The following is a 115,471-nucleotide window of genomic DNA, read 5'->3' as shown; positions in this document are numbered from 1 at the left end:
CACCACTTGATGGAGCCATGGCCGCTGGAGATGAAGAAGAAGAACCAGTGGTACGGCCAAAAATACTTATAGACCGTGTTGCTAGTGAAGAACTCTCTGCCACAGACTTTTTTGAAGAAATGAGAGAGTTTATGCGACGGTCTAGACAAACTGAAGCGGTACTTTTTGATCAGATTAAACAGCTAAGAGGTGAGATGGGAGCAAAGTCGACGCAGGACTGGATGTCAGATGAACAATATGAACAGGCTGACCAACATTATCCTCATGCTATACCTGCTGGTGTTTTAAAGCTGCAAGCTGAAACCTCCATGCACCTGCCCACAGTTAAAGAACCAAAGAAATTCATTCCACTTCAAGCTAGTGGGCCTGTCTCCTCATTACAGCAACTGTTGCCTCAGCAGCAACAGCGTGCTTCTCCACCAACCCGGTCTGTCAGGCCCCATGTCAGTGAACCAAGAATACCTGACTTCAAAGAAGGTGAAGATCCAGAGAGCTTCTTTGTTCGGTTTGAGCGGATGGCCAGAACATGGGGGTGGCAGCCAATGGAGTGGGCAGCCAGAGTGGTCACCTTATTGACGGGAAAAGCTCTTGATGCTTATGCTGGAATGGACGAAGAACAAGCTGAATCCTACGAGGCCGTTAAAGCAGCAGTGTTAATGAAGTTCAATGTGACAGAGGAGACTTACAGACAGCGTTTCCGGAGCACTATTGTGCCAGTGGGAGAAACAGTCCGTGAAACCTACAACCGGATAAAGGGACTTTATAAACGATGGATGCGACCAAACAGCCGCACTAAGGAGCAGATTGGTGAGTCTATTGTTTTGGAGCAATACCTCCATGTGCTCCAACCAGACATTCGCACCTGGGTAAAGGAGAACGATCCCCAGACAGGAGAGGAAGCAGCGGACCTGGCAGAACGCTACACAGCTGCTCACGGGGACCCTTCAAGGAAAAAGTTGACTGTTGGGAAGTCAAGGTTTGGGGAGACCAAACCTTACGGTTTGCCTGTTGTGGACAATAAGGACATTGGGGTTGGTAAGAAACCTGTACATTCAAACTTGAAACCTAACTTCACATGTTTTTACTGTCAGCAACCTGGCCACAAAGCTTCATTTTGTCCTTTAAAAAGATCAAAAACAGTTGAGTTGTGTTCTGTACCTCGTCCTGATAATGATGACCATGATGATGTTAATGAGAATGAAATGATTCCACATAGACATGTAGTAGATGTCACAGTTAACGGTCATGTGGCAAAGGCTCTGGCTGACACTGGTAGTTCGCAAACTTTGGTAAAGTCCAGCCTACTCCACAACTCACTGACTAACTTTGAACGAAATGTAAATATCACATGTGTTCATGGATGTAGGAAAGATTACCCAACTGCAGAAGTGATCATTGAGGTTGAAGGGCAAGCCTTTATGTTAACTGTTGGTGTGCTAGATCACCTAGCATATGATGTAATCCTTGGAGAAGATTTGCCTGTGCTAGACAATTTGGTCCAGCAAAACTCCAGAGCATACTCTTGTGCTGTAGTGACTCGCTCTGTCACCAAGGGGTTAGAACCCCTACCTGATGCAGATGATGGTTTGTTTAAAGGGGGAAATAAGGTTAAGAAAACAAAACGTCAGCGTCGTCAGGAGAAAAACAGAAATCTTGATAAAGCTAAATGTCCTGACCCTTCTCTCCCTTTAACTCCTCCCATTGAACCACAATGGCAAATCCCTGACAATTTCAGAGAGATTCAGGAGAATGACTCCTCTCTGAAACCTCTCTTTGCAAAAGTTTGTGAAATAGATGGGGTCCAAAAAGCTGGCACAGGGGGGCTGAAAGGTGTAATTGGGGATCCCTTTGTCATAAAAGAAAACCTTTTGTATTTGGCAGACATTGAGAATCCCAGACTTGTTATTCCAAAAGAGTATCGTCAAGTAATACTGCATTTGGGTCATACTATTCCATGGGCTGGCCATTTAGGGCAGGCCAAAACCTATAACCGCATTGCTGAGCGCTTCTATTGGCCAGGGTTATACAAAGAGGTACTGGAGTATTGCAAGACATGTCATGATTGCCAGGTGGTGGCCCCCACCAAAATTTCAGACCGAGGCCAATTACAACCATTACCTATTATGAGTGTGCCTTATGAGAGAATAGCCATGGATATCATTGGTCCCTGCCAAAGAGTAGCAAAGGACACAAATTTGCCCTGGTGATATGTGACTATGCAACCAGATATCCAGATGTTTATCCACTGCGCTCCATTCAGGTCAAACATATAGTTCGATGTTTAGTGGAGTTATTCTCTAGAGTTGGCATCCCTAAAGAGATCTTAACAGATCAAGGTTCAAACTTTATGTCACATCTAATGAAGTCACTGTATTCTCAACTTGGTGTGAAAGGGATAAGAACCACTCCTTACCACCCTGAAACCGATGGTCTTGTCGAGCGATTTAATGGTACCCTGAAACAAATGTTGAGAAAATTTGTTGATGATACTGGCAAAGACTGGGATAAATGGTTGCCTTTCCTTTTGTTTGCATATCGAGAGGTACCCCAGGCTTCAACTGGTTTCTCCCCTTTTGAGCTGTTGTATGGCAGACAGGTGAGAGGCCCTTTGGACATGCTGAAGGAGAACTGGGTGGCTGGTGTGGCAACGTCACCAACAACGAACATCATCTCCTACATTCTGCAGATGCGAGACAAACTGGAAAGTTGCAGAGAAAGAGTCAAAGAAAACATGCTGGAGGCTCAACATAAACAAAAGGTATGGTATGACAAACATGCTCGAGAAAGAGAACTGAAAACTGGACAGAAAGTGTTGGTACTGCTCCCTACTGGGCCGAGTAAGTTACTAGCGAAGTGGCAAGGCCCCTATCCTGTTACCAGAAAGGTGGGCCCAGTAACATATGAAATTTCCTGTCCTGATAAACAAAAACACAAGCAACTGCTCCATGTAAACCTATTAAAGGAATACCATGAAAGAAATCCCTTGGAAACAGGTGGAGAGCATGTTCTGATGGTCCAGGATGTCCAGTCTGAAGATGATGTGGCGGAAGCTGAGGAAGCGGACATGATGCCCTTCAGAGAGAAGTGTAAACCCCAGATCCCTCCAGAGCACCTGAGTGTGGATCAGTGGCATCAACTGGGTGAGCTTAAACAATCTTTCCCATCATTGTTCTCAGAAAAACCTGGCTGAACTGATGTGATAAAACACAAAATTGTTCTGAAGGACACTAAACCTGTTCGCCTGAAGCCTTACAGAATTGCAGAACGAATGATGGAACCATTGAAGAAGGAGGTGCAGATGATGTTGGACATGGGAGTCATTGAACCATCCAGAAGTGAGTGGTCAAACCCCATAGTGCTTGTTCCCAAGAAGAATTGTACTCAACCTCGGTTCTGTTCCGACATGAGGAAACTGAACAGTATTTCCTGTTTTGATTCATATCCCATGCCCCGTATTGATGAGCTGCTAGAGAGAATCGGGAAAGCCAACTACATCACAGCATTAGACCTTTGTAAAGGTTACTGGCAAGTGCCTCTTGACCTATCTTGCAAAGAATACACAGCGTTCCAGATTCCAGGAATGGGCTTGTTCCAGTACACTGTGTTACCATTTGGCCTTCATGGCGCACCTGCGACCTTTCAAAGATTAATGGACATTGTTCTTAATGATTGCTCCAGGTTTTCAGCTGCCTATCTTGATGATGTGGTAATCTACAGTAAATCCTGGGAAGAACACTTGCAGCATCTTGAAATCGTCCTAAGCAAGATACAGGAAGCCGGGCTGACCCTGAATGCAAACAAGTGTTCCTGGGCTCAGGAGGAGATGAAATACCTTGGGTACCTGGTCGGCCGTGGGCAGATAAGGCCACAAATAGAGAAGATAAAGGCCATACAGATGATTCCAAGACCCCTGTCCAAGAAGCAAGTGAGATCCTTTTTAGGACTGGTGGGGTGGTACAGAAGGTTTGTTCCCCATTTCTCTACATTGGCGGCACCACTCACCGAACTAACAAAAAAATCAACCTCGAAAGTGATATGGAATGATGAATGTGAACGTGCCTTCCAGGCATTGAAAAGGCAGATCTGTCAAGCTCCTGTGTTGCAGAGCCCGGACTTCACGAAAGCATTCCTTGTGCAGGTTGATGCCTCCGGTGTTGGACTAGGAGCGGTGCTAGCCCAGGGGGAACCTGGTGAAGAGAAACCTGTCCTGTTCTTAAGTAAGAAACTGTTTGACCGGGAGAAAAAGTACTCTACTGTGGAAAAGGAGGGACTGGCTATAAAATGGGCTATTGATTCATTGAAGTATTACCTTTTGGGAAGAGAGTTTGTATTGCAGACAGACCACAGACCTTTGAAGTGGATGCAATCCACGCAGCATCAGAATGCAAGGATTCTGCGTTGGTGCCTAGCCCTCCAGCCATACCAGTTCACCATAGAGCACTGTCCTGGTAAGAAAAACCTTATTGCTGATTATCTGTCACGTTTGCCTGACTTATGTAAGCCAGAGGGGGAGGAGGTGTGAAATGTGAGGAAGCAACAACTCCCTCAGTAACTGTTTGGTAAAGCCAAGTGGGGTTGATCACAGTTATCTTTGTTTTTCCTTATGTGGGTAGTTAAGGGGTTAATTGACTGACAGGGACTGAGTGGCTCCAAGTGTAATCAGGTGTGCTCTGATTTCCCAGGTTCTTACTGCAGGTGTCTCCAGTCTGAGCTGATGGCAGCATTCGCCTGATAAGCCAGTTTGAACTGGAAAGGCGGGCTGTTAGGTTATATGACCATGTGTGAAAGTAGAGTTTGAAAAAGAGAGTGGTAAAAAAGAGCAGCACCAGGCATGTGGTGAGCAGTGTAACTGAATGCAGAGGATGATTTTCCCTCCATGTGTTTTTTCCTTTGTTTGATGGAATTTTTACAGACTGAAATAAAAGTCTGCCTTATTTTTCAAGCATACTTACCTGCCAGTGTGATGATTTCTCTTCGTGACTTTTCACCTTGCTCTCCTGCACCTCACCTTGCAACAACCACTATTTGTTTTTCCCAACAATTTAAAAATATAATCCCTTACATGTTTATTTTAAAAAAAACTAAAAAACAGCACACATACCCTGTACTCTTGCTGCCCTTGGGGAGAAAACTTTTTTTTTTTTTTTTTAACAAAAGTCTATTTTTTCTACTCCACTTGTAATCTTATAACTGAAATTGTATTTTTTTTTTCACTCTATTGGATAACTATTTTCCTAGATCACACCCTGCACTCAGCATATCAGTGATGAAGACTTGATAAGTGATAAGTACAGACGCACCTTTGTGATTATCATTAATGTTTTACATTGAACATATTGTCTTCAGTGTTTTATGTTTCTATTATGTTTTTACTGACGAGGAGTGGTTGAAGTCAAAAGAAAATGTCATGGTCAGTGGAAGATAAAGTTGTATTTTATTGTATTTTATTGTATTTTATTGTATTTTATTAGTGTACTCAATTCTGATTAGTCAATCACGGCGTTCTACGGTCTGTTATTTCTTTATAGAAGACCGTTGCTATGTATAGCAGACTGTTGCTATGGTCGCAGTTCTGATGTCGGACTCTGGCGGACCGTTTTTGTGTCAAATCATTGATTTCTTAAGTAAGTAGCCGTGTAATAAGCAGAATAATGTACAGTGAGCGGCTCATTATTGTGAAATAAACCCTCTCGGGGCGCTTTGCGTCGGGGTCCACCCACACTCACTGTACATTATCCCTTACTTGTTCTACGTCACTAGCTCTGAGCATAGCATATTTACCCGGAAGCATTTACATTGCAGTCCGTTTGTCTGTTGTTTTTCGTCTTTTGGCTTCCCCCCATCTGGGTTTATTTCACAACAATGTCCAGCTTGCTGTACATTTTCCCTTACTTAGTCTTAGAAGTAGAGCAGCTGGTGGCACCATTAGTTTCAGATATTATTACAAAAGACAAAAATTATAAACTGCAGTGTGTACTTCACTCCTGCAGCAACGCTGTTCATAATGTCTGTCTTTGTGCTTCAAATAGGCTACTATATTTCTGTGTGGTCATTTCTGATCCTCTCCTGTTTTTAATGTTAATGAACATCACTGGCAAAACAATCATTTTACCTAAAAGAACAAATGACTCACAGGAGAAGGTCTCCTTTTTTTTACTGAAATGATTAACAGCAACAGATGAGTGTTAGACGTACTGTAACAGGACGTTCTGCACATATTAACTCTGGTCCCTGTCACACCCATGTAAATATGTGCTGTTAAAACTCGGGACTATCTTGATGACGAAGCACATCTAAAAGGATAACTAGCAATAACATTCTACAACCCCACTCACATCTCAGCTCATTCACAGATTATACGAAACAAGATCATGTTTAATTTTTAATCACAGATGGAACTCGTTTTGGTCAAATCACTAAAAAAAAAAGAGTTGAAACAGGGTTAAGCATGCATGTTTCCACAGGACTATGAATGTTTAAAAGGCAGATACCAGAATATTTACAGGTGTTTGAATGAGATTACACACATGTTGTTCTTTTGGATCGAAATACATTTGATATGTTGGTTTGATACGTTTCCTTTTAATGTTATTCAACTCAGTTTATCTGTATAAAAGTAAATATTGTTAAAAGACATAATGATACTGGAATTGGGCTCTGTCTCTTTTTTCCTGTAAATTTGGTCAATTTTGTGTCACACAAATGCTGTCTTTTTTGACTCCTCTGCTTGCTTGCTAACTATAGTTTTCATGCATTCTCAATCACAGCCTGTGATATTTAAAGCTGCAGTAGGCAACAATGTTTTGGCATCATTGGGCAAAAATCCCATAATAACCTTTCAGCATATTGTAATTCAAGTGTTGTGAGAGAAAACTAGACTTCTGCACCTCCTCATGGCTCTGTTTACAGGCTTTAAAAAATATAGCCCTTGATGAGAGACTTTGACCAATCACAGGCCATTTCAGAGAGAGAGAGCGTTCCTATGAAAGGGCTGTCTGACGGTAAGGTAAAGCGTTGAAAATATTCTAAATATAGCGTACATAACCATTATTGATTCTTTTGCCTACATATGTAAGTGCTGCACAGGATAACAAGCAGAACTAAAAGGGCATTCGGAAAGTGCAGACCTCTGCTAAGGCCATGTCTTATCTCGATGTTAGGCTAATGACAATAAAAATAATTTGTTTATCCGTCCCGTGACTTGGATCCACTCCTTGGCCCACACTACACCCTACCACCCAGTTTCATGAAAATCTGGCCAGGAGTTTTCCGTAATCCTGCTGACAATCAAACAAATCAAACCTAAAACATAACCTCGTCGGCGGAGGTAAAAAATGAGCTGAGCAAAGACAAATATTCAGAACAACAAAGTCACTGTTATCTTGTAATTGCTGCGCCATTAACTCTATGTGAGACCTGCAAATATAGGACAGTGTTGCCCCCTCTTATCAATAGGTAAATAGCAAGATAAATCATTTAACTGCTGGGATTAGGAGGCGAGGTGTTTGTTAACCTGTTGAGGGTTATATATTTCCTCGTGGTGAGAAAGGTGAAGTCAGTTTTTTTTTCCTGACCTAGTTTCTAAAAAAGGTTTGAGATTATTTGTAGATGTAAATGAAGTTGGGAAGGGGTAGGCAGGCATAATAATGCCACAACCACTTTTCAAAACAGAAGTTACACAGTGCTGTTCAGGAAGAACAAAAGAGAAAAAAAGGAGATAAAAGAGACAGAAGAAAATACATAACACGATTTTATAGCCACACTAGCGCCCCTATAAGGCTGTGCTTTGAGCTAAATACTAACGTCAGCAAGCAAACATTCTCACAACACCTCACATACTGAAGTTTAGCACAATTTTTACCATGTTCACCATCTTAATATAGCGTGTTAGTATGCTAGAATTAGCTAATTAGCACTAAACACAAATTACAACTGATGCTGATGGGAATGTCATTAATTTTTGCAGGTGTTTGGTTACAATCCAAGGTATAGGAAAATGTAAAATATGAAAAGTCAGAGGATCATCAAAGTTTTTACAGATCATCCTGAGTAGTCTGCTTGCCTGTAATGTGAACCCAGAAATGTTGACTACCACAAAGTTTGTGTTAGAAATTTACAACCTGGGTCCCCAGCATTTAGAAACTGCCAGATGCTAACTTGCATATGTTGGGCAATTAGTGTAATTTGCATTAATTAGCATTAATTAACAATCATCTTTATGGACAATATTTCAGCAAACGCTTTGCCGATTTGGACAATATTGGAGTGGTTTTCTGACATTTTAAAAATTCAAACTGGCCATTTAAACCACAAGTGGCCCTATTTCAACTCCTGTTGGTCCAATTTTGGTGACATTTCAATAAATTTAGAAGTTTTATAGGACGCTGACTCGATTGGATTGGACAGATACCTTTATGTATTTGAAATAATTGATATAACTTCAACTCAAATAACTTCAACTTGGTTTTAAATTGTGTTTATGAACACAATTAACCAAATGATGCAGAACATCTACATTTTTATTTCACAGAGCATTACACTCTGAGGTGACTCATAATAGGGTACTGGAGGTAGCAAAGGCAAACACCATACAAAGCTAGAATAATATGCTATGGCTAAATAATATCTTCAAAAAGAGAGAGAAAAGGGAAGTAAAGTAAAAAATGTTTAACAGGTAGAACACGAGTCCTGGTTCTTTAAAAAGCAAATATACCCAAAACTAACAGAGCAGAAAACTGAATTTGCACTAGTTACACAATGTTTTTACACAATTTTCAAAGCACACTTGTCAGCAAAGTGCTATAAAATGACTTAAAAATGTACTTATACATGGTTATGTATTATAAAAACTTCCAAATTAGCCATTTTAAAGCAACAGCTACTTTCTTTTCATCAGTAAATGCAGGTTCCTGCTCTGTACACTGTGCTTTCCTAAAGTATGCAATTGGCCAAAGGTCCTGATGAAGAGCTAGGATCAGAGCAAGCAGCGTGACAGCACTGTTCACGTTCCACATATATAGAGGCAAGTTCACATGTACACATCCTGACCAGGTGTCACTGATTAATCTGCACCACCTAGTATAGACGGTCAGGACCACATTGTTATGCTCATGCTGTTGCGTAATGAAGTATGCTCAACTGTGCATGAAAATATGCTGTTAGAAAACAGTTAGCCTGAAATGACACTGTACTGAGTGTTTATGCCAGTCCAATAGCCTGAAGCAGACACACACCTCCTGCTACCTGCAACTGAGTCTATAACATGCTCTTTGTGTGTATATATTTGTGTGAATGTTTCTAAGTGCTCAGTTGTGGTCTTCATCACTTGTATGACCCCCATAAAATGTACCACCATAGGCTGGCTGCAGTTATTTCTTAGTGTTTTTTTATCAAAGGTGCATGGAGTACTCCATGCACCTTTTGTGCAACGTTGCTGAGTCACAATCAGTAGTAAACAACTATATAACCATAAAATCTGCTTTCAAGCATACAATAACTCCAGGTGTGTTTGAAAGGGGGATAATTAAAGGTGCTCTATACCGGTGGCTCTCAACCAGGGGTCCTTGAAGGAGTTCCAGGGGGCTGTCACCAGAAGAATGGAGAATACTGGTAGTTTATTTTCACATATATCTTCAATATAGGAGTGAGCCCAATGTGAGTAAGAGTCATAACAGCAAAGAAGCAAAGAGACGATACTCTGGTTTTTATTTGACAACAGCCTCTGCCGCCATTTTGGACTGAAAATTATGTTTATAATATTTTATTGTTCAACACAGGCCATTTCGCTAGAATATGGCAATGAAATAGATGTCATTTTGTTTTACTTTTGTACGACACTTTTTAGGCGGACGTTTTACTGGCATCCGGTAGTCGCTTTCAGTCAGAAAATGGCGGAAGAGTAGCTTTGCTGCTGGGCGCTGATGTTGCAACGGAATAAACAATTGACTTTCACTCCTTGGCAATATACGTTCTTTGATAAGAGTGACTATTCATAGGTTTCACTTCCTCCACGGTTGTTTCCTCAACTGTAGTGGACAACTATAGAATTCTGGTCTTAATCATATCTTAATTCAATCTTTTAAGATGGCGGTCTCTGAAGAAAAATCTTATCAAACCTAATGTGTTTCAGTTTAGGGGTCGAGGAGGACGCAGTTTTTAGAGCCATGCGCCGTAGTTGCTCTCCAAAGACTGCAAGACCCAGGGCATTATGGGAAACACCTGGCCCGCGCCTGATCAAAGAGCTGATTGGCTCTTAGTTTTGACAGCAAAATCCACGTGTTGTAAAAACTAAAAAATATTTAATGCTAGATCATAGGTTATTAGTCTCATGTTGTGCACTGTAGGTTTCATCTGTTAACAAACACATCTTGTGTGGTTGATTATAAGTCTCATAATTATAATAATGAAGTTTATTTAAAAGCATTTATCAAAACGAGTGCTCATTACAATGTGCTTTACAAGGCGGACATAAAAATAATGAAGGACAGAATACAATGCCAGATACACGCACATTTCCACATATATTTACAAACAAATATAATGAATCCCAACGTGGTCTGAAAACTACAAGTAGCCAACAGATCGCATCTAAAAGAGAGAAAACTTTTTCTGTGATTTCTTGTAAAATCAGTGAAGGCTGCTCGAAACGGCTGGAAACTGTCCGACTTCCAGGCTAGGCGCCGTTCATCTCGAAACGAGCCTATTATATCTTGATCTCAGCTCATGATTGGCTCGGGCGTGTGTGTGGGCGGGACCTCAATACCACCATTAACAGAGAGTTGATTCCTGGTAGTGTTTTGTTGAACACAGACTAGTGTTACTTGGTGGGTTTAGCCAAGGTGAAATCCCAACATATGATTTCTTCATCTTCTACATAAAGCGCTTCTAATTCTTGCAGTTTCTAAATGACATCCACACAAACTACAGAGGACTTGCAGACTATTTACCCAGCAGCCACTTATAGAAACCTGAACAGCACCACTAGCACTTGCTGGTCTATTTTAAACCTTTTGACCAGTGAGCATTGCTATTCCCCCTCACTCACAGGCAACAACTAGCACAGAAGAACACAAGACAGACCTGCCAGCAAACAAAAACAGTCTGTGAAGAGTAGTTTAAGATATTAATGCCGATGTCACCTCAATTCAGAAATGTATGAATCCTGGCTCTGGATCAGGACACCACTGGTATGATAGCTGTTTTCTGCATGTTCTTGCTGAAGTCATGCTAATATGCTACTGCCTGTGCACGGAGTGAGATTACCTGCATGTTTTGCACAGTGTCGCTATGGTCTCCATATGTGTGTGAGTTGATGGGCCAGCTGCTCAGGGGTGGCACCAGTTAAAGATACAGGTCGACATGGAGAAGAAAGGCCTCTACCTCTCCTAATCAACCAAACACCATTTCAGAGGCTCTCCTCAGCTGTTTGTCCTCATAGGAGCAACCACATGATGTCACATAATATAGTGACCATAGTGATCAGTGGCAGTAAATGTACCTACTAGAGCGAAACACCCTGCAGTGATTCATTAGCTCAGTTGGGGAAAAAAGGGAAAAAGTGGAACCAAGTGTGCTCTGTACAAGGTCTGTACATAGATCCAGTTCACTGAACTTAATTATATATCTTCAAGCTTCACTTTGGAAACATTTTTCTTTTCATGCAGTATTTCAACCAGGCTGGCAGATTCACATTTTTATTCAAATTACGGCTGTGGTTTGAGCTCAGTTTACAAATCACACAAACATTACAAAGCAGATCTCAAATGGCAACCTTGTGTTTGTCTGTCAGCTTACTATGAGTTTCTTGTTATTTGATATGGTCAGATTATAAACCTCTGATTAAAAGGTTTTTTTCAAAATAAACATATAAAAAAAACATACCATAAATGTATGAATTACAACACATTGTGAAAGATGAAACCAGTGGTTTCCAACCTTTATTTGGCTTGTGACCTCTTACAAGAAAACCGTGTGTATTTGAAGGCACTTTACAATGTTACAGATGTCTATGAGACATTTCCCCTTGAAACTCCTCAAGATGGTTACTGTGTGTGGGATCTGGTGGCATCCAGCGGTGAGGTTGCAGTTTGCAACCAACTGAAAGAAAACATATTAATATTATATTCCATTTCTGCCAATAGATCCCCCTAAATGTTACACACTGTTCCTTTAAATAGCTGTTTGAGGCAACAAAAAAAATGTAATAATCCAATATTTCACAAAAAACAAAATACAAATTTATGCCCCATTAACTATCTCACAACCCCCCAGTTTTGAACCACTGGAAGGGATCCAAACTCCTTGCTACAATTTGCTGCTAATAGCCTATTTCTGCACTTTCACCAGAGTAACATTTTGAGTTTGTGTATGAACTAGGGCTGTCAATCGATTAAAATGGATTTCTTAGGTTTTCTAGTTTCATATGATGCCAGAATCTCCACTCTAAAAACCTCAAGTTGCGTTAATGCGCTAAAGAAATTAGTGGGGTTCAATTGAATTTGTGCTTTATTACTATCACGTTAACTTTGACAGCCCCTGTATGAACCAAACTCCCCCCTCATTTTCTCTCTTATTACGTGTGTTTGACCCTTCTTTGCCACAGGGTCTTCCTCTCTATGCTGACAAAAGTGGGACAGACATCCAGAACAAGAGTCCATGGAGGATCCACTGCTGAGCTCTGCTCAGGCAGAGCATGGCTCACTTCTGCTCAGGCAGCTGGAGAGGATGAGAGCAGCCGAGGAGCTCACTGATGTGGTGCTGCTGGCAGAGGGAGTTCCCTTTGCTTGCCACAAGGTGGTGCTGTCTGCATTCAGCCCTTACTTCCAGGTAAAGATGCCATGCACAGTCACTGAAAGTCATTGTGCTGATATAGGAAAATACAAGATGATGCAACATGTGTTTTGCTGAACTGTTACAAGCAAATCTGTTGACGATGCTATGAGACTGTAATTGTGAATCACTCCGTCCAGGCCATGTTTACATGTGGTCTGAAGGAGACACGGGGAGGAGAGGTACCTCTCAGAGACACACCTGCCCAGAGCCTGGAGCTGCTACTGGACTACATGTACCAAGCTGAACTCCACCTTTCCAACGACAACATCCAGGAAGTGGCTGCTGCTGCCTTCCTGCTCCATGTAGACGGAGCCTTCAGGTGGGATAAGAGATTGGGAAGTGATCATTATTCTAATAAACTAACATCAACAGGACTTGTACAGTCTTCATCCATATTAACCCTCTTCCTACCAACATATTAAAGGAACAGTTTGTAGCATTTCGGGGGATCTATTAGCAGAAATGGAATATAATATTCATAACTATGTTTTCATTAGTGTATAATCACCTGAAACCAAGAATCGTTGTGTTTTTGTTAGCTTAGAATGAGTCCTACATATCTACATAGGGAGTTGGTCCTCTTCACAGAGTCCGCCTTGTTGCTCCTCAATGTTTCTACAGTAGCCCAGAAGGGACAAACCAAACACTGGCTCTAGAGAGCGACTTTCACATTTTTATATTATCTGAAGGCCACCGTAGCTCTCCGACACGCCACAGAATGCAAAACAGTCGTGCCGCCAGCCGCCATCTGACTTCCGTTGCTCTTAAAGTAGTGTTATTATGGTAAGGAAGGCCTCTGAGTGAGGTGAACGGCGTTACCACGGTTTTGCACTCACCAACTCACGTTACGGAAGTCTTGGAAAGGGAGGAGTGAGCATAGTGGTACTCAGTTGGTTGCAACTACACCACTATATGTCGCCAAATCTTATACACTGTACCTTTAACATACAAGGACTATGGAATGGGGTCCCTGGGGACCCCAAGAATATACTACTGTAAGAAACAACCATCATAGCAAAATGTTTAACTTATTTCTTCTCTAAACATCATTATCCCCGCCAGGAATATATTAGTATTTAAAAAAATAATAATAATAATTAAAACAGAAAACAATGATATGAAGTCATTACGAATAATTTGATTGACAAAGTCATGAAAAAAAAATATATATATATATTCAGTATATATATATATATAAAAAAATATACCTCTGGGGTCTGCTGCTACCCCAGCTTTAAAGTACAGTAGCCTAGTGAGATGTGTAGGTAGTAAAGAGGACAGTGACCTAAAGTATGTTTGAAGAAGTACTGACTTGTTGTTACTTACTGCTTCAGGTTGTGTCAGAGCCACATGGAGGCTCGTATGGACCCTTCCAACTGTGTCGGTCTGTACCACTGGGCCAGAAACCTGGGGGCCGCTGGTCTGGCCGACTGCGCTCTGAGATACCTCTGCCAACACTTTGCACAGGTGGGGAATTCATTATTAGCAGTTTCATATATTCTCTCAATTAGAGCCATACATAATTATCCCTGGCTCCATGGTAAAAAAATCTGTTACAGGACCTGGAAAACAATACGGCCTGATTATGATTTATAAACATAAATTCATTTATAATATGTCCATACAGGCCTCTCAGGACTGACTTGCTTTAAAGGCTCAGAACAGACGATCTGTTGCTCCACAAACCAACTAATTTTACCAGCTTTTCACATTCTCTGACTTGTTTTTTAGTTACTTAATGACGCCACTGGGGGGCAGAAATGACTTGCACTTTTCTGCACAGTCAGGCACAGGTGTTTTGGGAATTACAGTATATTTCTTTGGAAGTTTTTATCTTCATCATTCTTTGCTACCATCCGCTACATACTGTTTCTTTTTAACTCTTTTAAGTCATTGCCATTGTTTTCTGCCCCTTTATTATCGTGCTGTCTCTAGGTCTGTGAGGAAGAAGAAGTGCTGGAGCTGGATGCCCAAAGTCTTGGGGATCTGCTGCGTTCAGATGACCTCAACGTATCGCAGGAGGAGGTTGTGCTGGAGCTGGTGCTGCGTTGGGTGGAGAGGCGAAGGGGGGACTCGCAGAGAGAAGCCCAGGCTGTGGAGTTACTCAGGCGGGTCCGGCTGGAACTTGTGGACCCTGGATTCCTCCGTAAAGCCAGGAGGAGAAACCCGGTGAGAGAGGAAAGGGAGGGAAGGGACAAGAAATAGAAGTCTCTTTATACACATTTATCAAAGGATAAGTAGATTGTCTATACATGAATCTTCCAGGTACTGCTGAGGGATGCTGAGTGCTTTGGGATGATTGACGCTGCTCTCCAGACCTCAGGCCTCTGTGAGGCGTCAGCTCCACCTCGGCCGGCCCTCCGTTACGGCATGGAGACCACTGACCTGCTGCTCTGCTTGGGTGGGGTGAATAAGGAGGGAGTCCCTGCCCGCCGTGGAGGACTTGCTGACCTCAGTTTTTGCTTTGCCCCCCACGGTAGAAGGACTTACTACATCCCCTCTCCACTGAGGGGCTGTGGAGGTGTGGGGCAGATCACAGCTGGGGCAGTGACACAAGACAACAACATAGTGGTGGCCATAGAGGCAGAAGACCAACACAGGAGGAAGAGGGTGGATATCTGCAGGTGTGTGTGTGTGTGTGTGTGTGTGTGTGTGTGTGTCTGTGTGTGTGTGTGTGTGTGTGTGTTCTTGTACAGCTATCTTTGTGAGGATGTATTTGAGTTTTAGACCTTCAGAGTGAGGACATTTTTGGAAAGTGAGGACATTTTGGCCGGTCCTCACTTTCGGACAGACCTTCAAAGGCCTTTTTGAGGGTTCAATCTTAGTTTTAAGGTCCAGGTTAGAATTAGGTTTAGGTTAGGGTAAGGGTCAGGGTCAGGCATTTAGTTGTGATGGTTAAGGTTAGGGTAAGGGGTTAGGGATTGTATTATGTTAATGAGTGTCCTCACAAAGATAGAAGTACAGGGCTGTGTGTGTGTGTGTGTGTGTATGTGTGTGTGTGTGTGTGTGTGTGTGTGTGTGTGTGTGTGCGCTCACATATGAGGAAGTTCCAGCTCTAAAATGTCTGTTTATGTTCCAGGTACGATCATTCGGAGGAGAACAGCTGGGTGGAGCTGTGCTCCACAGCGTACAGGGACATGTATGCTTTAGGCGTGTTAGGCGATGCCCTGTATATGATAGGAGGTCAGATGAAAGTGGGTAATCACTACATCATCACAGACAGTGTGGAGAGATGGTCGCTGAAGAGAGGAGGCAGCTGGCTCAGCTTCGCCCCTCTGCCTCTCCCCTTAGCCTGCCACTGCTCCGTCAGCCTGAAGGAGCATCTCTATGTGCTGGGGGGCTGGACACCACAGGTACACAAGCAATACTGTGCATGTCAGTAATAACTGTGCAGTAGATGGGTGTACTGAAGTGTCCTTGAGCAACAGGACACAGGTCTGTTATCAGGTTCTAGGCTAGCCTGTTGACAACCGAAAAAAAGACTTTCTCCACAAGTACTAAAGGGATAGTTCAGGTGTTTTGAAGCGGGGTTTTATGAGGTACTTATCCTTAGTCAGTGTATTACTTACAGTAAATGGCGGTCGGCAGGCCCCCAGCATTGAGAAACAGACAGGATCACCTGCACCGGAGCAAATCAATACAGTGCTGTGGACGGGGACGGCAGAAAAACAAATTTTAGCCACCTATCAGAAAGGCACTTAAAAAAATGAAATACGTTTAAATGTACGTTATAATTAAAATATTTTCCGACAGCGAACTGAACAGAAAGTGAAACGTATCTATACTGTTTTTGTCATCTGAGCCTGCTGGCTTTAGAGAGAGGCTAGATCATTTCACTTTCAGTTCAGTTCCCCATCGGAAAATATACTAAATATAGCGTACACTTGAACACATATTGTTTTTTTGTTTTTTTTTAGGTGAGTCTTTCTTTTAGGTGGCTAAAATGTGTTTTTCTGCCGTCCCCGTCCACAGCAGTACATTGCTTTGCTCCTGTGCTGGTAATACTGTCTGCTTCTCCAAGCTGGGGGCGTGTCGACCATCATCTACTGTAGGTAATACACCTACTATGGATAAGTACCTCATACAACCCCATTTCAAAACATCCCAAACTATCCCTTTAATAAAAGCTCAATTATTTATGTAAATCCAGTGTGCAGATTTGAAAATACTTTGGCACCCTCCAGCAGGGCAGGACTGGGATAATAATTCAAGATGGGAATCTAACATCAGCTGTGTATACTGTAGCTGTTTTGTCAGATACCTTTTCTGTTTAATGTTTATGCCAGTAACATCTCTTTTAATGTTGTTGCTAAACACAAACTGCTTTAAAATATCCCAAATTTGTTATAATCACTCATAAATCCGACACATAGTGGCTATAAAGCAACTCAGTCAGATTGTGAAAGATTGAGTGTAACGTTTGCCTTCTCAGTCCCTCTTCTGCTTCTCATTTTTCACCTCAATTCCTAATATTTGCTTTCCTCCTTCTGTCCAACTCTCTTTTCCTCCCTCAGCACCAGCCAGACGAAGACCCTGACAAACTGAGCAACCGTGTGTTTCAGTTTGAACCCGGCAAGGACCGGTGGATTCAGTGTGCAAGGATGAAGTACTCCAGGTACCGCTGCAGCACGGCCGTCCTCAACGGAGAAATTTACATACTAGGTCAGACTACGAGACTGCAAATGTATTCCTAAGTATTTATTCTATATGAGTCAGTGTGAAGCAAGATGTTGTATGTGTTGCTCAGGGGGTATAGGATGTGATGGAGAGGACTGTGGACAATCACGTCGCTGCCTGAGCTCCGTGGAGATCTATAACCCAGACACAGACACCTGGAGGGCGGGACCGACCCTGCCCACTCCTTTACTCACCCTCCGAACCAACGCCTCCAATATAGGAGCAGTGGAGGGCAAGCTCTACCTCTGTGGATACTACAAGGGGGCCGGTCAGTTAGTGAACGCCTGGAAATTATTTTTAACAGCTTCTTTTGCGTGGTCACTTAGAGAAGTTCTCCCTAGCAAGTTTGACTTCATGGTGAAAAAACAAGGCACTCTTTGGGTCTGCATGAGAGTTAGGGAATGCCAGCTAACTGATGAGGCACTATCTTTGGAAATTAGATTTTGGTCAGCCATAACTTACATAGTTTCTCTCATGACTGCAGGCCGTCATGAGATCATCACCAAGGAGATTTTGGAATTGGATCCTGCAGACAATGTGTGGACGGTGGTGGAGAGACGAGCAGCCGTGCATGACAGCTATGACGTCTGTCTGGTGGCTAACCTCAATCCTCGAGACCTCTTCACACCCTGATTCATCTCCTCCTGACTCCGAGCAACAATGCTTCGGAGCCAGGATGTGTGGGAAATGTGCATCTGCTCTCTTGGACTCGGACATGTATCAACAGCAAGGTTGTGGTCATGGTTAAAAGAAACCAGTGTTGTCTGTTGGGAGGAGGCACACACTTCCTCCACCTTTTCTTCTGACAGACAACAGTCACGGATCACATGACCACAAGACGTTGATTAAAATATTTGGCGTTTTAAAGGAAGAGCTTGCCATTTGGGGGAATATGCGTATTCGCAGGCAAGATGTTTCCCTCTGATTCCAGTGTTTGTGCTAAGCTAAGCTAAGCATCTCCTGGCTCCAGCTTCATATTGAACAGATGACCATGAGAGTGGTACCGATCTTCTCATTTAACTCTCAGCAAGTAGGTGAAAAAACATATTACACAAAATGTCAAACTATTTCTTTAAGCAATTTTTTGTTCCCACATTTGAAACACGTTCTCATCCCAACTCGTCACATACTGACGCTGTCAAGATCTTGCTGTCACTTAACGGTCGCAGTAAACACGTGCTTAATGTTGTGAATTAAACAAAAACACTTGCTTAGATTTAGGCAAAAAAAACCCCACTTAGTTAGGTTTAGGAAAAAACAACATGGTTGCGCTTATAACTTCTAAACAATGTCTGAAAAAGGTAAAAAAAAAAAAAAAAAAAGAAAGTCTGAAAAATTTCTGAAAAAAAAGTCTGAAAAATAAAGTTTGAAAAATGTTAGAAAATAAAGTCTAAACAATGTCTGAAAAAGGTTAAAAAAAAAAAAAAAGTCTGAAAAATGTCCCAAAAGCAGTCTGAAAAATGTCTGAAAAAAAGTCTGAAAAATAAAGTTTGAAAAATGATGGAAAAAAAGACTCTGAAAAATGCCTGAAAAAAAGTCTGAAAAAAGTCTGGAAAAAATGTCTGAAAAGAATGTCTAAAAAAACGTTTGAAAAATGTTGGAAAATAAAGTCTAAACAATGCCTGAAAAAGGTAAAAAACTTTTTGATGTTTCTTTAGGTTTGTGGATTTTAAATAAAACAAATTACTTGAATCTTGCAGTCTTGCCAACCAACATTACTCTCTTTCTCCATGACTTCAAAGTCTCTGCCTCCTCCCAATTTCTTCAAAGTCTTCCAGGATTTATATTGTTGCGGCCGCCCATTCTCTGGTGCTTGCTGTCGTTTCCCCTTTTCCCTGGTGTTTTTTTGGCTGAATTGCTGAGTGACTGGAGGGTTATTCAGTTCACCTGTTGCGCAGGGTGTGTGTGTGGGGGGGACTGGCTCTTAAATGATAGTTGAGAGCAGCTTGGTGAATCTAGTGATCCTAGTGTTGGCTTTTCCTGCTTCAGCCTCCAGGAAGCAGCGGGGCTCCGCAGCGAGTAACGTTATCGCCTCCCGACTGCAGCCGGAGAGAGCAGGGAAGACACCGGCACCCGGTCGGAGGCATTAACGTTTCTCGCTGCGGAGCCCCGTCACTTCACAAGACATGGGAAACCTCTGTTGGTCTGGAGGAGCTGCAGCATTTATTTCTGCACAAACGTCCACCGTTCACTAGATATTCTCAGAGCTAAACTAACTCTTCTGCAGTGTGTAGTGAGCGTGCGTTCACGTCTAGAGGTGGAGCGAGACAGCGAGAACGCGCGCACTGTGTGAGTGAAGGCAAGCAGGTAGGGAGCGGGGACTCCGGCCACACGTGAACGCGCATATGCGAGCGCGCATATGTGTACGCTTAAAAAGTTGCAAACAGTCCCTTTAATTGTTTGTTATTGTAGAGGCATTTGTTCATTATGGAAGTTGCATTTGTTCATTATTATTATTATTATTAAGGAGGCATTTTATTTTTATTATTTTGTGGATGGGAACTGGTTTTCAGTCTTCGGCCTGATTAACTACAGTCTGGGGGGAATCCGTACCGCCACAATGTTTTTCTGAGCTCACAGCATGGCAATGCATCAACAAACATGTCTGACTGAAGCGGTGGATTTAGGGGTGAGTGTCTGACCTGCATGACATTCCTTACATGCCTCCATCATCCCCTGAGTCGTAAAACCCAAAATGATCCCAAATTGAGTGTGACACGTCCGGGATGTTGCTGTGAGAGCCGGTTGTGGAATGAGGATGGTAAATGGACTTGCATTTATATAGCGCTTTTCTAGTCTTCCGACCACTCAAAGCGCTTTACACTACATGTCAGTATTCACCCATTCACACACACATTCATACCATTATGTACATGGACTGTGTATGTGTTGAAACGTCTGTTTCTGTGAAACTGTTTCCCTGTCTGATGTGGAATTGTGTATTATTGTTGTTGATGCTTTTTTAATTTAGTGTTTGTAACTGCAGTTGGACGGAGTCCAGGAAAAATTTCCCCACGGGGACAATAAAGTATATCTTATCTCACACTGATGGCAGAGGCTACTAAGGTGCCAACTTTGCCCATCAGGATCTAATCTAAATACTCATTCACACACCGATGGCTATGCCTTCGAGAGCAATTTGGGGTTAAGTGTCTTGCTCAAGGACACATCGACATGTGAACCGGAGCAGCCGGGGATTGAACCTCCGATTGGTGGACAACCTGCTCTACCATCTCAACAGCTGCCTCCGTTGAATGAACAGCCAATAGGAACGCTCTCTCTCTCTCTCTGAAATAACCTGTGATTGGCCAAAGTCTCCCCTCTCTAGATTTTTTTCTAAAGCCTGAAAACAGAGCCATGAGGAGGTGCAGAAGTCTGGGTTTCTCTCAGAACACTTGAATTACAATATGCTGAAAGGTTATTATGGAATTTTTGCCCAATGATGCCGAAAATATTCTGCCTACTGCAGGTTTAACTCCACCTCCAAATTACTATTTAACAGTCAAACAACATTCTTGCAGCAGCAACAAATCTTGGCGCACACACACACACACACACACACACACACACACACACACACACACACAGGGAGACTGCTGAATACCTCCCAGGAAGACAAAAGCATGAGCAGCCTATCACATTAAAGCTTTTGGTTGGAGGTTAAGAGGTCAAACATTTTCAACAGGTTAAATCATGATGTACATTTAACCACCATCATCATCATCATCATCATCATGTACTTCATTCTGCATGTTAAATATTTAAGAAAAGAAAAACCTGCTCTATCCTCTGAGCCACAGCCACCCCACACAAATAAGAGGCTCCACCCATCGCTCCTGTTGCTGCTGCTGCTGCTGCTGTGTTTCTGGGGGTATTGTAGAGGAGGAGGACTACACAGCTGCTGCTCAAACAGGGTTTTCATTAGACTACTTTGTGGCTTTGATAACACTCTATATGGGCCACTGCTTTGTCACCAACAATCTGCTTTAGCAGCTCCTGACAGGTGGTGCGCCACAGTGCGCAGAGAAGGATGGGCAGACGAGAAGCGGACAGCAGAGGAGCAATGAACACCGGAGACCGCTCCGAGCTCGGTTGTCTGCGGGTCCATCCAGCATCCAGCGGCCACCGTGCCGGTACCGGTACCGGCGAGGAGTGCCTTGAGGAGCCCTGCTGCAGCGAGGACAACCGGCAGAGACACCCAGACATGGAGGTGAAGAAGCACCAGCACAAACACAACTTGAAACACCGCTACGAGGTGATGGAGACTCTGGGGAAAGGCACATACGGCAAAGTGAAGAAGGCGGTGGAGAGAGCGAGCCTGAAGACGGTGAGTGGTGATGCAAACACATTACTTTTACATATGTGCCTCTATGGGATGCTTTCTTTTCTTAAATATTTAACATGCAGAATGAACTATATGATGATGATGATGATGATGATGATGATGGGTAAATGTACATCATGATTTAACCTGTTGAAAATGTTTGACCTCAATGTTTATTATTGTTATTATTTACTTATTTATCTCACTTATTATTGTAAGTGTTGGTATTATTATTGTTATTGATATTATTATCATCATCATCTTTATTATTATTCATATTATTAATATATATGTGTATGTGTATATACTGTATTTTATATATATATATATATATATTTTACACATTTATTTTCTTTTTGTTTTGTTTTTGCTCCCCCTATGCTCTACACATAAAAGGAAGGATGTCTGTATGTGTTTAAGAGTAGATATATGTCATATATGACCATCTAGCCTCATTCAATGCCAAACACACACCTATTATCCACATCACACACACACACATTCTTCAACCTGCTTTTATCCCCTTGTGTTGTCTTAGTTTTGTTTTGTTTTGTTTTGTTTTTGTACTCTTTTATTTGTCTTTCTCTGTATAATATATGTTGGTCTTTTTTATATATGTCCCTGCACATGTCTTCACTTGTTTTGTAATCACTTTATAGCACACAAAAAAAAAATGTTTGACCTCTTAACCTCCAACCAAAAGCTTTAATGTGATAGGCTGCTCATGCTTTTGTCTTCCTGGGAGGTATTCAGCAGTCTCCCTGTGTGTGTGTGTGTGTGTGTGTGTGTGTACCAAGATTTGTTGCTGCTGCAAGAATGTTGTTTGACTATTAAATATTAATTCGGAGGTGGAGTTAAACCTGCAGTAGGCAGAATATTTTTGGCATCATTGGGGCAAAAATTCCATAGTAACCTTTCAGCATATTGTAATTCAAGTGTTCTGAGAGAAAACCAGACTTCTGCACCTCATCATGGCTCTGTTTTCAGACTTTAGAAAAATCTAGAGAGGGGAGACTTCCTATTGGCTGTTCATTCAACGGAGGCAGCTGTCAATCACTGGCAAACTTCGATCAAACGGTCAAACTACGCAGCGCTGATCAAATATGAATTTAATATTCTGTTACTGTAATGCCTATTTCTCGCCTCAAATGTTTTCAGAAACATCTTGTAGTGTACTGTTTAGCTGTAAAATGAGAAAGTTTGCTCCGGCTGGTGGGCGGTGCTTGGTATTTCCTCAACCGATCTCAACATAGCTGCAGGGTCACAGACTTTCTCATTTCACAGCTAAACAGTACACTACAAGATGTTTCTGAAAACATTTGAGGCGAGAAATAGTCATTACAGTAACAGAATATTGATTCATCTTTGATCAGCGCTGCCTAGTTTGACTATTTAATCGGAGATTGCGAGTGATTGACAGCTGCTCAGAGACGGCAATGCTCCAGCTCAGCTTTGATTGGTTGTTGTGAAATCTTGCAGATGCCATTAGGAGCACCGGAGAACACAGAGGCACATGATTATTTTCAGATTACCTGTCTCATGCACTACTGCCGTGATATAGTCACCATTTAATATTTCACTTAATCATATTTGCTCCAATTCTACCTAATGCAGCTTTAAGATCCTGGATGGCGTGTATGTGGGTATGTGGGTGAGCTCATGTGCTGATGCTGAACCCAGTTCTTGCTTCCTGTGCTGTGCCAGGCTGAGATGCCTTCGGTCTGACTCACTCAGCACTTGAACAAGGGGATAGAATTACTACAATAGGTCTCCTCCAATGGGAGTCTGACCCAGTACTCAGACATAATAATATGATATGTTTCTGTTTAACTTCACCTTTTTGAATATCTAGGTTAAAAACATAACGTGGGTTTAAGGTCTCCAGTCAGGCTTTAATCCCTCACTGTGCTGTGATCCGAGCACAAAGAGACAGATTCCCCCCGTCAGCCTCAAATTCCCCTTCTGTTTCTTTAGTAAACAAACACACTGTTATAGGGATAATCTTTTTTTGCAATCAGATTGTGGAAATGAGACTGGCATAATTCCTTTGGCTGCTTTCACAGCAACTCTGAGACCTACATCTGTGAGAGAGGGAGTGAAAGACAGAGGGGAGGTAGGAGATTGATGGAAGAATATACAGAGAGGGGGGAGAAGAGGGAAATAGCTATGCAGTGTGTGTGTGTGTGCAGGGTAAGTGAGTTTAGTTGGACAAGGGGAAAATGCTGAATTCTTCGAGCCAGTAGCCAGCACATACCAAGGATTCTTTGAAACAAAACGGACATTATTTTTGGAAACAAGACCAGGGGGCTGTTGTTTGAGGAGGAGACAGTTTTAGAGCCAGAAGAAGGAGGAGGAAGAGGAGGAGGAGGAGACAGTAGGTTTGAGGAAACAGTAAAGAGCTGAATTGAGTTGTTGTTGTGCGTTGCTGCAAGAGGTGACTAATGTACAGGATGAAATGAAAGGAAAGGAAGATGAATGCCAGGTTTACTAATCTGTACTGTAGCTCACTTACATTGGCTGGGAGCCTGACGCATATTTAAAGCTGAGCCATGTCAGAATAAAAATAACACTAGGATGTTTTTGTTTTATGCAATGTACATTTTGATGTTTATAAAAAAATCACTTCACGAGATATGTGCAGCTTTTTACTCGCATTGGTAAGAAAGAGTCTGCTCTAGGAAAGATTGGGATTTGCTGTGAAGGCAGAGGGTGCCTGTAAAAAACAGTAACCAAGTAGAATTAATTAGACTATATTAATTACCAGATTAAAGCTGCAGTCTGGAACTTTGAGCAAATATGATAAAGATATTTTTTATAAAACTGTCACTATATCCTGACGGTAGAGTAACACTAATGATATCCGTCCAGACTAGCGTTTTATGGCCGTTTCAGAAGTAATCTCAGTCCATACCACCATCACCATCACATGACCATTCACATACACTGGGCATGCGTGTGCCGGTGTAAAGTAGGGTGACCAGATCCCAACAAACCAAATGTGGGACAAAAGAGTATGTTTGTGTGGGACAATGTGGGAAACGTTACCAAGGCTGAGAGGAAAAAGCATCTGTCCTGCAGTGGTTTGACTTTTGAAAACTAGAGCCAATGAAAATGTGGGACATCGTCTCAATATATGGGATGTGGGACAAGGGATAAAAATGCTGTGCAGTCCCTCGTAAAGTGTGACACCCTAGTGTAAAGAGGAAGCAGCGCCTGACACGGGAATTGATGCAAAGCACTCCTCGCAAGTAGGCAGTAGTAGCATTATAAAATGCAGAATTTGACTGCACAAATGCTGCTCGCATAGACAACAAGGTCAGCAACGCTTGTAACTCGTTATCAAGTGGTCGAGGCTGATGTCATTTTTTTCTTCCGGAAAAGAATCATGTGATGGGATGTGACAAATCAGAGAAGGACACGTCATGACTGATAAGACCCAATCAAGAAGCAAACATGGGTGTCTGTACAGACTAAAACGCAACCCCGGTGATTTAAAACTAAAACGGGGTCAGCAGTGTTTTCAAACGTCTCCATTTTAGGGGCTCAAAAACTCCGGAGTAGTGTGGACGCTAGGCATAAACGTAACAAAAGTTATGCCTTTTAAAACGAAAACGTATTAGTGTGGATGTAAGTTTGTGACCCGGCCGCCATGTTGAAAACAGTCAAGACAAAACCAAACACTAACTACTAAACTAAAAGTATTTCCCAAAATGTCAAATGATTGCTTTAACTAAACTGTTTGTCTTTAAGAGTAGTCATGAAAAAGTGAACCATGCTGGATGAAATATATTCTGAAACTGTATATGCATCTCTCTGTATACATTATACATACAGCATGTACTGTATGCTCCTCTACTTCACACAATAATGCAAAAGAATATCTGATTACATCAGCATGACTCACACACATAGTTACTTATGTTTCCCTACATGCATCCTGTTACAGTTACAGGCATTTTTGGCCGATATCGCACACGCAGCACATTATTTGGATGAACAATGAAACATTGTTAGTTAGAAGGATACTTTAGAGGTCATACTTCGAGTTGACGCATACACAGCACATTTGCATGCACAAGGATGAGATCATACACACACACATACTTCCTCTGCATGCACGTGCAACTTTAAAAATGCTCTTAGTGCCCTGAGGGCTGAACAATGCCCAGTGTGTCTCTCTTCTCTGTGCTCTGCTGATCAGGCCTTAATGCTCAGTCCGGGGGGTAAATCAGAGCTCAGATAAAATATAAGTTTTTTTTGTCCTCAGTCCACATACTTTGACATATTTTATCAATTCCTTTCACCTGTCCTGATAGCTGCTGCCTACGTCCTCCCTCCCTCCTCATCCCTGCATCTTATTCTATCATCTCCTCTTCCCTTCATCACGTTGCTCTCCCAGCCATCGGGTAATTGGGTCAGAAAACATTCACAAGCATGCAAGCGTACACATGTTGCTCCCCAACCATTGAATCTGTATGGCCTAATCTCTTACCTATTGCACCCAGCACACCTGGAATGAAAGAGATGCCACATCAGTCTGATGATTTAAGAAAAATCTTCATATTTCAGCACTTGTTCATAGAAAAGATACAAACCTAAAAACTCAAATATTCTCCTTTGCTGGATAGCATCACATCGGTTATAGGAGGTCAGTCCTGAGAGTTCCCTGGAGTGTGTTTGTGCTGTGTTGCATAACCATGGCGGTTGATGGAGCGTGTGAATTGTGTCTTCCAATGTCTCGTAGACGTTTTCTTTCCGGCAGCTGAGAATGCTGGAGTTGTGACCCAGGGTAGAGGCCTGCTCACCCAGAGGGACATCGTGACAGAGTTATATGATCAGGGCTATGTTAGGATGTTAGCCTTACAAAGTAGCCGCATCTTCACATTATATAAAATCTCTCACACTTTTTTTAGCGTATAGTATTTCTAAATAGGACACCTCTGTTTATTCGTCCGCCTCTGTCGTAACCTTGTATGGTGCCATTGTAGTGACAGTTACTCTATCCAAAGAGGTTTAGGGGCTCATGTTGTGTCTGTTTTGGTGTGTATGTGGTGTGTGTTCGGTGGTTGGGGGGGTTACGTTGGGGGTATTAAGGAAGCAGAGTGTGAACAGTGCAGCTGTCAACCTTCTGCCTCTGAGTGTGCTCAGATCACAGGAGACCTGCTCTCACACATTCCCTCCTTAAAACCCACATAATCACCTCTAATACCCACACATTTGATTTGTGTTCGTGTGTAATTGTGACAACAGTATGTAAGTCTTTGTTTCCATGCAAGTCTATGCAAGTAATACATGAACTGTGCATTTACCAGTTCATTGTTTTGAATGACTCGAGTTGTTGTGAGGGTGGTGACGGGGGATTTGGTATCACCAGGGGGATAATCTGATGCTGTTTTTCTTGCCGTGGAAGATGAGCCTCTAGAGCTCTGTTGCCAACCACCAACAGTGTGTGATTTGAACACAAAGGTTCATGTGACAAGACATGCACAGACTCAATAGCGTGTCTTCTTTCCCAGGTGGCGATCAAGTCGATCCGCAAGGAGCGCATCACCGATGACCTGGACAGAATTCACATCCAGAGAGAGATCGAGATCACCGCCTCGATCCGACACTCCAACATCATTCGCTTCCACGAGGGTGAGTCTGTAAACACAACACGCACACGTCGAACTGGCACACAAGTCCCAAATATCATTTCTTATTATGATTCTCATCCCCAGCCAGATTTTTAGACTCTGAATGTGAAGAAAAAGAAAGATATAATCAGTGACTTACAGTATAGTCCAGCAATGCCTACAAAAGGATAACGCTCACAATATAATATATTTTTTTTGTAATCAACCATTCCTACTTAAAGACCAAAACCAACAATGACCTTAGTAACAATTATTCCATTTTTGTCCAACGCCTGATGTAGCTTCTTCATCTGTGCTATAGAACACTCGATGTCCAAAAACTAGTAAAAACACACATCATTGAGAAATAGAGTTGCACAGTGTGTGATATTTCTTCATTACCATGACCATGGACACTGTAGCTTACTTTGAGTTGACCCCACATAACCGTCTTGCTAATGTAAATACACACAGTGGTTCCCAAACTTTTTCACATCTAGGACCCCTAAACTGACACAAATTAGACCACGGACCCCCATTTCATAAGATTTTGTTCTATGGTCCCCCATCTGATGGGAGTTTTGCTTTTTTTGGGCTGCCCCCTCTTATAGATTAGTCGACTAATCGGTTGTTTTGGTCTTAGTCGACTAAGATTTCTTTGGTTGATTTGTCATTTTTTAAATGTTTTTTTCATGCTAAATTACTTATTTCTAAGAAATTTACGAGTACATCTCTGGAAAACACAATTTAAAGTGGTGCTTTTGTGTGATTCTTTGTGGAGAAAGTTTTACAGATCTGTCATTAAATCAACTAATCGATGCATCGACAAAATGTTGAGTGTTAGTCGACTTAGAATGTCTTTGGTCGAGGACAGCCCTGTTGCTTTTAGATGTTTTATTACAGAAAGTTTATTAAAACCATGACCAAAATATGGGTCATTGTGTTACTTATGGATGGAATTTTTGTGAAAAATAAATGGTTCTCCTTTTTTGCTGGGGACCCCACTTTGAAAACCACTGCACTAAAGCACCAAATGCGGAGACGAAAAGAGTCCCCAACAAGTTCACCACTTACTCCTGTTTGAGTAAAAAGTTTGTTAAAAGCCATTTTCACAGATGTTTGCACAGTATTTGGTTTGGGTCTTTTCATGGGATTTGTCTACAACACCAAAATATAGAATATCAAGGGCTATGCAAAGTCACCAGTCTCATCCTTACTGTAAGTAGTCTTTAGTATCCATTGTTGGATTTTTTCCTTTTGACACCTTTTGTCATGAGACATTGTATGGAATACTGTATGACTATATTTCAAAGTAATTCTGCGAAAACAGGGAACCAATCCTGCACACTTGTTGATCACTTGTACTCAACGTACTTAATTACAACCTTTCAGATGGTAAATCTTGATCATGTAAGAATCTCATGAAACTCGTACAAGGAACCAACAGTGTGCCCGATTTGTAGTTCCTTCTTAGTTAAAATAGATGCAGAATAGCATCTCTTATTGTTGTGTAGTGAAGGTTTGAGGTATCCTCTAAGATTCATATAAACACATTTTCATAATGCTGACCTGTAAACAGTGCCCTGTGTCCTGTGCAGTGTTTGAGAGCCGGGATAAGATTGTGATAGTGATGGAGTACGCCAGCAGGGGAGAGCTGTACGACTACATCCAGGAGAGGAGGAGGCTGCCTGAAACAGAAGCCCGGGGCATCTTCAGACAAATCACATCTGCTGTCCACTACTGCCACAAGGTTTGCAAACACACATACTCTAAGAACACAAATACTTTCCGTGAATACCCCAGTAGACACGTGCTGAATTGCATGTTGCGGAATTCAACTGTGCACAAGCAAATACAGTACTGCTAAATCCATTAAATCCTAATCCTAATACTGCAGGGAAAACTTGACTTGCGTTTTCAGATCTCTCTGGGTTAAGAGCGCATTAAGCCTTGATTATTTTTTACAGTCACACACTGACACATTTAACAACCACGTTGTCTTTCTGCCTCCAGGAACACGTTCCTCTTTGTTTGTATTGTTGTGTACATATAATATCAACAGCTGTGCCAAAAAACAGGAAACGACATACATAAATCCCATTAATATAGATTTGTAGTACAGTAGAAGTGAGGATCTGTGCCTTGCAGTCAGCTGAGTTGGATATGACAGAAATGCTTTTGTTTTCATATCATTCTTATTTTGGCTTCTTCATGAATCCCTCACATTAAACTGAGAGATTATCGTTCAGCTCCTGCGGCTTTGTAGTAGACGGGGAGGTGGATTTTGTGCTCCTTCATGCCCTCAAATATTGTCCCAAAATAGACATGAATGTTCCGGCATGAATGAATTATTGAATGTGCCTCTGAGGTATGCGGGGCACATGGAGGGATTATTGAGGCTTCAAAAGAAGAATGAAAATAATTCATTTTTTTTTTTTTTTTATTGCTATTCTCCAAATCTGTTTATAGTCATTTAAAAGTAGCAAGAATAATAACCTGGTTAACCACATCGAATTCTTTCTTCTGCTTTTCTTTCTCTGCCTTGCATACACACACACACCGGCTTACATACTGTACATACTGTGCACAAAACATTGTCTAAGGTCAAGGATCATTTCCTCCACTCAAGTGCTCTGAAGAGAACGTCATTAGCGAAAGAAAGGAGGCTACTCTGGCTCATTAGCCAGTGGCTTTGAGAGCAACTGACGTTTAAGGTTCCCTGCGTCACGCGGCTTCCTGGGTGGCCACAGTTATCTGTAACGGCATTGTCTCTTCTTATGATTTAGGGAAACTCTTAAAGTGACAGTGATCCTGCAATAGGCTTTTCCTCCCATCGAACCTCCAGTGTAGTCTTCCTCACCAGGCTCCACAGCTGTCTGTGGCCTCTCGTCGGCTCCCAGGTGCTTAATGCCATCAGGGGATCAAATCGCATCTCATCAGATGAATTAACCCAAACAAAGCACTTCCTCATGCCTGTCAACGATTAAACCGCCTGAGAGCCTTTCTCAAGGCATGTCAGACACACGGCCCTGCAACACGAGGCCCGAGTGGAATGTTAATGGTTATAAAATTATAAATAAAAGACAAACGCCCCGTGTACCACAGGCTGGGTTTATATCATAAACTTCAGCCCCTTAATGTTTGCATGCAGAGAGAAGACAGCTGACTGTAAACAGGAGGGAGGAGCAGCGCAGGGACTCATGTGTCTCTGCTCTCTTGCAGAACGGTGTTGTGCATCGAGACCTCAAGCTGGAGAACATCCTCTTAGATCAAGATTTCAATGTGAAGGTAAGATCCATAAGGCATACCCACACTGGTCATGTCACTTTCCAACTGCAAAGTGTGATCATGATGCTTGTTTTGGAAAATAAATGAGAGTGTCCTTCCAAAAACAAGATATTTATCCCTGGATGAAAAATAGAAATGTCTTCTGACAAAAGCATTGTTGGCCTGAGCGTAATGGATCATCCGAACACCCCCAATTGCTTTTGTCTTGGAACATAAAGGTACTAGGGTTGTCAATCGATTACCATAGTTAATCGCAAATTAATCACACATTTTTTATCTGTACAAAATGTACTTTGAAGGGAGATTTGTCAAGTATACTCTTATCAACATGGGAGTTGTCAAATGTGCTTGCTTTATGCAAATGTATGTATATATTTATTATTGGCAATCAACTAACAACACAAAACAATGACAAATATTGTCCAGAAACCCTCGCAGGTACTGCATTTAGCATTAAAAAAATGTCAAATCATAACATGGCAAACTGCAGCCCAACAGGCAGCAACAGCTGTCAGTGTGTCAGTGTGCTGACTTGACTATGACTTGCCCAAAACTGCATGTGATTATCATAAAGTGGGCATGTCTGTAAAGGGGAGAATCGTAGGTACCCATAGAACCCATTTTCATTCACATATCTTGAGGTCAGAGGTCAAGGACCACCTTCATGAAAATTGCAATGCCAGTTTTTCCTTGCCAAAATTTAGCTTAAGTTTGGAGCGTTATTTAGCCTCCTTCTGAAAAACTAGTATGACATGGTTGATACCAATAGATTTCTTAGGTTTATATGTTTTCAGTTTCATATGATGCCAGTATCTTCACTCTAGCTTTAAAAACTGAGCCCGCTACAACCTAAAAAGCGCAGGTTGTGTTAATGCATTAAAGAAATTAGTGTTGTTAAAACTAATTTGCATTAACACGTTATTATTACTTTAACAGCCCTAAAAGGTATAGATTTTATGACACACTGGCAGATACATTTCAGGAAGCAATCTTTTTCCACTGTTGCTGTATTTAGCATCCTTGAATGGAGCTGGTAATGGATTATCTTGCCAGCTCCAATATAAAATGCAAACAGAGTGCACATTCAGAACATACATTGGAGCACTTTCAGCCCACAGTCATTTTAATGTGTTGTTCAGCCGTGCACACTGAACCAGCACAAACATACTGCCAGGTCTTATAAAAGAACCCAGGGGTCATTCTTTGCCTTATTTGGGCATTCCTCTCCTTATATGGGAGCCGTGCACGGCCAAGGGGAAATGCAGGGAATCCATTGGCAATCGCACCAATCGGAGGGTTTTGATATAAGTATGCTCTGTGTGTCCGTCAAAAGAAAACACTATGTGCACAGACCTCAGACGCTCTTCATTCATCACAAACCTCAGGCTCACCACATCGACCTCTCACAGCATCCGCTGCAGGAAATGACAGAGCCTCTGTGCAATGCATGTGCACGTTATATCTGCACAATAGCTGCTTCATGGCAAGTGTAGAAGGCGGGCACAGCCATATAGGGATAGGGAAAATGTTTATCTTGGTCACTTTTGAAGTCACAGTTTATAATTTAACAATATACTGATACTAAATTGTCCTTTTAATGTTTGGATTTCACTACTTTCCTTTCCTAAATGGCAGAAGTCTGCACTTGTTTTTCTGTTTTCTGAACTGAGCGTTTTGAAAGTGTTTACTTGATGTATCCATGAACTATTTTAAACCGCTTATAGACACCGACACCTCACGTATTTCAGTACAAACAGATATACACATTCATAGCCTATGTGATTGGAAAAGTAAAAAGGAGACGGGGCAGTGAGAGTCCGTTTCCTGTATCTGTGTCACGTGGGTTTCGCCACTATCCCGCCCCTTTAGGAGACTAGCGGCATGTCCTGAGTCTATTAACTGCAATGGGAGGAGAAGTGAACGTGAATACAGACTATGACATCAAAGTAAATATTGGACCCATTCTTCACACGCCACATATCTTCCGAACATTCTGACACTAAAATGGCATTTTTCAGACGGACAAATCGTGAGACAATGAACTTATTAACTAACTAATTGTTTGAGACCTTTCTCTGTCTCATCAACACACTCTCATGAGATCTGGCCACTAATGTTGGCGAATGCCCTCGCTAACTAATTTTCATAATGCTAAATGTGTCTGTTAGCTGTGTAAATATCTAATGTTAGCAAAAGAAAAAATAAATACATTATGCAAATTTAATCCAATCTGCTTTCATACATCCACACGATGTTTGGCGAACATGCCATGACTACGCTCACTTAGGAGACAGGAAGTGTATACCATTTCAAACCATTGGCGGGGCTTGTTATGCGTCATCTTTGTTATAGAGCATCTTTGGTAACGTTCCGAAACAACACACAGACGCAGAGTAAGCACTTAAAGGTACAGTGTGTAGGATTTGGTTGGCTTTTATTGGTGTGGTTGCAGTTTACAACCAACTGAGTACCCCTCCGCTCACTCCTCCCTTTCCAAGACTGAGTGCAAAACCGTGGTAACGCCGTTCGCCTCGCTCAGAGGGGCCATCCTTACCATAATAACACTAATTTAGGAGCAACGGAAATCAGACGGCGGCTGGCGGTACCACGGTTTTACACTCTGCGGCTGATGTTACCGCAGTTTTGCAGGTGTGTTGGAGAACTACAGTGGCCTTCAGGTAACGTAACAACATGAAAGGCTCACACTAGAGCCAGTGTTTGGTTTGTCCATTCTGGGCTACTGTAGAGACATGGCGGAGCAACATGGCGGACTCCCTGAAGAGGACCTGCTCTCTATGAAGATATGAAGGACTCATTCTAAGCTAATGAAAACATAATTATTCTTAGTTTCAGGTGATTATACACTAATGAAAACATAGTTATTATATTCAGTTTCTGCTAATAGATCCCCCAAAATGCAACACACTGGTCCTTTAAAACATCCATGAAGCACATAAGCACATTTTATGCTTATTAGATAGCTTCAGTATAGAGATAGGACAGGAAATAAGGGAAGTTCCCATCCAGACTTGAAATGATATTTGACCAGATTGGATCCGCCAATTTATTCAAGACAAGAGGGAAACTGATACTAAAGCCAAACACAAACAAGACTTGATCCTAGCTCACACAAACCAAATAGTTTTGCTGGTTACATCAAACTTCACTTTCTTCTCACATGCTATTATCACAAGAACCTCGAAAGGATTAAAAAATGGGCCCCAACAGGCTGCGAGCCACTGTAGAAAATTAACCAGCGATCTGTTTCGTTCCAGTATGTGGACTATGAGAGACGGTGGCTTCTCACAACAGTCCATGTAAATCCCAGGCACATTACAGGAATCGCTTATATGTTTAGAGGAAAAGAGTGTGTTTAATACAAGCAGTCGACACTGAAGAATGTCACTGCCAAACCACTGAAATGAACACAGGAGCCTCACGCAGATGTATCTTTGGTGGCGGTAAAGAGATTTACACTGCGGGACACACAAGATAGCTTGTAGAAAGTAAAGCTGTATAAACTGCTCAACTAACATGCTCAGTCTACACATCATTATTGCCGCCGTATGTATAATATCAACTGTGAGCTGGCTTGTATACACAGTGCCATCTCTGTCTCTGTTCCACGGAAATAAAGCTGTCACGCTGAGTATTTTTAACACCGGAGGGGCCGATAGTGAGCTGGTGCTCATGTTAATAATCTCTTCAGATAGAGAGGAGCCTCGGTGTGTCTGCGTATGGCGCTCGCAGCCTCGAGTGAGTGATTGTTTTCCGTTACGTGAGCATAAGCAGCCTGATGTTTTTGGCCCTCTCCTCTTCCCTCACTCACACTTGCACTGGCAAAAGCTCAGCACACCTATTTTTGGCTCCTTTAAAAGGAATTGTTTTGAGTTATTGTGTTTTTGCCACATGGGTAAGGAGTTTGCAGTACATGCTCACTGAAAAGGAATCTGGATTGCGTGAGTGAGGAGTGAGTGTGTGTGTGTGTGTTGAAGTGAATGAAGTTTATAAAGGGTTCAGTGTTAAATGATTAGTCCGTTTATGTCATGAAGTTAAAGTGTTGTGTTGTCAGCTGTTATATTATCTGTCACTGTCTCATAAACCCTTTTGTTTATTTCACACAAACATATGAACACACAGATACACATGCTGGACTTGTTTTTTTTTCTGACATGGGTTGTTGTTTTGTATGTATTAACTGCTTTATTGGTCACATTTTTAGCATCACGTAAGCTTCATGGCCTTTTATCTATTGATAGATCAATTGCATTGAATACTTTGTTTAATTTAGTGGCTAGGCGGCCTCCTGAGTTACACTATAGTGTCCTTTTGGAACATGTGTTACTACTACTACTGTTGTGGCAGTATGTCTTTCATATGTTGTCTGCTGAAGTTTCTGTTTTATTATAGATTAATCTAGTCGTATACTAGCTCAGTAGCAGCAAGGGACACAAAATACTTAAAATCACACTGTAATTTATGTTCTCTTTTTCTCTCTCTGACTTTGCAGCTGGCTGACTTTGGCCTTTCCAATCATTTCCAGAGGGGCATTCTGCTGCAGACGTACTGTGGCAGTCCGCTCTATGCGGCCCCGGAGATAGTGAAAGGACTGCCCTACCAGGGGCCAGAGGTGGGTCAACACCATAGACTGTATATCAGAAGATACAATTTGCTTTGATGAACAGAAAACCCACTGTGAAAGAGTTAAAGATCTAAGACGAAAACACAGACAACTCCCAGACAGGCCCTAAACAAAGCATACCCTGCTTTATGGTCTATTTGACTCTAAATGGGACCATAATTTACTAAATGAACATCATGCTGTATTGAAGAAGACTTGAAACTAGCGATTGAGACCATAAACTCATGTTTACGATGTTTACTGAGGTAATAAATCAAGTAAGAAGTAGGATCATTTTCTCATAGATTTCTATACAATCAGACTTAAATTGCAACCAGAGGAGTTGCCCCCTGCTGGCTATTAGAAAGAATGCAAGTTTAAGGCACTTCAGCATTGGCTTCACTTTTCAGACCCGGAGTTGCCCACTGGTCAACACACTTGATGGTTTCCTCAGGAGAAAATTGTCTTTTTTTGTGCATGACTTATCTTCATCATTGAGTGTGTTTTTGTGTGCTATAGGTGGACTGCTGGGCGCTGGGGGTGTTGCTGTATGCGCTCGTGTACAGCAGCATGCCGTTCGATGGGGCCAACCACACCGCACTCACAGAGCAGATCAGCCAAGGTCGCTACCGCCGGCCCAACCCCCCCTCAGGTAACAATGTTCACGTCTCCATCAGCACTATATTTACATTTCTATTCACCAGAATGTCCCATTTGATTCTTTCTAGTATCCTGTTAATTACAATGTTTTAGTCACCTTGACTGCTATAAATAACTGTTGTCTCTGTTCCCTCCAGATGCCTGCGCTCTTATCGACTGGTTGCTGACGGTGCGTGTGGACGAGAGGGCTACGATAGAGGACGTGGCCAACCACTGGTGGGTGAACTGGGGTTTTGAAGAGAGTGTGTGTGACTGCCCTTCATCTCCACACCAAGAATGCCCCTCCCCCCTGCTGGCTCGCTACATCGACTGGCAGAATCGGGTCGCAGCTACCGGCAACATGGCCGTTGACCCAGCATGCCTATCCTCAGACTCCTCCTGTCCACCTCAGCTATCTCCCCACCCCTTTTACTTCAGCCTACCTCTGAAGAGCGATCGCGGAGGAGGAGGAGGAGGAGGAGGTGGAGGAAGGATACGTGGAGGAATGTCAAGCCTGAGGAAGTCACGCAAGGAGAATACAATTCCCCAGACTGCACTGGGAGCTTGTGGTGGCATTTGTGCAACGGCAGCCTCTTCCGCTGCGATTTCCTCCCCTTCCACCATTGAAAGAAAGAAACCCAAAGGTATTCTAAAACCCCAGAGGAGTTTTGACTCAGTCTTTCACAGCCCTCCTAAAGAAATCTCTCCCTCCCAACCTTGTCACGCTGCTCCCCAGCCTTTCCGAACACATACACTTGCCCACATACATGCTGATGTCCTGTCCACCAGCCTGCCGCCTCCCTCTACGTTCAGTCAGCCCTCATCCAAAATGCCCAAGAAGGGGATACTGAAGAATTTGTATGGAGGGGAGTCGGGTTATGGCTCATCCTCAGACAGAAGGAGCTCTGGAGCGGCAGTTAAGGAGGGGGGTGATGCAGGTGATTTGTGCTCCCACAAACAGCACACTTGCCTCCCAGCGGCAGAAGACAGCCCCACCATGCGAACAGAGGCAGTAAGAAGAAGGAAGGGGATTTTGAAACGTAACGGCAAGTTCTCTCGCAGTCTGGATCTCCCTGATGACCTCCACTCAGCCCCCACGATGTTCCCCGAGGCTCTGCAGCAGCTCCTCCAGGCCACAGGGGGCGCCGAGGGGCACCGTAGCCGCCCCTCTAGTGTGGTGAGCGAGGACAGCCTCTTCTCCTCCGATTCCTTTGACCTACTGGACCTCAGCGCCCAATCACGTCGCAGGTTTTTCTCCCGGGGAATGCAGCACAGCGCCGGCAGCTCTGAGGAGGACCTGGAGCAGCTGAGAGCGGAGGCAGACGGAGTTAGTGGAGACGGCGAAGGACAGAAGGAAATGCTAACGTAAGACTAAGGAACAATGGAGACATCTAAGGTGATGAAAAATTAGTTGAACACCAGTTCTTCAGTTCACTTTTCTGTGATAATCAGTGCCTGCCATCTTGAAAAGACTTTAATGAACTCTGGGAGGGTTACATCTCGAGAACGAGGACTATACCGTGTATTGTACTGTCAATGTAAAGCACCATTTCTTGGCATATTTGTTTGCACTGAATGATAAATGAGACTGTTCTTTGCCATTTCAATTGTCTTCTGAATGTGAGACAATGCAGAGTGACTAGATACTAAGTGACACCTAAAGGGGATCCAGTGTCTGCCCAGTTGCAGAGATGGGACCTGAATGTGGCAGAATGGACAGTCTGTTTTATGAACTCACTCTGACCTCACCTGCAATAGGTTTCTTTTCAGATCAGCCTTGAAAGTCTGAGTTAGCACTGCAGGTTTTTGGAAGTGAGGAGAAGTATAACCGAGTGCCATCTTGGATATGTGAATCCATGTGTCAGTATGTCAATAGTGACAATAAACCAACAAGACATATTAAGTGTGTTTCCATCCACCCGCTTTTATGGCCATTTTGCACATAAAGAGGAAATGTCGAAAATTCTGGGGAAAAATCTAAATTTTCAGCTGAGTTGGAAAAGTTTGTTCATCGACAAAAGCAAAATGTAACAAAATGTAATTGAATCAGACTTGGTGAATAAATCATGACGGACATGAAGCTTGTGAGATGAAAACATCAGATCTGTGTGGACCGATGATGAGACTGCAACGTTCCTCAAACTAACACATGAAACAAACATAAATGCTGCATTTCCATTGATTTCGAAGTTTGACTGGCGCTCTTTTAACTACGTGATCTTGTTGCACCTTCTTCTTCTTTTTTAATGGTCACGTTTAGAAGATAACCCATAAATTGGAAAACTCTGGTGAGATGGTTAAGGTTAGGCATTGACTAATCTCTATAACAGATTCTGTAGGATCTGTTGGCAACAGGACAAGATTTTGGCATCGGAAGCGTTCTAGTTTCCGTTTGTAGTCTGAGTAGTATTGACCAATCATGTTCCAACAGGCTTTGGTTGAATGCAGGTAAACAGTCTGTGTGGAGAGCAAAAGAGGCGGAACACTTTGGCTGAAATAATTTTGCTTTTTATTGGTTTAAAATTAGCTTGTAAACTAGCTACTTGTGAAACAAGGTCACACACGTCGTCTCTCAACTGCAGTCCCGCATCTCAAGTTTCTAATCAGACTGTAAACAATGAGTAGCGCACGGAAGAGGAAGTGTTGGCCCGTGACTGGGCATTGACCTCTAATGATTAAGGTCAGCATAGGTCTCACAAGAGTTTTTGCAATTTGTGGGTTACCTTCAAGACACAACCACTTTTAATGGCACCCGAATGGAGAATTAGCACCATCAACTGTTTATCTTGATGCGCTCAACTCTTAATATTCGCACAGCGGCAGTGAATGGAAAGGCACATTAACTCACATTTTGTTTTGCAGATTTTCTGGAATTAGAATTTGCGCTACATTTAGATGGAAACCTGACTTTAGACGGCTCTATCGTAAGGATAAATCCAGCTAAACTGAACTGTTCACGGTAACACTTTACCCTATTTTATACATCCTTTAGGAGAAACATTTAATAAATGAGTTATAACACACTATAATGTAGTTGTAAGCAGATATAAAGACATTTTTAAATGTTTTAATTTGCAGTATTTGTCAACAATTATAATTTCTCCTAAAAAGACATTTTATATTATTACAACTGTGTTTTACTACATTATCTGTTTCTACATCCGTCTCCACCAGGAGTTATTGTTGCTGACAAATACATTAATTAATGTTTACATTAACATTATAATGCGTCGTAAACCATTAAATAAATGTTTATATATACTGCCTATAAATGCTAAACAGGGTGAATTACCTATTTCATTACATTATTGAGTATATTTGTACACAGTGTGATAGCAGATGGATCACATTGCGTTTCATCGTGACACCACCAGTGCTGCTGTGGACATTTAAACGTATGCAGTAGATGTATGCAATTTTGAAATTTCATATTGTGAGAAAAGAATTCTGTTATTTTGTTCACAAGCGTTTAATACATTTTTGGGGGGGATGTGTGGAGTTAAATAAATTATGTGAAAAAGATAAATATGAGTCCTGTGTCTCCATAAACACAGAGCTCTATTTTCCCTACACACCATTTCCATCATGGTACATGTACTTAAACAAAAACGCATTTGAAAGAAGAAAACACTCAGCAGAAGAGGTAAGATATGGCTTTATTATTTATTATGACTATAAATTTAGTATTTAAATTACAGAGTGGTAATTTGAGAATAAATGTTTTTGAAATCCAGTCACTTCACTTTTTATTTGATCATTCTGTATAAAGAGACGGATTAATACATTAACTGTGCAAATCTACTTGTTGGAGAACAAAGTAAGCAATGAGGCACTGAGCATGACGCATGATGGCCCTTTTCCTTTGTTTCCTTTATTGGCTTTCACTAAATACTTTTATAAACAAAGTGCGTGTGTTGTGCAGGCTTCGCCTCTGTCTAACGGAGAGAGCCCATCATAGCTGTCAGGTAAAAACATATCTCTAGGCCATGTTTTAATACATATTCAAGAATTAGATTTTCCTCCATGGATTAAAAATCCATGTGTTCCTTATTTCTTGAAAAGATGCCCTTTTGGACATACAAGTTTCTAGATGAAACAAAGCAAAGCTCACCAGCAGGTCTTGTTTAGATGTGGAGAAGTCTGGTATGGCTGACATATACATGGGGCTTACTTTATACCACCCACTTGCATGATTTTAACTCATCTAAGTGCCCCTCCTGGTGCGATACATGACTTTAATGTTAGTGGTTGATTGATGGCAGCAAAGGACTTTGTTCATTTGGCCAGTGGTGGATGAAGTCCAGAGCAGGCGTCTGATTGTACCGGTTCAAAACAGTCGTAATCTCCTGTCAGTCACCCAGGGACCGCTCTGCTACACAACAGCTGCCATTTAATTTATGTTTAGCTAATATTTACACTGCAAGAACATGATGTAAAAGTAGAATTACCTCCTCCAGGTGTATGCCTCCGCCAACCAGTCAAGTTGCAGTTTACATTAATGTCTGTCCGAAAATGTCATCACTTCATCATGTTATCATTAGATATTTGTGTGAAATTGTCAAAATTAGCATATGAATTATTGAGTGATGGCCAAAAACGTGTTTTGTGAGGTCTAAGTGACCTTGACCTTTGACCCCCAAAATATATCCTTGAGTCCAAGTGGACTGTGGACAAATTTGGATGTTACGGACGGACGGACATCCCGAAAAAATACTGTGCGTTCCAATACCCATACTACCATACTATTCAGTATGCCAGGAAAATAGTTAGTATGTCCCAATACATAGTATGTCAAATGCAGTATGCCAAAAATACCAGGATATCCGACATCATCCGGTCGCATTTTGCAGAATGCAAGCCAGCGTGCTTTTCTGGCTATTCTGACCCACAATAAAAAGTTCAATGCGCAATGTTATGATGAAGTAGTATGTTCCAATTGCATGCAACGATACTTTGTAAGGGCAGCTGCAGTATGTACTAAAAGTAAAAAGAAAAAGTATGTGATTTGGAACGTGGCCATAATGCCTCTGGCCACGGCTGTCGCCGGCGCAGAGGTATAAAAAACAGTAGATGTGATCCAGGCTATGTGGTGGCAGGTTATGCATTTTCTGTGATACCTCAGCATTACTTAACAGGTTGGATAAAAGACAGAATTATTGCTGTATATGGGATTGATCTGGTGATAAAGTGCTCTATTTGAGGATTTAAATAAGGCTATTTGATTAAAGTCACTGTCATCAGTTTTTATACAAAATAAAAGTAGCATTTATTAGTATTTGTTCTCTTCCAGATGGGAAATGTTAAGCTATCGTACCAGAGGCTTAAAATCTTCGTATTTTGAGGAAAATTATTGTACGTTAGTCATAACCACGAGAACAAATAGGCGCAAATGTGTAATTTTACAAAACACTTATCTAAACAACTTTTTGACACACCTACAAGCTTATTTAAAAAGAACAAGCTGACGAAGGGGGTATGTATCCATAAGTCCATCAGTGTGACCATTTTTGTAATAGCCTACTATTAAAAAATTAAATTACAAGACAGCACGACCTGAAGTCTGTTCATATTCTGCATGAAAGGCCATTATCTAATTAAATAAATAACTGGGCTTACTGGTGCAATTAAAGTTATCTCTTGTGTAAACTCTCTTCAAATGAGCATTGAGCAGCCATGCTCGGTAGTCACGTTCATCAACATCACAGCCTACACCAAGCATTTATTTGATTTTGTTAAGGCCATCCTTACCATATAACACTTCTTTAGGAGCAATGGATGTCAGATGGCAGCTGGCGGGATACTATTCATATTATTATTATTGTACATAGGGCAAAAGGGCCAGTAATCCTCTAGTAAAAAAAAAAGCAAATGCTAGAAGAAAAATGTGCAAACTTTATAGCAGAATTCATTTTTTTTTCTGTTGACAAAATACATCCCTTAAGCAGCTGTTCAGGAGCTTTTGATAATATCACATGATCTTCCTCACCAGATGGCTTAACTCAGATGACATGGATGAAAAGTTCTTTTAAAAAAAGGAAATTTACACATCTACAATTCCAAACTTTAGACTCCACCACAATTCAGAGGGAAATATTGTAGTTTTTACTCCACAACATCTATTAGTACATATATATATAAACTGGAAAAACAAAGTTCGGAAACTTGTGTTTGATGGAATATTTCTCTGTTGTTACAATGCTAATTGGCATTGTATTTTATATTGTTCGAAAGCCTGTTTATTTACCTACGCAATGATGTCCAACTTGTAAGGATCATACATTTGTGGGATGAGCAGCACAGCTGATTATGTGGGTAGCGCCCAAGAAAAAATTTGCCAAAATGCTCCATCAATGGTAAACAGTGTATTCTCCTGTTGGTATTGACTCTTGTTTTGAGATGTTTGGTGGATTGGTGGATTGGATGATTGAACTCTCTATCAGTAACAAGGAACAAACAAGACATATTGGCTATTTTACACTTTATTCATTTAATACAATATGTCAGGAGCCTCAGTAGAGGTGGAAGATCCATACGCAGCCACAACAGCCTGGCACCTCCTCCTCATGCTGGTCACCAACCTGGTCACACGTTGCTGTGGGATGGCGTTCCATTCCTCAACCAGGATTCATTGCAGGTCAGCCAGTGTGGTTGTGTTGGTCACTCTAACACGTACAGCATGCCCAAGCTGATCCTACAAGTGTTGAATTGGGTTGAGGTCTGGACTCTTGGCAGGCCGTTCCATTCTCTCTACTCCCACATTGTGGATGTAGTCTGTGATAACCCTGGCTCTGTGGGGGTGAGCGTTGTCATCTTGGAGGATGAAGTTAGGTCCTAGATTGTGGAGATATGGGATCGCCACTGGCTGCAGAATCTCATCCCGATATCTCACTGCATTGAGATGGCCTTCAATGATGACAAGCCTTGTTTTGCCAGTGAGGGAGATGCCCCCCCCACATGACACTGCCCCCCACCAAAAGCTGTTACTCCATCGGTACAACAATCAGCATAGCGTTCTCCGTGTCGTCTCCATACTTTGACCCTGCAATCCAACTTTGGCAGACAGAACCTGTTCTCATCACTGAACATGACATTCCCCCACATGTTCAAGTTCCATTGTCTGTGTTGTCGACAACAGCAAAAATGGGCCGTGACGGTGAAGGGCAGTCATTGCAGGCTTCCTGGTACCCTTATGAGAATACACTGTTTACCATTGGCAGAGCATTTTGGCAAATATTTCTTGGGCGCTACCCACATAATCAGCTGTGCTTCTCATCCCACAAATGCATGATCCTTACAAGTTGGACATCATTGTGAAGGTAAATAAACAGGTTTTCCAACGATGTAAAATACAATGCCAATTAGCATTGTAACAACAGAGAAATAATCCACCAAACACAAGTTTCCGAACTTTGTTTTTCCAGTATATATATAGTTACTTCTCAGTTTAAGATTTTTCCGTATAAAAAAACATATGATGAGTTCATAAAATGTAATGCATTGTTAAAGATGGAAAGACACTGCTTCAGCCATTATGGCGTTGTTCACCACATGAATGAAATACAGTGTACTTGGACAGGATGATGCAACAATTTTCAGCGCTTCTCGTTTCATGTCATGTTTTAAGTTAATGGTTCAATTGAAATCTGAAATGTGAGCAGTCTTGAGCAGTAAGCTGTATGATCCCAGTAATTGTCTCCTTCTCTGAGGAGCTCAAGGAACTAAACGAAGATTTGGCTTTAATAGCCAGAGGAGGATAACTGTGGGGTAACAGCAGCTTAAAGCATTTGCGTGTGGGCTTCCTGTCAATCACATCGACAATTTCCCAAAGCAGCATGGACTCAATGGCCAAGGGCTTTAAAGATGTTGAAGTATTCCAAATATCTGCAGTGATTACTAATGCAAACAGGCGGCAAGGGGTTCACATATAAGTCTTGCAGGCCAAGAGGCTTTTCTTTCTGTTCCCTCACGTGTGGATAAAAGTACCGTTGAGTGAACAAAAGCAGCTAGACTTTGCTGGGTTTTAGGCTGATTACTGGGGCTCAGGCAGCCAGGGAAACAGTAGCATTACGATGGAGAAATCCTCACCCACATGCTGTGGCTAGGAGACCTTGAATTTGGTTTTTGGTTTGGTTGAGTTGAAAGAAGGAAAATATACTCAACTAAAAGCACTCACGGTGACTTTTTCCAGTGTGACATTGCAATCGTGATTTTAAATATTGTAGTCTAACAAATCTGTATTCCACTGGCTTACAACTCTAGTAAATCATCACCTTTTGCACTGAAGTAAGAAGAGCAGTCAGATCAAACATCTCCCTCTTTGCAGTAAAAGTCAAATTACACTTATACACTGTAAAATAAAAAAAGTTGGCAGAACTCAAATTTGTAAGGCAACAAACTTCAGCAAAGTTTTAAGTTAGGCAATTAAACATAACATTTTAAGTTTTGCTTTTGAGTTTGCTCAACTTTCAATTCTCATTTCTGTTACTCTGTCAACTCAACTCAAGTTGCAGTAACTTATAATTTCATATTGTAACAACTTTGAATCCTTACTTCCATCAACTCAACTCAAGTTGCAGTAACTTCGATTCCGATTTTTGCCGATTCCAATTTTCTTTCTAAGAACTATAATTGACAGCAAGGCTCCAGGCTAACTTTTTTTTACCACCGTTCCAAAACATTATTTCAACCATCCCAAAAGTCAGTGTAAACCATAAAAAAAAAATTCTAAATGTTATCCTTTTACTTGGCTATTGTAATCTATTGTGGTTATTTGCATTTAAATTTAATATTTAATAATTTCTTTAAATATTTGCTTTTGGATATTCAAATGAATTGAATGTAACATTTAAAGAAGAACTCATGCCAATGTTATATAAGTTATTCAACTGGATTTTGGAAAAAGGAGTATGGCCTCTCACATGGAATTCCTCTATCATCACTTTAATACCAAAAGAAGGGAAGGACCTTACTGAATGTAGTTCGTATAGACCGATCTCTCTTTTAAATGTGGACCAAACATTGTTTACATCAGTAGTAGCAAATAGATTATCCAAAATAACTCCTCTTCTATTAAATTTAGATCAGACAGGTTTTATTCAAGATAGATTACTTTCAGATAATGTAACACGTACCCTGAATCTACTAGATCACTCGATAAGGTTCAGAGAGCAATTATTACTGTTAACTGTAGATGCTGAAAAAGTATTTGATAGACTGTCATGGCCATTTATATTTGATACATGTAAAGCCTTTGGATTTGACCACAAGTTTATAAAAATTTTACAAATAATGTACAATCAACCAAATGCAAGAGTAACAGTCAATGGGACATCATCCGAAGTATTCAATCTTAGGAGAGGTACAAAGCAAGGTGATCCTCTATCACCACAAATATTTGCATTATGTATGGAACCTTTAGCTGAAAGTATAAGAATAAATAAATCAATAACTGGAATAAAAATTGGAGAAAATATGAATGATGCTTACTTAGTACACATTCCCTTTTTCACACCATTTACATGTGGAACATTTTCCTCATTAAGTTGCACCAGAAATGCATTGTGCTGTTCTCTGGACCGTAGCTGGAAATCAGAAATTGCAGTGGTTGCTATTTCACCTCGACTAGTCAAACACAATCTACAGAACTTGCTTACACTGAAACTCTCCTGGAAGCCTGCAAGTCCATGAGCTTCTAAATTATCAGCACAGACACAAAATACTGTACCTTTAACATAGTTATCAAGAGCTTGAACAAACACCCCTGCTTCTTCCAATGACTTTATATCCTTAACTAGTGGACTGAGAAATTTCTCATAGCCAAACTGCTTAACATCAGAAGTCTTTCCAAGGAGAGCTAGATGAATTGAATGTAAACTGGAACGGAACTTTGAAGGCAGATTAAGAATCACCCAATAAACTGCAGTGATCTTATGAGTTGTCCTTGAGGTGCCCAATAGGTTACACAATTCCAAATCATCTATATATAACCCCAATGCAATTTGCAGCTCTTGTTCTTGAAAAAGCTGATTTTGATTAAAATAGTAACCATCTTAAAACGATTTGTAATGGCCTGGTGTAGTCTCTGCATTGAAAACAAGCTTTTCCAGAAACTCTGCTCTATTCAGTAAACATCTCATTGTCAGTTCTAACAAAACATTATCCACATCAGTAATTCAATTATATTAAAATAAATATGAGTTTATCTTCACTTGATATTTTTGTTGCTGCATTTTAATAAGCCCTATGAAGTTGCTTCTTAATTAAGGTGTCACAGTCTGTCTCTCTCTGTCGCTCAGAGACCCGGTATGAGCTGGCTGGAGCTCTCTCAAGAGACTGGTCTCGTAGACAAAGAGACTTGTATTTCCTTGTTAACAGATAGTTTGTTTAAATATCACGGGTGTAACTGGAGAGCTTGTTGGGACGGGTTACCGTGGTTACACGTCTCCAACCAGCAAAGAGTCTCTCAGGATGGAAATGACAATGCAAATTACTGCTCAATATATAATCAAACAAATGCTCGTCGTATTATTGCTATTTTGTATCAAAATGTGCTTATGTTGCACACTTTGGAGAGAGGACTAAAAAACTGGAAACATTACTAATGACTGGAAGCTGGAAGCTACACAGCCATTGCTGTGAAATGTTATTGTCATCTAATCACTCCCTAAATATTTTCACTCTGTGGGCAGGGACAAATCTGATAGGCGTGGTACATTAAAGCCAGGTATTTTTATCCGTGTACCTATAGACACAGATACAGGCTCTGACAGCAACAAAACGCGAAGGAAGACATTGTCAATGGAGCAGAACAAAAGCAAGGTAATACATATCATGTTTAATATATAAATATGTTTGTGTTTATGTTTATTTGTTTCACACATACCACCGATCAGCCATAACATGGCAAGCGTAAGGATGTGAGCGACTTTGACAAGGGCCAAAATGTGATGGCTAGACGACTGGGTCAGAGAATCTCCAGAACTGCAGCTCTTGCTGGATGTTCCCAGTCTGCAGTGGTCAGGACCTACCAAAAGTGGTCCAAGGAAGGAAAACTGGTGAACCGGCGACAGGGTCAGACCCGAGGCTCATTGATGCACGTGGGGAGTGAAGGCTGGCCCGTGTTGTCCAATCCAATAGAAGAGCTACTATACAAATTGCTGAAAAGTTAATGCTGGTTACGATTGAAAGGTGTCAGAACACACAGTGCATCGCAGTTTGTTGTGTATGGGGCTGCGTAGCCGCAGACGGTCAGGGTGCCCATGCTGTCCTAATGTTTTGGCTGATCGGTGTCTAAAAGAACAGTAAAACACATTTCACATATAAGGAATGGCATTTTGTACAATTGTTTTCCTGACTCATGTAATAATTGTAGGTAACTGTTTAAGACAAAAAAGTGTGTGGAAATGGTTTCTTGCCTTCAATCTAAACTGAAGGGGAATCACTTCCTTATTCCTTAGGTGTTTTAGAGGGATGATGAGTAATCAGTTTATCATATCTCAGATGAGCAATGTCCCCTCTTTTTCTGGCATCTTTCATCGCTGGGATCAATTCCTTGCGTTTCTCTCGAACAGATTCAGAGTAGTCTTCATTAACAAAAATGTTTGTGCCTTTGAGGAATTTCGCTTTCTCCAGTACAGCAAGCCTGTCTTTAAATCTGAGGAACTTAACCACTATAGGTCTTGGTTTTCCTCCTTGGCCAGGTGGTTTGCCAGAGCGGTGGGCATGCTTTAGTTTTATAAGCTTATGGCCAAGTTTCAGCTTTTCAGAGATGACTTTTCTGATCTTTTCTTCAGAGTCAGACCACTTCTCATGGCCAGTCTCCGGAATTCCTTCAAAGATCAAATAGTTACGACAAGGCTGATTTTCCAAGTAATCAGCTTTGCCATTCATGTTGTTAAGACTTGAGCCAACTGTTTTGATGTCATTCAGCTTTTTACATTGAACTGACAAGTTGTCAGAAAGTGATTTTAACTCATCCACATCCTTTTGGGTGTATTGTAGACTTGATCTGAGGTCACATAGCTCCTTTAAGACCCCATCTAGTCTTTTGTTGAAGGAGTCCATGATCATTTCAAGTCCTTGTCAAAACACTTCTGTGATTCTATTTGATGGATTGTCTCAAGCCCAAGCTCTCAGGAAAGCATGTTGCCAGCCATCTCGGAGCATCTTTATAAAATTGACACCTTTACTGCCATAAAAAAGATATAAACAAATATATTATGTTTAATCGAACATCACACTACATTTTCAGGGCTGGAGAGATAAGGGAGACTAAACAGAGGAAAGCTGCAGAGCTTGTAGAATAAACAACAAAGGAGTGTGGAAGATGCCAGGGTTAGTGAAATATCCTACACAACCCCAAAGTCCAGATTATGTATGTTTACTGTCTATTGTTGAGTTCGTGGCCAGTCTATAGCAAAAGATGATGAGACGTGGGAGGTATGGAAAATGAAGGTGAGACAGATTGCAGTATGAAATGAAGAAAAACTAGTTCACTAACCAGGAGAACTGGGAGCGTTTTTTTTTTACTGGTACTCCTTTTGAGATAAATAGGTGTGTCCAATGTTTGTTTTACCAGGTGCTCAATGATCCTGTCCGCGTGTTTTAAGCCATTCCTTTGAAGCTTTGGCTTCGTGTTTGGGCTCACTGGGCCCAAACATTTTCATATTTCTATCCTCTAGCTAACTCACACAGCCCTCAGGAGAACTGGAGCTGGTTTTACTGGTACTCTTTTGGGTCATAATTGAACTGTGTTTTGGTTCTATCTTCTGCTAGGTGTTTAATGATCCCATCCATGGCTCGGTGGAGTTACCCCCACTTCTCATCAAAATGATTGACACACCTCAGTTCCAGAGACTACGATACATCAAGCAGCTTGGAGGGGCCTACTTTGTGTACCCTGGAGCATCCCACAACCGCTTTGAACACTCAATTGGGTATGTCCATATGTTATCAAATAGTTTATGTTTTAAGGTAATCACTACCGAAATTCAGCAAAGACTGGTTTGTCGTAAATCACCTAACAAAATCAATAAAACCAAAGTAAACACACTGCATACCGTAGTATAGATATAATAAAAGTTCATATTTCCAGTTTTGCAGAAGGATAGTTGTGTGGTAATTGTGTAATGTGTTTTTGTTGTTGTTGTTGTGTGCTGTATGTGCTGTAAAGGGTGGCACACTTAGCAGGAGAACTTGCAAAAGCTCTGCAAACAAGGCAGCCGGAACTCAAAATCACTAAAGAGGACATCCTTCGTGTGCAGATTGCTGGTCTTTGCCATGACTTGGGTGAGTGATACACACCTTTTCACTATGACATGTAGTAGGTTTTAAGGGTTGTGCAATGATTCGTATGTTCACATAAAAATGCACAATGTATGTTTAACTACTGTTAGCTGTGAGCTACTACCAGTTAAAACTCAACAGATCATTCAGATTTGATGCTTAACATGCAGGAAAGTTGAAAGATTATGCCCTTTGACCTACTGGGAGGGCCTTTAATGTGAAATATTAAATATTTATAAGTGCAATAATCATTTAAATACACAATAACAGCGCACATTTTCAGACAGTCTCTCCTGGAAGGCATTTATAGTGTTGCAGTCGTTGCATACACAAAAACTGACTCCCTCCTTCACTCGATCACTACTAACAAAATAGACACTCAATGGTTTCCTCTATAGTGGGCAGAGCTGAGTATGGCACGACTACTGGTATATTGTTGTATTGATGAAAATAATGCTGTGAAAATGTACCTCATCCCAAGTTCATCAAAACAACAAATAAACAGGAGGGAGTGTTGAATTTACATTAACAGCAAACAAACAAAACAGGCCTGCTAAGATATACTAGATCTACAAATAGCTCACTTCACCGTTTACATTAGTTCACTTTACACACAATCATCATTAGGTTAACTTATATATATATTTCTCCATATTTAGGACATGGGCCCTTTTCCCATCTGTTTGATCAGATGTTCATCCCCATGACACGTCCACCAGGTGACAAAACGGAAAAGTGGACGGTAAGAAATTATTTTTTCTGTTGTCTGTAATGTGTGACATAATAACCAACCACAAAAATGAAGCATGTATAAAAAACACAACCAGGAGCTGCTTTAATGACACAAGTCTCTGCTGCCTACTAACCGAGAGTTTGTGTGCTCCTCCAAGCTTTGAATATTCGCTGTTGATTGATAGCCCTATTTGCTGTAACGTTACTGTGCAACACTTATGTGAAGTTGCAGGACTGTTTTACCTTCAGCGAATGATAATACTTAATCCGTGATCAGCATCGCTTGCTTTACTGATGAAGCAAGCGATTCATATGACTACCCAGTGCTAGTTGTTATAATCATTGTTATAATTGTTGTGCTGACATCTACATATCAGGTAAGTGCAAAGTTTCTTGTTTGTATGCTTTACTCACAGGTGCGTGAATTATCCTGGATATGTAGCGTTCATATTGCAAAATAATACTGTGATTTATAGTGATCATGTCTGTCTGGGTCAAATTGATCACTATAAGCAGATGATTATTATAACCCATTTTTTGCTTTTTGATTTGCCTCAAACTGTATGTGATTAACATAAAGTGGGCATGTCTGTAAAGGAGAGACTCGTGGGTACCCATAGAACCCATTTTCATTCACATACAGTATCTTGAAGTCAGAGGTAAAGGGACCCCTTTGACACACACCAACATCCTGTGGGTCACTCTTAATGTATGGGGAGAGTAGTAGAGATGAAGAGGTTAAAGATCTGGATTAGGGGGAGCAGGGAGAAGCAGGCCGTATGCACTACAAGGCACCCAGTCGGCATGTAAGTTATGGCCACAGACCTGTCGTCTAGCAAATGTGAGACATAAGACAAGCATTCACATTCTGTTTATCCTGTAGAGATGGGCTCTTTCTACTTGAGCAGTGAGGCATTGTTTTTTCATTTTAAATTCTTGTATTAATATATTATTGATTCGGTGTATCTTACAGCATGAGAAAGCCTCTAAAGAGATGTTTGACCACATGGTGAAAAGTAATGGCCTGGAGGTCGAGATGAAGAAGTATGGCCTGGAGGTCGAGACGGAGAAGAATGGCCTGAAGGTGTCCAATGACATTGACTTCATCAAAGAGATGATTGCAGGATTGCCTAGAGCTGAAGGCCAGGAGGTATTGGACATTAAAGCTGAAGTAGGCAGATTGGAGCAAATATGATTAAAAAAAGTTATTTTTATAAAACGGTCACTATATCCTTGAAACAGGTAACCTGAAAAAAATCATGTGCCTCTGTGTCCTCCGGTGCTCCTTACTGCATCTGCAAGATTTCATAGACCGGAGAAAAACAAGCAGTCAGAGCTGACCTGAGATCTGCTGTCCAGCTGCTGTCCATGAGAGCAAGCTGTCAATCACTCGCGAACTCCGACCAAACGGTCAAACTAGGCAGCGCTGATCAAATATGAATCAATATGTTCCGTTAACGCCTATTTCTCGCCTCAAATGTGTTCAGAATCATCTTGTAGTGCACAGTTTAGCTGTAAAATGAGAAAGTTTGTGACCCTGCAGCCATGTTGAGATCAGGTTGAGATGGCTTGAAGAACTGCTAGTACCGGTCACATGACCGGAGCATAGCCAATAGGAATGCTCTCTCTCTGAAATGACCTGTGATTGGTTAAAGTCTCCCGTAACGGGCTAGATTTTCTAAAGCCTGAAATCAGAGCCATGAGGAGGTGCAGAAGTCTAGTTATCGCTCAGATCACTTGAATAACAATAAGCTGAAAGGTTATTATGGAATTTTTGCCCAATGATGCCAAAAATATACTGCCTACTGCCATTTTAATACAGCCTGTGTGAATTGTGTGAAATCAGTATCATCATCATTGCTACAGCAGCCAATGTCTAATGCCACTGTTGTGCTGTCATCTCCACAGTGGCCAGGTAAAGGCCGTGGAGAAGATAAGTCCTTCCTCTATGAAATCGTGGCCAACGAATACAATAAAGTTGATGTGGACAAGTTTGACTACTTCGCCAGGTGGGGCTTGTTGAACAGCTACTATACAATTAACTATTTGATGCAGAGTGATGAGCACCGATGTATTATTTCCCCTGAACAATCACAATATTCTCCGGATTATTTCAACAATATGCAGCATTCTCCCGGGTGACTTGCTTAATTTTTCGTAATAAGCCCATTTTCTTAACACATTTCTTCACTCTGTCTCTTCTCAGGGACTCCCACTACCTGGGCATCCAGAACAACTTTGACCATGACCGCTTCATAAAGTTTGCCAGGGTGTGTAAGGTGGACGGGCAGATGCACATCTGCACTAGAGACAAGGTGCCGACTTTACTACGTCTTCTTTTTTGATCAGCTTTTAAAATAGCAATACTTTTCAGGGTCTAACAATAAGGGTTGCCTGATGATCCGGGGCCAGTAAATACAATCAGCCAGCTGCTCGATCAGGCCAGTGCTCGAAAAATTGAGCGTTGAAAGGCAAAAGGACATTCTTGCATCTTGGAGAAAAAAATCATACAGTACAACTGAGAATGATGACTTGTGTTACATGAGTAGCATAGCTCCTTTAATAGCTCAATGCGTAGTGAGTGTGTGGTCGAGCAAGAGAGAGAGAGTGACAGTGGCTGTGCTCAGAGAGGTGTTAGCAATCGGATCGGAGAAGAAACAGTAAAGTTGTGGTAGTAAATGTACAATGTACATCACCTTTTGTGTGCATGTCAAAACAAATTCATGCATGTATCTGAATGTGTGATTTTGTGAAAACAAAAAAAAAACATGAAGAAGAGGAAGAAAGAAGAAGGCATACTTCATTGATCCCCTGAGGAGAAATTCAGTTTTTCCCCTCTGTTGGTATTTTTTACACATTATACACAGGCCAGAAATACATACACACATGCACAAACAGGACCTATACACATGCATTAATGGAGAGATGTCAGAGCGAGGGCCGGGGACTGCCCGTGAAAGGCGCCCCAAGCAGTTGGGAGTTTGGTGCCTTGCTCAAGGGCTCGGCAGTGCCCAAGAGGCAACTGGCACCTCTCCAGCTACCAGTCCACACTCACTACTCAGATATGCATTTGCATGTGTAAAAAGTATATTATGTAGAAATATTTTGTGTATTTGTAATTAAAATGTGTGCAGGAATATTTTCAACAGTGAGGTTTCACAAAGTCTGAGAGATGGACACACAAATTTCCTTTCTGTGTATTCAACCCTGAAATTACAAGCTACAAGCAAGAATTTTGACTCTGTTTTTACGCCTGAGCTGACTAGCCAATCAGCATGGATATAGAAACTTCATTGGCCGCTGCTGTATTTCGCGCCTATGCGTCTCCGTGTCCACTATATTGAAGCAGTCAAGATCCGCTAGTAAACAAATACAATGTGTATCGACAGATGCAGACTTCTCCACAAAATCGACCGTAACTCGCTTAAAGCTGAAGTAGGCGAGATTGGAGCAAATATGATAAAAAAAAATATTTTTATAAAACAGTCACTATATCCCGACAGTAGCACATGAAACAGGTAACCTGAAAAAAATCATGTGCCTCTGTGTCCTCCGGTGTTCCTAACGGCATCTGCAAGATTTCACTTACCGGAGGAAAACAAGCAGTCAGAGCTGATCTGAGGTCCGCTGTCCAGCTGCTGTCCATGAGAGCCGGCCGTCAATCACTCGCGAACTCCGACCTAACGGTCAAACTCGGCCGCGCTGATCAAATATGGATCAATATTATGTTACGTTAATGCCTATTTCTCGCCTCAGATGTTTTCAGAATCATCTTGTAGTGCATGGTTTAGCTGTAAAATAAGAAAGTTTGTGACGCTGCCGCCATTGTAAAATCAGGTGAAGTTATGCCAAGTACCGGTCACATGACCGGAGCACAGCCAATAGGAACGCTCTCTCAATGAAATGACCTGTGATTGGTCAAAGTCTCCCGTCACAGGCTAGATTTTTTAAAGCCTGAAAACAGAGCCATGAGGAGGTGCAGAAGTCTAGTTATCGCTCAGATCACTTGAATAACAATATGCTGAAAAGTTATAATGGAATTTTTGCCCAATGATGCCAAAAAATATACTACCTACTACCACTTTGATTCTGAAAAGACTTTCATGAAATTTCGGTTGATATAAACATGAGAAATTGAACATGATACTGGTTACTTACTGTAATTAAATTCTGCTACTTGAGCGGATCTAATCAGCTCTATACCAAAACATTAACCTTCTGAAAAGCCAGAACTTCCTCTGGGACATGCAGGCTCCGATCTATGAATAGGCAACATCCCACCTCGCACAAAATATTTTTGCAGCTGCAAAACATTATTACACATTCACAAACTTGAATGTGTGAGAATGTATTATATTAATGACTCGTATTTACTTCCATATGTACCCTGCATTTACATGATTAGTTGTAACATACAGATAATTCTTTTAACAGGAGGTGGACAATCTGTATGAAATGTTCCACACAAGGCACTGTCTCCACAGAAGAGCCTACCAGCACAGAGTGAACAAGATCATAGAGACTATGTGAGTAACCTCCCTTCCCTAGTTGGTACTGCAACAGCATTTACCTTTGTCTGCTGTAGCTTATTTCATTTGCTTATAATTCAGTCTCTTGTATGGTATGCATAAAAGTGATAATATGTTGTATCCAGGATCACAGAGGCCTTTTTAAAAGCAGACAAGTACATCAAGATTAAAGGCTCAGGGGGGAGGATGTTCACTCTCTCCACAGCCATAGATAACATGGTGGCCTACACCAAGCTGACAGGTCAGTAGAAACCACCGTGTGCTGTGAGCTTGTGTTTTAACATTAAGACACAGGGAGGAGTGGGCAGGATACATGAACCACCATCTGTACCATGTTTAACAAAAACTTCATGTCTGTCTTTTAAAATATGCTGAACTGTCTAAACATCAGTATTATCAACCGTGTTTTGTTTGCTTTTTTTTTTTGCTGTTTTAGTTTTTTATATAAACAATGATATAAACAACTGATAATTTTCTGAATTATTCTAAGGATTTTCGGTACTGGATGGCTCAGTTACTTACCTGCACGCAAGGAGATCAACTATTGAGGTCTAGCAGTTGACGTAACAGTGTCTAACAGTCGCCGCACTGCTAGCATATTAAAGCATTAGTGAGGATCTGAGGAACTATAAATCAAAGCGTAAGCCATTAGTCAACCATAAAGCCAGCTTTACTTGTACACTTTAGCAATTTAGTTACAACAATAACAGCTTAGCTAGCTCGCTCACCACTATTCATAAACTAATATGAACACATGGATGAATTGTTTTTCTGACCCATGAGCTCAATAAAGATCGTCTTTACGGACTCTCATTCACGCCGCTCTAAAAAGTCAGAATCCCCACTATGATCCATGTAGAAGACATAGAAACAAAGAAACAGCATTGTTCCTGTGTTGCAGTGTAGAGCTAGTTAAGTATGATAAGGAACTAGAATCAACGCCTCAAGGTTGTATGCCTCCACCAACCTGTCAAGTTGCAGTTTACATCCATGCCTGTCCAAAATGTCATTTTATCCTATTAGACATTTGTGTAAAATTGTCATAATTAGCATATGAATTCTTGAGTTATGGCCAAAAATGTGTTTTGTGAGGTCACAGTGACCTTTGACCAACAAAATGTAATCATTTCATCCTTGATACCAAGTGGATGTTTGTCCCAAAGTTGAAGAAATTCCCTCCAGGTGTTCCTGAGATATCACGTCCACGAGAATGGACTGGACGAATGTACAGACGGACGGACAACCAGAAAACCTAAAAATGGAAGATCATAACATAATCCTGTTGCTACATACTTGGATTTGTAAGACAGGGATTAGGTTTAGGCATTATTGTTTGTATTTTCAAATAGTACGTTTTTACTTCAAACATCACAGATAAAAAAAAAGATTTTAGGATATTAACTAACCAGTGTGTTTTCTGGGGTAACGAGATTGACTGGGAGTTGACTTTTGCACTTGTGATTTTGGTTTTGTAAAGGCTAAATAAAGACACAACCCTCCAAACTCTAGATGCCGAGTAATCTCTCGCCCTTTAATGCCCCATGCACATCGCTTCAGCATGGGGAGAAATCCTAAACTTGCCGTGCCTGGTTACGGTTGCTTAGTTACGATTGGACTATTGGGTTGAACAAATGGTCAATTGAAATTTTGAAAGCATCTGTTTTTGATAATGCACATATTAAATGATGAATGGCAACCAGTCCTGTAAATTACAAAGATGTAATGAGTGATAATATACATTCGAGATTAAGCTAGCTTTTATCAAGCATGTTTATATAAAATGAATGTTATAGTAGTAGTAGTAGTTTCATAGTAATCATAAAAATGAACAAATTAGGGCTGTCAATTGATTCAATTATTTGATCGCGATTAATCCAATGATTGTCCAGAGTTAATCGCAAATTAATCACATTTTTGATCTGTTCAAAATGAACCTTAAAGGGAAATTTGTTAAGTATTTAATACTCTTATCAACAAATATGCCTGCTTTATGCAAATGTATGTATATATTTATTATTGGAAATCAATTAACAACACAAAACAATGACAAATACTGTACAGAAACCCTCACAGGTACTGTATTTAGCATAAAAAATGTATGCTCAGTACCTAGGGAACATTGAGGAGGTTGTGCATGGAGCAGATAGATATCTGGCAAAAATTCTGCTTATAGCCAGCGAAAAAGCTAACAAGAAACTGGTATAAAGCGGAACCTCCGGGGAAAGATCACTGGTTTGAGATTGTCCATGATAGCTTTTCAATGGAAAAACTGATGTACCAACTAAAATTAAAAGCAATAGCTTCGACAAGAACTGGGAAAAATGGATAATTTACATGAAGCATGTGTTGTTGGAGAATATATACATGTTTAACTGCCCCTGACAACTGTTACCCCTCCTGACAACTACTAAGTGTTGTATTGGTTGTTGAATTCTGTATAGATTATCATGATGTTCAGCCCAGGGCTGAAAATGCGAAATAAATACCAAAGTTAAAAAAAAAAAAAAAAATTATGCTCAAATCATAACATGGCAAACTGCAGCCCAACAGGAAACAACAGCTGTCAGTGTCACAGTGTGTTGACTTGACTATGACTTGCCCCATCCTGCACGTGATCATCATAAAGTGGGCATGTCTGTAAAGAGGAGACTCGTGGGTACCCATAGAACCCATTTTCGTCCACATATCTTGAAGTCAAAGTCAAGGGACCCCTTTGGCCATGACAGTTTTGCCTCGCCAAACATTAGCGCAAGTTTGCAGCATTATTTAACCTCCTTCGCGACAAGCTAGTATGACCTGTTTGGTACAAATGGATGGATTCCTTAGTTTTTCTAGTTTCATAAGATACCAGTATCTTCACAAAACTGAGCCCGCTACAAGCTCCGAAAGATCAAATAGCATTAGTTATTAGCTGATACAATTAGCGTTAAGTTATAGTTAATGGGTTAAAGAAATTAGTGGCGTTAAAACAAATTTGCGTTATCGTGTTAACTTTGACAGCCTTAGAAAAAACTACACTTTTTAAGAACAATTTAATGAAGTAGAAATAATTCTGTCACATTTTGCTTAATTTTGTGAGTTATGCCTCTCAGTTTAGGGTGTCAATTATTTATTTGTGTAATATTATCAATGATGTAGTAGTGTTTTCTTTGGTTTGTTCTAACTTATCTGTCTTCCACTATGTTTCTCTGTTTGTCCTGTAGATAGTGTGTTTGAACAAATCCTCAACTCTTCCGACGACGAGCTGAAAGAGGCGAGGGAGATTCTAGAAAACATCATCCGTCGACGCCTCTATAAGTTTCTGGGCCAAACCAAGGCAGATGAAAACATGAGTGTCACCCAGGTGTGTGTGTTTGTGTCTTTGTATGGCTGAATAAGTAAGTTCTGCAGAATATCATTTCTCGAAAGAACTTTAGGTGTCTGGGTGAAACAAAAGCCTCACCCAAGCTTAACCAAGGTGTGCAGTAATGTCTTTGTGGTGCCATTTACATATTTTTGTTACTGTCGTCAATGGAACGAGTATTCTGTAGTGATTTATAGAGCAGCTGTGGAGGAGATAGAGTAGAGCGGGGTTGGGTGTTCGATCCTCGGCTCCTCCTGTCCATATGTCAAAGTGTCCCATGTTGTTCCTGATGGTTAGGCCAGCGCCTGCAGCAGCTTTGATGCCATTAATGTGTGAGTGTGTGAATAGTAAACTTCTTTGTCAGTGCAGTCTATTTACATGTTAACATTATTCCCAAGCTGCAGTGCTGAAAATCCTTATTTTATGATTGCGATGTTATCTGACAAATTCAGCTTGAATACTGGTTAACAACAACACCTGTGGTGTGTGACCAGTTATATAGACATTTAAAAAGAGAGATCACAAAGAAACTTAGAGGCAACAGAAACTTTTTCTTAATTTTACTGCCACACAGCCACCTGACAACTGGGCAGGCTTACATCTTTTTTTTGCAAAAGCTTTGTTTTCCCCAAACATAGTAAAATATCTATATTACGATTATACTCTCTGGAGAAAAACACTGTTTTAGTGTGGACAGAGAACAAAAACTGAGAAACAAAGATGTTGATTGTGTGTTTTTAAAATGTAACTGCTTAATGTGGGCGTGTTCTTACTGTGTGTTATCTTTTTCTCCTCTCTCCCAGCTAAAGGACATGATTCCCCGTTGGAAAGAGGAATTGGCCCTCCCTGTGGAGGATGGGCTGACACCAGAGGATTTTGAAGTTCTGGTGAGTTTTAGTTCAATTATTTGTACTTAACTTGTTTGATTATTTGTAAGATGTTGCCTACCTCTGTTGTGGCATCATTTACTTGAGAATATAAAAAAAGGCTTCTCTCTCACCCTTCTCTTTAGGTCATTACTATGGACTATGGGATGAAAGAGAAGAACCCCATCGATAAGATGCGTTTCTACAAAAAGGAAGAACCTAACAAAGCATTCAAGATCCCGGAAAGCCAGGTCAGAACTAAATAACAGTTTTAATGTTACTCTTTTGTTGCAATAGCTTGTGTGTATTTCTTCGTAAGGCAACCTCAGTTATGTCATTATTCTAAAATTTTTGCTGCTGTCATTCTTGTCAGAAGTCCAAGCTTTACCCAAAGTGCTTTTCTGAGACGCTGATCAGGGTTTACTGCAGGAAGACTGATGACGAGAGTCTGAAGGCAGCCAAGGAGCACTACAACAATTGGGAGCCAAACGTCTGGCCACAACCTCTGGTAATCATTTTATATCTAAGCTGTTAAATATAGTATGTGTATATGAGATAGATAGATAGATAGATAGATAGATAGATAGATAGATAGATAGATAGATAGATAGATAGGCAGGCTTTGTTGAATATTCGATTCTGATTGGTCAATCATGGCGTTCTACGGTCTGTTATTACGTGCCGTTGCTATGGACACAGTTCTGATGTCGCAAAATGTACCAAACACTTCCAACACCGTAGCACCGTGAAACTATAGGAAATATACAAGAAAATACATTTACTATTTATACAAATGACACCAACACAATCTACAGTTTCACATGATTAAATATGAATAATACAATTAGCAGTGCAAAAGGTGATTAAATTACAACTATAAATACATACAAATAAAATGATGTTCTGAACATCATCTGAACAGATATCACACTGAAGAAATCACTGATTCATCACCATCACCCATCAAATAACTTTCAGTAAGGTAGCAAACCCAAAATACCTTTAAACAAAGAAAGAATCAGCTGATTATTTGGCGACGCTACATGCAACGCAAACAAATGAAACAGAAATGTTTGAATGAATCAATCAACTCGCACCTATGATTGTACCAGTGGCGGCTGGTAGAAATTGTTCTAGGTAGGGCTGTGCCACATCCAATCAATTTGGATGTGCGATGTTCACTCAGCCTAGCATGGCCAGCTTGACAGAGAGACAGTTTCCTTACTTTTTCCGGTGCTTCATATCCCTCACTCGGGTTGTTGTCCATGCTGGATCGTTTTAAAGAGCAAGCACAGAAAGCAAAATAACGCATTAGCATGCCCGCATCCAGCTAGCCAGGTCTTTCTGGTGTAGCAGCTACGACAAAAGCCTCGCATATACTTCTTCCCTTTTTCACTAGCCTGCTGTTTTATTACCAGGTCGGGTTGATCTGGGCCCATCTCCTTCACCTGTAGTTTATCCGTCAAATTTCTTCTCTCAAACGGCTCCAGGAGGAGAGATTTTACCGAGTTAGGGTTCGGTTTTGGAGTAGTGGTCACGGTCACTATTGTAATAGTTAAAATGGTGGCCGTAGAGACCGCAGAGAGCAGTACTGACTTTAGCAGTAGCTGACTGCTTGGGGCCAGGGCTGGACCGGCCATCTGGCATACCGAGCATTTTCCCGATGGGCCGATGTCCTTTTGGGCCGATGTATGTCTTTTTTTTTTTTTTTTTGGGCCCATAAAACAGGTAAATTGGCCCATTTCTTTTCCTTAATTGATACTGGGCTGGCCCAATCGCTCTGTGCCGGGCGGCCACAGTGAGGAGGAGAGGGAGAGAGATGAAGGAGGAGTGTAGTGGTTATTTGACGTTTTTTGAGACCTCAAAAAATCCTCCTTATTTTTGAGGTCTCAAGGTTGGCAAGTATGCAAAACAACCACATTTGAAGGGATTTCCTCGAACAGAGCCTTCAACAAAGCGTGGTATACACAGCACAAGTGGCCGGGGATGGTGCCGGTCTGGGCTAAAATGCCAGGACTGATTTTTTGTCCCAGTCTAGCCCTGCATGGGGCGATAAAATAATCGCCCCTCTCTTATTAGATTTGAGGACGCTGATTGGCTAAATTTAATGTTATACATTCATAGCTTGAATCAGCTATTGGCAAAGCTGCTTCACAGACCCACCTGCTGTGGGCGATTTCTCCGTCGCCCTAGAGCTGAACTTCAGACATACAGACAGCCAGAGGGGAGTCAGGGGACGTGAAGGAAAACCATATATTTTGCACAGATGATTTTTCTATCATATTTTACACATATTACTGGGTTCATTTCATATTTTAAACACACAAATATTGACAATTTGTATAATTTATTATTATTATTATTAGTAGTAGTAGTAGTAGTAATGTTTTTTTTGTGTGTGGCTGTCTGGCTCAGGGGGTGCGGCGCCCTAGCGCCACTGGACCTGTAGCAAAAGCAAGGAGGCTCAACGTACCTCATTCTGCTGACCAAGGGTGTTCATCAAAAGATTTACAGGTAGTTTCTCTCATTCTTCTCCCGATTCACTGACGTTTCCTTTTCTCATGATTTACTGGCGTTTCTCCCTCCGTGCGGCATGTTTTCCTTTGGCGTTCACTAATCGCCACGTTAATAACAAAATATGGCAGGTCGTAAATTAAAGGGGGTGACCTGGTCCCTTCTGCATGGGCTATGACTGACACAACAAGGGGGGTGTCTGTCAACTTGTGGAAAGTACAGGAAAACTGCATAGGTTTGAGTTGTCACAATTCAAATTAATAAAATAAATAACTACAACCAGCAACAAACAAATACTTATAAAAGGAAATGGATAATAATAATACATATAAACCAGTTACATTGCAATAGGGAGTAATGTCTGATCTCTGAAGTTCTAATTAGCGGCCAGTTACAATGGGAGTGGGCAAATATGTTTGCTTTATGCAAATGTATGTATATATTTATTATTGGAAATCAATTAACAACACAAAACAATGACAAATATTGTCCAGAAACCCTCACAGGTACTGCATTTAGTATTAAAAAAATATGCTGGGATGACTGGTTGGTACCAGTGGATTCATTAGGTTTTCTAGTTTGATATGATACCAGTATCTTCACTCTAGCTTTAAAACTGAGCCCGTTACAACCACCGAAAAATCGATTGTGTTAATGCGTTAAAGAAACTAGTGGCGAGGTTCTATTAAATGGCAGCGATAGTATATCATATATATTATGTTATGAGTATTAGGATATGAGTATCAGTAGTAGCAGGGATGGGGCGATTGTTTATGTCACATCTTGTCAGAGCTCCAGGATACAATTGCAGTTCAACTGCTCTCTGATCTTGGATCTGGAGTTAGTGCAGTCTAGGGCTGGTGCTAATGATTAGTTTCTCTATTAATCGAGTATATAGTTTTGTATTTTCTATTACATCTATGGATATAAGAAGATAGAAAAAAAAATGCCTGTAACAATTTACTAAAGCCCAAGGTGGCATATAGCTTGTTTTATCCAACCAATGGTCCATCACTGTCACATAAGACAAAGGAGCAAATCCTCACAAGTGAGAAGCTGGATCGAGGCAATGTTTGAATGATTAATTGTTTATCAAAATAGATGCCGATTCATTTTCTGTCGATCGACTAATCATTTCAGTTCCAGTGCAGTTTAGTCCTTGCTTCAGTAATGACGAATTGCATCTCTCACTCTGCACTGCTCTCGTTACTGATACTAATGATACTAACGCACTTTTGTTTTCTTTACAAGGAGCAAGAGATGCAGTAACACCGGAGCTCACCCCTGGGGAAAATATAGAAAACGATTTATCTGAAGTCTTGGAAGATGGAGATAAAAACTGAAAAAAGAGAAAAAACACTCCCTGATACTAACTGGTTCATTATGATTGAAAATTATTCGGCCATATACTCTTTTTTGTTTTTTTAGAGCTGTTAAATATTATACTGTGATGTCTTGAGAGGTCGGGAGCTTTTCTCTTGGAGCTTTAAAGGTGTGGGTGCAGGAAATTAATACAGACAGGCTTTGCTTTCCAACTTAGATTCTGTGTATTCAGTCTAACAGATCAACTTAATTCTTACAGTCAGCCGGTAAATGAAACAAAACCGTACTCTAACAAAACTCTCATTCAAGGTTTTTCTCTGCAACACAACAAAAGACCGGCTTCTCTCTCTGTGCACCTCAAACTTTTCCTCTACTTCACCTACTCTGTTCCCCTCCCCCACAGCTCCCTCACTGGGTCAATCGGCTCATTCAATTTGGCGGGGCAGTAACCTGTGTCCTGATTGCCCTGCTGGCTATGGGTTCTGCAAGGTTCTTTGAGTGGATGCCATGATGGGTTGTAGTCCTTGCTGCAGCCACCGGGAGGGAATGTATCTCCCCTCTGTGACACAACCTCTCATGACATCAAGATACACATAGCTTTGTTTGAGTTTGATCATGTTTAATCAGCTTTACTTTAGACTCTCTTCTCCATCTGCAGCTTTATATGTCACATTTAAAACTGAATCATTGTTTAATGCCATTGTGGGTATCAAAAGCATGTCATTGTGTAATTCTGTTGTGAATAAATCAATCATCATCATTCAATAGTCGGTCACATTTATTGTGTATTGTCTGTGTATAGACGAATCTGGCGAAATACTGAAAGTAACCAAGTTGCCATTACTGCGGTAGAATCTCCCTACAATACGCACAGGTTTGAATGCAAGTTGTCCTAAGAAGTTGTCCTACTTTTACCTTTACTTTCTATGTAACATTACTTTTGACGATGATGTCTAGGAGTTTGGGAAGAACCTGAGTTCTCAGAACGTTAACCTGACATGGTGAAACAAGTAACGTCAGCTAAGTTAAAACTGCTTAGCTAGCGTAGCTAACGTTAGTGGGCTGCGGTGGTCCCACAGAATAAATTAACTCAATCGACTAACTGTGGCGTTATTGTGAAATATAATGCTCTAACTAGGGCACCCTAATGACCACAAAGTAAATCTCATTAATCAGCCGGCATCACAAATAGAACCAGTATAAAGTGTCTGCTAACTGTTAACTGGTGACTCTCAGCCAAATGCACCATGGTTGCTCGTAGTGACGGCAGCTGTATCCTCATAAAAGCCTTCAATTTGACTTTAATCCATCTTAAATACATAGTCATCTATGTTTATTATCTACGGAGACCATTTACGTACGTTATGACATGTAACTACGGACACATTTGGCTGAAAGTCACCGGTTAACACGGTTAGCAGACAGTAGAGTCACTACGACTTGCCACCGCAGTAATGGCGGCGCTGCTAGATCGCGGAACACACAAAGCGGTCGCTGGATTCGTCTATTCCTTATGATCTGGGCAAGCTGTAAAGCACTACCAACATGTACTGAGGTTAAAGTGAACATTTAATTTGTGGTTAAGGGATTTGAAATATTTAGAGGTGTTTGGTTTTGATGTTAGTCGTGTGAATTAATGTGGTAATCTGATAAGATATTATTTTTAACTTTGAGTGATGTTTGATTAGTGGTTGTTTAGGTGTTTGTTGTGGTTCCAACTTGGTTATTTTACTGTGCTTTGCTCACTGCATGTATTGTTAATTATTCACAGTTCATTTTTTTAAATTTGTATTTAAATGTCTTTTATTGGTGACATATTTTATTCTATCCTGTTTTAAATGCCTCCGGTCACGGCTGTCGCGGTCACCAAGGCATTATGTTTTGGGTTTGTCCTTCTGGACCATTATGTTGAACGTGATATCTCAGGAACGCGTGGAGGGAATTTCTTCAAATTTGGCTCAAGCATCGACTTGGACTCAAAGATGAGATGAATTGAATTTTGGTGGTCATAGGTCAAAGGTCACTGACAAACTTTGTGTGTATCTTTGTGTTTTGTTAATTGTGTGAAAATGTATTAGATTGTTATGTTCTGGGGCTATAAAGGGAAACCTACTAAAGGATATTAGAACCTTTCAACTGTATTCCTATTGAGATGGGTTGATAACAGATAATGTCTGCTCTATTTGAAATAAAACTCTTTTCTCTTTGTTTTGTGTCCTCCTGCAGCTTAATTCATCCAACACCAGATGAAATCATACACTTGTTTTTCAGCTGTGATGATGATGTATTCACTAAATATTTCAACAAAGTCAAAGAAAAACCTTATGTGAACAAATTGTTTAAATGTGTATGGGCTCTGTCAAAATAATGAGGTGATTCAAGGCACAGGATGTATGCAGAAACGCATCACCCTGGTGCAATACAGACACACATGCACACTCTCCAACATCCGTCTATAAATAGCAATAAAGACATCTATTCATGCATATTACCTTATTGGAGCTGCAACAATTAACAAAAGTGTAGGTAACATTTACAATTTTGCCTGAAACTCTTTCACTTATTACACTTAAAGGGACTGTTTGTAACTTCTTACACGTATAAATCATCGCGGGTCGGTGTAGAATTCTGACTCTAGTGAATTTGCTGTGATATGTGAGCATAAAAACGAAACAAAACTTTACCTGCTGCTGCAGGTGTGGCCAACCAGTCGGACAAGGGTAAAAAAAATAGCTACCACATACCATCACACACCCACACAGTAGAGACAGAGGAAGATGAGTAAAACTGAAACTTAACCTTAATTGTTTCATGTAATTCTGTACCATTTATCAGTAGGCCTCAAAAGTATGGAAGGTTACTAGTTACACTTTCAAAGTAGCTCCCGAACACTGCTGAAATGTAATAAATGTAATGTATTTTAATAACAATAGCCTGTTAATAATGGACATTTTACCCTTTTTGCATCATATTTCAAGTAAATTTAAGCATTTATTATACAAATTATACATCTGAAACATTGCAAAGAAAACTCTTATGTCTAGTTCTCACGGTTCTGTCCCATTGTAAACACACTGTCCGCATTGATTTAGGTAGGCTTAGGCTATTCTAATTTTTACACAGTACTACTTCTACTTTACTTTTTGTACACTATACATGGGTACTTTTGGCCAGTGACACCAAATGGCCACAGGATGACACTGTTGCTCAAATCTTTAGTGTTGCTTCACAGTAGTGATCCAATAAAACATGTGCTCTGCTGCACCATATGCTCAACTACTGGATTATCTTTTTGTCATACGTTTTGTGATAAACTTGGATCAAAATCAGAGATGAACACCAACAGAAGGAACCTGGCGACTACAATCATGTCAAAGATTTTTTTCTATACAGGATGATGAAGATGTAATTAGTGTAATTTTATTGGTGACATATTTTATTTTATCCTGTTTTAAATGCCTCTGGTCACAGCTGTCGCCGGCACGGAGGCATTATGTTCTTGGTTTGTCCTTCTGTACCATTATGTTGAACGTGATATCTGAACACGTTATTATCGCGTTAACTTTGACAGCTCTACTCTAAATCTAATATAGTCAATTTGCTCATGGCTCTAAGATTATATATTAGTATTGTATGCTTTTATTATGAAATTTAGCTCCATTATGCTAATGCCTTAACCTTTGTGGCGGTAAAACAAATTTATGTTAATGCGTTATCACGTTAAAGCTGTATTGGGTAGAGATTGAGCAACTCTGATTAAAAAAAGTTATTTTTATAAAACAGTCACTATATCTTACATGAGACATGTAATCCAAAAAAAATAATGTGCCTCTGTGTCCTCCGGTGCTCCTAACGGCATCTGCAAGATTTCACAGACCGGAGGAAAACAACCAATCAGAGTCGAGCTGGAGCCTTGCCATCTCTGAGCAGCTGTCAATGGCTCGCAAACTCCGACCAAACGGTCAAACTAGGCAGCGTTGATCAAATATGAATCAATATTCTGTTACTGTAATGACTATTTCTCGCTTCAAGTGTTTTCAGAAACATCTTGTAGTGTACTGTTTAGCTGTAAAATGAGAAAGTTTGTGACCCAGCAGATCAGTTGAGGAAATACTAAGCACCGCCCACCAGCCGGAGCACAACCAATAGGAACGCTCTCTCTCTCTGAAATGACCTGTGATTGGTCAAAGTCTCCCATCGCGGGCTAGATTATTTAAAGCCTGAAAACAGAGCCATGAGGAGGTGCAGAAGTTTAGTTTTCTCTCAGAACACCTGAATTACAATATGCTGAAAGGTTATTATGGGCTTTTTGCCCAATGATGCCAAATACGTTCTGTCTACTGAAGTTTTAACTTTGACAGCTCTAATTACAATATACAATTACATAGGCCTATATCATGAAGATTGTGTCCATATTGCCCATAGGAATAAACAGTTTTAAAAACGCCGGCACTGCATGTCCTACATCATTGTCACTGAACGTAATCACAACAGCGTCAACACACTGGCCTCTTTTGCTCCACTATGTCACTCAAACAACAAACTATATGTGGCTCCAACCTCCACATACCAGCCAAAGGGGAGCGACCTGCGTCAAGTTGTCTATAAACAGCAAATAATATACCGGTACTTACTGTCCACTAATACATTGTTACTGTTATCTATTTCAACATGGAGCAAAAACAGGCAATCCCAACCAAAACGTATCTCTTAAAAGCCTCTATACGTGCTTTTGTATGAGTTTTATTGGCAAGAATTGTAGTAGATGCTGTGAAAATTACTTACTGGAAACTTGTTTTCCCTTATTGTTCATTGTATTCAGGGTAACCATTGAGGTCATATTTTTTTTCTGGGAATTTAGGGAGTTCACTCACACTTGGTATTTTGTCTGGGCTGATTCCAGTAAAATTAATAAAATTTGACAAGATCACAAGTTCACATTAAATTAAATAGATAAATGGTTGTGTATTATATTTCCCCATCAGAACTTTATTCTTACATTTCCACCTTCATGTTGGGGAATACCTACAATTTAGGCACAATATACAAATAAAATGTTTTCTACTGACTTGCCCTATCCTTGAAGAGCACATGATGTCCCACATTTTCATTGGCTCTATAGTTTTCAAAAGTCAAATCACTGCAGGACAGATGCTTTTGTAAAATCTGGCTTTTATCCAATGGCAGGTCACCTGCCATGGTGACAGCAGGGTCAGCGCCAGAGTGTTAGGGGCAGACGGGCAATCAGCTTTGACAGGGGGAGGGGCATTTTTTTTTCACCTCATATAGCCTTTATTAAGTTTAACATTATCATGTTTCATGAAAGAAATAAACTGACAGAGAGGTGTATACATACTGCCACTTATGCGCACAGGCGCGCACGCACGCACGCATACACATGCTGTTGTGTACAGATAACTCCTCAGGCACGCCCTGGGTCTTGCTCGTGCCAGGGTCAAAATGTGCACACAAGAGGGTGCCGAGATACAGTAAACAGGGAGTTAAACAACACATTAATCTAACAGTCTGACTGATTTCTTCATAACTATAATTTAAGTTAATAAAGACTAAATGTGGATGTTTCACTCACCAGTTGTTGTCCCTGCTCAGCCTGCTGTAGTGTAACATTAGTCCATTGTTTTATTCCACAATACTGAACAGAATAATCCAAACAGGTAGAAAAGGTAAGATGTGAGAGGAGCACAGGATGCTTTTGACTCTCTTGGTCCTAATTGTGCTTTAATGCACCAGGTTTGTAGGTCAACTTTCTCTCATTTGTTTCTATTGAGCTAGATTAAAAGAAAAAAAGAAAACACGCAAACGGAGCGGATCAAAACGAGGCTTCTTACTGAAATATTGTAGGGACGGCTCATATTTCCCAGAGTTTCCATAGTTGTACCTTTGCGCTGTGTTCGTGTTTTATTTGAACCATTAGTGAGGTGGCAGTTATATTTGACAGGTAGCTCGTAATAAAGTTTCACCAGTGAACTATATTACATATAACTGCGAGCTTCAATGCCTGTGCTGAAAGTGTCAGTAATCAAGTTAATATTTTCATTTACATCCAGGACAACTGACCCGGTTTTCTCGGCTCATTTTATCTAAACTAATCAGCCGTTCCTCTCAATATGAGTGACAGGAAAAAATAGGAACCGTGTATCCGATAGAAGTTCAGACAAAACGTCACGCCGCGCTGTGCAGCGCCGTGTTGCTCTCAGCCAGTTAGGACACTCCAATAGAAAACAATGTGATCAAACCCAACATGTTGTTTCCTAAATGCAAAACTATCACTGTTTTGTGCTTTATTTTGCATTGCAGTGTTAAGTCCTTCCATTACCAAACTGAATGACTTAACCCTCCTGTTGTTTTCCTGTCGACCGCGTAACTTTTGGTCTGGTTTGACGGTTTATAAAGCATATACGGTATAAATTATCAACCAAAATTATCACCCAATTCTATTACACCTTTGTAGCCAATTCATTCCAACTCATTTTCACAAGTTTTACACTTTTCTTTTCGTAATTTATGGTTAATAAACATTATTTCCATGAAATTACACCTAATCTTTGAATAAAAAAAGCAGAAATTATTAATTATTTTGACTATAGTTAGTATCAGAGGAACACAATGTTGAGGGATTATCACAGACTGGTATATGTCAAAGTTTAGTCAGAATATTATGAATATTATAATATAAAACATTTTCAATGGCAACACATAATGACACCTTTTTAGCCAACTGCTTTCCAACTCATTATCACAAGTTTTTTTCTTTGTAATTTATGGTCAATAAACCTCATTTACATTAAATTACACCTAATTTTTGATTGAGAAAACCCCCCCAGAAATTATGAATTACTTTCATTCATGTTATTTTGGGGCAGTTAGATGAAAGAAAACCATATTTATAATATAATGAAGTTTGAAAATGGGTCAAATTTCACCTGAGGACAACAGAAAGGTTAATTTTACTTATAGCTTAGCTGTTATTTCAGTTTAGTTTTTTGTCAGGAGAGAATTCAGCTGAGGGGGCACAGTGACCTTTTTGAACCGACCCCTAACGCCGACGCTGGGTGACAGGTGACCTGAAAGTTTTACCTGCCACAGCCAACATGTATCCTGTTATTTGGCAGGTGGCAGGTGCTAATTTCATTCCCTGGTTTACAACCCTGGTTTTATTCATTCACCTACATAGATTGACTTTTATTTTGAAAAGCAGTCACCGGAAACGTTGTCTTGGTTTCGGTTTAGCTTGACTTACTCCGGTGTAGAAACAAAACCCGGGTGTTTTTCACCGCTCTGCAGAGCCGCCTAATCAGCTGTTTTCCGTCGACATTGAGGAACATTACCGGCTGTAATTTAGCGGGTCTCTACTCTTCTGACTAACACACATTACCGCCTGTTAGTGAGACCAACATGGAGAACCGAAAGAGACCGTCGGAGTCCGTTTTGATCCCTAACGGCAGCTTCAAAACGCCGGACAAGAGAGTGTCCGCGGTCCCACTACTGGACTCGGACTACGCGCGATGGGGAGTCGAGGAAACGTGTCGATACCTGCGAGCAGAAGGTCTCGGAGAATGGGAAGATACATTTAGAGGTTTGTTTTCTGCTTAAATAGACATTGTTGGTCTATACATAGCTGCATTAAGCTAGGTCAGTCAGCTGAGAGCTGCTTGTTATTACTGCTAACCTTCTGTCTCTATGTGTTTGTGGTTGTGACATTAAAGCAACATCAACTGTGTTTGATCTCTCTGTCATCCAGCACAAAACATCACAGGTGTCGGGCTGCGGTACCTCAAGGATGATGGTCTGGAGAAGATTGGCATACAGTAAGTGTGTTAATAAACCTTGTATGTGATTTAGACCCCATGACCATCTTAACTGGTTTGCTTTAAAGGTCCCATATTATAAAAAAAGTGAGATTTTTATGTTTTTTTATTATAAAGCAGGTTTAAGTCCTATATAAATACTGTGAAAGTATCGAAACACTCAATCCATAGGGAAATACACACAGTCCGTATTCAGAAACTCTGCATTTGAAACAAGCTGTCAGGATTTCTGCCCATTCGTGATGTCACAAATATACAATATTTAGACCCTTGACACAATTTTAAACGTAAACATTCTAAATGTGTCCCAGTTTATTTCCTGGTTGCAGTGTATGTGAATGTCATCAGCTGACAGGATGTACACACGGACCCAAACTGTTGCCAGTCAATGCAATTCTGTTGCAATTCCGTCAAAATGCGCTAAAACGGAGCGTTTCAGTCAGAGGGTAAATACAGGCATATTCAGGCTGACAGTATGAGGAAAATAAAGTTTTTTTTTTAACATAACAGCATGTAAACATGTTCTAGTAGAAACACAAAATACAAGTATGAACCTGAAAATAAGCATGATATGGGACCTTTAATGTTTCACAGCTCACATTCTGTCTCTTTTCTGTCTCTGTCTCTGTCTCTCACTATAATGACATGGCTCCTATGGGGACTAACATCATCACACATGAATACAATTGGACTCATTGGATCCACAAGAGTCTCAGCTTTACAGTCATAATATCAAGAATTGATCAAAATGATCAATAATCCCTCCAGAATACCACATTAACACAACAAGACCTTGAGGAACACCATAGAAAAAGCCATGCTGTGATTTGGTATCAAACGATTTTGACATTTGGAGATTTCTGCAAGAATTGCATTTTTCAGCGATTGGATGGCGAGCACTTCTGTTCTGGAAACTGCTCAGAAACCCCCTTATTTCAGTTCGGGTCTCAGAGGGTTAGAGCACTGTGGGTAGGAATAAATGTGACCAAAAGCCGCTAACTATAGTGTCAAAGAAGGACAAGACCCCATGACCATCTTAACTGGTTTGCTTTAATATTTCAATCCTCACTTTTCTGTCTCTTTCTCTCCTTTTGATCCTTTGACGTCCAGGTACCTTGGTGACCGTCTGAAGATCCTACACAGCCTCAGGAAGCTGTGGCAGATAGAAGCAGAGCCAAATAAGGTAACAGCTGTATCACAATGCTTTCACTTTCAAGGTTGATGGGATAAGAAAGACATAATAGAATAAAGAAGAGGCACTTGTAGGATAAACAGCAAGGAAGTGTGAAAATATAAAAGAGTTAGTGCATGAAACACTTTTTCTTTTATTTTCTCTGATTTATTTATTATTTTCTTTGATTTTCTCTGAGCTGTTTGTTCTCTGTCCACGCCTCAAAAAAAGACAAATACAGGTGACAGGCTGAAAAATAGTCAAGGGCAAAACTGTGGTGTGAAATGAAGACAGACCAGTTCCTAGTGTTTCTTTGCGTTTTTTTCCAGTTTAGTTTACCTGCCTCAGATAACCCGCCCATCCTCTTTTGATCGCTATTCAAATCACACTTGTAAAACGCCCTCCTATTTTTTACTTAGTCATTTCTAAATAAACCGCAAGGAAGTGTGAAAATATGAAAGAGGTAGTGCATGAAACATTTTTTCTTTTCATTCACGGAGCTGTTTGTTCTCTGCCCACGCCTCAAAAACGACAAATACAGGTTACAGGGTGTAAAAAAACAAAGTTAAGGGGAAAACTTTGGTGTGAAATGATAGACGGACCAGTTTCTAGATCCCTTTTTGTCATGGAGTTTAAGTGTTTCTTTCAAGTTTAATGACATTTTTACTCATTTTTACCTCAGATAATCTGCTCATCCTCTTTGAAATCACTGTTCAAATCACACTTTTATCATGTAATTTACCCTTATTTTAGTTTATTCTACACCCTCCTATTTTACCCAAGTTTTTACCTACAGTAGTCATTTCTAACTATCTTGTTTTAATCTTGTTATGTCTGCATTTAGTTTTTATGCTGTAAAGACCTTTTATAAGTTTTGTTTGTATTACAGTTCTTCTCATTCGTTTTGACTCAATTCTCGAATGAGAATTACTTTTTTTCAAAACAATAAGCTCCAATCTCTGAACAATTAGCTTGTTGTTCACAACAGATTTAATTTCTCATTCATTCAAGCAAATTGCATATGTTTGGCACGTGTGCAAAAAAGTAAGTACAACAGTGTACAATTTGCACAATGACCACTTGCACATGTGAAACTGAGATGATTCTCTCTCCAAACACTCTTTCATTGTTTGAGCCATCACATGTAAAATGATCCATTCAATTATCAAAATCTGTCTCACATACATGTATATTCCATAAATATCTATGACGAGGAGGTGCAATTTGTTGTTTTTTACTGAACTACCACAGGGTTTTTTTTCATTATTGCGGGTTTTTAAATAATGTTTTATTGGCACGGATGTCATTTTGTGTCAGATTTTCTGTTCACTGTATATGACTTAACATGAAAGCTCAAAGGTGACTTTTCTGTTTATAATCCATGTAACACATCGCTACACAAACACATTTTCTGTCTATACAGTATTGTACACTATAGTATTGACTTCCCCAGTAAACTTTTACCTGCTGTTGAATCTAAGCAGCTCGGTGCGGTATATAATCGCCTTCAGCTAGACTAAAACTCGACAGTCTTGTATAGTACAGAAATCAGTCAATGTCAACAAACAAGTAGAACAAAACAGAGACTTGTATATATTATAAACATTTCCAGGGTTGACTGCCGTGGTGAAAAAAACATCGAAACATTTTTACCCGTACAGCTCACACGATGACAAAACAACTTTTAATTTTGGTGGCATTGGCCAACTTACTGATACAATAACTAGGTTTTGACGCATTTTGCAGACGTGTAATAGAGTTGTGATGCCCCATGAAACAGTTGTGACAACAGCACTTACAGTTTAGAAAAATGTTAAGACTGGTAGACTGGCTATGTGTTTTGGTTATGAATGGTGAAGTAAGTCTCTTAGCTGTTTGTTGCCCTGTCTTCTGCCAGGTGTTTAATGATCCCATCCACGGGCATGTGGAGCTGCACCATCTTCTGGTCAAAATCATCGACACTCCTCAGTTCCAGAGGTTACGAAACCTGAAGCAGCTCGGAGGGGCCTACTTTGTTTTTCCTGGAGCATCCCACAACCGCTTTGAACACAGCGTTGGGTATGTCCTCAGTTAGACACGGTGTTTATTGATTAGGCAAGGCAAGGCAGCTTTATTTGTATAGCACATTTCAACAACAGGGCAATTCAAAGTGCTTTACATAAACATTCAAGAACATTGCGACAAAGTGCAAAAGATCATTAAGACATAATTAAAACAGTTATAAAAACATAAAAACATTAAAAATTAGAAAATAAAAACAAGCTAAAAATAAAAGCTAGGATAGAAACTAAAATAGCGTAAAACACAAAAGAGTAAAAGCTCTAGTGCAGTATCAGATCATTATCTGGTTTAATGAAAGGCAGCTGCAAACAGGAACGTTTTAAGCTTTGTTTTAAAAGAGCTCAGAGTTGAAGCGGTCCTGCAGTTTTCTGGGAGCTTGTTCCAGATATTTGGTGCGTAAAAACTGAACGCTGCTTCTTCTGCATGTTTAGTTCTGACTCTGGGGACACTAAGCAGACCTGATCCAGATGACCTGAGAGGTCTGGATGGTTCATAACACATCAGAAGATCGGAAATATATTTTGGCCCTAAACCATTTAGTGCTTTGTAAACCAACAGCAGTATTTTGAAATCAATTTTCTGAGAGACAGGCAGCCAGTGTAGTGACTTCAGAACTGGACTGATGTGATCCACTTTCTTGGTCTTAGTGAGGTATCTAGCAGCAGCGTTCTGAATCAGCTGCAGCTGTCTGATCGATTTTTTAGGAAGACCAGTAAAGACGCCGTTACAGTAGTCAAGTCGGCTGAAGATAAATGCATGGACTAGTTTTTCCAAATCCTGCTGAGACATCAGTCCTCTAATTCTTCTTATATTCTTCAGGTGATAGAAGGCTGTCTTTGTAATTGTCTTTATATGGCTGCTAAAGCTCAGGTCAGAGTCCATCACTACACCAAGGTTTCTGGTTTGGTCCGAGCTTTTTAACATCACAGATTGTAGGGTTTATAACAAGGCAACATTTCTCTGCTGTTAAATACATATATAAAGGCATAGTCAAATCTTGAGGGTACCATAAAATATAATATTATACGCTCATATAGACCAACATTAACCGGTGAGGCCAAACACTGAGCCGCCGAAGTGACAAACAGAAGTACGGTGGTAAGGTGGGTGATGAATACAATATCCAGTGTTTTCTCTCAGCAGTGTTGTAGTACTCGAGATCGGTCTAAAGACCACTCTTTGAAGGTCTTGTCTTGGAATTGACCGCATTTGTACTCGGTCTTGTCTCGGTCTCAGACAAAGGGGACTCTGGATTTTATTTGAAGACCGGTCAAGACCACAACTGCGGGGAAACTGCCTGTGCATTGTCTGATTTACTTGTTAACATCATTTCTGTGATTGCTCATAGAAAACAAAGGAACATTCTCACACACATACAAAATTCACCTCTGTAGTGCCTTTTGATTATTTTGTCAAGATATTTCTCCTGGTACACTCATACATACATACACACATACAGTATATATGGCAATAAAAGGGGTGAATGAAGAGGAATCTTCATTAAATTTCTGTGGATGTCTTTATGGGACTGTGGATCTTTCAGGTCAATTTGATTTGGTTTGCATGTTCCACATTTTATCGTAAGTGTGTGTGTGGGGGACTTGCACCGGTCTGGTCTTGGTCTTGACTTGACTCAACCCATCAAAGCCTTGGTCTTGTTTCGGTCTTGCTACGCTCTGGTCTTGGTCATGACTTGGTCTCAGTTTCGGTGGTTTTGACTACAACACTGTCTCTTAGCAATCATTTAATCAGGACTTTTATTTGGAAGTTGCCTACACTGTATTTTATAGTGCTTTAGGTGCACAACTTTAGTATGACATCTAGCATGCCAGGCCACACAAGAGCAACTGCCATGAGTGCATGTCACGGACGGAAAACCTCTATCTCATGTCCCCCTGCCCTCTTACGGGTGAGAGATGCTTCCTGTTATACTATATTTGTCATGGAAACAAGAAATAGGGCCATATTTTCTACAAAGATTGGTGTGGCGGAAAATAAAATTAATGATATGTTAATATTATAGGGCAAATTCCACATACAAGAAAGTATTTCATACAAAAAAGGTCTGTAACCAATGGAAATTGTATTACCAAATGTTGCATAAAGTCTGAGTAACATCTATATTTGTTATTTATTTGTCATGTTTTGTTGAACTTGCATTGTATATCTGAGTTGTTTTGTTGTGTGCTGATACAGAGTGGCTTACCTGGCAGGGCAACTTGTACAAGCTCTGAACGCGAGGCAGCCAGAGCTCCTCATCTCTCGCAGAGACATCCTTTGTGTGCAGATCGCTGGACTCTGCCATGACCTGGGTGAGTGGTACGCAGGTCCTCACATGTTTCAGGCGTTAACCTCTTAGTCACTGGGTGTGGGCATGAGTGAGGATGAAAGTGAAACTGTGTTTATTGTCTTCTATTTTCCAGATAGGAATAGAACACAAGTAGCTTAATGCAAAGTTAAAACACAACAAAAACAATAACTTTATAATTTACCCCCCCTTTCCAGGACACGGGCCATTTTCCCACATGTTTGACCAGCTGTTCATCCCAAAATCCCGTCCAGAAATTAACTGGAAGGTAAGAAACAATGTGATTTGTATTTCTCTTGTCCTCTCTGATATGCAGTGAGTATTGAACAAAACAGTGAGCCACAATAAGAATACCTTTATGGATTAGTTATTCTATTAGCATTGATGTCTTTCCTTCAAGTTATTAGTTGCAAAGGCAGATCAATTTTTTCTCTGTTGGAAAATGCAGACAGTCTGGGAAAGTCTCTTCTAGTCTTCTGACTGCTTTATTCCCTCTCATATGTTGTTGGCAAGTTCTGTTTGGCTGTGGTTTTAAACCGGTGTTATGATTCATCAGAAAATTATTTGGCCATCAAGGAGATGCAAATAAACACCCTTTGTTTCACAACTGTGACATACTTGCCCAGACTTGCATATCAACTGAACTGAATTACTGCAAAGAATAGTTGTTTAAAAGGGCGTCTCAGTTCAGTTTGTTTGGCCACACATATCAAACCTGACTATCCCAGTGCTCTTAAAATAAGTTAGCGACTGCTTTAGCAAGATATCTTCAAAACGACGGGCATACTTTATTTATGGAAAAAAAGGGGAACAACCAGAAAATTCAGGCAGACAGATAATAACTTCTGTTTGGAAAAGGGTTGGCTATTTTTGAAAAGTAACTGGAAAAGGCCTCTCTTAATCAACCACCGTGGAGATTGTTAAAGCTTTTTGCTTTTTATCCACACACACAGTTTGCCCTCCTTTTAATTTTTCCTTTAAATTGTTTTTTGATTCAAAGTTATAAAGTTCTTTCCTGCTCTACCAGATGGTTTGATAGAGCAATAAACAGCATATTTGTTTTACAGAGGCTTTTTATTGGCAATTATAATTAATGTCATTTGACTTGTAAGCATGAGAGTTGAGGGTAGATAGTGGAGATAGTGATTGCACTGTTCAGAAGTAACACTGATAAGAACTACAAGGCACACGGTCGTTAAGTAAATTATGACCGCAGACCTGCCATACGGAAAACATGAGATAAGACAAGATTTCCCATTTGTATCCTATCATGTTTTAGCTAAGATAAGCTCTTTCTATTTGAGTAATGAGTCATTTTGCTTTCATTTTCAATATGTGACCATGCTCATTTCCATATTAAGAGATATATTATTATATTAAGAGTGTTTACGTTGCAGCATGAGAAAGCCTCTCTAGACATGTTTGACTACCTGGTGAATGACAATGGACTGAAGCCGGTGATGGAGCAGCACGGCCTGGTGCTGCCTGAGGACCTGGAGTTTATTAAGGAACAGATTGCCGGACCACAGGACACTAATGCAGCTCAAGGCCACAAGGTAGCTGTCAGCGCTCAGTCAGTAGCATCACTGCTACAACAGCCAATGTATAAAAAGTAACTTATTACACTAGTAATAAGTAAGTGTATGTACTCACTTTTAAATAATAGTAATGTATTTCTGTTTTCTTATCTTTTAGCTTTGTTGTCCTTGTTTTTAGCTGAGTGTATCTTCCTGTACATTTGTTCTTAGCACTGTATAAAAACAGTGAGAGACACCACAACCAGATCAGACTCCTTGTATGCTTAAACATACTTGGACAATAAAGCTGAATCTGATGTCTCTATCGTCCGTCATCTCTGCAGTGGCCATATAAAGGCCGTCCAGAAGAGAAGTCCTTCCTCTATGAAATCGTGGCCAACAAAAGAAATGGCATTGATGTGGACAAGTGGGACTACTTTGCCAGGTGGGACTTGTTGATCTGTTAGTTTGTTTAATAATCATTTCCCAAATCATACATTGAATATTCACATTGTTCTGTTTAGTTGAACAACCTATCTTTTTACACATTCCTCCTTTCTATCTCTTCTCAGGGATTGCTACCACCTGGGCATCCAGAACAACTTTGACTATCGCCGCTTCCTAAAGTTTGCCAGGGTGTGTGAGGTGGACGGCCAGAAGCACATCTGCACTAGAGACAAGGTGCCAACTTTGTTACGTCTGCTTTTTGATCAGCTTTTAAAACAGCAATCCATTTAGATGATCAGTTGTGACCAAAATGCACATAATTCTTTTAACAGGAGGTGGGCAATCTGTATGACATGTTCCACACGAGGAACTGTCTACACAGAAGAGCCTACCAGCACAAAGTGGGCAGCATCATAGAGACTATGTGAGTAGCTAATCGCTCTGATGTAGCTTGTTGTCTTTGCTTCACTATTTCCTCTCCTGTATGTTATGCAGCAAAATGCTTTTAAAAATGATGATATGTTGGGTATGATTATCCAGGATCACAGAGGCCTTTTTAAAAGCAGACAAGCACATCCAGATTGAAGGCTCAGGAGGGAAGATGTTCACTCTCTCCACAGCCATACATGACATGGAGGCCTACACCAAGCTGACAGGTCTGTTTCAACATTAAGACACAGGGAGGAGTGGGCAGCATACACAGAATAGCACCATCTGCGCCATCTCTGAAAACATGCTGGAATGATCAAGCTTGTCATCACTTGATCACTACTTATACTTCCATACAGTTCATTTCATATGGGGCCATTATTGTAGCAAAATCATTTGTAAATGTATGTGGAGAGTTGTGTAACTGCATCTCAATCCGTGTGTTCATACTGAGATTTGCAAATGTGTATTCATAATCTGTGGGTGTAACATCAGATTTGTAAATGTGTAAAAAAATCTCCAAATCTGCATTCAGATTTGCAAATGTATCACGATTTTTAAATGTGTTGACAAATCTGTAAATGCGTGCATAAATCTGTAGATATTATTGGTATTAAGACTTTAGCTCCAAGAGCTGGAAATACAGAAGAGTCATCGGTAACAACTCAGCAGGCATCTCAATTGGCTGTCTTTTTACATCTGACTTTTGCTACACATCTGTGGTGGCAGAGATTTGCAAATGTGGCAAAAATTCGACAGGTTGCCATTTGTGCTCTAAGACTGACATCTAGTGGGCACTTTCACAAACACACCACATTAAATGAAAAGCCTATGTCAATTGACATCTGGGAATAGTTTTCTCTCTTGCAATGATTGAAATGGGTTTCCCCGCTGATGAAGTGGTAGCACGTCTAAAATGTTAAAAAATGGACCTGTTAACACGTACAAACATTTTAAGGTGTTACAAATGGACGTGTTAACTGGGTATTTTCTGTTGTCTTAAGAAGTACAAATTTCACATATTAATGCGGATGCAGAACTAGACATGTTGAACATACAATCATGTGTTTAAATAAATAATAATACAAATAAATGAATGATAAAATAACGCTCAAGTGCATACTTGAGATTTTCTTTAGGCTACCGAAATAAACAGCAAAGGAGTTCAGTGCTTGATTAGTGAGGTCTGCCCTTCTTCTTTACTGATTGGGTGATTACAGTTCAAATTTATTGGCTGTGAAAAGCCCAAGGCCACCAGGCGTTTAATATACACAACCAGGTGTTTAATATAAGCACCTGGCCAGATGCTAAAACAGGGCGAATTATGACCCATTTGGCTTTCCATAGCACCTTTCCCGGTTCACTGTGCTGATTACGATACTGCACCAATGCAACACCGTAATATCGAACGCAGATTGGACCAAAACGTCTAGTTCTGCGTCCGCATTAATATGTCAAATATGTACTTCTTAAGACAACAGAAAATAACCTGTTAACGCGTCCATTTGTAACATCTTAAAACGTTTGTACATGTTAACATGTCCATTTTTAACTTTTTAAGGCATTTAAAATTGGGTGCTACAACTTCATCGGTTTCTGAGGGGAAGCCCTGTACAATCATTGCAAGAGAGAAAACTATTCCCAGATATATCAATTGACATAGGTTTTTCCTTTAATGGTGTGTGTTCACCAAAGTTCCCACTAGATGGCAGTATTAGAGCACCAATGGCAACCTGTTGAATTTTGATGTTCTGCAAGCCATTCAGATTTCAAAGTAAAGATCCTCTCTGATTAATGGCGACATTTTAGTGCTGCCAAGAGCCAGTATTTTTGAATGTAGTTGGTGTGAATTATATTTTACATTGTGACTTTTATGTCACACAAAAATATCTAATTCAACTTTCGTCCTTTCATGAACAGACTGTTGATTAGGAATCACAGTGTACCTGTTTAAAACACCACATTTGTATTTGGAAAGAAATTCCTATATAATAGAGACTGGATGAAAACTGGCCAGAAACAAAACTCTGAGCCTAACCTTGACCTCTGAGTTGATGAACACTGAGATGGAAGACTCACCCCGCACAAAAGGACTCTCCCAAATACTAAATCGCAGTTGCGTATAAGACACGTGATGGCTACGTAGCCAAAACGTACCCAATAGCAAGAGCCCACATGAGCACAACGTAGGTATACTTACAGCCCTACATCAAGAACGGGCTTGTAAGTTGACGCCAACCAATAACATGGAAGACTTAATGGTCCAAACACCTAAAGAAGTTAAAAATGGACATGTTAAGAGGGTATTTTCTGTTGTGGTAACACATACAAACTTCCTAAGACAGTACAAATTAATGTGTTACCAGGGTATTTACTGTTTTCTGCAATTGCAGTTACAAATGACAGAAATCCACCAACGCTTGTTAAAAAATATTGTTTTCCATGAAACATCCATCACAGTTTTTTCGAAAGCTGGAGGCGGGACAAATTTTGACAGAGGCAGCCACCTCGTAATTCTCTATGCAGGAAAAACCCTGTATTATATTCCATTTCTGCCAATAGATCCCCCAAAATGTTACACATTGCTCCTTTAAAGTTTAGAAGTAATTTCATTTAAAAAAGAAATTCAATGAATTATTTGGTGACTTTGGTGTCTTTGATTTGCTTCCTCTGACCTGACCCTTACTATTTTTCTGTGTGTCCTGCAGATCATGTGTTTGAACAAATACTCAACTCCTCCTCCCCGGAGCTGACGGAGTCGAGGCAGATTCTACGCAACATCACCTGTCGACGCCTCTATAAGTGTCTGGGCCAAACCCAGGCAAAGAATACCCTGAGTGTCACCAAGGTGTGTGTTTGTGTCTTTGTATGGTTGTATTGGAATAATCATCTGCTTTTCATGACATACATCCTCGGCAAAGAATTAGTTTATTTGCAACTATAGTCGTCCCATTTTAATTGTTCCATAAGAATAGCTGAGCTGAGTGTATTTACAGTCATCTTTGAGAACTCATATTTATGTATAAATACCGCGTATTGTATTAGTTGATCAGTTGAAATATATTCGTAAAGGGACTGTTTGTAAGAATTAGAAATGCTTGTTTAACAACGAAACCTGTGGCCATTAAGTAAACGAAAGTCAGCGTCGGGCTCGTGCTTGTGCTCGCTCTACATAGACATGAACGAGCATCGCTCAAAACAGTGAGGCGACACACGTCAGCTAAAACCACAATATCGCTCTATATTTCACCTGCTTGGCAGTAATGTTAGCTGACCAGACGGAGGTCTCTCCATGAATCAATGCTCATCCTAGTGTTGGCTTTTACTGCCTCCGCATCCCGACCGCGGTCGGCGGGAACAGGGAAGACACCTGCACCCGGTCGGAGACGATAACGTTTCTCGCTGCGGAGCTGCAAGCAGGCAGGCAGAGGAGCAGAGTACAGCAGAGACTCCGGCCCTGGAGACCAAAGCTACGGTCTCCCCCGCGTCCTCCGACTGCGGCAAACACTGTTTTGCAAGACGGGCTTCACTAGATAGAACTTTGGTGCTTCCGTGTAGTTTGTGTTGGAGTCTTGTCTGAACAGCGTAGCCACAAGCGAGCGCGCATGGGACACCGACCGTGATTGATTTATATGTGTAAGAAGTTACAAACAGTCCCTTTTAAGAAGCTATTTGTTGTTTTGTGCAGTTTGTTTTCAGTGTGTGATTGTTAGCTGGTCATGCAATGTACTCTAAGATGCTTTTGAGCTGTCATGTAGGGCTTCAGCTAACAGTAATTTGTATTATCGATGAATCGATCATATGTATGATCTATCTTTTCATTAATTAGTTCATTATCAAGTCTAAAACAATGTCAGTATATAGTGAAAAATGCACTTTCCCAGAGCCTGAGCTAATGTCTTCAAATTGCTTGTTTTGTCCGATCAAATCTCCATGATATTCAAGTCACCATGAAATAAAACCTTGAAGCATCATATCCGCACTTTTGAGAAGATGGAACCAGAAAATGTTTGGTTTTTGCTTAATAATTTATTTTGACGATAAACTGATTATCAAAATTATTGACAATTTGCTGTAGGGCTGTTCCGTATACCATTTTTTTGGCTTCGAAGCTTCGGTGAGAAATATTCGAAGGTATTTGAAGTTTTGCGGTGCGGCAGGCTGACATGTTCTTCTGTCTGTCTCCATCTCCCCCGTTTCATTGACCGGGACAGCGCCGCTGCTTTACTACTGTACACATACGCGCCATGAAATGAAACTTGTTTGTCTACAAAAATACTGGAGATTGCAAAGATTAGATTTTAGCTAAGGACTTGCTCATCTTGTGGTTGAATATATTTTATATATCATTCTAAATTGCTCTAAAGGTCAAATCTCATGTAAGATTGAATAAGTAATATCTGTTGACTCCTCCACTTCTTAACCCTTGCTCTTTCTCTTCTATAAGGAGATGATTCACAGCTGGGAAGCCAAGCTGGCTCGATCCATCCCTCAGAGCGGCTCCCAGGATGTCAGTCTGCAGCCAGAGGACTTTGTAGTTAGTGTGAGTTTCTAATTGAATTACTCTAAATCAAATAGTAAATTTGCTCATCATAAGAATTTATTTTAGATTTGTATACTTTTATTATGAATTTTAGCTCCATTGTAGTCTAATGCCTTAACTGATGACTACACTTGATGATCTAAAAACTCCCCCTTCTCCTCTAGGTCATTTTTTTGGACTATGGGATGAAGGAAAAGGACCCCGTCAACAATGTGCGTTTCTATTGCAAGGATGACCCAACCAAAGCCATCCAGATTCGCAAGAACCAGGTCAGAATCTGTCTTAATCTGTATTTAAATGTTTTTCTTTATGGGCATTTTCTTCTTAATGTGTAGATGCTTTTTGTCACTGCCTCTGCCTCAAAATAAACTCTGTGCTGCTGTCATTCCTGCCAGGTGTCTAAACTCCTCCCAGAGCGGTTTGCTGAGCAGCTGATCAGGGTCTACTTCAAGAAGACGGATGACAGGAGTCTGGAGGCAGCAAAGAAGCACTTTGTCCAGTGGTGCATGGACATGGACTTCACAAAGCCTAAGGTAATACTTATCTGCAGTGACAATGTTGGTTGTTGAGCAGGATCGGAAGTTTGCCTCTACCCCAAACTGGATTTTGTGTGTAGAGATAGGTCCATGAACTTCAGTATCTTGCCAGAGACATTATAAAGCAGTCAGTAGTCCATTATATTGCCTGATGCTCTCCAAGAACTGCTTGGATTGCTGAGAGTTTCTGTCAAAGAGACCTTCGTGTAGGAGGAAGGTCTTTGGCCCTGTTCAGACCTGATATTAACATGCGTCTTAAGTGATCCGATAACAAGAGGACAGCTATAAGTACAGGTGCGAATGCACTCAAGACACATTGAGGACGCGTTGAGACCACATTCGGAGGTAATCTGGTCCGCATATGGCCACATTCTTTTAACAGTGTGTACGCAAACGTGTCCTGGGCCACACACGACTGACGTCCCGCTCGGATCCACTGCGATTCACTGCGCTCCTCGTGTGAATAGACAGGCAGGCTTGTCTGCAACCTTTATATTTTTATTTTTATAAAAATATAGCTGAATTCCCGAATATGTAGGATGTTATTACTGACAATCCTGTAATATTACGACACAACGTCTGCTGTATAAGCCATGTGTTTACTACGTGTTTATTTGCGTACAGAGCGGGGAAGTGCGATCCGATCACAAGTACTCACTCAAGACGCATGTGGATGCGGATAGTTGTGTGAAATGAGACAGCCGGTGGTGCATCACCGTGCATTAATGTAATACAATGATAATGACACTTTTGGAAAATGTTCATACATGACACACCGACTAATATATGTCTATAGTAGACACCATGCATGAAAGGGTTAATCTAAAAGTATGAGTACCATAAGTGGCGAACGTTTGAAGTTTTGCAGTATAGTGCCCGGCATTAGAAATGATGACTTCTTTTATGTTGTTTGCACTCTACACTGTTTTTGTTAACTCTGTCTGTTGATTTTTATTCACACGCAGGATGGAGACATCATAGCACCTGAGCTGACTCCTCTGAAAGACAGCTGGTTGAACAACAATGAGGGTGAGAATGGTGAAGTAAACTGTGCTAGTGGAAAAAAGAAAGCCAAAGTGCAGCTTTCATTCGACAAGTAAAAGGAAGAGCTTAAATACCCCTCTGTTACACATTTGGTAGATAAGTCAGTGTTGAGTGAAAATTATATTTTTCTACGAGGTGTTTGTGAGCACAGCAAAGATGAAAATAATTTTTTTGCACCAAAAAGAAATGGTTTGAAAAAAAAAAAAAAGATTCACTGTTGCATATTCAGGGCCTGCACTCAGGGTTTTTACACAGATCCGACTTCAATATTATACAAATATCTTTGTTTAAGTTTGATCATTTTTAATCAGGTTTTTATTTTAGACTCCTTTTTCCATTTGAAGCTGCAATTGTTTTCTGCCATGTGCTATCTAATGGCCAACTATCATGTATTTGTATTATGAACAATAAATGAAAATAAAAAAAAAATAAAGTGAACATGTGCAAAGTATATTTATATACACAGCTGATGTGTTTCAGGGAGTTTCTTTTATTCAGCTTTCAGATATGCTTTGGGGTTTTCTCATAACAGAACAAACTGTTTTTGATATTTAAAGTGAGCATTTGTTGTTACTTTACCTTGAATATTTTTCAGAGGTGTTTTCCTGGTTGAGTGTGTTGTGTGGTGCTTTATTTATTGTTCTTACAGTAAGTAGCTCAGCTTCCCCACTGTTTTTTTTTTTTCAACTTATAAATCTGTGCAACATTTTAAATGAAAATTTGGATGCCATTTAAAAAATGTTTTCCTCAACAAAATGTCATGCAACTTGCCTCATAGCTGGCTGTTTCATTCTGGTGTTTGTGTACGGAATAATATTTTTGAAAGAATGCATAGGGAAACTTACCAAGGGGTTTGAGATATATCCTGTAAATAGTATTCCTATTGAAAGGGGTTGAAAGCTGTTTGAAAATAAAACTCTTTCTCTCAGTTGTGTCCTGATGTTTAGTACGGGTGTAAGAAAAAAATCCAATATCGGGATATTATGTTTTGTGATACTGTATCAATTCTCAAAAACACTATTGATTTTTAATTAATAGGTAACATGCAAAGAGTAACTCAATCAATACTTTTTATTTGTTTTGCAAAGAGATGCTCCCTCTCAGTGTATGTGCCCTCTCAAAGAAGTGCTATGGTGTTGATAATACAGGGACTGTGATAAATGTAAATGCAGATCCTACTGTTCTGATTGCATACTCAGATCACAAGACACGGGAAAACCTCTGTTGTCCAATGTATATTCACTAGATATTCTCAGAGCTAAACTAACTCTTCTGCAGTGTGTAGTGTGCGCGCATACACGTGAGAGTGGAGCGAAATAGCAAGAACGAGCGCGGTGTGTGAGTGAAGGCAAGCAGGCAGAGGAGCAGAGTACAGCAGAGACTCCGGCCCTGGAGACCAAAGCTACGGTCTCCCCCGCGTCCTCCGACTACGGCCAACACTGTTTAATAGACGGGCTTCACTAGATATAACTTTGCGGTTTTGGTGCTTCCGTGTAATTTGTGTTGGAGTCTGAGTCTGAACAGCGTAGCCACACGCGAGCGTGCATGAGTCACCGACCCGGATTGATTTATACGTGTAATAAGTTACAAACAGTCCCTTTTAAAAAATCACAATATATCGCCTTACTAACAGTATCGCAATATATTGAATCGTAACCCCTGTATCATGGTACGCATATTGTATCATCAGATAATACACAGATGGCTCCGCATGTGGGCTACCCGTGTGGGTCCTAGTTGGGTCACTGCTGGGAAATTGGTGCATGGGGCCAACATGGAAACTGTGGACAAACCCACTTACAACCCATATTTCAGCCCATGTAGTCCCCATGTAGTTCCCACATAGAACTTAAACCTGGGGCCGAGATGGGTTTGGTTTATGTTGCCCAGATTGGGCCCATATAACACCCAGCGTACTCCTGCATGAAACCCATAAGGGCAATTGGCACGGGGCCATTATGGAACCCATGGACTATCCCATATAGGGCCCATTTTTCAGTCCATTTACTACCCACATGGGCCCCACATACAAATGTTGGCTGGGAATTACTCATATTGCCAGAAGGTCCAGAGCTAATGTCAATAATTTGCATTGTAAATATTAAACAAGGTGATGCCACACCCCTCTCTTGTTTGTTTGTCAATACTGTCTGTTTGTACAGCGATCACTCTCTTCTGCACCGCCTCCGGTGTGAAGCCAGCGCTTGCTGTATATAGAGCCGGTAGCTGTCGGGCAGTGACAGTTGAACTCAACGGTTAAAAAAAAACGGCTTACCAGGACTTCATTCGCGACGTCCGACCAGCTGTTTTCCGTTGACATTTAGGGAACATTACCGGCTGTAATTTAGCGGGTCTTTACTCTTCTGATTAACACCAAGTTACCGCCTGTTAGTGAGACCAACATGGAGAACCGAAAGAGACCGTCAGAGTCAGTTTTTACCCCTAACGGCAGCTTCAACACGCCGGAGAAGAGAGTCCGACTGCTGGACTTGGACTACGCGCGATGGGGAGTCGAGGAGATGTGTCGGTACCTGCAAACAGAAGGCCTCGGACAATGGGAAGATACAGTTAGAGGTTTGTTTTTATGGTTTGATTAACTTAAATAGATAGTTATTCACCTCATTGTTGGTCTATATACATTAAGGTCAGTATATCTTTGGGTCATTTGATTTTCCTTTCACAAACGGTTATTAAAGAACCAAAAATTACTGGTTATTTGATTTTTTGTTTTAAAATACAAACATTATATTGAAATACAAGGCGTTTTTCTTCATCAGGGTCATAAAAGTGGATGAACTAAACTTAAAAAACGGGTTGAAATGAAAAAAACGCCCGTTTTTTTTCATATTCTGCGACCGGAAGTTGCCATTTACAAAGACATGTCTTCTTCCCTGAGACCACGGAATGAAATTAGCACCTGCCACCCAGCCAACATGGTTATGTGGGCCCCACACGGGTTATGCTGGGGGTACCTGGGTACCGAGTGGGTATGGGCCCAAAATTGGCATCTTATCTGGGGCCCACTTGGATCAACTAAGTAGGTCCAACATGGGCTCCCCACATGAGCCCACATGGGATCCCCATTTTCTCTCATACACAGGACCGTCCTCATACGCACTCCTACTTTGTAAATGGCAACTTCCGGTCGCAGAAGATGGGAAAAAAACGGGGCCTTTTTTTCGTTTCTGTCTTCTAGTGATTTTATTTTTTGTTTTTAGAAATAGAAAATGAAAATCAACCCCGATAAAGAAAAACGCCTTGTAGTTTTGTTTTTTTGAAATGAAAATCAAATAACCACAAATTTTTTGTTCTTTAATATCCGTTTGTGAAAGGAAAATCCAATGACCAAAAGATACACTGACCTAGCTAAGTCAGCTGAGAGCTGCTTGTTATTACTGCTAACCTTCTGTCTGTATTTGTGTGTTGTGACATAAGCCAACATCAACTGTGTTTGATCTCTGTTATCCAGCACAAAAGATCACAGGTGTCGGGCTGCGGTACCTCAAGGATGATGATCTGGAGAAGATTGGCATAGAGTAAGTGTGTTAAACCCTCTGAGACCTACAATAAACCATTTTTTCTCTTTTTTAGGGGGATACCGGGGGCATTTAGGGGGAGACAGTAGGTTAACAGTAGATGTCACATAGAATTGGTGTACATCATCTGAAAGCTGGGAAACTGAAGATTCATTTGAGATGCAGCTCAGCACTGTGTGTCAAGTTGTTCTAGTCATAAATCAGATATAAACATGAATGAATGAATTATTTATTTTTTTAAATAAACTGTAAAACTGTATAAGAGCTTAGAACATTATGATAGAAGTATATGATGGTCATTCACGTGCTCTGTTATGTCTCATAAGTTGCAGCAATTTTTGTGTTGATACCATTTGTTACACGGATTTGGTGCTGAATTTAACAATTTCTTTTACCAATCAAGAATTGATCAAAATGATCAATAATCCCTCCAGAATACCACATTAGGACAACAAGACCTTTAGGAAGACCATAGAAAAAGCAATGCTGTGATTTGGTATCAAAAACTTTTGACATTTGGAGATTTCTGCAAGAATTGCATTTTTCGGCGATGAGATGGCGAGCACTTCTTTTCTGGAAACTGCTCAGAATCCCCCTTTTTGTCAATCTAACTAGGAAAGCCATCCATCCTCTGAATGCTCTAGGTCTCTAGTTTTGTGGCTTTAAGGTTTCATGAGGCTGTGATTATCCTAGAGGTCACCACAGGTCATTTTATACAGTGAGGTCACGCTTTAAAAAAATTGTCTCACTACAATGAAATGGCTACTATGGGGGACTAACATCATCACACATGTATACAATTAGACTCATTGGATCCACAAGAGTCTCAGCTTTACAGTGATACCCAATTTATGTAATTCCAAGACTGTTTAGGGACCCCAGTATGCAGAAATATTCAAATACATAATTTTCACATTTATACCTAAATGCCTATAGAAACCATTTTAATTCACATATCTTCAGGTCAGAGGTCAAGGGACCCCTTTTGAAAATGGCCATACCAGTTTTTCCTTGCAAATAATTAGCCCGACTTCGGAGCGTTATTTAGCCTTCTTGGCAACAAGCTATGACATGGTTTGGAAATGGATTCCTTAGGATTTCTAGTTTTATTTGATATCTGTACCTTCACTCTAGCTCTAAAACTGAACCTGCTACAGACAGTAAAGTTGGTTGCTATGGCCGGCAATCCCACGGGTCTCAGAGGGCTAGAGCACTGTGGGTAGGAATAAATGTTACCAAAAGCCGCTAACAATAGTGTCAAAGAAGGACAAGACCCCATGACCATCTTAACTGGTTTGCTTTAATGTTTCACACCTCACTTTTCTGTCTCTTTCTCTCCTTTTGATCCTTTGACGTCCAGGTACCTTGGTGACCGTCTGAAGATCCTGCACAGCCTCAGGAAGCTGTGGCAGATAGAAGCAGAGCCAAATAAGGTAACAGCTGTATCACAATGCTTCACTTTTGAGGCTGAAGGGATAAGAAAGACATAATAGAATTAAGAAGAGGCACTTGTAGGATAAACCGCAAGGAAGTGTGAAAATATAAAAGAGTTAGTGCATGAAACACTTTTTCTTTTTATTCTCTGAGCTGTTTGTTCTCTGCCAACACCTCAAAAAAGACAAATACAGGTTACAGGATGAAAAATAGTCAAGGGCAAAACTGTGGTGTGAAATGAAGACAGACCAGTTCCTAGTGTTTCTTTGCGTTTCTTTCCAGTTTAGTTTACCTGCCTCAGATAACCCGCTCATCCTCTTTTAAATCGCGATTCAAATCACACTTGTAAAATGCCCTCCTATTTTTTACTTAGTCATTTCTAACGGCCTTGTTTTAAGCCCATCATGTCTTATTCTGCATTTTGTTTTTTACTGTAAATACTTTTTGTAACCTTTTTGTACTTTTTGGTGTCTTAGTTGAAAAATGGCTTCAAAGTTCAAACCACCCTGCCACCGAAAGATAAACAAGATAAACACGTAGACTGGCTATGTGTTTTGGTTAAGAATGGTGAAGTAAGTCTCTTAGCTGTTCGTTGCCCTGTCTTCTGTCAGGTGTTTAATGATCCCATCCACGGGCATGTGGAGCTGCACCCACTTCTGGTCAAAATCATCGACACTCCTCAGTTCCAGAGATTACGATACCTGAAGCAGCTCGGAGGGGTCTACTTTGTTTTTCCCGGAGCAACCCACAACCGCTTTGAGCACAGCGTTGGGTATGTCCTCATCCCACAACCGCTTTATACACGTATGTTATTTATTTGTCATGTTTTGTTGAACTTGCATTGTATATCTGAGTTGTTTTGTTGTGTGCTGATACAGGGTGGCTTACCTGGCAGGGCAACTTGTGCAAGCTCTGAACGCAAGGCAGCCAGAGCTCCTCATCTCTCGCAGAGACATCCTTTGTGTGCAGATCGCTGGACTCTGCCATGACCTGGGTGAGTGGTACGCAGGTCCTCACATGTTTCAGGTTTAACCTCTTAGTCACTGGGTGTTGTCATGAGTGAGGATAGGATAGGATAGGAATAGAACACATAATTTTTTTTATGTACTCCCCCCCCCCTTTCCAGGACATGGGCCATTTTCCCACATGTTTGATGCGATGTTCATCCACAAAGCACGTCCACAAATTAACTGGAAGGTAAGAAACAATGTGATTTATATTTCTCTTGTCCTCTGCGATATGCAGTGAGTGTCAAACTAAACAGTGAGCCACCTGCTTTCTCCAACTAGGAAACATTGCAAAAATCAGATGCATCTTGTCCTCCACGGATCTTGAACTATTAATTCACACTTTCATATTCTCCCTTCCAGACTATTGTAATTCCCTCTACACCTGCCTCAGTCAATCTGCTCTAAATCGCCTACAGGTGGTTCAAAATGCAGCGGCCAGGTTATTAACCAGAACCAGCCGTCGACATCACCCCTGTTCTGGCATCCCTCCATTGGCTCCCTGTAAAATTCAGAATCAACTTTAAGATCTTGCTATTTACATATAAGGCACTGCATGACCTCGCCCCCAGTTACATTTCTGATCTCTTAGTTCCATATTCGACCTGTCGAACACTTCGATCCTCTAATCTCGGCCTTTTATCCATCCCCCACTCAAACTGCAAAACAAAAGGTGATCGGGCCTTTTCTGTCTTAGCTCCAACTCTCTGGAATCACCTCCCCCCCAATCTATTAGAGCTGCTGAATCTCTGGACTGTTTTAAGCGGCTTCTAAAAACCCATCTTTATAGGCAAGACTTTTTATAGGCCTCATACACATGTGTGTTTGTCTGTTTTTGTTTGATCTGTTTCTCATTGTTTTCTGTGTTTCAAATTGTGATTTTTCCTTGTTTTCATCATTGTCTGATGTTTCATTTGTGTGTGAAGCACTTTGTAACGGTGTGTTTTAAAAGGTGCTATATTTATAAAGCTTTACTTACTTACTTACTTACATAAGAATACTTTTATGGATTAGTTCTTCTATTAGCATTGATGTCTTTCCTTCGACTTATTAGTTGTAAAGGCAAGCAAGAAAGATACCTTCAAAACGATGGACATAACTGCATGTATGAAAAAATGGGGAACAACCTTCTGGGAAAGGGCTGGCGATTTTTGAAAAGTAACTGGAAAAGGCCTTGAGGTAATTGAGTAATAAGTCATTGTGCTAATAAGAGTCTGTTTACGTTGCAGCATGAGAAAGCCTCTCTAGACATGTTTGACTACCTGGTGAATGACAATGGCCTGAAGCCGGTGATGGAGCAGCACGGCCTGGTGCTGCCTGAGGACCTGGACTTTATTAAGGAACAGATTGCCGGACCACAGGACACTAATGCAGCTCAAGGCCACAAGGTAGCTGTCAGCGCTCAGTCAGTAGCATCACTGATACAATGTCTGATTTGTATATAAAGTAACTTATTACACTAGTAATAAGTAAGTGTATGTACTCACTTTTAAATAATAGTTATGTGTTACTGTTTTCTTATCTTTTAGCTTTGTTGTCCTTGTTTTTAGCTGAGTGTATCTTCCTGTACATTTGTTCTTTGCACTGTGTAAAAACAGTGAGAGACAGCACAACCAGATCAGACTCCTTGTATGCTTAAACATACTTGGACAATAAAGCTGAATCTGATGTCTCTATCGTCCGTCATCTCTGCAGTGGCCATATAAAGGCCGTCCAGAAGAGAAGTCCTTCCTCTATGAAATCGTGGCCAACAAAAGAAATGGCATTGATGTGGACAAGTGGGACTACTTTGCCAGGTGGGACTTGTTGATCTGTTAGTGTGTTTAATAATCATTTCCCAAATCAGACATTGAATATTCATGTTGGGGCGCCCTGATAGCTCAGTTGGTAGAGCGGGCGCCCATGTAACAAGGCTGAGTCCTAACCACGGCGCCTGGGTTCAAATCCGACCTGCGGCCATTTCTGCATTTTGTCCCCTCTCTCTCTCCCCCTTTCTATCCACTATCCTATCGTTAAAGGCTTGTAAATGCCAAAACAATAATCTTGAAAAAAAGAAAAGAATATTCACATTGTTCTGTTTAGTTGAACAACCTATCTTTTCACACATTTCTCCTCTCTATCTCTTCTCAGGGACTGCCACTACCTGGGCATCCAGAACAACTTTGACTATCGCCGCTTCCTAAAGTTTGCCAGGGTGTGTGAGGTGGACGGCCAGAAGCACATCTGCACTAGAGACAAGGTGCCAACTTTGTTACGTCTGCTTTTTGATCAGCTTTTAAAACAGCAATCCATTTAGATGATCAGTTGTGACCAAAATGCACATAATTCTTTTAACAGGAGGTGGGCAATCTGTATGACATGTTCCACACGAGGAACTGTCTACACGGAAGAGCCTACCAGCACAAAGTGAAAACTGCCATAGAGATTATGTGAGTAGTTAAATGCTCTGATGTAGCTTGTTGTCTTTGCTTCACTATTTACTCTCCTGTATGTTGAGGCACAGTCACACATGTGCAAACGTTTGATTCCGGTTGCGAAGCTAGTTTGCATCTGCGGATTCGCATGGAGTTCAACTTTGGTGAACTGTCAGGCGAATATCGCCTCAGCAGGCGATGGTCACTCGCCTGCATTCACGCATGTGTGACTGTGCCTTTATGCAGCAAAATGCTTTTAAAAATGATAATATGTTGGGTATGATTATCCAGGATCACAGAGGCCTTTTTAAAAGCAGACAAGCACATCCAGATTGAAGGATCAGGAGGGAAGATGTTCACTCTCTCCACAGCCATAGATGACATTGAGGCCTACACCAAGCTGACAGGTCTGTTTCAACATTAAGACACAGGGAGGAGTGGGCAGGATACACAGAATAGCACCATCTGCGCCATCTCTGAAAACATGCTGGATTGATAAAACTTGCACTGTCATCACTACTTTTACTTTCTTACAGTTTTTGTTTCAACATTAAGTGTGATTCCATAAAAATAAAAAAAAAACATGGCACAACTCTTCTCCAGTAACAAGTTAAAATTTATGAGCAAATTATGTTATGACATTATTTTGTGTTGTGCTCCTCAATTAATGATGTACAATTCTTGTTTTGCACCACTCCTGAACTATATAGAAATAATATTAATTTAATGCACACGCTATTGCAATCCCTGCTTTCAACCCACTTAGATTAAAATGAGACTGCTGTGTATATTTTGCACTTTTATTGCACAATTTTTCACCTCCGCACTCCCTGTTTTTAAAAAGAAATTCAATTAATTATTTGGTGACTTTGGTGCCTTTGGTTTGCTTCATCTGACCTGACCCTTACTAGTTTCCTGTGTGTCCTGCAGATCATGTATTTGAACAGATACTCAACTCTTCCTCCCCGGAGCTGGCTGAGTCGAGGCAGATTCTACGCAACATCACTTGTCGACGCCTCTATAAGTGTCTGGGCCAAACCCAGGCAGAGGAACACCTGAGTGTCACCCAGGTGTGTGTGTGTGTGTGTTTGTGTCTTTGTATGGCTGAATAAGTAATATCTGTTGACTCCTCCACTGCTTAACCCTTGCTCTTTCTCTTCTATAAGGAGATGATTCACAGCTGGGAAGCAGATCTGGCTCGATCCATCCCTCAGAGCGGCTCCCAGGATGTCAGTCTGCAGCCAGAGGACTTTGTAGTTAGTGTGAGTTTCTAATTGAATTACTCTAAATCAAATAAATTTGCTCATCATAAGAATTTATTTTAGATTTTTATACTTTTATTATGAATTTTAGCTCCATTGTAGTCTAATGCCTTAACTGATGACTGCACTTGATGATCTAAAAACTCCCCCTTCTCCTCTAGGTCATTTTTTTGGACTATGGGATGAAAGAAAAGGACCCCGTCAACAATGTGCGTTTCTATTGCAAGGATGACCCAACCAAAGCCATCCAGATTCGCAAGAACCAGGTCAGAATCTGTCTTAATCTGTATTTGAATGTTTTTCTTTATGGGCATTTTCTTCTTAATGTGTAGATGCTTTTTGTCACTGCCTCTGCCTCAAAATAAACTCTGTGCTGCTGTCATTCCTGCCAGGTGTCTAAACTCCTCCCAGAGCAGTTTGCTGAGCAGCTGATCAGGGTCTACTTCAAGAAGACGGATGACAGGAGTCTGGAGGCAGCAAAGAAGCACTTTGTCCAGTGGTGCATGGACAGGAACTTCACAAAGCCTCAGGTAATATCCAACACATACAAACACTAGTCACTAGTGACACTAGTCACTAGGAAAATGCTGCAATTTATCTGCATTTTGTACAAAACAACAACAGGGAGCCAAAAATATCTTAATAAAGCTGTGTGAGTTGAAGGAAGGAAATGGCAGGCTAACAATGGGTTCATATCTGGAACGGAAGCGCCGCGTTGTTAATCGCCTCACAAGCTTAAGCCTGGCTAATCACACCAGAGGCACATTTCTCCACGCTCATCAACAATCGATTCTGCTCCTCTGCTGTTTACTATGGAGCTATCTGTCTGTCTGCTTGTGTAATCGTGGCGCTTCCGCATGCTATGTAAACTGGGGGTTAGATGGAAATACTTCAAATTTTACATTCCCATCTCAGAATCACCTCAGGACACCGTAAATCAGTGTCCACATGAATTTAGCATTTAACGGTTAGATTCCCCCTCCAGTCCACATACGTTATTGATCTGGGTTTGAAGAGTTACAGTATGTCACAGAGTCTAATGGTCGCTTGCTGAGTTGGGATTAGATGTAACTGCAATATAGTGCCCTGCATCAGTAATGATTACTTACTTAATTTTTATTCACACACAGGATGGAGACATTATAGCACCTGAGCTGACTTCTCTGAAAGCCAGCTGGTCGAACAAGAATGAGGTCGAGAATTGATGAAGGTGGCGGCTCCAGGGAAGTAAACGGTGCTAGTGTAAATGGACAAAAGAGCTTCCATTCAGCTAAATAATAGGAAGAGAGCAAATAGCCCTCTGTTACACATTTGGTAGATGAGACAGTGATGAGTGAAAATTATATTTTTCTACCATTTCATTATTCAGTTTTTGCACCAAAATGAAGTAGTTTAAAGGACCATTGTGTATCAAGTACGGGGATCTATTGGCAGAAATGGAAAATAATAATAATGTATTCTTTAATGTACAATCACCTGAAAATAAGAATCATTGTGTTTCCGTTAGCTTAGAATGAGCCGTTTTTATCTACAAAGGGACAAACAGACAAACCACTGTGTTAACTTTTCCTGCTTGGACCGGAGTCGATAACGTTACTCGCTCCGGAGTTAACCCCCGTCACTCCACTGAGCCGCCGGGAAACAAGACACGTGAAACTTCTGTTGGTCTTGAGGAGCTGCAGCATTTATTTCTGCACAAACTGCAACTTCTACTGTGCATTCACTCTATATTCTCAAAGCTAAATTCAATTCAATTCAAATTATCTTTATATAGCGTCAAATCATAACAGAAGTTATCTCGAGACGCTTTATATATAGAGCAGGTCTTAGACCGTTCTCTAAACTAACTCTGTTTTCTGCTCCACTAGCTCACTTGTTCGTTCACACACATTCGCCGCTGCTCTCTCTCTCTCTCTTGCTTCACCACTCACTTCCCACGTACACACATACACTCTACACACTGGCTCTGCTCCAAATGACCTACACTACTCTTACAACAACTGGCTCTAGATAGGGCCATATATATACTATATATGTATAGTGCTTAGCAGAACTCGGAGGAGCAGCTTGTCACGAAAGCGAGAATAGCTGGTCCACCTTAAATGCCAGCCCACCTGAGCCGAAGTTGTGGCTAACTTCAGGGTTAACCCCCTCCACTTTAATCAGCAGCAGGTGGCAAGCAAGCCATGGGAGTTGTAGCATTTATTCACCGACAAATTGCCTAAACCGTACACACACACTACACTGCTACGTTCACAGCTATAACATTACTGATAACTTCATTCTCTCTCTCTCTTGACCGCATGCTCGCTAATGTTAAGCCGCACACGGCAGGTACGAACGGTACCGACACATCAGTGGACTGAACTGAAATGATATTCGGGTGGTGGTAGCAGACTGGCAGTTGAATAAAATCATGTGGTAAACTGCTTTTGCATTACAATACATCACATCAATACATCGTCATAGAAAGTGGAGCATCTGTATTTATGAAAGTATTGAAAATCATACAGTCTTGATTTCTAAATACCCTGGTGTACCGTAATACCGACCAAGCCTAATTTGTATTATGGTCAGTTAGAATGTTTGTATACACACAGTATATTTATATACACAGCTGATGTGTTTCGGGGCATTTCTTTTATTCAGCTTTGGGTTATTTGTCATAACTTTCAAGCTTTTAAAATAAGTATAGAAATGTGCAGTTAAATGTTTCTGTGAACAAACAGTTTCGGACATTTAAAGTGGGCATTTGTTTTTACTTTACCTTACTTTGAATATATTTATTTTTCTGAGGGGTTTTCCTGGTTGATTGTGTTATGTAGTTCTTTATTTATTGTTCTTACCATTTAAAATGTTTCTCTCTCAACAAAATGTGATCCAACTTGTTCCTTAGCTGGTTGTTTTAATTTGCTGATTGTGTACGAAATAATAATGTTGTTGAAAGAATGCAAAGGGAAACTTACCAAGGGGTTTGAGAGTATCCTGAAAATAGTATATTCCTATTGAAAAGGGTTGAAAACAGTTTGAAAATAAAACTTTTTCTCTCAGTTGTGTCCTCATGTCATGTAAACTTGTTGAACACCAGAGGGTGTTATTTTGTTATCTTTTTAAAATCCTATAGCTTCATAAAAAAGTACAATTGAACAGGCAAGATATTAACGGGTACACTAGAATACAAAAAAAAAATAGTTTTACACAGTATAATTAAATAGAACAAATACATCAGTCCAAAATGTGAAGGAATATATATTAATCTTTAAAAAAAGACCCCTTGTTAATGTGCTGTTATTGTAAGTGATCCACAGTCCTCGTATTGTGCAAAAATGTGTATATAAACTTCAGAATATATTCTTGCACAGAGAGAGGACAGTGGATTTTGTCCCATATCACTTGCATCTAAAGAGCTCAAGATCTTTTAATGGCCAGTATGAATAGGACAAATTATTACAATAAGCAAAAAACATCTTTTAACGGACAGGCAGCAGTTTTTTATTTTAGTTCGAGCTCTGAGGACATCCAGTAGGTATTTGTTATCAGACCTGAGAGACTGCAAGTTGTTCTATGAGACAATTCACAATTGTCTTCAGGAGCTTCGTCATGCAGTGCCCATTAGTACTATTGAGTTTATATTTAATTCTAAACACCATTGGCAGCCTGGCACTAACTTCAGCCAGGGAGCTGAGGTAAATGCATAAAGAATTGCAGTACCCTGGATATGAAGACAAGAGAATGATGATGGGAGTATCAGATTGTTTTATATTGGATCAATATTAGTCAGTGATTTATGTATGCAACCGCTGTTTGATGGAGTGTGATGGTTTGAAGGTGTAATATGCCATAAAGGCACAAGAAGTCAGTGTAATGCCTGATGTGTTTTAGTGCACAGAGATGTTTTATGCACTTCAATATAGAATCACTGATTTAGGTTAATTTCAGGGAAAGGCACTGCTTTCTATTCACCTGGTCAAATGTTGGTGCAAACAATTTCAGAAGTATGTCTTATTATTTATTTATTTTTAATGATTATGAAAACCAAACTCAAACAGCATGGTAGCTTTTATTCAAATGTACAAAACAGTAACTCATGGCTATTTTATCCCAGCAGCAGTAAAAACATGCCTATACGTTTCAGCCATTAATGTCTTCATCAGGGCTAGTACAAAATGGGCTGGTTTTATACATGTTGGGGAGTACACCGATCAGCCATAACATTATGAAAGCATTGGCACCCTGAACGGTCTGCGGCTACGCAGCCCCATACACAACAAACTGTGATGCACTGTGTTCTGACACCTTTCTATTGGAACCAGCATTAACTTTTTCAGCAATTTGAGCTCCAGTAGCTCTTCTATTGGATGGGACAACACGGGCCAGCCTTCGCTCCCCACGTGCATCAGTGAGCCTCGGGTCTGACCCTGTCGCCGGTTCACCGGTTTTCCTTCCTTGGACCACTTTTGGTAGGTCCTGACCACTGCAGACCGGGAACATCCCACAAGAGCTGCAGTTCTGGAGATGCTCTGACCCAGTCGTCTAGCCATCACAATTTGGCCCTTGTCAAAGTCGCTCACATCCTTACGCTTGCCCATTTTTTCTGCAGTTCAAAATGTTCACTTGCTGCCAAATATATCCCACCTACTGCCAAATGCCATTGTAACAAGATAATCAATGTTATTCACTTCACCTTTCAGTGGTCTTAATGTTATGGATGATGCAAAAGCAGTCACATGACCGACCATGTCCAGCAGAGGGAACCACACATCAAAAATATTACAGAACAGGTCAGAAAAACAATAAACATATAGAAAAATATGTACAAAACATCTTAAATCCTCTTCATGTTTAGCTTTACATTTCACTCAGGCCAGACGGCACATGACGTTTTTTCAAATGACCCACATGCCTAAAATTCCAGAAGAGACAGGAAAAGGAAAAGGAGAGAGGTCAAGTTTCCCATTTAAGGATATTGCATAACTTTCAATGTATACATCCAAAATGATTCTCTTTGTAAGAGCCTTTTTAGTCTGTCTCCACCGCTTATTGAGTTTTCTATATTGTCTATGCCTGATATCTTTAAAGGGGAACTACGACCATTTTCAAAATTCATACATGTTCTTTCTATAGTCTAAGACAGTCCAACAATATTAGTAAACGTGAACAACTTTCTCCCAAATCCAAAACTAGGATGCTAAAACTCAAATTTGTGATGTCATGGGGTATACAATGTGGAACTGCTCCACAGACAATGAATTGTGAAAGATGTTGTAGATTACACTGAGAGCACCCAGGGGAATGTGAGTGAGTACATGGGTACATTTTCTGTTTCACAACTGACAAAACTACAGTAGAATAAAGCTCATTTGGGTATAAAAAAAAGAAGAAAACAAACATCCTGTGGGTCCACAAAATCAGTCTCCCATCTATTGTCCATGGAGCAGTTCCAGAGTTTATACCCTATGACATCTCAAGTTTAAGACTTACTTCTCTGGTTTTTGGCTTTGAGAGAGAGTAGCTCATGTTCACACATATTGATTGAACTTTCCTAAGTCATGGAAATAACATATTGGAATTCGTAATTTAGGTGGTGTTCCCCTTTAAGGAATTGCAACTACCGTGGTGAGTCTCTTTGGAATGCAGAGCCATGGGGTATTGGGGGTTTCCAGTCCTTATCGCATGTTTATGTTCGGTCAGTCTTGCATTCACTTTACGCTTTGTTATCCCAACATAAAAACAGCCACATGGACACTAAAGTCTGTAAACGTCTGAAAAAGTACAGTCATATAGAAGCTCTTCCAGATGCCCCTACCATCAGCTTCAGAAGGGCCCAAACCCATGATGATAAACTTGTGACGAGCCGTCTTCCTCCTGTACAACATGTAAGGGATAATGTACAGCGAGCCGGTCATTGTTGTGAAATAAACCCCAACAGGCCCTGAAGTTTATTTCACAATGACCCACTAGCTGTACATTATCCCACTTATTACACGGCTACTTACTAAAGAAATCAATAATTTGACACAAAAACGGTCCTCCAGAGGCCGACATCAGAACTGCGTCCATAGCAACGGTCTGTTATACAGAAATAACAGACCGTAGAATGCCGTGATTGACCAATCACAATATTAATATTGATGGAGTATTCAACAAATCAGGTCATAAATATAACATAAAGTAATTTATAAATTCCAACACCTCATTTGTGGTTTATAGACTTGAGTGTCCATGTGGCTGGTTTTTATGTTGATTTGTAGATTTAAAGGTCTCAACAGAATCAGACTGTCTGATGTCCATAGGGAGGTTATTCCAGAGAAATGGTGAATGACAGTAAACAGCCCTTTGGCCTGCTGACTTCTTTTTCACACTGGGGACAGATAGGAGTCCTGTATTCTGAGAGAGGGGAGTCCTGATTGCATAAGGAGAAGGAGATCAGACAGGTAGGAAAGGGCGAGCCAGGAGTTTAAGTTAAAAAACAGAAAATATACTGTGTCCTGTAGGCTGTACAGTATATTTAACCGGACATCAGACATCTCAGAATCTGTCCTTGAAAGTTTGACCTCAAGAGATGGGGCATCAGGATCTGGATTTGTTAACAAATGACCAGTGGTGGAAGACAGAGCCTTTACTAAAGTAAAAGTAGCAATAACACACTGTAAGTCCATCATTAAAAATGTTACTACTAAAAGTACAGCAGTATTAGAAAATATATACTTTAAGTACTCATTGTGAAGAAAATGGTCCACATGAGTGTTGTACTATTATACATTATATTATTACTGATTCATTCATATGTAAGTAGCATTTTACTGTTGTCGTCTATCACTTTTTTTTGTAAAATCATAATCTGAAAAGTAACCAGTAACTAAAACTGCAAATAAATTAGCGGAGTAAAAAGTAAAATATTTCCCTCTGAAATGTAGTGAAGTTAAAGTATTGTGTTATGTTCTTAATTACAGTATTCATGTACTTTCAACACTATAAATTGTATTTTCATGTCATTCAGTAATGTAAATTGAATGAGGGTTGAGAGGAAAACAGCTTGTTGCCCTCCTGTAATAACACTTGTATAACACCAGAGGGCGTTATACACTCATGTGTCCCAAACTACTGTACGTCCTATGCAATCACTGTTTAACTCTTTTCAAGATAATTGATCATTTTTTTGTGATACAATATTAATTTCCCTTAAAAAAAACTGCATGCGTTGCTTCAAATTGTGTAAGAATAAAGGAGATGTTTGTCATAACATAAAGTACCTTAAATAAGAATAAAGTAAACATTTGTTCAGGTCTGTGACAGAAATGATGAATGAAAATGTATCATTATTATACTATCAAAAACGTATCACTAAATATAAAAAAAAAACCTGTGATCTGTAAATTAGATATTGCATATTTAAATTTTAAATTGATATTCTTAAAAAAAAAGTATTGAGACATTAATTTTTCCGGACATTTGATTGATAAAAACATGTCCATGTTATTCAAGCAGGAAGGTTATCTCACAGGATGTATGCAGAAACGCACCGCCCTGATGCACTGTGGGCACACACACACACACACACACACACACACACACGTACACTCTTCCACATCCTGTGGCATCGTGGCAGGCAAGGAACATCCACCACACACACTCACACTGTGAACGGTGGCAGGACCAAGGCCAACTGCCTGCTAGTATTTTTATAATCTTCATCCTCCCTGACCTGTTGCTCCCCTCCTGGCGCCAGTGGTCTCAGCCCTCCCCCTGCGATGCCTCAACCTTACATACACACACACACTTGCGAACACACACATGCTCCTGTACACTCAGCAGCCCCTCCACGGATAATTGAGACCAGCTGTTGCAAGGTGCCTCTTCCCTCGACCCTGCACCCCTCCTTCACCCTGCTGCACTTGCCTCTTTCTGGCAGAAAGCCCCCCCTCCCTCCCTTCCTTTCTCTCTCCTGCCCTCACACCCACTCCCTCCCACATGCCAATGAGCGTGTTGTTCCCATCAGTTGTGTTGATTGACAGATAGACATTTTTTTTTAGTTTTCTTTTTATCTGTCTCTTGTTAATGATACCTCATGAAAGGTAAAATGAATCCCTGTCTAGTTACAAGAAGGCACTGGAATTTCAGCTTCCTGCTTGCCTTCATGGACTTTATCAAAAGCCCAAAACTCATGAGATGACTTAAAATCATAATCTACTTAAAGGACTTTTAACAACACATTTTAACAACTGACTTGAATCTGTAAAAATCAGACATTTGTTTTAATTGTAACCAGTGGGCAACCCCTGGTCTGAAAAGTGGAGCCAATGCGGAAGTACCTTAAACTTTCATTCTTTCTAATAGCCAGCAGGGGGCGACTCCTCTGGTTGCAAAAAGAAGTCTGATTGTATAGAAGTCTATGAGAAAATGACCCTACTTCTCACTTGATTTATTACCTCAGATAACATTGTAAACATGGGTTTATGATCTCAATCGCTAGTTTCAAGTCTTCTTCAATACAGCGTGATGTTCATTTAGTAAATTATGGTCCCATTTAGAGTCAAATAGACCATAAAGCAGGGTATGCTTTAGGGCGTGGCTACCTTGTGATTGACAGGTTGCTACCACGACGTTGTCCGGTCTGGGAGTTGTACGTGTTTTCGTCTTACAACTTTAACTCTTTCACAGTGTGTTTTCACTACATGAAAGTTAATTGTAACATTTTGGTTGACTAAAAATGTCTTGTTCAGTGTTGGGTTTTACTTAGCTTGGCCAAAAAACAAGATGGTGACGGCCAAAAACCAAGAGGGTAATGGTGACGGACAAGTACCAAGATTGCGACGTCCAAAAAAAAAAATATTTAGACACAGACAGAAAATGAATCAGCAACTATTCTGAATCAAGTACTCATTTAAGACATCTTTCAAGCCAAAGCACCAAACATACTCAGGTTCTCAATTGTGAGGATTTGCAGCCATTTTTTGTCGTGTTTGATAGTTGATTGATAATTATACCCCTGCAACAACGTAGTCGGGGGGTATATAGCGCTCCGCGAGTTCGTCCTTCCGTCCGTTCACGTATCACACTATTGTTTCCAGAGCAGAACTCTAAAACTATTTAACTTAGGAAATTTGGTACAATGGTTGACAGTGTGGTCTAGTTGTGCCTTTTGGTGGTCAGAAGTCCAGGGTGCCCAAAAGTTCTGACATTTTCCCAAAGGGCAAAACCTTTAGCCCTACTTTAGCAGGGGTCAAGCAGTGAGCGGGGGTATGTGAGCCATACTCACTTTTGCCTTGTTCTGGCATTTTGGATAGTTGGTTGGACAAACGCAATTTAAAGGCACAATTTTAGGAAATCAAAACAAGTGTGCTTCCTGACTTTAAGGACATCTTTCATCATCATTTTTCTCCTCCCCCGACGTTCCCCCTCTGGATTTAGGTGTACTTGGGAGGTGAGACGTGACCCGGCCCGTGGTGACTGTGAGCTGCTGCTCTGTGGCTGGAATTTGTGGAGTTTGGGAGAGGAATGGAGGGGGCGAGTGGTGGGAGGGAGGGAGGAGGAGGAGGGTTGGGACAGGCATGTCAGACTCTCTTTTCCAGCTGGTCCTGAGGGGTCAAACTGTGGGTGGATGTGTGCATGTCATGGCCTCTCATTAGGGGGTGAGACGCTGCGGCTCCAGACCCCCATGGTAGGATTGCTTGGCCAGTCTGCAGTGATCCTGCCACTTTGATGCCCCTGACCCCCATCCCCCCTACCAGGAGGTTAATGAGCCACAGTGAGCTCTGTAGGCATGCTGTTAAGGTGTGAGTGTGTGTGTTGTGTTAGATTTGAGGTGGGGGGCTTCAAGAAGTGGTGCAAGGAACGTCCAGACCCCTGATACGCCTTTTACTGTGGTCCCTTGCAGATCCGATGATCAGGCTGTGTGTGCTTGGCTGTGGAGAATAATCTGAGAATTGTCTCAAAAACTCTTCATATGTGCAAAACAAAACATTTAATAACTAATTTGTTCATTTTTTGCCACAATTTGCTTGGAAATATTAATTTAGATGGCAGAATTTTGCAAAAAAATATAACATAATATGCTCATATCTTCACGAAAAACACTCACAGTCCATAAATAATAATATTGAATTTGCTTCAAGCCCTTGTACAAAGTGTTAATTTATAATTCAATTAATCTAGAGCTGTAATGATTAATCAATTTTAACTAATTTGAAAATCAATTAATCGGTCTAAATTTTCTGATTCCAACTCCTTAAATGTGAATATTTTCTGGTGTCTGTACTCCTCTATGACAGTAAATTGAAAATATTTGTGTTGTGGACAAAACAAGACATTTGAGGACGTCATCTTGAGCTTTGGGAAACACTGATCAATATGTTTCACCATTTTCTGACATTTTATAGACCAAACAACTAATCAGTTAATCAAGGAAATAATTAACAGATTAATCGACAATGAAAATAATTGTTAGTTGCAGCCCTAATCTGTTGACAAAGAAAATGCATCATACCATGACAGAAAATCCACAAACTTAGCAAAAAGAATGAGAATTTGATGAGTGCATAGTAGTGACCATCAGAACTTCTTTTGATGGATACATCTGTATTTTGGTCACAAATTTTTTGGCCTCTTTCATTTATCTCTGAAATCGTAAACTGCTGATTGTCCGACAATTTCAGAGTTGCCAAATGTTGCTAACCAGCACTGAATCTACAATGACCCACCTCTGCAGCAGTGATCTTGATTGAGTTTGCCTACACATAACTCTACTTCATGCATGAAACCAGAGCCTCTGTGGCCTAAGTTTGATTCACTGCCTTAACCATCAGTAATTACTGACCATAATTACTAGTCCGTCTTGAATCTTTTTCCCATTCCTGTTTACATCTAACCTCTGTAAATTGACCCAGAAGTATTTCACATAGCTGAACAGGCAGTGAGACCTGACTGTGTTGTTTTGGGCGGGGCAGTGCAAGCCCCGGCCCGCAAAAAAGGAAGGCATGGCAGTCCAAAACAGGTGCGCAGACTCCCTTTTTTTCTTGTTTCTTTTCATCATTCACTAAATTTTCCCTCTTTCTTCTCCCCACACCTGTTGAAGTGTGAGGACTCACGCTGGTTCAGCTTATAGCCAGACCTGAGCTAAAGGTGGGGGTCTGAGTTGAGTTGTGGGTAATTAACTACTTTATCTCCCCTCAGTCTGTCCCTGCTTTCCCTTGATGTAAGGTGTTACTTTGGGGTTGATTAGTTGTGTGTCGTTTAGCTCTGCAGCTTTGGCCAAAGAGGGGGAAGGGACAGAAAGGCAGGAGTGGGAGTATACATGAGAGCACCCTGTAATTGCTTTTATTTAAGAAAATGTTACAGAAGGGTCCAAACTAAATGAGACGCAACCTGTTACATTAACAGAGACCTCCAGTGATTTGATTCTGGTCTGACTGAAGGCCCCCTGGTGGAGCACCTCACTGGGCCCAAACTAAGCCCTCGGCCCCCTGCCTGTTGTCACCATGACAGGGATCAAGATTTACCCAGCTGTTTGGGATCTGTGGGTGTGGGTGCATGAGTGGAAAATTTACTCCACAGAAGAGAGTCACTGTCCCTTGAAAATCACGTATCTAGAAATTCGGGGATTGTGAATTTTGAAGGATTTACACGTTCCTTTATGGGTTGAGAAAATGTTTGTACTTCTTAAGCACAATAAACCATTTAAAATCCCATTGAATTATGTATTATATTTTGGAAATACATGATTTTCCACATGTCGAAGTGTCCTTGAACAAAAATACTGAACCCCAAATTGCTCCTGAAGTCTGTACCGTCAGTGTATGGATGAATGTGTGTGTGAATGAGCATTAGTTTACACCCTGATGAGCAGTTTGGCACCTTGTATGGCAGCCTCTGCTACCAGTATATGAATGTGTGTGTGCATGGGTAAATGTCGGCGTGTAGTGCAAAACACTTTGAGTGGTCAGAAGACTAGAAAGGTGTTTTTATAAATGAAAGTCCATTTACCATTTACCATTTACCATGGTTTTCACAGGACGGCAACAAACTGAAAACGGAGAACTATAAGTCATTATTTTTAAGGAGAAAACATAATTTATTAAGATGATTGAGAGACATAAGTTGACATACTCATTATGAAGTGTACTTTCTGCCATCACACCAGTTCTTTCCTGTTGCTTAGTTCACTTTTTGAAAAAAAAATTGTGCATGAAAACTACATAATAATGCTTCACTATGTGTGAGGAGAAGGTCCGTTACAAAAGGGTGAGGAGCGAACCACACAAGTGGATAAAAATAGAATTGTTCCTGCATCCTCATTACACATTTTAGGAATAAAATAATGAATTTTACTTGATGAAGGTCTGAGTACTGATAATGTGATAGTAAAATGAGTACAAGTGCTCGACAGTGTGCAGGATTTTATGTTCCAACTCACCAGTCCAAAACACTTTATGTAGTGCAAGAGTTTTGCAGTGAGTGAAAGTTTTCCTCTGTCCAGTGTCATCACCTGTCTTGACCTTTGATGATGATGATGAGGCCGTAAATCTTCAATCAAACACACAACTACAGATTGATAATATAAATGTGACTATCACTGTAACATTGCTGTATTTGTCATGACAATCACTCACTGTTTCATTTTCTACATCCTTTACATCTGCCTACACCATCTCTTTAAGTAAAAGTGAGGCCTTGTGTTTGAGTAAGAATGTAGAAACCAACAAAAAAGAGACAAAAGGCTCATGTTGATAACTGAAATAAACATTTTTATTGATTCCAATAGACAGATATTAATTTTTCTGACATATTAACAGCACTAAAATCCCTATATTATATCCATACATTATCTGTGATTTCCTAGTAACACGTGGTATCATCTTATAACTCCATTATCCACCATTATCTCATGCGTGCAGTTCCTGCCACTGTGACTCTTTGCCGTAAGCACTGCTTGTTGGCAGACGGTGTCAATTTTATTACAGCCATCTATTATTTGATTACAAAATCAACTTTTCCTACAAAGTTAGATATTTTGTGTTGTAATATTCTCTCTGTTTAATTTTCCTCCATCATCTTTCCATTTAATTTTCTGTTGTTGGGTAGAAACAGCAATGATTTGTGGACTTTGTAGCTCATGCCGGTACTAATGTGGAAGAATTTGTCATGTTGGACTCTTGGACTCTGGAAGTTCTGTTTTTCTGCTGTTGTACTGGCTATACTCTGTTTTCTGTGAGGAGGTTTTTTCTCTCTGTTTTTGTACTTGTGTTTTTCTATATTTTGAGTTTCCTGTGCTGGCTCTGTCTGTTCCTCATGTGTTTCTGTGGCCGTCACCCAATCACAGTGTTTCCCTCCTTATTGCAGTTCCCTGCCCACTCCAGCTGTACCCTGTCTTGTGATTAACTCCTTGTGTATTTATACCTGTCCGTTTGTCGTCATTCCCAGTGTTGAAGCCGAGTCGTTGCTCCTTGTGTTCTTAGTTTCCCAGTGTTTCTACTACTCCTATACTCATAAGCACAGTTAAAGGGGAATTTCACCACCTTTTATGTGGATGTCCAATAAGTGCTGATGGCAAATGTAAAAATGAATGAAGAAATAAATTCCCTAGTATATTGTCTGAGAAAGCTGATTTCTCCTGCTCTAGGAGCTGTGCTGGCTGTGCCTACATGTACCAGGATTAGGGCTGGGAATCATTTAAAAAATGAAGATGCCAGTACCGGTACCAGTACCAGTACCCTTAAAGTCATACATATACCATTAGAGTACTTGAATGGAAGCTGTGTGTGTGTCCCACCAACCCGCCCTCATGAGAAGGTGTGTAAATAGCACGACATTACACAGACATTCCATGTGTCATGAGGGCGCATTTTAGGCTTTTCGCGTGTTATTTGTACGCCACGCAACTAAACTATGGCAACGTCTGCAGTTGGGTTCAAGCAACAAAACCATCTAGTTAGGTTTAGGAATAACGTCATTGTTGGGCCGTTGTGAAGCTCAAAATGGGTCGTGTCTAGAAGGAAAAACTCAAATTGCGAAACGCTCGCAAGATTAACATAATAATATTAAATATTAAGGTTGGTTGAATGAAATTTCAACCAGTACGTGAAACTGACAACGGGCAATAACCAAGTAGTAGTTTATTTAGTTTATTAGTAGCCCAGGCTACATGGATTTATAAGACAAACATACATTAGGCCTAATAAATACATTATACTGCGAACAAAAAAGGCTCCCTCCCTAAAACACGACTCAAATCTTTAATGATCATCCAACCACTAGAAGTCAGCACTGAAGTGTGGCACTTAATATCATCATTTAATGAGCAATAAAACATACAGTGGTCTCACCTAAATCACATAACAAACAAAAAGCCTTCAGGTAACCCATTAAACATGTCTGTTTCACTCATCAAGTGACCACCTCTCCTTATACATGATCATTTGTGCTTGGTATTCATACCAAGCTTGATCTCTGATTATCTTTAATAAAGTACTGTATATTCACAATGATGACGTTATAAAGTGAAATATTTTGGTATGAAATTGACTTTCTGTCTACTGTACCTCTGCATGCTCACATTTTACACCATGGTAACACTACTTTGATAATTCTGCAAATGAGAACGTTAACTGCGCCAGCTTTATTCGTTTTATTGATTAAGTCTGATCAAATCAAAAACAGTGAATCTCAGTGGAGTGGTATCAGTCCAGTGAAACTGATTTGGGCACATCTGGAAAGGCTTTAAGTGAAGATTCTGGTTTCAAATACTGTGTTTGTGTGTGTGAGAATCCTCTCAGTATTCTCCACAGGGGGTTGTTTTCTTTGGGTCTCAAAAAAACAAGCTCTCAGGTAATGACTTCAGTGTGTTGGTGTGTTTTTATTTCATTTGTGTGACACCAGATTCACCTTCAATCTATTCAGACGTACCAGGTGGAAGTGATATTTGCCATGTATGCTCTGTATAGCATCCACAGCACAGTGTTTTTCAATAGATGTTGCACGTCTGTAAAGCTGGTGTATGTGTGTGTTTGTGCATGTTTGGGCACATGTGCGTGCATGCATGCCACCCTGTACTCCTCTCATCTGGTCGGGCCCTCTAGCTGGTAATCTGAGCATAGAGATTAGAAAGAAAAACAACAGAGAAGAATGTCTTTGGTTGAGCCAGCGAGGAATTTACAATGGCCTTCAGGCTGCTTTGACCTCTCCCTCCCTTTCCCTCTCTCTCTCTCTCTCACACACACACACACACACACACACACACACAAATACCAAAAGGAAAAATATTTTTTCTATATCTCATGTCATAGTTCTGGCCATCATTTTTTACCAGTTATCATCAAATTTTACTCAACAACTTCAGTTAAAACTGAAGTAGGCGAGATTGGAGCAAATATGATTAAAAAAAAAGTAATTTTTATAAAACAGTCGCTATATCCCGACAGTAGTACATGAAACAGGTAACCTGAAAAAAATCATGTGCCTCTGTGTCCTCCGGTGCTCCTAACGGCATCTGCAAGATTTCACAGACAGGAGGAAAACAAGCAGTAAGAGCGGATCTGAGGTCTGCTATCCATCTGCTGTCTATGAGAGCCAGCTGTCAATCACTCGCGAACTCCGACCAAACTTTCAAACCAGGCAGCGCTGATCAAATATGAATCAATATTCTGTTACTGTAATGCCTATTTCTTGCCTCAAATGTTTTCAGAATCATCTTGTACTGTTTAGCTCTAAAATGAGAAAGTTTGTGACGCATCTGACATTGCAAAATCTGCCAATTGGAACACTCTCTCTCTGAAATGACCTGTGATTGGTCAAAGTCTCCCATCACGGGCTAGATTTTCTAAAGTCTGAAAAAAGAGTCATGAGGAGGTGCAGAAGTCTAGTTTTCTCTCAGAACACTTGAATTACAATATGCTGAAAGGTTATTATGGGATTTTTGCCCAATGATGCCAAAAATATACTGCCTACTGCCACTTTAAGATGTGAGGACGCAGTGACATCACTAAGAAGGAGTCCAACAGGCCGAGCAGCACCGTCGGTCATATGATCACAGGTTATAAACAAACCCTCTGTTTAGACGTAATTACCTCATTTGTTGGAACTAAATCAAAAATGTCACACTTGCCATGTTGTAATGTTTATGTTAGAATTATTTGCGTATAATAAATTATTTGACGCTTAATAAGGCTTATTATAACATTAAAGGGAAGCCCAAGGAATTTTACAAAATGTGGCATTTTCTCATGAATTTTGATTTTTGGAGATATTCAGAAATTCTTTTTTTAAAAAAGAAACAAGTAAAATGATCTGAATGTCGATATATAGACCTTTATAGTATAGTAAGTATTATTATTTGTGTATGCGTGTGCGTGTATTTGTATGTATATGTGCATGTGTGTAAAGTTTTTGTGCCCATTATGGACTTCCTTTGTATTTTTTGCTTGAAGCGTTAATTGCGGATGTAATTCCTCTAAAAAAAACAACCTAATTTTTAATATACAGTACAGTGTGGTACAGTGTGATAGTGTACAACAGAGAGTTTGTGAAATAATTTTATCATTATTATTATTATTATTTTATTTTTTAAATCTTTAAACAATTAGTCATTGCAACTTTGATAAAGGTAGAGGAGTTACAAAATGTAAAATAGACACAATAAATACAACCAAAATATTACATAAACATGACGAAGCATATATAATGAAATAAGATAATGTAGTGCTGCACAATTATTGGAAATTTTAGCAAAATCGCAATATGGCCTACTGCAATTTTCAAATCGCATCATATTTGTTAAAATCGCAATACTTGTTAAAGGTGAAATGTGTGTCAAAAGAGCATTTTAAATTAATTATTGTGGTGCTGCAGAGATTTCCTGACCTTCACATATTCTATGGACTTAAGAAAACATCTTTGTTTGGTACAGATCCCAGCAAAAAATCACACCATAATCATTTAAAATCATATTTTAATTGCAATATCAGTCAAAAATAATCGCAATTAAATTTTTTTTTAAATCATGCAGCCCTAACTTCATGTGATATTTGGTGTTTCCATGTGTTTCAGATACTCTTGACCCTTTTAGCTGGTGAATAGTTTGAAATAATTGCTGTTAAGAGATAATTTGGAGGAGATTTTGGACAGTATGAGTTGAATTTTATGTAGAATTCCCCTAATAAGAATTCAATTAACTGTATCTTTTCAAGTGGAACTTGAGCAAAAATTCACAATCACATAATAAGTGAATTAAGTAATAAGTGCATCTATCTAAAGCTATTATAAACGTGTCAATCACATTGTTACAGAGATATATTTTGTGAAATCTTAACATTTGTTCTGCTCACTAGCACTAGCAGTGAGATTGGTGAGTAAAATCCTCATCACAATCCATAACAATGACTTCAGAAATAAGAAGATAAAACTCTTGTTGTCGGACAAAGAGAGAAGATGTGTTTTGCTTCGTTCCCATCTGTTGCCACGGGGATGTAATGGTCTGAAGCGGCTGTCCGACAGCTTGCAGCGATGTCACCGTGTGAGCAGAGATGACACCATGTTGTAGGACAGACATGAAGTTTTGAAGCGGACACCTCGATGGAGTTTTAGTTTCAGGGGGACAGCTGTGAAGACAAACTGGCTACCAGACCACCTGACCTGATCCCCCTGGCTCCGTCACAGTCCAGCAACCTGCCTTCCTCCCAGACAAACCTCAGTCAGTGTGTGTGTGACCGAGGGAGAGGAGGGGTATACAGGTCTTTGCACACGAAGAGGACAGGTGTTAGGAACAGGAGGTGCCGTGTGGCCCGGGGGTGTGGTCAGGTGGTGACACACCTGTCCCTACTCGCACAAGAGGGTCTAGTTACACACACACACAAGCATGCACATCAGCCTGACCATGTGTTCTGACATGCAACGTTAAACCAACCAGCCTCTCGTGCAATGTGGATCTGCTCTCCGTGAGTCGATTCTTGTAATGCCGAAGAAAAACATGCTCAACTCTGTAGCCGATTAGTGTGATCATTATTATGTGAGAGATGAGGGGACATTGAGGTGTAGACATGCAATACAGGGCTCTCCGTGGAGATTTTGGTTACCGTGAAAAAGTGTGTGTGACGGAGAGAAATGGATGTGATTAATTATTGTTCTCCATGCACGGTGGCTTAGGTGTCTCCATGCTCCCTGTGGATCATGTGGCTTGTTGTTCTGTAGAAAAAGGGAGCATATAGTGAACTGTTAGCTGACTTCGCGGATTAACTTAGAAATGATTTGTTTAAGGAGTGTATGAGACTACAAGCTGCATTTTCTGTCCAGATGAATTTGTTTCAAGGCTCTTGGTTGTTTGTTGAAACTTTCTATTTCAGCAACACATTAAGAATACTCCAAGCACTTCTTTAACACTGTTAGTCTCATGATGTTTCAAACAGTTTCAAAGTAAAAGGATTGAAATAGAGTGCTGCAGGGATGCAGAGATGATGTGTTTTTGTAGGCCAGCCAGGAAGTTAGCATCCACAAAATGGGATTCTTCCACTGGGTTTTTGGATTATTGTATAAAATAAGTTCAAAATTCATAAGTGGGGTATTTCTTGACGTATCTAACTCAAAAACTCAAAAAAAACCATTGACTTCCAGACGAGAGAACCAGAAGTGCTAAAATTTTTAATTAATTTCAGGGTTTTAGGACTCATTCCTGCAACACTGTTGTTTTTGTTGTCTTTATCCATGCATTTTTCTTCCTCCACACCCTCAGATATTTTTAATTTTCAAACTTGTTGTCTTCCAACCATTTATCAGATTTCACTCATCTCCCTCTTCAGCCACAAAAGGCTTTATACTACTCTTTTTTTTACATATACAGTATACTCCCAAGACCTTTAAACAGACATTCACGTATAAAATCAGTGGAGTTTCCCCTTTAATGTAACAAACAGCTCAGCAAATACAGTTTCGACATTCAATCTGCTCCACATCTGCATTAATACCGACTGAATGGATTTTAAATTCAAATTTCTGAGATGTAGAGTACGATACAACTTCACGTCCCTCTCCTTTTTTAAAAAATAGTGTAAGTGGACACCAGTGTGTGTGGCACATGCGGTGTTTCTGTAAAACCTTGGAGATGGGGGAGATAGGCGTCTGGCCCTGGGGTGTGGATTTCAGGCAGGTGCACTCGCCTGCCCCGCGGCTCCTCAAGGGACAGGACAGGACGGGACAAGACGGGAGGAGAGAGGAGGCAACCTGTGCTCTCTGCAGTCACACACACACACTCTAGATCCCCAACTCAAAGACTGATCTCCACCCGTCTTGGCCCCCTTACCCAACACCCCTCCCTCGCTCCCTGCTATATCCTTCATTGACTGGAATGCATCGGGACAATAGAACTGTCCCGGTCCTTCGGCTGGCGCCCCCCTGGGCCCACACAGGCCCTGACAGGAGGACAAAAGTGCACCTTGCACCTCTCAGCACCACCAGCAGAACCCTGGGGGCAAATACCTGAATACCTGTGGTAAATAAGAGGGAGAGAAGAATGACACAACATGAGGCGAGAGAAGAGAGAGGGATGACTGAAAGAGAAGAATAAAAATAATATTTCTGTTCTCAGCTGCCAAGTGCAACACGGACTCATTTAGAAGGTCCAAGCAAAACACGACCGCACGCTGCCCTCATATTATTATAATTCACCATGTCACACATTCTTTTATATCTATTCAGACACCTGCTTTCTTACCAACATACCCCCAGTAACTCTCCACATATCCTTCTCTCTGTCAGCCCTCTCTCATGTCATGACTTGCTGGCCACTGCCTCGCTCACTCGGTGTGTGGTGTGTGCACATTCGACCCCGGCGATCCTTTTCTTGCACCGCATTTAAGCCTGGTTGGCTCACAATTGAAAGAAATCACAGTGGATGCCACTTACATTTCTGAATGTGCAGGATATCACTCACTGATTTCCTTATTAACCAACAGCTCTCTGTAAGTCAAAGCCCAAAGGGTTTCCTTCCAAGAAATCCACGTATTTCACTGACTCAACCCCCACCCCTACCCCCACCCCTCTCTCTCTTTCTCTGAGTGAAGGTGTGCTAATCAGTGAAATGAAGTGTGTTAAGCCACGGTCACATTACCACTGATGCAACCACAATCACTTTGCTCCGTGCAACAAATGTGAGCTGTGAGGTCACACTACTGGAACAGGGGATCTGTAAAGTATAGAACAACTTTTAACCTCCCACTGCTGAAACAACATGTGGAACTAACAGTTTAAGTATTGATAAAATAGCAACTTCACATGTCTCCTCCAGTGTACCACCACCACACAGTAAACCATGCTGTCTCCTTTTGCAGTTGCATTAGATAGCATCAATCAGATAAAGTATAATTGTACCAGATGGCAGGAGCCTGCAAGATCAGACTCAGAGATGCGTGATATTCAACCCGAGGTCACTGTGACATGGAGCGCCTCTATATGTCATCCATGTGTATGGTTAAGTGTGACACTGGACTTCATTAAAGGGGACATATCATGCTCTTTTCCTGGTCCGTACTTATATTTTGGGTTAATACTAGAACATTCTTACATGTTTTAATGTTCAAAAAACACATTATTTTTCTCATACTGTCTGACTGAATATACCTGTATTCACCGTCTGTCTGAAACGCTCCGTTTTAGTGCCTGTCTCTTTAAGCCCCCCCTCCCAAAAAAAAGCCCAGTCTGCTCTGATTGGCTTGCAAGTAAAAATATGGTGCACCTTTGCAAAGGTTGTTCTAAAGCTGTGGGTGATATATTCTAATGAGCCTGCATGTGCAACTCCGGGTCTGAAAAGTGGAGCCAATGCGGAAGTACCTTAAACTTTCATTCTTTCTAATAGCCAGCAGGGGGCGACTCCTCTGGTTGCAAAAAGAAGTCTGATTGTATAGAAGTCTATGAGAAAATGACCCTACTTCTCACTTGATTTATTACCTCAGTAAACATTGTAAACATGAGTTTATGGTCTCAATCGCTAGTTTCAAGTCTTCTTCAATACAGCGTGATGTTCATTTAGTAAATTATGGTCCCATTAAGAGTCAAATAGACCATAAAGCAGGGTATGCTTTAGGAGGTGGCCACCTTGTGATTGACAGGTTGCTACCACGGCGTTGTCTGGTCTGGTTGTTGTCCGTGTTTTCATCTTACAACTTTAACCCTTTCACACTATGTTTTCAGTTCATGAAAGCTTATTGTAACATTTTTGGTCGCTTAAAAATGTCTTATTCAGGGTTCGAGTCACTTCTGGTTGCAAAAAAACAAGATTGCGACGCCCAAAATGCAAAACTCGAGGCTTCAAAACGGCACTCCAAAAACCAATGGGTGACGTCGTGGTGACTACGTCCTCTTCTTAT

At 40.6% G+C, this 115,471-nt stretch overlaps 5 protein-coding genes across 11 annotated transcripts; all 5 read left to right on the top strand.

Moving 5' to 3' along the window:
• Positions 1-10,996: 10,996 nt before the first annotated feature.
• Positions 10,997-18,708, top strand: LOC119489376 (kelch repeat and BTB domain-containing protein 12-like). The gene is made up of 10 exons (XM_037771693.1): positions 10,997-11,186; positions 12,602-12,825; positions 12,969-13,150; positions 14,166-14,298; positions 14,767-15,000; positions 15,097-15,455; positions 15,911-16,184; positions 17,346-17,493; positions 17,579-17,776; positions 17,993-18,708. Exons 2-10 carry the CDS (start codon positions 12,655-12,657, stop codon positions 18,139-18,141), a joined length of 1,848 nt encoding a protein of 615 aa, XP_037627621.1. The 5' UTR covers positions 10,997-11,186; positions 12,602-12,654; the 3' UTR covers positions 18,142-18,708.
• A 2,662-nt stretch (positions 18,709-21,370) lies between these two features.
• On the top strand, positions 21,371-38,086 carry LOC119490487 (NUAK family SNF1-like kinase 1). 2 transcript variants are annotated; one of them, XM_037773931.1, is made up of 8 exons: positions 21,371-21,835; positions 27,349-27,469; positions 29,046-29,197; positions 30,670-30,735; positions 35,246-35,365; positions 35,876-36,008; positions 36,154-37,243; positions 37,280-38,086. In XM_037773931.1, exons 1-8 carry the CDS (start codon positions 21,539-21,541, stop codon positions 37,362-37,364), a joined length of 2,064 nt encoding a protein of 687 aa, XP_037629859.1. In that variant the 5' UTR covers positions 21,371-21,538; the 3' UTR covers positions 37,365-38,086. The 2 variants fall into 2 exon arrangements, with proteins under 2 accessions (XP_037629859.1, XP_037629858.1); XM_037773930.1 differs by having other exon boundaries at positions 36,154-38,086.
• Positions 38,087-46,718: 8,632 nt separating this feature from the next.
• LOC119489727 (deoxynucleoside triphosphate triphosphohydrolase SAMHD1-like) lies at positions 46,719-64,794 on the top strand. Of its 5 annotated transcripts, none has more exons than XM_037772505.1 (15): positions 46,719-46,813; positions 48,770-48,930; positions 49,167-49,282; positions 49,939-50,021; positions 50,985-51,161; positions 51,920-52,020; positions 52,218-52,326; positions 54,446-54,537; positions 54,666-54,785; positions 57,748-57,883; positions 58,693-58,770; positions 58,896-59,000; positions 59,123-59,257; positions 61,165-61,263; positions 62,515-64,794. In XM_037772505.1, the coding sequence occupies exons 1-15, from the start codon at positions 46,793-46,795 to the stop codon at positions 62,530-62,532; spliced, it is 1,551 nt and encodes a 516-aa protein (XP_037628433.1). In that variant the 5' UTR covers positions 46,719-46,792; the 3' UTR covers positions 62,533-64,794. The 5 variants fall into 5 exon arrangements, with proteins under 5 accessions (XP_037628433.1, XP_037628432.1, XP_037628434.1 ...); XM_037772504.1 differs by having other exon boundaries at positions 58,687-58,770; XM_037772506.1 differs by lacking the exon at positions 61,165-61,263 and having other exon boundaries at positions 58,687-58,770; positions 62,990-64,794.
• Positions 64,795-69,809: 5,015 nt separating this feature from the next.
• LOC119489725 (deoxynucleoside triphosphate triphosphohydrolase SAMHD1-like) lies at positions 69,810-95,367 on the top strand. Of its 2 annotated transcripts, none has more exons than XM_037772501.1 (16): positions 69,810-70,183; positions 70,349-70,415; positions 71,526-71,598; positions 73,484-73,644; positions 75,844-75,959; positions 76,153-76,223; positions 77,353-77,511; positions 77,817-77,917; positions 78,045-78,153; positions 78,252-78,343; positions 78,460-78,575; positions 81,057-81,196; positions 82,796-82,891; positions 83,056-83,160; positions 83,287-83,424; positions 95,255-95,367. In XM_037772501.1, the coding sequence occupies exons 1-16, from the start codon at positions 70,003-70,005 to the stop codon at positions 95,327-95,329; spliced, it is 1,800 nt and encodes a 599-aa protein (XP_037628429.1). In that variant the 5' UTR covers positions 69,810-70,002; the 3' UTR covers positions 95,330-95,367. The 2 variants fall into 2 exon arrangements, with proteins under 2 accessions (XP_037628429.1, XP_037628428.1); XM_037772500.1 differs by lacking the exon at positions 95,255-95,367 and adding an exon at positions 84,393-85,399 and having other exon boundaries at positions 69,811-70,183.
• Positions 86,874-98,839, top strand: LOC119489726 (deoxynucleoside triphosphate triphosphohydrolase SAMHD1-like). Its single transcript, XM_037772503.1, has 16 exons — positions 86,874-87,045; positions 87,941-88,007; positions 89,368-89,440; positions 90,053-90,213; positions 90,320-90,435; positions 90,568-90,638; positions 91,678-91,836; positions 92,144-92,244; positions 92,579-92,687; positions 92,786-92,877; positions 93,154-93,269; positions 93,793-93,932; positions 94,029-94,124; positions 94,286-94,390; positions 94,517-94,654; positions 98,816-98,839. Exons 1-16 carry the CDS (start codon positions 86,874-86,876, stop codon positions 98,822-98,824), a joined length of 1,725 nt encoding a protein of 574 aa, XP_037628431.1. The 3' UTR covers positions 98,825-98,839.
• Positions 98,840-115,471: the final 16,632 nt, after the last annotated feature.

The sequence above is a fragment of the Sebastes umbrosus genome, chromosome 6 (genome assembly GCF_015220745.1).
Source record: "Sebastes umbrosus isolate fSebUmb1 chromosome 6, fSebUmb1.pri, whole genome shotgun sequence".
Classification (NCBI taxonomy): domain Eukaryota; kingdom Metazoa; phylum Chordata; class Actinopteri; order Perciformes; family Sebastidae; genus Sebastes; species Sebastes umbrosus.
The sequence above is the reverse complement of the archived record's forward strand: the minus strand, read 5'-3'. Positions and strand labels throughout refer to the sequence as shown.

What these genes read in the sequence shown, in the direction of transcription:
- LOC119489376 (XM_037771693.1), top strand. Translation starts at nt 12,655, where the DNA reads ATGGAGGATCCACTGCTGAGCTCTGCTCAGGCAGAGCATGGCTCACTT. An exon ending in CATGTAGACGGAGCCTTCAG is followed by an intron (nt 13,151 to 14,165) that starts GTGGGATAAGAG and finishes TTACTGCTTCAG; the next exon opens with GTTGTGTCAGAGCCACATGG. An exon ending in TGGATACTACAAGGGGGCCG is followed by an intron (nt 17,777 to 17,992) that starts GTCAGTTAGTGA and finishes TCATGACTGCAG; the next exon opens with GCCGTCATGAGATCATCACC.
- LOC119490487 (XM_037773930.1), top strand. Translation starts at nt 21,539, where the DNA reads ATGGGCAGACGAGAAGCGGACAGCAGAGGAGCAATGAACACCGGAGAC. An exon ending in ATCAAGATTTCAATGTGAAG is followed by an intron (nt 30,736 to 35,245) that starts GTAAGATCCATA and finishes CTGACTTTGCAG; the next exon opens with CTGGCTGACTTTGGCCTTTC. An exon ending in CCGGCCCAACCCCCCCTCAG is followed by an intron (nt 36,009 to 36,153) that starts GTAACAATGTTC and finishes TGTTCCCTCCAG; the next exon opens with ATGCCTGCGCTCTTATCGAC.
- LOC119489727 (XM_037772504.1), top strand. Translation starts at nt 46,793, where the DNA reads ATGGAGCAGAACAAAAGCAAG. An exon ending in CGCTTTGAACACTCAATTGG is followed by an intron (nt 48,931 to 49,166) that starts GTATGTCCATAT and finishes TGTGCTGTAAAG; the next exon opens with GGTGGCACACTTAGCAGGAG. An exon ending in AAAACATGAGTGTCACCCAG is followed by an intron (nt 57,884 to 58,686) that starts GTGTGTGTGTTT and finishes CCTCTCTCCCAG; the next exon opens with CTAAAGGACATGATTCCCCG.
- LOC119489725 (XM_037772500.1), top strand. Translation starts at nt 70,003, where the DNA reads ATGGAGAACCGAAAGAGACCGTCGGAGTCCGTTTTGATCCCTAACGGC. An exon ending in CGCTTTGAACACAGCGTTGG is followed by an intron (nt 73,645 to 75,843) that starts GTATGTCCTCAG and finishes GTGCTGATACAG; the next exon opens with AGTGGCTTACCTGGCAGGGC. An exon ending in ACATCTGCACTAGAGACAAG is followed by an intron (nt 78,154 to 78,251) that starts GTGCCAACTTTG and finishes TTCTTTTAACAG; the next exon opens with GAGGTGGGCAATCTGTATGA.
- LOC119489726 (XM_037772503.1), top strand. Translation starts at nt 86,874, where the DNA reads ATGGAGAACCGAAAGAGACCGTCAGAGTCAGTTTTTACCCCTAACGGC. An exon ending in AACACCTGAGTGTCACCCAG is followed by an intron (nt 93,933 to 94,028) that starts GTGTGTGTGTGT and finishes CTCTTCTATAAG; the next exon opens with GAGATGATTCACAGCTGGGA. An exon ending in CAGAGGACTTTGTAGTTAGT is followed by an intron (nt 94,125 to 94,285) that starts GTGAGTTTCTAA and finishes CTTCTCCTCTAG; the next exon opens with GTCATTTTTTTGGACTATGG.